The sequence below is a fragment of the Aquarana catesbeiana genome, linkage group LG02 (assembly GCF_042186555.1).
Source record: "Aquarana catesbeiana isolate 2022-GZ linkage group LG02, ASM4218655v1, whole genome shotgun sequence".
NCBI classification, from domain to species: Eukaryota; Metazoa; Chordata; class Amphibia; order Anura; family Ranidae; genus Aquarana; species Aquarana catesbeiana.
Window position 1 is genome coordinate 652,123,921 of NC_133325.1, and position 144,179 is coordinate 652,268,099.

A 144,179-nucleotide genomic window follows, 5' to 3' on the forward strand; every position below is an offset into this window, starting at 1 on the left:
TAAAACAATACATGAAAAAAATAAAAAGGTAAACATTTTAATAAACACATAAAAGCAACAAAAATCTTAGCTGTATACCTTTCTCAGTTAACACTACTTGGTTTTCCATTTCTTCATATTTAGCCAATTCCTAAACAAAGAAAAAAAAAGAAAATAAACATAAAACAATAATTAATAAAGCCGCAAAGCTAGAAGGTTGTTAAATCATGAAAAAAAAAAAAAGCCAAGTCACCAAGTACTAATCACCCCCTCCTTTAATATAACACATCTATACGTAAGCACTAACGAGTCTAACAAAGAGTATAAAGGTCAGTAAAGCTCCATCCAGCACATAAAGGGTGGCATTGTCTCCAGCCCACGTATGACTTGGCACAGGAAGAAAGGGGGGATGGACAGCGTGGCATAGACATTAGGGATCTTTGTTAACGTTAGGGAGGGAGAGGAAGAAAATGATTTCTCTACATTCCACGGGAAACAAGTGCATGGTTATACAAGGCAGATGGTATACTCAAGAGTATTTAGGCATCAAACGCCCGGATGTGAAACGTTTTTAGACCATAAGCTCGAGCAGGGTCTTTCTAACCGTCTTGTATTGATTTATATTGTAACTGTACTGTCTCCCTTTATATCGTAACTGTTGGCGCTAGATAAATCCTGAATAATAATAATAATAAATATCCAATTCTATCACTTGAAAATTCAATTTAAAAAAACTAAAAAAAAAAGCCAAAATATCCCATCCTATCATTTCTCTGTAAGCGCTGTGTATTCCACCAATGGCAATGAAGGATATTCACCTTTATAAGTCGCAAAATGTCTTTACAGTCTCCGGGCACAGCTGATCGTATGGTATAATTGGCCATTTTCGTTTCTTGCTCTTTTTTCCTTTTCTGACTAGACCTCTGAATGTGAAGAGTAGTAGAAGGTGTTTCTTCATTCGCTTCCCAGGGGCTTCCGCTCCTTAGTCAGTCTGGGACCCTGACTCGGCAGAGACTCCACAAACACGCCACTGTGCTCAGCCAACTTCGATGACGAAGTGTCCAAGAGCTGCAACTTTCCCTATTTATGGATGCTCATTTACCTTAACCACACCCCTCCCTACCTTCTTTAACCAATGGAAGAAAGGCATGACATAACTCCTTAACAGAAAGTCTTCTTCCCCTCCCTTCTAACGTCAGAGATTCCTGGAAATTGTGTGACTCACCATATAGGCACCAGCGCCACCTTGTGTCCACTATTCCACTATACACTAAAGAATTGATCTTAAAAAGTAATGTTTCTTTTTAAATACAAAAGTGCTACATTTTGGGGAAAAAATAATCATTTGCAACGTAAGATCTTAAAATATTAATCCTTTCCTAAAAAAACATTTACTGCGCTTTCATGGTTGGAGTAAGGTTGACCATACACTATACAATCTGATTGTACAATTTCCTTTAGATCTACCATAAACTGGATGTGCATAAATTCAAACCAGAAAAAATACTGCGCTATCCCAAGATCTGATCAATAAAGATAAATGTGTATATTGTGAAAAAAAGGTTGATTAGTGCTGCTGCAACCATAAATGTGAGAAACATCCACTTATTATACACTGTATACAAAAAAGGCTGTGCTGCCATTGGTGAGTGAGTGCAAAAGTAAATCACTTAGATAACTGCAGCTAGTGCACCCATATGTAATGAATAAACAGTGAAAATTGAAATTAAGATATTGAAAAAAATTCCAACATGAATCCCATAAAATAAACATACTGAGCATGAGAGGTCAGATTCAGAACTGGATGGAGTAAGCAAAATCCATAAAAAAAAGTTCCTTGATGGAAAAGTCTTTCAAAAGAGGAATACACCAGTCATCCAAACGATGTGAGATATGCAATATTGTCACCCTGTGGAGCGTGATGACAGGAAAGTTCCTCCACCTCAAAACCAACTGCCCCTTACCAGATCGAGTGATCTCTTGTTAGGGAGATCGTGTGAGCATGTGGCTGTGTCCCCCAGCCACAGGGTCTCTGCTGAGAACGAATCTCAAAGGGTCACCTCTCAGGGGGTCCTCTAGAAGGTGCATGAATGCTCAGTCCCCATGGATCTGGCAGGCTGATACACAGACCAGACTACAAGTGACCATTGGAACGCATATTACACAGGCATAGTCCACTTTTGTCATCAGCAGGAAACCCAACCCGAGAAATGGCATACAGCCATTGCTGGAGTACATTCACATGTAGACAGGAAGGTGCGGCAAAGAGGCTGCAGAAAATCAGCAGCAAATATGTAAAAAAAAAAAAGTTGAAAACAAGTATTTAATGAGAAAAACCTGGCAATACTTTATGATGCAAAGTGCTGCAGCATATATATCATAAATATCACCCATTTAGGGCTTGTATGCAGCTCGATGTTGCTCTGGACCAATAAACAAATGTTTCTTACACACTGTACAAGCTTATGTGCCCATGTAAATGAACCCCTATTAGGGTCTACTGTAACTTTTTTTTCTTTTACTCTCTGGAAAATGCTTTGTAGTGGGGCTATCAATTCCCCTCCCCAGGCTGGCAAAACACAATTGGCTGTAGCCGCATGTAAACAAAATCTAACAGGTTGGTTGTACCCAAGTCGATCGATGGATCAACTTGGATACAATCTGCCTGCCCGTCCGGTCCCTCCAGCTGAATTGTGATCCATGTATGGCCAGCTTTAGTTTTTCCCAGCTGGATTCTGCAAGTATTTATGTCATCTACATAATAAAGAATCTGTTCAGGGAGTATGATACTAAACCATCATCTGGCTTTGTGATGGCAATTATATGAAACTGTAAATTCTGGTTGGGGAAGATATCCTTGGTTGGTGGGGAGACAATCAAGACAGATTTTCTAACCTATTAAAAAAATAAAACTAAAGGCAAAACTTTTTGGATTTGGAGTGGTGTGTGTATGTGGGGGGGGGGGTGGTTAGAACCCCATTTTTTTTGCTATGTCCCCTTTAGGCAGAATCACCCTCTCCAATTATCATGATCACAAAGGCCACAGAGAATTAAAATGAGGGTAAAGCTAAAATTCTAAGTTGGCATCAGAACAGGAATAGAAGGAAAATAGTTGGGGGATGAGTTTCTAGGGCCTCATTCACACAGCCAAAACGGCTGTGGTTTGGCAAGAACACAAAGCGATTACCTGCAGTTAAGGACCGATGATTGCACGCTTGCGTCCAGGGATGATCATTCAACCCTAACCACAAATTGCTCCCTGCTCACCTGCACTTACATCTGAAAGATATACTTTAATTATTCCTGCAGGCAGTGGGTGGCCGCTGGCATAGGGCTCCTCCACAGACATGAGACCAAAAGCGACTGGATTAGACAACAGTTATTTCCTGACTATGGTGGGGTTGCCACCTCATCCCTTTAAACCTGAACACATATGAATTACACAGGTTCTGAGGCTAATTTAATGCCGATAGTGCACCAAGTGAGTTTAATTACCACCTTAATCAGCCACAGAACTTGTGTAATCAATATGTGTTCGGGTTTAAAGGGATGAGGTGGCAACCCTAGTCTATGGCTACCTGCACTTTGGTTAATACAAAGCACATCTATGGCCTCGTACACATGGCACAAAAACCAGAAGGGGCCCAAAGGGTGGCGCTTGAGAAATGAACTTCCTCTTTATACTCTCATAGTACATCACTACATTTGTGTTTGTCAAACAACAATTTACAGATAGTATGCTAGACAAAATCCTGCACATGCCCTTTTGACAAAAATCAGATGCTCAGTCATCCAACAATCAGACCGTATGTATGCGGCTTTACTCTAGGTGAGCTCAGTTAAGCTGGCTATAGATGATTCAGCTTTTCAAAGCCAGCTGATCAAAAAAAAAAAAAAACAGTCGTTTTGCCCTATCTACACACTCGAGATAGATGCGGGAATCTTCCCTGCTAGGCTATTGTATCCTGACATCAGGACTTCTCTTAGAGTTGCCACCTCATCCCTTTAAAGCCAAACATATATTAATTACACAGGATCTGTGGCTGATTTAGGTGGTAATTAAACTCACTTGGTGCCTTATCTGCATTAAATTAGCCTCAGAACCTGTGTAATTCATATGTGTTTGGGTTTAAAGGGATGAGGTGGCAACCCTAACTTCTCTGCTACCAGAATACACTGATTGATCAGCCCTGCAACCGATTGGCTGCATACGCTGGTGGAACGCAAATTTTCCAACAGTCCCGTTTGAGAGAAGTTGATCACTAGGTGGACTCCTCTCGAAAGGGAATGCCCACAGATGGATAAAAATCATATCCTTTTGACATTTCGATCCATCTATGACTAGCATTAGAAAGTCTTTTTTTATGGTAATAGTAAACAAAACCCTAAATCCTGTTAGGACTAAAAGGCCAGGGATACAATTACTTTGTATATGTAAAGAAGGAGAAGAGGAAACAGTTGCTGGTCTCAGTTTACAAGTTATTACTACAATAAAAGCCCACAACAAAGGTCTGGGTGGAGTTCTTTGTTCTCCAAACTAATGCAAATAGCATACACCTCTGCCAGGTGGAAATTTATTTTAGCGAATATTCGAATGGCTCCAGAGGAAGGTTTAAAGAGCAATGCTGGCCATACACTTTACGAAAAATCGGCCAAACCCATTTTCAAAAAACGAACATTCATCCGTGAGCGCAAACGATAGTACCATCATGCAATGACCAATAAATCGTTCAGTGGACATAAATGAATGCATTTTTTGTTCGTTTTTTACATATACCTAGTGCAGACAGTTCGGACGGGAAACACATTAACCTTTCAGTTTATCGTTCGTTCGGCAGAAAATTTCCAAACTTGTCCTTTGTTTTTTCGGCTCAAAAACATCCCAACGATTATCGATTTTGTGCCCATTAACTGGCCAAAAAACGAACGAACTGTGTAAATGACCAATTTTCGGACGATTTTTTGGATAGTGTATGGCCAGCCTTATGCTGTTCAATTTTCTTGTACAAATTTCCTTTAGATTTACCCGAAAACCATATAATATGAGGTCAAAACTAAACAACACTTTCAATTGTATCCAATTAGGCAGGCCCTTGCACTACATAGTTGAAGGTAAATCTAAAGAAAATTATACAGAAAATTGTATAATGTATGGCCAGCCTAAAGAGCACAAATGTTATATTTCAGGAGTGCAACCCCCCTTCTTCACACAATTTCAGTGTACAAATGAACACACTTATGCCCCGTACACACGATCGGACATTGATTGGACATTCCGACAACAAAATCCATGGATTTTTTCCGACGGATGTTGGCTTAAACTTGTTTTGCGTACACATGGTCACACAAAGTTGTCGGAATTTCCGATCGCCAAGAACGCGGTGATGTACACCACGTACAACAAGACTAGAAAAGGCCAGTTCAGAGCCAAGCGCGGGACCCTTTGGGCTCCTTTTGCTAATCTCGTGTTAGTAAAAGTTTGGTGAGAGACGATTCGTGCTTTTTCAGACTCATGGTTTTCAGATCGTTTTCTGCTGTTCAGTTTGTGCTTGTGGGTTTGTATCTGCTCTTCAGTGCGTGCAGCGAGTACCATTGTCATTGTGTTCTTGTTCATTCGTTACTGTTTTTCAGGTCGCTCTTCACAGGCCTTGCTGTTCTTCAGTGCGTTCTGTTACTTCATTCTGAGCAGCCGACCGTTTTCTAGCCATGTTGCGTATACGTACTCCTCGTAGAGTTCGTGCTGTGCGGGGGCTTGGTGTTGGGGTCCTAACCTTGACACAAGTCCAGTCCATGAACAGGGTGGGGAGGAGTTCATGGACCAAGAATTGGTTGCTTCAGCGTGACCAGTTCTGTCATATGCCTTTGCTCCGTGAGATCCGTGAGAATAATCCTGATGATTTCAGGAACTTTCTCCGGATGACGGACCCCGTATTTCACCGTTTGTTGGCTTTGCTGACCCCCTATATCAGCAGGCAGGATACCTGCATGAGGCAAGCCATCACTCCGGAGCAGAGGCTCGTCGCCACCCTGCGGTACTTGGCGATGGGGAGAAGCCTGCAGGACTTGAAGTTCTCGACAGGCATCTCCTCCCAGGCTCTGGGGATCATTATCCCAGAGACCTGTTCTGCCATCATACAGGTCCTGCAGAAGAAGTATATTAAGGTAAGATTTTTATCCTTTAATATCACATTTTATTGTATTTAATGTTTGTTAATATATTGTATTTCTTTCCTCATTCCCTAATTACCATGATTGGAATATGCTGTGAATGTCCCCTTTGTCCTCATGCATGCTGGATTTTTATGTAATTATTTTTGTTGTCCTTCATACATATTTGCCATCACTTACCTTCCCAGCATGCTCTGATGGCCCTATATTCACCTCATCTAGTCACTTAACAATGTATTTTATCAGCTCCATAGTAGTGCTTTACCCCAAACACCCCCTAAAATGTTTTGAAATGTGATTGGTGCTTAAAATTCAGGCAGAGTGCCAGAGGCTTTTTTTGGGGGTCCCCAAATCATTTGGAACCCTCCCTCCCCCCAACTGCTAAGTTAGCTGATACCAATCCTCTATCTATCCTCAATCATCTATCTGCTGATCTTGTCAAACCCATTGTCACGTACCTTATCGGAGTCTGAAGTGACGAGGTCGGCCTCCCTTGTATGAGTGGGAACAGAAGGACCCCAAGGAAAGGAGGAACACGAGTGCCTGCAGAAGTAACCCAGGAAGCTTGAGGCAGATGATGCGACTTTAGGTATGCAGGAAGTCGCAGCTGATCGCAGGAGCCGAGATGCAGCAACTTGACAGGCAGCTTGGAGCCAAACAGGAGACAAGAGTGGAGTCACAGGAATAGCCGGGTTCGGAAGCAGGCGGACAGCAAGGTACCAAATCATCAGGCAGGAGCAGAGTCAAATAGGAAGCCGAAATCAGGAACCAGTAAATCAGGATGAGGGAGAGTCCAGAAGCAAGGTCAGGGGAGCCAAGGGTTCAGCAACGGATATCAAGCAGGCAAGCAAACACAGGATACAGGTACAGGAACAGCTGAAGATCAGTCAGCATCTGTTACAGTCAGTGTGTCCTTTAAATAGGCCGTCTGGCACCAAAGGGCCGCGGGGACGCGCTCCCACGGGCGTGCACATTCCTTTGCGCACGCGCATTGGCGCGTCTGCGATCCGAAGAGTCCTTTTCGAACATATGCGTGCGCGAAGAGTCCTTTACGAACGTATGCGCGCACGAGTGAACCCGGAACGCAACAGTTCTCTTACATTGCCCCCTCCTTACGGGCAGCCTCCGGATGCCCCTCAGGGGCTTCTTCTCTGGATGGTGCTGAAAAAATGCTCGTACCTTTTGCAGGGCATGTACGTTAGAAGCTGGTTCCCAAGAATTGTCTTCAGGGCCATAGCCCTTCTATTTAATCAGAAACTGTATTAGGCCATTCCTGGTTCTACAGTCGAGAACGGCTTCTACCTCAAACTCTTCACTGCCCTCAACGAGCAGTGGAGGAGGGTTTTCTGGATCCCGGTTAGGAAAGGGATTGGGTACTGATGTTTTCAACAAAGAAATATGAAAAACAGGGTGAATTTTGAGATTCTTTGGTAGGATAAGTTCAAAGGCCACAGAGTTGATCCTCTTTACAGCAAAGGGCCCCAGGTATTTTGGACCAAGTTTCTTGGAGGGACACTTAAGTTTCAAATTAGCAGTGGATAGCCAAACCTTGTCTCCTGGTTTCAGATTCAAGTTACCCCTCCTTTTCCTGTCAAAAAATCTTTTGTTATTAGCCTGAGCCTTAGAGATGGTGTCCTGAAGCACTTTATTGTTGGAGATGAACCAACTCAGTCTGTCTTGGACAGCAGGCACAGCAGAATCCACGGGTAATTCAGGCAAAAAGGAAGGGTGGTATCCATAATTGGCGAAAAAGGGTGTTTGCTTGGTAGCAGAGTGGATGGAATTGTTGTATGCAAATTCCGCTAGCGGAAGCAGAGGTGACCAATCGTCCTGTGAAAAAGAGGAGAAGCAACGCAAATATTGCTCCAACGTCTGGTTGGTACTCTCCGTCTGTCCATTAGTTTGAGGATGGTAAGCAGAGGACAGACGGAGCTCGATGTTCAAGGCTTCACAGAGAGATCTCCAGAATCTGGACGTGAACTGTACCCCTCGATCAGAAGTGATATTGTCAGGGATACCATATAGCCTCACTATCTCTCGGATGAACATGGAAGCAGTCTCAGTGGCAGACGGGGTTCCTTGCACGGGAAAAAAGTGTGCCATCTTAGTCAGGCGATCAACCACGACAAATATGGTGGTAAAGTCTTCAGACATGGGGAGTTCAACAATGAAATCCATGGATATCATGCTCCACGGTTTCTTAGGCACAGGAAGACATTCTAATAGGCCCCAAGTCTTGGCTCGGTCAGTCTTATTGTGTTGACAAGTCACACAGGATTTAACGTATCTTTTACAGTCTTGAATCAAGTCTGGCCACCAGAAAGAATGGGAAATTAGGTTGATACTCTTGTGAATCCCAAAATGGCCTGCCAAAGGATGATCGCTTCAGGACAGAAACCCTAAACTGCTCCGGGACAAAGACCTGTTCCTTATGGTAATAAAGCCCGTCCTTTAGTTGAAGAGATAAGTCTTGGGAAGGGGGATGCTCCAACAACTCAGCTCTTATTTGGGACGTCAGGTTGGTTTGGAGAAGAAGAAAGTTTTTAGCCAGTAAAATGGTGTCTGCTTCGGAAGGATAAACAGGATCATGGAAAATGCGCGACAGCGCGTCTAGTTTCCCATTCTTAGAACCAGGACGGAAAGTTATGTGGAATGTGAAGCGGGAGAAGAACAATGCCCATCTTGCCTGCCGAGGTCTAAGTCTTTTAGCTGTTCTCAAATACTCGAGATTCTTATGGTCGGTGAAAATGAGTATAGGGTGCAAGGCTCCTTCTAACAGGTAGCGCTACTCCTCGAGGGCAGCTTTAATGGCCAACAGTTCCCGGTCCCCTACATCATAATTCTTCTCAGAGGGATTCAATTTCTTGGAGAAGAATGCCACAGGATGGAGTAGAGATTTGGGACCCTGTCGCTGTGATAATATGGCTCCCACTGCGATCTCAGAGGTGTCCACCTCCAGAATATAGGGCAAGGAAGGGTCAGGATGCTTTAAGATGGGAGCTGAGGTGAACAAGGCTTTCAACTGCTCAAAAAATGTTTGTGCTTCAGTACTCCACCGGAAGGGAACATGCTGTTTGGTCAAAAGGGTGATAGCAGAGATAATACCAGAAAAGTTCCTAATAAATTTCCTATAGAAATTAGCGAATCCCACAAACCTTTGTACTGCCTTTCGGTCTGTAGGAGCTGGCCATTCCAAGACTGCAGCGACTTTCTGGGGATCCATGGAGATCCCATCATCGGAGATGACAAGTCCCAGAAATTGTATTGTCTGTTTTTCAAAATCGCACTTTTCAGCCTTGGCGTAGAGATGGTGTTCACAAAGTTTACTCAAAACCTTCTTCACATGGGTACGGTGGACCTCGATTGAGTCAGAAAAGATAAGAATATCATCGAGATAGACAATGATAAACAGGTCAAGGAAGTCCCGAAAAACATCATTTACCAGATGCTGAAAGGTGGCTGGGGCGTTGCAGAGACCGAAGGGCATAACTAAGTATTCAAAGTGCCCAAAGCGTGACCTGAAGGCAGTCTTCCATTCATCCCCCTTTCTGATTCGCACCAAATTGTAGGCACCTCTCAGATCTAGCTTGGAAAAGACTCGTGCTCCACGCAGTCTCTGAAATAACTCGGGAATTAAGGGAAGTGGGTACCGGTTTTTGATAGTTATTTTGTTAAGATCACGATAGTCAATACATGGCCTCAGGGAGTGATCTTTTTTCTCCACAAAAAAGATACCAGCTCCTGCTGGAGAGGAAGAGGCCCGAATAAAACCTTTTTCTAGACTTTCATCAATATATTTGCGGAAGGCCTCTAGTTCAGGTTCCGAGAGAGGGTAAATTCGGCCGAAGGGAATCTCTGCCCCTGGTAGAAGTTCAATGGGACAAAAAAAAAAAAAAAACCTTATACTTTGGCCTTGTTAAATTCCCCTTACTAAATGCTATCTGGAGGTTGGCCCAGAATGTTTGTGTCTAATCAGCTTGCCATGTTTCTGTGAAAAAATAGTAATGTTTATTGTTTTTTCCTCAACAGTTTCCTTCCACGCCACAGGAATGGCAGACTGTGGCCTCCCACTTTGCCCAGCGGTGGAACTTTCCTAACTGCGGAGGGGTAATTGATGGGAAACACGTCCACATCGTCCCACCACCCAACTCGGGGTCGTACTATTATAATTACAAGGGGTTTAATAGTATAGTGATGTTGGCGGTGGTGTCGGCTAATTACGAGTTCCTGTATGTGGACGTGGGGAAGAATGGCCGGATGTCCGATGGTGGAGTCATCGCCCAGACGGAGTTCTACAGGCGTCTCCAGAATGGCAGCTTGGACTTGCCAGCTCCAGAGGACAATGTGGAAGGACTCCCATTCGTGTTCGTTGCTGATGAAGTGTTTGCGCTGGGGGACCACCTGATGCGGCCATTCAGGTCTGGTATGGATTTTAAGGGGAACCCCGCGCCAAAAAAAAAAAAAAAAAAAAACGGCGTGGGGTCCCCCCAAAAATCCATACCAGACCCTTATCCGAGCACGCAACCTGGCAGGCCGCAGGAAAAGAGGGGGGGACGAGAGTGCGGCCCCCCCTCCCTCCTGAACCGTACCAGGCCACATGCCCTCAACATTGGGAGGGTGCTTTGGGGTAGCCCCCCAAAACACCTTGTCCCCATGTTGATGAGGACAAGGGCCTCATCCCCACAACCCTGGCCGGTGGTTGTGGGGGTCTGCGGGCGGGGGGCTTATCGGAATCTGGAAGCCCCTTTTAACAAGGTGACCCCCAGATCCCGGCCCCCCCCTGTGTGAAATGGTAAGGGGGTACATAAGTACCCCTACCATTTCACGAAAAAAGTGTCAAAAATGTTAAAAATGACAAGAGACAGTTTTTGACAATTCCTTTATTTAAATGCTTCTTCTATCTTCCTTCATCTTCTGGTTCTTCTGGCTCTTCTGGCTCTTCTGGCTCTTCTGGTTCTTCCTCCGGCGTTCTCGTCCAGCATCTCCTCCGCGGCGTCTTCTATCTTCTTCTCCTCGAGCCGCTCCGCACCCATGGCATGGGGGGAGGCTCCCGCTCTTCTCTTCTTCTCTTCTTCTTTTCTTCTCTTCTTCTCTTCTTCATTTTCTTCTCCGGGCCGCTCCGCAATCCATGCTGGCATGGAGGGAGGCTCCCGCTGTGTGACGGCGCTCCTCGTCTGACAGTTCTTAAATAACGGGGGGGGGGGCCACCCGGTGACCCCGCCCCCCTCTGACGCACGGTGACTTGACGGGACTTCCCTGTGACATCACAGGGAATGCCACAGGGAAGTCCCGTCAAGTCACCGTGCGTCAGAGGGGGGCGGGGTCACCGGGTGGCCCCCCCCCCCCCGTTATTTAAGAACTGTCAGACGAGGAGCGCCGTCACACAGCGGGAGCCTCCCTCCATGCCAGCATGGATTGCGGAGCGGCCCGGAGAAGAAAATGAAGAAGAGAAGAAGAGAAGAAGAGAAGAAGAGAAGAGCGGGAGCCTCCCCCCCATGCCATGGGTGCGGAGCGGCCCGAGGAGAAGAAGACAGAAGATGCCGCGGAGGAGATGCTGGACGAGAACGCCGGAGGAAGAACCAGAAGAACCAGAAGAGCCAGAAGAACCAGAAGATGAAGGAAGATAGAAGAAAGAAGAAGCATTTAAATAAAGGAATTGTCAAAAACTGTCTCTTGTCATTTTTAACATTTTTGACACTTTTTTCGTGAAATGGTAGGGGTACTTATGTACCCCCTTACCATTTCACACAGGGGGGGGCCGGGATCTGGGGGTCACCTTGTTAAAGGGGGCTTCCAGATTCCGATAAGCCCCCCGCCCGCAGACCCCCACAACCACCGGCCAGGGTTGTGGGGATGAGGCCCTTGTCCTCATCAACATGGGGACAAGGTGTTTTGGGGGGCTACCCCAAAGCACCCTCCCAATGTTGAGGGCATGTGGCCTGGTACGGTTCAGGAGGGAGGGGGGGGCCGCACTCTCGTCCCCCCCTCTTTTCCTGCGGCCTGCCAGGTTGCGTGCTCGGATAAGGGTCTGGTATGGATTTTTGGGGGGACCCCACGCCGTTTTTTTTTTTTTTTTTTGGCGCGGGGTTCCCCTTAAAATCCATACCAGACCTGAAGGGTCTGGTATGGAATTTAGGGGGAACCCCACGTCATTTTTTTTTTTAAATTTTGGCCGGGGTTCCCCTTAATATCCATACCAGACCTGAAGGGCCTGGTATGGAATTTAGGAGGACTCCCACGTCATTTTTTTTTTTTAATTTTGGTTCGGAGTTTCCCTTTGGGGAATTCCCATGCCGTTTTTATCAATGAACTTCTATGTGTATTGTCGGCAATGCAATAGCCGCGGGTAGTTTTAAATGAGTTTTTTCCTTCAAAATGTCATTTTGCTGTCAGACTGTTCTAAACACAGGAAACATGCGCCCCTTTACAGGCATACTATAGACACCCCCCAGGTACGAAATTTAAAGGGATATTACACTTTTATTGTTTGACTTTAAGCATTATTAAAATCACTGCTCCTGAAAAAACGGCCATTTTTAAAACTTTTTTTTGCATTGATCCATGTCCCCTGGGGCAGGACCCAGGTCCCCAAACACTTTTTATGACAATAACTTGCATATAAGCCTTTAAAATTAGCACTTTTGATTATTCATGTTCGTGTCCCATAGACTTTAACGGTGTTCGCATGTTCGAACGAACTTTTTTCCTGTTCGCATGTTCTGGTGCGAACCGAACAGGGGGGTGTTCGGCTCATCCCTAATGTCCGGTTACGCTACCTGGAGTTCTTTGCGGGTAGGGGGGCTATCAATATGCCAGACAATATGTGAAGCCTTTTTATAATAAAAAAAAAAAAAAAAAAGAAATTCTTGGTGGACATTTACTGCTTGTGTTTGTTATAGGTGACCCTGACAGAAATGTGTTGAGTCCAGAAAATGTTGTGATTGTGTAACCTTATTATACAAAGCACTGTTGGCTGTTATTTCCTAAATGCATTTCACTACAAGTGCACTTGCAACTGCACGGAACCTGCACTTGTAGTGCAAAGAGGATTTGCCCTTAGGAAATAACCCCCATTTTCTCAGAAAACAACAAATTACATCACCCCAAAAGTGTTGTATTGTAGTGTTGACACAATAATCCACACATTCTTGAGCAAGCAACTTTTTTATACCTGCACAATCACATGTGCATTTACCAAAGGTTTTTAAAACAAACCAACATGTTTGTTGTATAACAATTTTTGCAGTAGCATTATCAAAAATAGAAATGTCCATTTCAGATAAAACAGGCCTGGTTAAAACCAACAAGAAAGACAAAAAACTTGAACTTACAAAGTTCACATTAGGTAAAACCTGAAGGCAATATCAGACATCAGTATTTAGGAACTGGGTTTGATATAGCATTCAGATGGGGGGGAAATCACCCCTGGAAAAGCCAAATTTGGAAGATGCACACCAATTTACGAATGTCAACATGTGCTATCTGCCATCAGGGGGGATCAAGGGATGTGTTTTGGGGGAGCAAGCCCTTCCTCAACGCGACTTTATAATTGAGGAAGGGGTTGCACCCCCAAAACACGTCCATTGATCTCCCGTGATGGCAGATAGCACATGTTGACACACTGTGTGCATCCTCCAAATTTGGCTTTTCAAAACATTTCCAAACAATTTAAAAGATTGGACCACAATACAAAAAGTGATTTTGTGGGGTTTTACATTCGCCCCAAAACATCAATGATGTTATTATTTTTCTTAATAACATCATTGATTTTTTGCTGGATGTTTTGCAGTTCGGCATTATACCCCATGATCTCCCCGATCAGGATCTGGGCACTTTCTGATGTGAAACGTTCTGGATCCACAACATCACGATCACCTAAAAAGAGAGAAAGAAAAAAAAAACAGGTCTCAAAAATCTGCCACCATCCATCTCTTTTACCTGAGCCTGTGGTCGCAGACACTCACCTGTTGTGGTGCCAATCTCCACCACGTCTTCCTCTTCCTCCTGCTCCGCTTGGTTTTGGGGTATTTCACCTTCTTCCAGAGGTGGGGGGTCTCTGGTCTCCTCGGATGAGGGGTGTCCTCTGAGTCTTTTCTCCCCTATGTAAAACAAAAATGGTATAATTAACACACAGATATTTGATGGCAGAACTAGAAATAGGAAACATTGCTTGGAAGTGGGGAACAATTGTCTATTTTAGCCAAGTTCCAAGATGTATTTTTTTTATTGCCCTTTGTCAAGCTGCAATACTTTACCTGTTTAGTACAAGCTTCACAGATGGAGCCCCCCTATAGTATACACTGGAGCACCTGTGTGGCCCCCTAATCAAAATGGTGTTCTTGTGTCCCACACTAGTGCTCAAGTGTCCAGATGTGAAAACAGCTGCTCAGTGTCCTCTCCTTACACACCATCTAGTTTGCATTTCATTCTAGTAGGTCCGACCACCGCTTCCTGAGCTGATCTTTCGATCTTCGTACCCCGAAATTCTTGTGAAGGCTTTTGACCACTTTCGCCATGATCTTTGCCTTTCTGATGTTGGGGTTGGGGTAAGGCCCATACTTTCCGTCATAGTCAGACTTCTTCATGATGTCGACCATCTCCAACATCTCCCCAAAGGACATATTTGTGGCCTTAAAACGTCTCCTTCTGGATCGGGACGTGTCCGGATCCGGGCTTTCCTCCTCCTCGCTGCTATAATTAGCACACACCTGCTCTAACTCCGCCATGTGCTCTTCACCCACTGCGCCGAACGAAAAGGGGCGGGGAATAGACTAGAAAGAACGTCAGGGGCGGGCGGAGTTACACGCATGCGCAGTGTGTATAAAGCGTAACACGCGTGCGTATTACGTACGATCTGTGAGCGGAGGAAGGAGCATTGGACGCGCCGATCGTAAGAACGAAGGTAAGAGACAAACTTGTGCCTATACTGCTTCTACATTGAAGCCTATATTGTAACAAGATTAGGAAAGTTTTGTCTGACATTAGGCTTTGTCTTGTGTTGTGTCTTGCAGTGAACATGGATATCTTACTGAAAGATAATGACTTCATGTCAGTATTCATAGATATCTTAAGGGAGCTGCCCTGTCTGTGGGAGATTAACCACCCCCATTTCAAGAACCAAACAAAGAGGAAGGCAGCACTGGTGCAATTGTGTGAAATTTTGAAGCAGGTGATCCCCAATGCAGACATCACCTATTTAAAGATATTAATTGGTGGCCTGAGGAGCACATATCTGAGGGAGCGCAAGAAAGTCCTGGATTCCCAGAGATCTGGAGCTGCAGGTGACATCTATGTCCCCAGGATGTTGTACTACGACAGGCTGCATTTTCTGGCAGGCCAGACTGAACCCAGGCCATCCCTCTCCAGTCTTCCTTCCACGCTTCCTTCCCCCCTGGCTGAGGCTTCTGACACCCAACCTGGGCCTTCCAGGCCACATGTGGAGGAGCCCAGATTGAGCCAGGTATAGCATTCCTCTAAATATTTCTGCTTGTCCAATCAATGATGTTAACTAGATGTTAGTTGGGAGTACTAATTTAGGATTGTGATTGATGAAGCAAAACATTACAACCATGTCCCTTTTTCATACACAGGGATGTCTCAGCCAGGAGGTGGCCGGGCCGAGCCGGCTGGCTGATCTGCAGGTCCCTCCACCCCCCCTGGAAAGAGAAAGTGGCAGTAGGAGGAGTGCCCTAGAGGAGGCTACCGGAGGACTCTTTTGGAGGGCTACAGAGGTCCTGGGAGCACGACAGACCGTGGAGGAGGACATTGCTGCCGTCATTGCCTATAAAATGCAGAGGATGGAGGAGGGCCAACAAGTCTTGTGTGAGGCGCTCATATTGAAGGCTCTTAACAAAGGTATGATGGGCCAAATGACAGCTCAGACACACCTTTGCGATGGTCCTCCTCCTCCTCCTGCAGGTCCTCCTCCTCGTCCTCCCTCTCCTCCAGGTCCTCCCAGTCCTCCTCCAGGTCCTACTCCTCCTCCTGCCACATCTCCAACTGCACAGCCACAGCCGGGAATGAAGCGTGAAAGGAAGACCAGAAAGTGAGGACCCTGGATCCAGTCTGGTCAGCCAAAAAATGCAGCCTCTTGTGGTACCACAGCCTGGGGACACACATGTCATCTGCTGCTACCTGGATCTCTGCGAATTCTGGACCAGACTGCCCTCCCTTACATATGGACTCCTCAGGCCACCAATTTTGATGTTCAAGAATTGATGTCTGCCGTGGGGGTCCCAGGCTTCGCTAATTTCTCCTGTTGATCCAGTGTTGCCTCCCTCTTTGTTTGGTTCTGAGCCCTTAATAAAGGATTTTTGTTTTGAATTATACTCTCCTAAGTGTTTTACTTCAAAAAGGACAGTTGGTTTGTGAGGATTCAGGTACATTTTAAATATACAATGTGAAATGAACAAGGGACACCAACACCAAACAATATCCTGGAGATTAAATAATAAAAGATATCAATGGTGTTGGGGTAACTTGACACACAAAACACACACAAAAATATTCTGTATTAAAAATAAAAATAACATTTAACAAAGATCAGCCTTTGAAAAAATACAAACATTAAAAAAAAAAAAAAGGCTTAAAATCCCAAAAATAATTAAATAAAAAAAACAAAATACTGTCAGATGTGACAACTAATAACAATATATTCAGGGAATCCCAATAAAAAAACAAAAATAAAACTTTGTGAGAAGTGTGTGTGAATATGAGCAGCAAAACGACTTAATTCTTGTCACATTATAAAGAAGAAGAGAGTGCGCTTTATTAAACCATTTTTAACATTGCAGCGTGACGAAAGTGCTGTATCCATTGCGAACGCTAAGTTTACCAGAACGAGCTGTTCCGTCTTGGAATTTCTTCTGAGCATGCGTTGCACTTTGTGCGTCGGAACAGGCCACACACGGTCGGAATTGACGCGATCAGATTTTGTTGTCGGAAAATTTTATCTCCTGCTGTCCAACTTTGTGTGTCGGAAAATCCGATGGAAAATGTCCGATGGAGCCCACACATGGTCGGAATTTCCGACAACACGCTCCGATCGGAAATTTTCAATCGGAAAATCTGACCGTGTGTACGGGGCATAATAGGTAGAGCCGATCTGATAAAGATGATATGGATGCCACAATTATCATGTAGCAGGGTCCCAGGTCCCCAGAGGCTTAATGGTGACCTCAAGGGTTAGGGAAAGCTGACATTCTTCCTTGTAGAGTGGGTTACCAGGCATGGTGGGTGTGATGCAACAAGAAATGATGGGCACCAGTCACTTTTCGATGCGAACAAGAGATTTATTGTCTCTTAACAGAATTGTGGGAGAGGGGTTTAGGGCCAGGACACCCTTAAGTAGATGCAATGATAATTGGCAGACTCTGAGATTCTGGGATGTGCTGGATAAACAAGTTTGAGCCATGGAGGCCCCACCTCGCAACTTACAGGACCTGAAGGGTCTGCTATTGATGGCTTGGTGCCATATATCACAGAATACCTTCAGAGGTCAAGTGAAGTCCATGCCCCGGGTTATGGTGGGTGGTCATAATGTTCAGTCAGTGTATAGGCCCGTACACACGATCTGACTTTTTGACAACAAACATGCAAATTAACTGTTTTGGAGCAACATCCGACCGTGTGTTCGCTCCATCGGACAAACTTTTTCTGTTTCCATCGGACTTTTGTTGGCTGTGCGAACGGACAAACTTTCCGGCAACAAAAGTTCGATGGAGCAAAGTCCGATCGTGTGTACACAAAAGCATCAGACTTTTGTACAAACTACAGTACGCGGCCGCGAGAATGTTTCCAGCGCGAACCCATCGCGCTGGTTCTCGGCGACAGGGTACTGTACAGCTCGCGCTGGCTGCGGCGAGCGCGAGAGGGAATTCCCCTCTGGGGGCATACCAGGCCCTTAGGTCTGGTATGGATTCTAAGGGGAACCCCCTATGCCAAAAAAACAGCGTGGGGGTCCCCCCCAAAATCCATACCAGACCCTTATCCGAGCACGCAGCCCTGGCCGGTCAGGAAAGGGGGTGGGGACGAGCGAGCGCCCCCCCCCCGAACCGTGTCAGGCCGCATGCCCTCAACATGGGGGATGGGTGCTTTGGGGAAGGGGGGCTTGCTCCTATGACCACACCCCCTTATGACCTCACAGTCCCAGCATGCCATGGGACTGTGATGTCATAGGGGCGGGGTCACCGCCTATATAAGTCATAGCAGAGCGCACAGACAGCATTACAGCCGGAGAGAGCGTTGTGTCAACATCTCTGGAAGAGGAGAGGGAAGAAGACAATCCAGATGTACGGGCTCCTCCACTAGCAAAAGAGCGGCAAAATAGCAGAAGATAGCGGAGGAGCCGGCAGAAGGAAGAAGGCACCGAAGAAGAACCAGAGAACACGGAGACGACACCGGAGAGAGGGAGAAGACGCCGGAGAGACCCCCGAAGTCAGAAGAAGACCCCCAAAGTCGGAAGAAGACCCCGGAGCTGCCTAATAAATTAATTTTAAAACCTGTGTAGTGTGTTTTATTTATTGACACATTGTTCCCTAGGTGAATGGGTAGGGGTACCATGTATGGCCTGGTGCGGCTCAGGGGGGGGGGGGGGGGCGCTCGCTCGTCCCCACCCCCTTTCCTGACCGGCCTGGTGCGGCTCAGGAGGGGGGGGGGGGGCGCTCGCTCGTCCCCACCCCCTTTCCTGACCGGCCGGGCTGCGTGCTCGGATAAGGGTCTGGTATGGATTTGGGGGGGACCCCCACGCCGTTTTTTCTGCGTAGGGGGTTCCCCTTAAAATCCATACCAGACCTAAGGGCCCGGTATGCCCTTGGAGGGGAACCCATGCCGTTTTTTTATTTAAAATTTGGCGTGGAGTTCCCCCTCAAGATTCATACCAAACACAGTGCCTGGCATTGGCGGGGATCCAAGTCGGATCCCCACACCAGTGTGAACCCAGCTCGCAAGGTGTCAATCTCGCCAATAAAAGTGGCGAGATTGACTCAATATCAGACAACAATACAGAAGTTGACCAAAGGGTGGTGGTAAAGAGCTGAAAAACCACGTGATTTGGTGAAAGTTGGCTGTAAAAGTCCTGTCCTGTATGCAAGACAAACTTCTGGCCAACTCCCTTTGTACAAAAATCCTAGGGAAAGTTTGTACAAAGTCCTATTGTGTGTATGGGGCTTATGAGTCCTTCTAATGTAGACATTTACATTTGGGACTTCTCAAACACATAATAGGCGGCTATTTGTCTCCACCAGTAGAAATGAGTTCTTCCAGTGAGCAGTGATGAGCTCAGACAGGTTCGGACAAAGGTCTTAGCTATCCTACCAGGAAGCCATCACTGTGGACAGCCAATCATATGCGGCATAGGCATTACCTGCACTGCAGCTGCGCGTATACAAGGGGCGTGACTGCGGGGCGGGGAAGACCTCTGCCACTTATGATTAGCTGTCTGCCTTGACAGCTTCCTGGCGAATAGCTCAGGCATGTTCAAACATGGCTCCAAACCTACCTGAGCTATCCTGCCAAAAGCTGTCAAAGTCAACAGCTAATCATAGGTGGTGGAGGTATTCCCCGCTCCACAGCTTCATGTATATACACACCTCTTGCATACCTGTGGCTGAGGAGTAGGTAATGTCTCTGCAACCTATGACTGACTGTCAACTTTGACAGCTTCTGGCTGGGATAACTCGAATACGCCTGAACTCATCCCTACTAAAGATATAAAATAAATAGGCTATGAAATTAACATTTCTCCTCACAGAAGGCAGAGGCTGTGGCTCCTGGATTCGGGCTCATTCACAGTGCTCAACTCCGTACACTGTGTTTACTTTTTTGTCCTAATGCTGAGCTGTGTGCAGGCAGCCTATAGAAGTGAATGGACATGCATCGGCTGTATGGACTCACCTGCACAGCTGAGTTTGACAGGTACACAGGGACAGGTGCATTGACCCGGCACAGAGGCTGTGTATCTAGGACCATGAACCCATATCTGCTTACCTGTAAAACTCGGCTAGATCCACTTCTAACCCACTTCTGCCTACATGTCATACTTCGCCATGTGATTGTGTCTGTGCAGCTGCTGTGTGTGCATCCATTTCTATGGGCTCTCCGGGGTGGATGCACACGCATCTGACAGTGGCTCTGCATGGAGGGCGGGTCTTTTCACCTGTCTGAATGAGCCTTGTCAGTGAATAGGGACACGAGAGACTATTGAAAGTCTGCGGTTGCTGTCAGTAACATTATTGGGAGTGAGGTAGCGGTGATACGCTGGACAGGTGGAGAACAAAGGCTTTGCATGTCCCTCCTAAATGCATCAGAGACCGTGGTGATGTACAGTAACATCAAGAGAGTTTATTAAAGTGGAGTTCCACCCACTTTTACAACTCTTCAGCATCCCTCACTAAACTGTGCACTGTAAACGAATAGGATATATATATATTTTTTTTTCTCAGCACCTACTGTATATCTGCTGTATTCATTTTTCACTTCCTCCTTCCCGGCCGTGGCCCATCGCATCATTTCCTGTTTGCAATGCCTTCTGGGAAGGGGCGGCAACTTCCTCTGACACTGCCGTTGCTATGGAAACCTGACCTGAAACCTATTACACTGCTTGTGATGCACTGAGCATGTGCGAGATCTGCAAGAATGAGAGCCAGGAAGAAATACAGTCTGGCTTCATATGCTCATACTTAAGATGGCCACAGCCTGTTGTAAGTTTATAAAATAACAAACTACTGCTATAAACTAACAAAACAGACCTTAGTTTACAGACTAACTTTACTAGAATACATTAAGCTTGTGTATTATATGGGTATTTTTATTTAAAAAGTATAATTTTGGCCGGAACACCACTTTAAAGACCAGTCGTGTTCAAGTAAAGGTACCCCATGTGTAGGAGAGTGAGCTGTATTAAGTGCCTAGCACAGCCCAGAAGAACCTACCCCGGGGTAGGCCTCTCATGTGACCCTTGCTTGGCACCCAATGAGGAGGGAAACATGGAGGGCGGGACTCCCACCACATGACCCCTACCCTACACTCGCACAACCAGATTTGACAGGGATGGGTGCATGGCCCCTGATACACCGGCTCTGTGTCAGGTCAATGCACCTGTCAACCTCAGCTGTGTATGTAAGTCCCAATTCACTGCCTGCAGGCTGCTCAGTGCTAGGACAGAAAACAAAATGAAAGGTTCCTCAAACTGTATGGGGCTAAGCTCCCATGTAAATGAACCCTTATGGAAAAGTATCGGCTTGTGTAAACACTAGGGTTGCACCAATACCGTTTTTTTAACGGTGAGTACAAGCACTGATACTTGTGCTCAAGTACTCACTGATGCCGATACCTTTGCGGTGCGATTTGAACCCATACAAAATAATTGTGCTCAAATCGCACTGCAAAGAATCGCATGTGGTTTGAACAGGTATGTGGGGCAATTCCTGTCTGAATCGCATGCAATTTCCCACACTGTTCCTGTGTGAACCCAGGCTGAAGTCACTATGACAAACCTGAGTTCACATAGGAAGGGGGGGGACTGCATGTGATTCGCACAGGAATCGCACCTCATTCCTGTTCAAATGGCATGCGATTCATTGCAGTACAATTTGAGCCCATTCATTTTGTATGTCTCTGGTGGGTGAGAGGAATCATGGGAGATTTATGTCATGCAGCCACAATATAAGCAGAGTGTAGACTGTAGAGAATAGGGTGACTGCATTGCAGAGGGAAATATCATGACTAGACAAATGTGGGGACACTTTTAGCATAAAAACGTTGTATTAGTCAGTGACAGGTTATAAATACACGTCTCTATCACAGCAATTTCAGAGCAATATAGATTCTGAATACATATACTGCAACTTGATATCTGTTACAAGTTCATGATTTCATTTGTATTGTTCAGCATATTATTTTGCAGGCACTCTATTATCCTTAGACGCTCTTCTCCGTCACCTCTATGGTATTGGAGGACCGGAGTTGATTGGCAGTGAACGAGTTGATGGGCGGGGAGAGTGCGGATTGGCCGCTGGCTGTTCTGGAGAAGAGGCATCGGTCAGTGGAGTTTGTCCTGAGCCCAGCGATCAACATGCTGCTGTCACTCAGGTAGATGGCGTGTGAGGTGCAGAGCTCAGGCTCGGCTTGTCTATCAGTATCCCATCAATGTATGATAATAGCGGGCTATGGTCTGGTGTAGGACAGGCGAGGTTTGGGAGAGGTGGGTGTGGTGATTGGACAGGACAGCGTGTGTGTGTGGGAGGAGCTTCCATGTTCTGTGGAATGTGACAGTACAGAGGGTAGCTGTCTGAGATCACTGTACAAGTCCTCACCCCATCTACTATAATATACTATAGGACTATAGGGTAATCTGGATCTATCTCCCAATAGGGTACAGGGGGAGAGGAAACTCATATGATTGGATGATGTAGAAAACGGTCACGCTGCTGAATTTAAAGGGCCAATTCACCATTATATACCATCGTGAAGCTTAAGATGGAAAACTCAGAGGACGGTGCTAAGAGAGGCCTATCTGTTACTGTACACCTTCACCATCACAGGACTACTTCATGTTGTAAAGCGCTGTGCAGGCTGTTGGTGATATGTAAATCCTGTATAATAATACTGCAGTAGGGGAGAGAAAGTACATGTGAGGGGGTTGAATTCAGCATGAGAAGTATCAGCAGCAACATCCTTAGAAATGTCCCTGGGAGTTTTCCAGTCAGACTTCATGAGATATGTAAAGGGACTGCACCTATAGCAAGGGTATTATTCACCTTTGGTCAAAGATGCACAGTCGGTGTTATTATCTACAGACAGCCCTTATCAATAGGCTGTTTTGTGGTAAAGGTGACCCTTTAAAGCTGAACTCCAGGAGATAGTAAAGCTTCCTTTGCAGTGGGGCTCCCATGTCAGGATGAGGGAGTGGCCAAGCGGGCACCTGCCCTGGGGGCTTAGCCCCTCCACACCGACAGGAGTGATTAACTTCTGTCACAAGGAGCCAGCAGCTGGCTTCTGCTAGAGGAGAGGATTCAGCTTTTTCCCTCCTCTGGCCTATAGGGGGAGATAGAGAGCCTGCACTGAGTCAGAGAACTTAGCTCAGTCTCAGCACGGTTCTGCTGAGGTTTGAGGATAGATTTAATTGCCCTTCTTCGTCTCACCCCCTGTCATGTGACATGTCACATGATTGGAGAGGGGGGAAGAAGCCTGTAGGGGGAGATAGAAAGCCTGCACTAAGACTGAGATCTTGGCTCAGTCTCTGCACGGCTCTGCTGAGATGTGAGGGCAGATTGCCCTTCCTCCTCTCACCCCTTGCCATGTGACTTGTCACATAACTGGGAAGGGGGGAGAAGAAGCTGCCTGTGTGTTAACTGTCAGTACAAAAAAGGGGGGGAGGGGGAATGGGCAACTAAGCCTTAGACCTTCCCTCTCCTCCTTTTCTATTTTAGAGCCCCCACTCTCCTCAGACCCCCCCCTCTTCTTCTCAGACACCCCCACTCTCCTCAGGGCCCCCCTCTTCTCAGACACCCCCACTCCCCTCAGACCCCCCAGCACTGCCACACTCCTCAGGGCCCCCCACTTCTCAGACACCCCCACTCCCCTCAGACCCTCCCAACACCCCCACTCTCAGGGCCCCTTCTCTCCTCAGGGCCCCCCTCTCCCCCAACACCCCCACTCTCTTCAGGGCCCCCCTCTCCTCCTCAGACCCCCCAACACCCCCACTCAGGGCCCCCTCTCCTTCTCAGACCCCCCCAACACACCACTCTCCTCAGGGCTCCCCTCTCCTTCTCAGACCTCCCCAACACCCCCACACTCCCCAGGACCCCCCTCTCCTCAAACATCCCCACACTCCTCAGACCCCCCCACACCCTCACTCAGGGCCCCCTCTCTTTCTCAGACCCCCCAACACCCCCACTCAGGGCCCCCTCTCCTTCTCAGACCCCTCAACACCCCCATTCTCCTCAGAGCCCCCTCTCCTTCTCAAACACCCCCACACTCCTCAGGGCCCCCTCTCCTTCTCAGACCCCCCCAACACCCCCACACTCCTCAGGGCCCCCCTCTCCTTCTCAGACCCCCCCAACACCCCCACACTCCTCAGAGCCCCCCTCTCCTTCTCAGACCACCCCCAACACCCCCACACTGCTCAGAGCCCCCTTCTCCTTCTCAGACCCCCCCAACACCCCCACACTCCTCAGGACCCCCCTCTCCTTCTCAGACCCCCCAACACCCCCACACTCAGGGCCCCCCTCTCCTTCTCAAACATCCCCACACTCCTCAGGGTCCCTCTCCCTCTCAGACCCCCCAACACCCCCACACTCCTCAGGGTCCCTCTCCCTCTCAGACCCCCCAACACCCCCACACTCCTCAGGGTCCCTCTCCCTCTCAGACCCCCCAACACCCCCACACTCCTCAGGGCCCCCCTCTCCTTCTCAGACCTCCCACACCACTGATATAGGGACATTCTTCCTTCCAGTGACACCACTGACACAGGGACATTCTTCCTTCCAGTGACACCACTGACACAGGGACATTCTTCCTTCCAGTGACACCACTGACACAGGGACATTCTTCCTTCCAGTGACACCACTGACACAGGGACATTCTTCCTTCCAGTGACACCACTGACACAGGGACATTCTTCCTTCCAGTGACACCACTGACACAGGGACATTCTTCCTTCCAGTGACACCACTGACACAGGGACATTCTTCCTTCCAGTGACACCACTGACACAGGGACATTCTTCCTTCCAGTGACACCACTGACACAGGGACATTCTTCCTTCCAGTGACACCACTGACACAGGGACATTCTTCCTTCCAGTGACACCACTGACACAGGGACATTCTTCCTTCCAGTGACACCACTGACACAGGGACATTTTTCCTTCCAGTGACACCACTGACACAGGGACGTTTTTTTTTTTCACTACTGTAAGCCGCTTATTTGTGCAGTGATTTTTTACTCTTTAGGTTTCTGCATGGCAGCACTGTGCCGCTCTTGGCTCCGCCCCCTCCACTTGGGAGGACGCAGTTTGACATCTTCGCCCTGGGCGCTGGATAATCTTGTTCCGGCACTGGAGGGTCCCATTGTTTGTCTGAACGTAGCCACCCTCTCTTGCTTGCTCCTGAGATGGACTGGATTATGGGATTTTTAGTGTGTTTAGAGCAGTGCAAATGACTACAAAGAACGTGCACTGCTCATTCCAAACAAATGGAAGTGAGGTGGAAAAGGAGAGGTTCCTCAGTTCACAGAGGATATTACAAGAAGGCAAACAAAAAAAAACACACTTAAAAACTATTTCATGAAAAAAAAAAAAGATTACAGGGCTATTAAAGCAGAGCTAAACCTCTGAATAACCAGCCTCCCCCAAGCCTCTTTCATGTTGCCATCTTGAGAACTCCAGCGCTGGCATATATGTGCCACTGGTGTCTTCCAGTTATCTAGGACCCCTTCTCTTTCTTCGTGACAACAGAGGGAAGGGAGTAGTGGTGCCAGGAGAAAGGGGAGCGAGTACCCTCTGGTGGTCAGAGCATTGCAATGCAGGTTGTGCTGCCTCGCTCTGCCCGTCGCTAACCCTTGCCGCGCAGCCCGGCTCCCACCTTTGCGTGGGAGTTGGGGTCCCCTGATGGAAAGGATAAGAACCTTTGGTTCCAGTTTAATGCCTAGACTAACTTTAATCACTTGAGTACCAGTCTGTATATACCCCTTGTTACCAGTAGGAGTGAGCTCAGGCATGCTCACACTATTATCCACATCCACATGTGTGAGTGCAGCAGGAAGCTGTTACTTGTACAGGACAATCATCTGTGGCTTTGGGGCATCGGCAGACAATGCTCCGGCTGTAGATGATTGCTCCATACAGGTGACAGCTTCCTGGTGGGCTTACACGTGAGTTTGAATTCTCGTCTGAACACGCCCAATCTCATCACCGATTACTGGGTAAGGCTACTTTCACATTGCTCTGTATGAAAAACACATTAAAAATGCATAATCGTCTTTGCAGCATTTTTGCCGTATTTTTCCCACTTTGCCTTAAATTCAATGCAATACATAAGACATTTTGATGCATTTTCCCCATATTACTTCCTACTATTCTAATGCAATTTTCTTGCGATTTCCAGTGTCACTTTAGACGTTTTCAAGCTGGGGTTCACAGAATTGTTTGACACGGGAGATCACAGAAATCACATTATATTCTGACTTCAGTGCGATTTCAGTCCCATAGACTTCTATGTTATCTCATAGAATTCGCAACAGCATAGATGAGAAGCATTCCTATAGCTTAGATTTTATTTTTATTTTTTTCTCAACCCCCACCTCTCCTCCCTGGTCAGCTGCCTAAAGGCTAGGTTCACACTGAAGCGGCTTTGATTCTTCCTTTGATCAATCAACCCTTCCTTCGATTGATTAATCTTTCTGTCGATTGATCCCTTCTTCTGTCGATCGATTCTTCTATTGTTTGATTGATTTATCCTTTCTTCGATTGATCAGATCTTTGAAGGAGGGATCGAACGGTCGTAGTAAGGACTGATCTATCGAAGGAAGGATTGATAGATGGAAGAGTCGTTTGATCAAAGGAAAGAGGCCTCGATCGATAGAATGATGGATGGAAGGGCGGTTAATTGAAGGAAGGGTCGATCGATTGAAGTCTCCAAAATCGCAGCCGTATTAAAATCGATGGATGAAGGATGACCAGGCAGGAGGAGTTAAGGTTAAAAAAACACTGAATCAATCAAAGTCACATAGGAATGTTTCTTATCTATGCTTCTGTGAGATAACATCTAAGTTCACCAGGAAGGAGCCTTTTCCAAAATCGCACTGTGCTGAGTTGATTAGAAGGGCACCATTGAATATAATGTGATTTTTTTTTTTTTTTTTTTTTTTTCCCTTGTCATGCGATTCCCACAGGTGTGTTGGATTTTTTGCATTGACACACTCTGCTGCCTCTTTAAAAATCAATCCGCTATGCTCGATTTTCAGTGGACAGTAGAGTGGCGGCACCCAGGAGGTGATACTGCTGCCTCCTAAATGCTAGGGGTTATTTTTGTGTTTTTTTTTTTTGTTTTTTTTTTTGTTTTTTTTTAAACATGCCACAGCCACGAACCAAGCTTTGGCTTGGGGTTGCAGCATCATTATTATTATTATTATACAGGATTTATATAGTGCCAACAGTTTGCACAGCATTTAGAAATGTAGGGGGGGGGGGGCAATACAGTAGGAATAGGAGGATGGCTCCAGTCACTTAACTGTGTCATGTTTGGCAGGTTCTGCCTGCCAAACACAACAGGTGGTATCATTTTTACCACCAACGTGGCCACTGGCCATGTCCATTTGAAGCTCAGCAATCAGAGGGTGGTAAAACCAACCCCTGATTACCCCCCAACCACCTGTGTAAACATTGCCTAACATTACCGTTGGCCTTGTCAACTTGCAGGGCAGTGGTAAGGGGTGGTAAATCCGTGGCTCAATTGCCTATTTTTACTGCTCCCTGGCAACCTGTGAAAATGAGGCCTATTTCCTCATGCCACCCTACGAAGGTCTTCTCACCTTACTTGATGGCACTTTGGTTCCCCAGCATTTAAAGAGGGCCTACAGTCTCCCCAACAAAAATTAAAAGTCAGCAGCTACAAAAACTGTAGCTGCTGACTTTTTTAAAATAAGGACATTTACTTGCCCCTGGATCCAGCACTGTCCTCACCCAGGCCGATCCTTCAAATGGCTTTGGGTACAGGCACCAGCATCTTCACTAAGGGAATCTGGCAGTGAAGCCTTCCAACGGCACAATGGGCGAGCCGCGCTACACTTTGTGTTTGCTGCCACTGTTTTCTGGGACTTGTAATGTGTCCCAGAAGGCTGCAGGGGAAGGATGGGGGCCAAACTTCCTCTCAGATCTCCGTGGCCATCTGACCGGAAGTGGGGGATTGTCAAAATCAGGTACCCGCTCCACCCCCCCCCCCCCCCCAAAAAAAAAAATTTTTTAAAAAGTGCCAAATGTAAAGGAGGAGGATGGGGGTAAAGTTCTGCTTTTAAGTAAAAAAAAAAAAATAATAATAATAAAAAAAAAAAAAATTTTTTGCTTTTTATTCTTTGTCCTCCCTCTTTACAGACCTGGTATAACATGTCAGATATCACGGCTTCTCAGCAGATCGTTGATGACAACGAGTACAGGACACTCTAATGGGAAACTGCCAGATATGAGTGAAGGTAAGATTGACAAATATAATTTAACTGAATCCAATTTTTCAAAGCTGTTTGTTTTTTCATAACTTTAGACCATCATGGGTCAGTCCTGCCAGATACAATATATGACTTTAGACGAGGGTTGGGCAACCTCTGCTCTCCAGCTATGGTGAAACTACAAATCCCATCATTCCTCTGCCTCAGGAAGTCACAACAACTGGAGTACTGAGGTTGCCTACACTTGCTTTAAAGAATGCTTGTTTGTTTTCTGGCATTGACAGTTTTTGGCACAAGGCTTTTGCCACCGAAGATCAAGTAAAATCGGCAAGTTGCCTAAAGTGTCAGAAAGCACTTAATCATCCTTGGCATTTAAGCCCGCACCCTAAAATCTGAACACCATGCATCTATATACAGCTATGACATTGTAGGCCCAGGAGTCCCTAGGTATCCTGTTAAGCAAAGGATGGATCCCATGAAGCCGCACATCAATGCAGACCCAATGGTATTGGAATAAGTAACAGTCTCAGCCGGGGCTCCCGCCAGGCCACGCCGCTAACACATTTTACTCTGCCCCTCAAAGCTTAATCATGATTAAGCTCAGAGTAAAACGAGTTAGAGGCCTAGCCTGGCCGAGCCTAGGCTGAGCCTGGCATTCATTCCAAAACCAATGGGTCTGCATTGATGTGCGGTTTCATGGGATCCATCCTTTGCTTAACAGTTGTTTGGAGCCGAGCTCCTTCCTTGGCCTGCACTCAGTGATGGAGACGGGATTGCTTTCCCTTGCAACCTGAGCGGCACATATTTTCCGTTACCGTTTCTCTAGGTATCCTCCTGTACCAGAAAGTGCACTGCTATATTTCAGGAGGAGTTCCAGACAAAAGGAACGTTTCTCAAGGTATTGCTTAAAGCAAAACTAAACTCCCAATATACTCGCCTCCACCTTCTAGCTCCAGCCTTCTCTCGCCGGCTGCTGTCATCTTCTTCACAGGTGCAAGGTGATCAGTGGGGAAGGTGGGATCACTGGCACATCCCGAGTGTGGCGCACATGCATGTTCAGTGTGCCTTCAGTAGAAGACTGAGCGTGCAGGTAAGTGTTTGTTATTGCAGAAGAGATATAGCCTGTCTTTTCTGCAGTTTTCTTTAGGGGCTAATTCACGCCAGCTGCTGTTATAACACGCAGTGGCTGGTGTGTGGCGCAGTCCGGCCAGATCAGCGCAGTACTGATCAGTCAATGTTAGCACATTGTACTGTTCATTTTTTAATTTATTTTTCTTAATCGAGCTTTATTGAAATGTCACACAGACATTTTGTAAATTTCACTTAGATGCTGCGCAGTGCAAGCCAGTGCATTGGTTCACAGTGTGCTGCTCTGTAAAAAGGTACCGCACTCCGCCTTGCACACCATTGCAATGCATTTCGTCTTGTCATGCAGTGGGATTTTGCTGGAATAGATGCCCAACTCAGTCCCTCTGAATCTGGTGTGTATATACCCTAACTTAGTTCAGTTTTAAGAAGATGTAATATTTCTATATTTTTCCAATAGTATATCAAATCTTCACTTTTTACTTTAGCTCCACTATAGTGGGAACAGGAAATAATGTATCCCTAGCTCATGAGTAAGGGGATATGTGACAAATGCATTTGAACTGAAAATACATTTTTCAAAACTTTCATATTCGAAAAGCCATAATGAACACATTCTTCTCTATGCTGTACTGATGCAAAATTTTGACTTGTTTTTTTTTTCCCTTTATTTTCACCTGGTGATCCAGCCAGTAAGTCTGTTATTTTTCAACTTCCTTTAACAGACCAAGCTGTCCAACAAAAGTGGCAGATAGAGGGCTGAGAAAAAAACATTCGATGTTAACCGATTGTCGACCAGCCGCTGTCATTATACTGTGGCAGGTTGGCTCATTCCCGCAAATCGCAGTAGGTGTACGTCGATTCGTGAACTCAATTTTGTGGGGGTGCGCGCACTCCCATTGGCCAGTGGGGGAGCCAATCAGGCAGATCTCCATTCTGACAGGGGAGATCACACAGATCCTGTGTTTCTGCTAAGCAGGAAGACGGATCTGTGCGTTTCCCCAGTCACACAGTCCCCCATACGGTTAGAAAACACTAACTGGGAACACATTGAACCCTGTAATCGCCCCTGATGCTAACCCCTTCTCTGCCAGTGTCATTAGTGCAATAACAGTGCATATTTTTAGCACTGATTACTGTAATAATGTCACTGGTTCAAAAAGTGTCAAAAACGTCAGTTAGGTGTCCGATCTATCTGCCACAATGTCGCAGTCCCGCTAAAACTCACTGATCAATGCCATTACTTGTAAAATATTTTTTTAAAAATGCTATAAATCTATCCCCTATTTTGTGGACGCGATAACTTTTGTGCAAACCAACCAATATACGCTTATTGCGATTATTTTTTTTTTTTTCACCAAAAATATGTAGCAGAATACATATTGGCCTAAACTGATGAATACATTTAGTTTTTTTTCCTTTGGAAGTGTTTTATAGCAGAGAAAAAAAAAATTATCATTATTTTTTTTTCAAAATTGTCGCTCTTTTTTAGTTTATAGCGAGAATTATAAAAAACGCAGAGGTCATCAAATACCGCCAAAAGAAAGCTCTATTTGTGGGAAAAAAGGACATCAATTTTGTTTGGGTACAATGTCGCACAACAGCGCAATTGTCACTTAAAGCGATGCAGTGCCGAATCACAAAAAATGGCCTGGTCAGGAAGTGGGTTAGTCCTTCCGGGGCTGAAGTGGTTAATTACAGTGGTCAACTTCTGTAAAACCTTTATCTCTAAGGGAGAAAAACAACTTTTGCTGTAACTGCTTATAAAGTATTATCTGGTATTCAGTTTTAATTTTAATCCCTTTCATCAAAATCTGCTAGTACATCTAACACTATCCTTTCTGCAGACTGACAATCATGCTGCCCCAAGGTGTCTCTGTTGTGCCTCTATAGAGTGGGGACACCCTAAACCAGGAAGTGTATTAGTGGCCAGATCACCAGGAGAAAATAAAGGATACAAATCCCTCTTGAAACTGTCACATTACAATGGCAACCAGGGACCTATTTTTTGCAAAGAAGTCAGCAATGGCAGCCTCCAAACCACCTTCCTATAGGTTTCCTTTAATTCAAATTTGTCATTTTGATAAAGATATCCATAAAAAAACAAAACATAAAGTCCTGTAGTACTTTCTGTTATCTTCCCAAGTCCCTGTGGAGTCGTAGATTTGGGAGCAGTCAACATGCACTAGCAAACTCTTCCTAACCTCCCCTGTATCTCTAACCAGTAGAAAAGTGGATGCAGCCCCTAATTCCAAACTAGAAAGCCACTTAGCCCTGGTTCACATTGGAGTGATTTGACATGTCAAATCGCATTCAAAATCGGTGGCAATTGCCATCAATGGAACTGTCCAAATCTGTGTGACGCTGCATTTGTGGCGCCGCATCGATTCCCAAAAGTCGTTTCTGTACTACTTTTGGCAACTTTGGGGTGCGATTTCCATAGCCATCTGTGCAACAATCCACACAGATGTCTCTGAAATCGCCCCCGAACTTGGGACTGACATGCAGGAATGAAATTGTGCGAGTTCCGCTGAACTCACACGATTTCATTCCCGCTGTCAGTGTGAACCTGGGCTTAATCGGGTTCAAAGCATTTGGCTTGCGGTTGCAGCACATTGACTTGAATGGTTAAAGTGGAAGTCCAGTCAAAAATGAAAAATTTTCTATTAATTATATGTAAAATAACTTTATCTTTTGACATTATTCATTTTCTGTATAACTGATTGTGAAGCTTAGAAAGTCTAATCAAAGCCAGACAATCAGCTTCTTCCTGCTGTTCAAGGACAACCTTTCTTCCTTCTGAATTCTGCATGGAGGCCTCTCACGTCCTGAAAACGTTGTCCTTTCTCTTCTACACATGCCTACTGTTCATTCTAACCACCCCTGTCTTGCCCAGCCCCGCGCCCCCCCCCCCATCCCTCCTAGCCTTTTTAGACAGACATGCCTAGACCTGCCCAGCCCCACCCCCATCCCTCCTCCTCAGATCTCTTCCTGTCTTCATTGCCTTGTTTTGGATAGTTTCTTCTGAGAGGGGGGGAGGGCAGGCTTTGGAAATGTGTTCTGTTTGTTAGAAACTGTAATATACATTGCAATGCAACATGCTCCAGGTTTTCTACAGTGTACAACCACATTGTTGTTTCTGCATGGCACTGTGATGGGCACTGTATGCATGGTGTGGCACACGCACAGCTGAGGGAGCTACATGTGAGTAATGTGTTTAAGGCTACGTTTCCACTAGTGTGACTTTGGACACATAAAGTTGCATGACAAGTCACAGCCCATTGATTTCAAAGGCAAACGTTCCCATCTATGTGTTTTTGAAAAGGTGCCTGCACTACTTTTATGCAACTTTTGATGTGACTTTGATCCAGAGTGTAAAGTTGTATCAAAGCTAGACTCAAAGCCGCACTCTAAATCACACAGCTTTGGAGTCACACTAGTGGAAACATAGCCTAAGGCTAGAGTGCAACTTTTAGTGCAGCTTTGATCCAACTTTACGCTCTCTGGATCAAAGTCGCATCAAAGCATTGCAGCTACCTTTTCAAAGTGACATGGATGGGCACGGGTGCCATTGAAATCAATGGGCTGTGACTTGACATGCGACTTTGTGTCCAACGTCGTATGACAATTCATACTAGTGGAAACGGAGCCTTAGTCTATGTTTCCACTATTGCAACCCCAAAGTTGCACGATTTTAGAGTGCGACTTTTAGTGCGGCTTTGATCCAACTTTACGCTCTCTGAATCAAAGTCTCATCAAAGCATTGCAGGTACCTTTTCAAAGTCGCTGATTTTCAAAGTTGCATAGATGGGAACGGGTACCATTAAAATCAATGGGCTGTGACTTGTCATGCGACTTTGTGTCCAAACAGAACAAAAGATAACTTTGACGTAGTAGTGGGCTTAGCACTATATGGCCATATGGTGCGACTAAATCCCCATATTTTCTGAATATGTTCAGGTGTTTTAAATTGCCTTGCAGGTGGTAAATGTCATTTTTGTATGTGTGCGCTGTAATCTTTTGTTCTGTCTGTATGGTCTTATGGCTGTACCATCTTTCATGCATTTTTTAAGGTGTCTACCCCAAATCTTTGTGTCCAAAATCGCATAAGTTGCACTAGTGGAAACCAAGCCCTAATGTGGTTGCCTGCACTATGATCATTGTAGACTGTGAGCCGAGACCCCAGAGCACTGACAGCCCCCACCCCCCTTTGTGTCCAGCTCCCTTCTCCTGTGCACAGCTATACTGTATATGTGCACTGCAACGCCCACCCCCCTATTCCCCCCTCCCCCACCCCTTGTGAATGGGGCTTTTTATTTCTTCATTGTCTCATAAATTAGGACGTACAATGAGAGAACACTGGGCAGGAACCTATGATCGGCTCCTCCCATCCTGTATACAGCCACTGGCTACACAGGAACAATGTCCCTCCCAGGAAGTGATGTCACGAGCTTTCAGTAACCATTCCCACTGGCTGCCTTTAGTCTTGGAAGGAAGTAGAATTGAAGTCATGTGACGCCACTGAATACTGCAAAATAAAGGTAGAAAAACTGAGATTCTTTCATTTTGAGACAAAAGGCTGAACTTGGCTCACATTAATGATTGCAGGGTAAGAATTTAAGTGTTGGGGTGGACTTCCACTTTAAGTATGAGGGGCTTTGCTAAATGTTAAATTTGCAGCTCAACTGCCTGTTTTTACCATCCCCGGCCTCCCATGTGAAAGAGGATTTATGTTCCTTTGCTGTTCTATTGGATAACTTTATCCAGGTGACATGTGTACCTTAGACATGACGTATAAAGCGTCACTATATCTGAAAAACAAAGTTGCAAATGATGGGTACTTCGTCACAGTCATCTCATGTAATTTCACGAGGCAGATGGCTTGATTAGCAAAGTAAATTTAGCGTGTGTAATGTGTGCGGCATCCATTACTAGTGGCATGTGAAGACTCCATCTTTTTACTGGGAGGCTGGGGGACCATTTTATACTATTCACAAGACCACCAATACATAGGTGTGTACTTGCAGGTATTCACATTTTATTTTGCCTCAGTTGTACCTTGCTTGTGTAAATATTTGTTTTCCCTTGTAGGATGCATACCTGTCCATGTGAATAATGGTGTGTGGTAACTTAAAGCATTTTTATCGCACTCACTTTGCTTTAAGCCTCTAATCTCCTGCGCATTTTGCTGTGGCTGTGGATTATGGAAGCACTTAACTCTTTTTTAAAGTGCTTGTCAAGCACACTTTAATGTATTAATAAATAAACCTAATGAATCATGGTTGATTGTGCACATTATCCTAAATTTATACAATTCTTTTTATATGTAAATGAGAAAACAAAATAAAAAATCATGTTACCTTTTGTGGTTTCTAATAAATTTTTATTGCAAATTCCTTTGAAATTATTTTATGCATTGATCATGTGTTGGTCATGAAGTTCATGAAGTTGTTACCCATCCATGTATTTGGTTTTGTTGCCCTGGGTAATTTCAGGACTGAATCAGGTTTCCTGCCTGAGCTCCATTTGAAAAGGGGGAAAAAAAACTGAAAATCATACTTATCTGGCAGGGTAGTGGCCATGATAACGAAAGTGATACTCCGTGTGGGACATTCGTTGCACGCCAGGTATACTGACCCTTTTGATCTCCCTCAGCTGCATAATTTGTAATAGCGGGGGACTGTGTTTACACTTTCAAAAAAAGAAAAGAAACTGAAAGTCCTTTTGAGAAGTCTATCTGTCAGAGCATGTATACATGTATTTGCGTTACCATTCACAGAGACAGAATCAAATATGCATTGTACAATGCTTTGTTTGATTTGTTTCTATGCACAGATAAACCAGCTGGTTTGTGTTCTAAATGAATAGTGTGATTGACTGTGACTTAGTTTACAATGTACAATAAAACGTGCAAACATTCCAGGAATTCAGCCACTTTGTGAACAGTGAAGGCGCACTATGAGTTAAGTCTATGGAGGAGCATTACATCTCCTGAACATATTTCTATTAATTTATATCCGATAGATTTGTGGCTCTACCAGAGGATACGAGACACTTAGGGCTGTGAGTGAGGAGAGAGAAGCACACAAAGCAGCTATGCCTGTGCCTCCCCTCTGCTGCCCATTCACAGAAGCCTTTGCATTTTGTGAACGAGTTCACATAATACAAAGGCTTCTGTGATTGGGCAGGATGGGTTAAGGGCAGGCATAGTAGTTTCAGCGACTCTGTTGAAGGTGCTGAGAACTGAAGGATCAGCATCAGGCTTGTGCAACTACAGCGAATGTGGTCTTCTGGGAGTACTATAAACCTGTCAGACATTAATAATAGAGATGAGATCTGAATTCGTGGAATTTCACTTTAATTGTAATCGTATATAGAATTTTATCATGTATAGAAATGTAACAAGCTTGCCCTACTTACTACAACATATTAATTTAGATCAAATTTTTGGGGATATGCCTGCACTAAAAAATGAACTTTTAGAAAAATCCAGCCAGCAAAATGCATTGTTGCATGCACCATCAATCCACTCGCGCATGCATGGATATGTTTCTCTTTTTTTTTTTGTTTTTATCTTAACTTGGTTTCGTTGGCTTTTACTGTGCTTGGTATTAATGTTATGTTTAGTTAGTTTTTCTATCACATAGACAAAAGTAAGAATAAGGCCTCTTTCACACAGCTATTCCAATCAGGTCTCCTGGTCAGTTTGTTGGGTGGACCTGATCAGAAGGTTCATTCATCCCTATGAACAGGCTGGTGTAAATGGATTTGTGTCGGTTTACACTCGCCTACCACCAGGTCCAGTCAGGTCCCCTAAAAAAAGGAAGGGGATCCATACTCTTCCGTTTAGGCAGATTGGATTGGAAGGTAGTCGTGAGTAAACAGACAGCAGAGTTCATATACTCCTGGCTGGCCAAAAGAACAGAGCGCCCTTAGAAAGTAAGCAGACACGGAGTCATTCACCTGCTCTGCATGTTTTAGCTGATCCCCTGTTGATCGTATTGGAATCTGCGCCGTGTGAAATTGATTGTATTTCTCATAAGATCTTTGCCCCCCATTGAACAGGCTGTGTAGTTTTATAGAGCTGGGAATAGTTATAGATGGAGCAAATTGCAGTGTACAAGCAGATCTCTGTAAGCATAGAGAGTAAATGCTTAAACCACTACAACAGTGATTTTGAAGGCTATACCCAAGGGTGGACAAATCCATATGAAATTTGGAGACTGTCCAATCCGGAAGACAGTAGGATTTTTTTTGTAGCTCAATTGACAACTGGAGAAAACCTCAAAGTTTGGTGCAGCTGTTATTTTTAAGGACCATTGGCTACCTGGTACCTGGGATTTGTTCAGTCCTGGCGTCACCATCATGTAGGTGGCAAAATGTTTGCCGTAAATAATTTTCAAAGGGTAAGAAGCGTTAAAAATGAATTCCTTGATTCATTATATTTTTATGCCTGTTCCATGGTGAGTGGTGCTTGATGCACTGGTATTTGAGCTGTAAATAAGTAAAATGTCTGAATTACTTTGGCCTTCCCCTTTACACCAATATGCTGACGAATGCTCCAGTCACCATGAGTTTGATCTATGACTACTGCTTTTACAAGGTATAAAGGCTATAGCAATCTGTAGTCACTATGGGGATTTGGGGAGATTTCAGAGGTCAGTTCAAAATGTGCCCTAAACAGCAGATCAGACGCTGTGGCGAATGTTACTTATGCGGTACACACCTTCCCACTCCCTGATCTCAGCTTTCAGGAGCCGTCAATGTTAAGGACCACTTTTTTTTTTTTTTTTTTGTGATTTGTATTATTTATATTTAGCTTTTTGAAATGCAGTCTTCTTCTTCTTCTTCTTCCTTTTTTTTTTTTTTTTTTTTTTTACTAGTTCTAAATAAATTAGAATAGGCTATATGGTGGCAGTTTTCAATGGCTGTGTCTCCTCTTCGGTCTGTTTCAATTGTCCTGTCTGCCTCTCTACCCGGTTCTTCACTGTATAGTAATGATGACTGTTGGGTTCTCTTTCAGTGCGTGATAAACTTAGGGAAATAGTTGGAGTCTCTACAAACTGGCGGTAAGGTGCTTTTCCATAGTATTCCAAGATAGCAGGTGCAAATTTGCCAACCCTTGAAAATATTGTATAAAATCTCCTGTATTTTGATAGAGATCATGTGCAAGCCATGGAGGAAAGAAAGGCTCTACAGTCTTTACTGGCTAAAAGGCAAGAGGACCTCCCGTCACGTAGAATGAAAGACAGCTACACTGAGGTCATGCTGCCACTTGGTAGCCAGCCAGAACTACGAGAAAAATACCTTAATGTTTACAACAATGTACGGTAAGAACCTCTGCCGCCCATCTGCTTTTACAATGTCAGTTTTTTGTGGCCAAAATTTTAACACTCAGAAAAACTTTTTTTTTCTCCCTTATATGGAAGTCTGATACATTTATGTGTGGTGTATGCGTTTATTTTTATAAGGTTGTAATTATTACATTTTTTGTTATAGGTTTGGTAGAATTCTTGAGGATCTTGACAGCTTGGGAGGTACAATATTCCGCTATATCAACCTATATGGCATTTGTGTTTGACAGAAGGAAAAACACAGTATGAAGTTGTTTCACAGATGGGTTTAGACTTGAAAAATTAAAGATATGGCCATTGTGTCAAGTATGCTTTGTTAAAACTGGGATATTTAAAAGGATGGCACATACATTGGCTTTTACGTGCCAGGACAGGCAACTTTTTGGCAGACCAATTAGAAAGTTGGTCCAGGTAAGTTGATCCGTTAAAGCTGATCTCCTCCAGCTTTAGTTTCACTTTTAACTACTGAATTGGCTGAGGTGGGTGGATGTCACAATCTCCACATCAGCCAATCACAGGAAGCTTTGTATTTAGAGACTACAAAGCTACCCATGAATGACTGGGCACTGCTTAGGCCAACTCAAAATTGTTTCGGGAGTGGGATGAGAAGTTCACATTCCACAGCTGGAACATAGTGCTGTATACTGTATGTAGCTGAGGCTACATACAGTTTATACAGTGCTTCCAGCAGGCGCACTTGTTAGTATACAGTTCCTTTGACCTGAAGCAATGGATACACACTCCTACTCACTCTGAAGGCAATACCCTTGACCTCGTTTTCTCCCACTTCTCTACTCTGCTACCGAGGACCTCTATGATAAAATCTGACCCCTATCCTGCACCAACCTAGCCACTTCTGTCTACAACACTTCACTACTAGCCTCACTGGACTCACTGGCCCCCTCACGACACACAGAATCAGGCCCCGACCCCTTTAACCTTGGCAAACAGATGATACTAGAAGTCTAAAAAAACATAGTCGCGCTCATGAGCGCCTATGGTGTAAGACTAAGTCTCAGAAAGACTTCAACCAATATAAATCTGCCCTCCAAAAATAAAATTTTAGTCTCCTCACTCCCAAGCAGACCTATTTTATCGCTCTCATTAACAACTTATCATCCCGTCCCCGTCAACTCTTCTACCTTCAACTCTCTACTTCGTCCTCCACCCACCCACTAACTCACTCACTGCCCAGGAGATCGCCAATCACTTCAAACAGAAGATTGATACAATTCGCAAGGAGATCTCTACTGTTCAGATACCCTCCACACTTTACACCTCATGCACTCAGGTACAATCATTACTTCCCCACCACTACAGACGAGGTTGCTAAACTACTTGCTAACGTCCATCTTAGCACCTGCCCTCTGGATCCCGTTCCCTCGCAAATGCTATGTTCACCCTCTGACTCTATTCTTCGCTCTCTAACCCACATCTTCAATCTCTCTCTCTCTTTGGCATCTTCCCCAACTCCCTAAAACATGCATTTGTCAGCCCCATACTTAAAAAGCCTTCACTGGACCCATCCATTTTTAACAACCTACGCCCCATCTCCTTGCTCCCCTTTTTATCCAAACTCCTTGAACGTCTGGTCTACAACTGACTGAGCTGCCACCTTGCTGATAAAAGCCTACTTGATCCCCTTCAGTCTGGATTTTGTCCCCAACAGGTAACATAAACTGCTCTCCTAAAACTAACAAACAATCTACTAACAGCCAAAACCAATGGACACTACTCTGTACTCCTGCTCTTGGATCTCTCTGCTGCCTTTGATGCGGTTGACCACCCCCTCCTCCTCAAAAAACTCCATGCCTTTGGTCTTCGTGACTGATTCTTCTCATACTTATCCAACCGCACCTTTAGCGTTACTAACAATTCTACTTCCTCCTCTCCTCTTCCCTTCTCTGTTGGGGTCCCCCAAGGTTCTGTTCTTGGACCTCTCCTATTTTTTCAATCTACACCTCCTCCCTGGGTCAGCTGATAGCCTCCCATGGCTTCCAATACCACCTCTACGCTGACGATACCCAAATATATTTATCTACCCCTCAGCTCACTCCCTCCATCGCCTCACTTATCACTAATTTACAAACCGATATATCAGTCTAGATGTCACACCACTTCCTCAAACTCAATCTATCCAAAACTGAACTCATCATTTTTTTCTCCCCCATGTGCACCTTCCCCTTCCCCTGATCTCTCTGTCAAAATTGATGGCACAACTATAAGCCCATCCCCGCTTGCCAAGGACCTAGGTGCTTCCGCTCACCCAACAAATTAAATTCAAAATGCTAACAAATTCTTACAAAGCCATCCACAACTTAGGCCCCAGCTACATCACTAGCCTAGTCTCTAAATACCAACCTATTCATTCTCTTCGTTCCTCTCAAGACCTCCTGCTCTCTAGCTCCCTCGTCACCTCCTCCCATGCTCGCCTCCAGGACTTCTCCGGAGCCTCTCCAATCCTATAGAATGCCTTAACCCAATCTGTCCCAAAATTATCTCCTACTCTATTAGCTTTTAGACGATCCTTAAAAACACTTCTCTTCACAGAAGCCAATCCTACACACACCTAACAACTATATTTTCATTTTCTCCATCACCTCATCTCCCACAGTTATTTACCTTTTGTTCTACTTGACCCTCCCTTCTAAGGAGCAGGGCCCTCTGATTCCTCCTGTATTGATTTGTATTGTAACTGTACTGTCTTGCCCCCATGTTGTAAAGCGCCGCATTAGCACTTCTGTCTAGCAGCACTAGGATTGTTGGTTCGAATCCCAGCCATGGCACTACCTGTCTGGAATTTGTATGTTCTCCCTGTGCCTTTTATGGGTTTCTTCCCACACTCCAAAGACATGCTAGTAGGGTAATTGGCCCCTGCCTAGGTTGGCCCTAGTATGTATGAATGTGAGTTAGGGACCTTAGATTGTAAGCTCCTTGAGGGCGGGGACTGATGTGAACGTACAATTTATATGTAAAGTGCGTAAAACTGACGGCGCTATAGAAGGACCTGTAATAAGTTTTAAAAAAATTAAATAAATCAGTTTGTTTGGGTCATGAACAATGGAACTCATTAAAGTGAAAGCAAAGCTGGAGATCAGCTTTAACTTCAGGAAGAATAGTCTGATTAACTTAGTCATATGCCTTGCCTTACTATAGCTGCAAGCATCATCCTCCATGTGCACAGTTTATTATCTCTCCACCGCTGAAGACCACTGTAATGGTACTAATTCCTCTGATGGGTGAATATAGGAACAATGCCTCCTTGCTTGCTTCCTTTGTCTCCTATTCTCCCCCAGCCAGTGGATTGGAGAATTAAAAGCCTTAACATATTGATGAGGTCATACCTCTGCTTACCACTTCTGTAAGCTTGTTCAACTGTCTCTCTCTTTGCTGTGCAGGGGATTACAAGACAGGTTTCAGGTTTAAGTGCTAGCTGTCAGTAAAAATACAATTTTTAAAAAAAATATTTTTTTAACACAAAGCTGGCACATAAATATCACTTTTAGAACATTGTCTGGAGTTTTGATTTAATCACTCTAATCTCCCAGATGTCCTAAACTGTATAATATAGAGGTCACCATACAAATTGCTGCTCCATCCAGTGAGATGGGCCCATAGAAAGTTGCATGGACATTCTTGATATTTGGATGATCATAGTTCTAGCTATGCTAATTAAAGCTGTGGAACAGGGTTGGGTAAGTTTTGCCACGAACACCACCTAAATGACAATGCCCTTTAATAGGTGTTGCTTTGCTGGCCAAAATGCTGCTGAACTTCACAGTATAGCGCAGTTGTAGAGTGACCGTACGCTGGCTTAGCAAGTGACAATGTGTGAAGCCATACAAAAAAAAAATTCTCTGTTTCCTTTTTTCCCAGCCCTGGCAAGTTGTCACCAGCTACATGAGTGCTAGTGTGACATGCCCCTCACACACTTAAATGTATCCGGCCTCCTGCAACCTCTGCAAATAGTGTTCAACTTTTTTTTAAAGCCACTGTGGTTTTTAAGAATGTTAAAGGGTTACTAAAGGCTATTTTTTTTTTTTTATTTAAAAAAAAAGTTTATTCTTTCCTGCTCTGTGCAATGGTATTGCACAGAGCGGCCCCAAACCTCCTCTTCTGGGGTTCCCCAGTGGCGCTGTCTGCTCCTCCTCTTCAGTGTCTGCCCCCATAGCAAGCGCTTGCTATAGGGGCAGACATGAGGGCTTGCTACTGAGCTGGGCTTTGTGTGTTTTATAGACACACAGCCTGGCCGTTGCCCCCCGATCCCTCCTTACTGGATTTGATTGACAGCAGCAGGAGCCTATGGCTCCCGCTGCTGCCTCCATGTCCAGTGAGGAGAGAGAGCAAAGTGTTGAATCGAGATCAGGCTCAGGTATGTAATTTTAGGGGGGGATTTAAAGTGTTACCAAACCCACAACCGTAAAATCAGTCTGTATATGCAGTAAAGCATTCTTGTTATACACCATGTGGAACCTAAGGGTTTAATCCTCTGCATTGTGTTTTAAAAAAAAAAAAAAAAAAAAAAGCTTTTTTTATTCTGCCTTCTCTGATCTCCTTCTTCCACTGTCCCTAATCTATCTGCTAATAGGACAGAGCCTTGGGGGCAAGCTGCACATGCTTAGTTTGGTGTGTATTGCTAAAGAGTTTTTTTTTTCTTGGGAGAGATGTGATCATCACAGGGCCAATCAGCACTGTCCAGACAGGGTTAGGGGTCTTGCTACCTCATAGGACAATCAGGGGAGAATAAAAACTTCTTCTACAAGCTTTAACCAGACACTGATAGAAGTCACAAGACTGCTATATACTGCTGATGAGAAAAGGTATTTAACAGTTTATATTTACTAAAATAATTGCATTTCCATGTTCTGTTTACTGTGGGAGACCAGATATAGTGAATGCAGGGGCCTAGGTTTAATTACACGTTAAGGTTTTTTTATAATACAGAGAATGCATTACAACTACTTAATTTTTGATTAGAATTTGTTTTCTTTCTCGAACATCACGGGACACAGAGCCTCAGGTGATTGGACACTGGTCACACCCTAATCAGGAAGTTCAACCCCCTATATAATCCCTCCCCTTGCAGGGATACCTCAGTTTTTACGCCAGTGTCTTAGGTGATGGACATGTAAAGATGTCCTGTGCTGAAGCTACAAAGGGAATATCCTGATATCCTATACTGGGGCAGGCCAGGCGAACCGGATCCATTCCAAGGTGTCTTTTCATGGCCGAATTGGATGGTACCCGGGCCTCGTGTCCAAAGAAACGAGGTTTTACCTGTAACGCTTCTCTTTTTTTTAGAGAGCTGGACCCCGCAGATCAGAAAATGGCTTTAAACCTCCTAATTTCTGGCTGGGTGCTTTACAGGGCCAGAACTGTGGATCCCCCCTATTCGTAGGGGGCCCCAGTCTCTGACGGTTTTTTCAAATGGAGCCCACCGTGAGAGGCGAAGATTGGGTCTGTACAACAGAACCCTGCGGCTGGATAAGGTAAGGGAGATTCCACAGAATTTTTTAATTCTAGTAGGTTTCTCCTTTAGGCCCCTTTCACACTGGGGCGGTTTGCAGGCGCTATTGCGCTAATAATAGCGCCTGCAAACCGACCCGAAAGTGCCGCTGCTTTCATTCCAGTGTGAAAGCCCCGAGGGCTTTCACACTGGAGCGATGCGCTGGCAGGACGGTAAAAAAAGTCCTGCTAGCAGCATCTTCGGAGCAGTGAAGGAGCGGAGTGTATACCGCTTCTTCACCGCTCCTGCCCATTGAAATCAATGGGACAGCGCGGCTATACCACCGGCAAAGCGCCTCTGCAGAGGTGCTTTGCGGTGGTTTTTAACCATTTCTCGGCCGCTAGGGGGGGTAAAACCGCACGATAGCGGCTGCATACCGACGGTAAAGCGCCGCTTACAATAGCGGCGCTTTACCGCCGCCTGCCCCAGTGTGAAAGGTTCCTTAAGGTAAATGCATGCTATGCCTATTGTGACCACTGGGGGCTGCCAAGAGCACATACCTTTTCATGCTGATGTCTGTCTCAAGTGTTCAATGCTTACAAGCTCCTCCGACTGGCTCCAGGTAAGATGGGATGTGGGGCTCTCCTCAGGGATATCCCCCCCCCCCCCCAGACTAAGGGGAGGCCGCAGGTGATCTGTAAGGCGGTTAGACACCGCATTTTCACCGCCGTCGCGGCCGCCGCCGCCATTACACAGGCAGGCCCGTCATTACCAGCCTCTATCCCTCTTCCCCCTCCCCCAGCCTCCTCCATGTTTGATTCAGAGGGGTCGGCTAGAGCGGGAAGCCCTCGTTTTTCAAAAAACTAATGGGGGGGGGGCGCGGTTGAGGGGGGGGGGGGGGCGGAGCGTCAGCACAGTGTGCTCAGACGCCCACAGGACCAGCTGCAGGCTATTAAAGGCACTAATTACAGGTGCACTAAGCCTTTCTGGAGGGACACAGAGCTGACGGTCGCATGTAAGGTGGGACACAGGCATTCTCCTATGCAGCATTTACTGAGGGAACACCAGACTGGGCATTGGGTAGCCAGACTACATCGCTCCGCAGTCAGTGTTAATTTTTTGATACCTCCACCTTGTTGCTTTGCACTATGGGTAGAAGAGGTTTAAACACCCCAAGAACCAGAGACACTAGGGATTCTCGTTCAGGTTCTGAGGGCCCCCTGTCTGCTACATCCTCCCCCCCCGAAGGGCCAGGGACGGCTGGACAGGGAGAGCCGTTGGGGTCAGGGGCTATACCTGCTTCCCGCACCTCAGCCCCTGTATACATTACACAGGAGGTTTTTTCCTCAACCATTAATGGTTTAGAGGAAAGATTAATGGCCGTGATTACATCTTCACTCTGTGGAAGAAAACGTACTAGGCCTTCCTCTGTTTCCCAAGACCCTCAAGCAGAGGAGCTCTGGGATAAAGGAGATGAATCCCTTTCAGAGGATCAGGATGGGACAGATAATTCCTCTTCGGAGGAATCAGGTGGAGAGGGACCCTCTGCGACTTCCCAAGAGGAGAAAGTCTTAGTGCGGATCCTTAAAGGATTGGTCCGCTCCACATTTAAATTGCCCGTACCTGGAAAAAAAAAAACCTCTTCTGCTTTGGGGTCACTGAAACCTTTCCAAGCAGCACATGCTTTTCCTGTTCATAAATTACTTGAAAAGCTCCTTTATTCTGAGTGGGAGCACCCAGATAAGCGATTTCTTCCGCCGAAAAAGTTTTCAACACTTTATCCTATGGAAGCAAAATTTATTAAGATGTGGGGAATGCCGGCAATTGATGCGGCCATTTCCTCTGTAAATAGTAGTCTGACTTGTCCTATAGACAACGCTCAGATGCTCAGGGATCCTGTGGATAAAAAGATGGAATCCTTATTAAAGGATGTTTTTTTCCTTAGCAGGATCAGTGGCCCAACCTGCAGTAGCAGCGATTGGAGTCTGTCAATACTTAAGAGACCATGTTAAGCAGGTCATCAAAGTATTACCTGAACAACAGGCCCAGGGGTTTGCTAACCTTCCAGCGGCCTTATGTTATGTTGTTGACGCCATCAGAGATTCTATCATGCAAACCTCTCGTCTTTCGCTTGGGTTTGTGCATATGCGTAGAATCTTATGGTTGAAAAATTGGTCAGCCGAAGCACCATGTAAAAAGCTGCTGGCTGGGTTTCCTTTTCGTGGTGCAAGGTTGTTTGGAGAAGACTTGGATAACTATATCAAGAGAATCTCCTGTGGGAAAAGTACTCTCTTACTTGTTAAGAAGAAGAGTAAACGTCCCTCTTTCAAACACACTCATTCCCCAGCGCCAGGGGCTTCAGCCTCCAGGCAGTCACGACGGCCACCTCCATCTGGGGCTAGAAACAAGAGTCAACCCCAGGGACAAAAGAAGTCCTGGGGGAAGAAGTCTTCTAGACAAGACACTAAGGCCTCTTCATAAAAGGGAAACCCCGCTCGCTCGAGTGAGGGGAAGACTGCTACAGTTCTCAAAGCTCTGGCAGGAGGACTTCCAGGACAGATGGGTAATCTCCACGGTAACCTTAGGGTACAAGCTGGAGTTCCAAGAATCTCCCTCTCCTCGTTTCCTCAGATCAAGTGTTCCCAGAGACCCAGAGAAGAACCAGTCGCTCCTTCTAGCGTTAGGGCGACTTGTCGCAAGAGGTCATCAGGGTGGTTCCCACAAAGGATCAAGGATTGGGTTTCTATCCCAACCTTTCTACGGTGCAAAAACCAAATGGGGATGTCGGAACCCATTCTGGATTTAAGACCTCTGAATCGATTCTTAAGGATTCAGTCCTTCCGCATGGAATCAATTCAGACAGTAGTCTCCATCCTGCAGGGAGGGGAATTATTGGCATCGATTGACATAAGAGATGCATATCTACATGTGCCCATTTTTCCTGCTCATCAGAAGTTTCTGTGCTTTGAAGTAGGAGGGCGCCATTTCCAGTTTGTGGCTCTGCCCTTTGGGATAGCCACTGCACCTCGAGTGTTCACAAAGATTGTGGCTCCTCCTCTGGCCAGATTAAGGGCTCAGGGTATGACTGTCATAGCATACCTAGACGACCTGCTCTTGATAGACCGGTCGGTAGCTTCCTTGAACGGGAACTTGAGGACCACGGTCAAGTATCTGGAACATCTAGGTTGGATCCTCAACCCAGGAAAATCTTTCCTAAAACCAGTAAGAAGACTGGAGTATTTAGGTCTGATCATAGCTACAAGCCAGGAGAAAGTGTTTCTTCCTCAGGCAAAGATATCTGCTTTAAGGGAGCTGATTCTGACAGTCAGGACCAAGAAGGGGCCTTCTGTCCGCCTTTGTATGAGGCTGCTAGGAAAGATGGGGTCTTCATTCGAAGCAGTTTCCTATGCTCAGTTCCATTCAAGACTACTGCAACACAGTATTCTGTTGGCCTGGAACAAGAAGGTTCAGGCATTAGACTTTCCGATGCACCTGTCGCATGCGGTGCGTCAGAGCCTCAATTGGTGGCTCATACCCGAAAACCTGCAGAAGGGGAAATCCTTTCTACCGGTTACCTGAACGGTGGTAACAACAGATGCCAGTCTGTCAGGTTGGGAAGCAGTTCTGGAACAGTCTGCGATCCAGGGGCTATGGTCCAAGACCGAAAGGACCCTAACCATCAACATTCTGGAGATCCGTGCGGTATATCTAGCCCTAAAAGCCTGGACTATCAGGCTACAGGGTTGGCCGGTCAGGATCCAGTCCGACAATGCCACAGCAGTGGCTTATGTCAATCATCAGGGAGGCACCCGGAGCCGAGCTGCTCCAAAGGAGGTGAACCAGATCTTAGCCTGGGCAGAGATGCAGGTGCCATGCATATCGGCAGTTTTTCATTCCAGGGATAGAGAACTGGCAGGCGGACTATCTAAGACGCCAGCAGTTACTCCCAGGGGAATGGTCTCTGCATCCCGACGTCTTTTGGGCCATATGCCAAAGATGGGGGGGTCCCAGATGTAGATCTCTTTGCATCCCGATTCAACAAAAAGATAGACAGACAGATTTGTGGCAAGGACGAGGGATCCTCTTGCATACGGGACGGATGCGTTGGTGATTCTGTGGCATCGGTTCTCACTGATGTATGCATTCCCGCCTATTCTGCTACTGCCACGACTCCTTTGCAGGATCAGGCTGGAAAGGAAGTCGGTACTTCTGGTGGCCCCCGCTTGGCCCAGAAGGACTTGGTATGCAGAAATAGTAAGGATGACGGTGGGTTCCCCGTGGACCCTACCGGTACGCCCAGACCTGTTATCTCAAGGTCCAGTGTTCCATCCTGCCCTACAAACGCTAAATTTGACGGTTTGGCTATTGAGACCCACGTTCTGAAGAGTCGTGGACTTTCAGGTCCTGTGGTATCTACCTTGATCAATGCAAGGAAGCCAGCTTCCAGAATGATTTATCAGAGAATCTGGAAAGCTTATATATCCTGGTGTGAATCCAGGGGTTGGCATCCCAGAAAATATGTGATTGGTAGAATTCTTGATTTTCTACACTTGGGATTAGAGATGAAGCTGGCCTTGAGTACCATCAAGGGCCAGGTCTCGGCCTTATCAGTATTATTTCAACGGCCACTTGCTTCGCATTCTTTGGTCCAAAACTTTATGCAGGGGGTGATGCAGCTTAATCCTCCGGTTAAGGCGCCCCTAAACCCCTGGGATTTGAACTTTGTTCTGTCTGTGTTACATAAACAGCTTTTTGAACCAATATGTCAGATTCCTTTTGTCTTGCTGACAAGGAAGTTAATTTTTCTGGTAGCCATCTCTTCTGCTAGAAGAGTATCAGAATTAGCAGCTCTTTCCTGTAAAGAGCCTTATTTGATTGTTCACAAGGATAGAGTGGTACTGCGCCCTCATCCTAGTTTTTTACCGAAGGTGGTTTCAGATTTTCATCTAAACCAAGACATTGTTCTACCTTCCTTTTTTTTCCAGATCCCTGTTCTACGGAAGAAAGGTCACTACATTCGTTGGATGTAGTAAGAGCAGTTAAGGCCTATCTGGAAGCAATTGCTCAGATTCGCAAAAACAGATGTTTTGTTTGTGCTGCCAGAAGGTCCCAGTAGAGGACAAGCAGCATCAAAAGCTACCATTTCTAAATGGATTTGACAATTGATCATTCAAGCTTACGGTTTGAAACAGAAGATTACTCCGTTTCAGATCAGGGCACATTCCACAAGGGCTATTGGTGCTTCTTGGGCAGTGCATCACTGGGCCTCTATGGCTCAAATCTGCAAGACCGCAACCTGGTCTTCAGTTCATACATTCACCAGATTTTATCAGGTGGATGTGAGAAGGCATGAGGATATCGCCTTTGGGTGTAGTGTGCTGCAGGCAGCGGTACAGGGTCCTCAGGTCTGATTGCACCCTACTTGGTTGTGGTTCCCCTCCCCTCAACTAGCATTGCTCTGGGACATCCCATCAGTAATTACTGAGGCTCTGTGTCCCGTGATGTTCGAGAAAGAAAATAGGATTTTTTAAAACAGCTTACCTGTAAAATCCTTTTCTTTCGATGGACATCACGGGACACAGAGGTCCCGCCCCTCTTCTAATACACTATATTGCTTGGCTACAAAACTGAGGTATCCCTGCAAGGGGAGGGATTATATAGGGGGTTGAACTTCCTGATTAGGCTGTGACCAGTGTCCAATCATCTAGTGATACCTATATAACCCATCAGTAATTACTGAGGCTCTGTGTCCCGTGATGTCCATCGAAAGAAAAGGATTTTACAGGTAAGCTGTTTTAAAAAATCCTATTATGTCACAAACCTATTGGAGAGAGTTCCCATATGTTGTTGTGTTTTTTTTTTTTTTTTTTTTTTTTTTTTTTTTTTCTTTTTGTTTTTTTTTCTTTAACTTTAATCTGTTTTTCATACATTCTGCCTTCCGCAGCAAACTGATTGTCATGGAATATTTCTATAGTTTTTCAAAACCAAGTTGAAAGTACTTCAAAGGTTCATTTACGTTTAACATTCAATTTTGAATGAGTGTATTTTCCCAAACAAATACCACATACACTGCTAGAAATCAGTTTGTTTGAGAAAATGATTCCTTCCTGCTCTTTTGAATTTTCTCATCAATGTGGTAGAAAATAAACCATGATATGACCCCACTGACCATTAGTAAAACATTCCTAAAACTACAAATGAAATTGTACTAGTGTATGGCCAGCTTAACACTGTTGGAAGTCCTAACAATATTTGGAAGTTATTGCAGTATATACTGATTTTTGCTTTTCTGTACCAGTTCTCATCTGCTACACCCACACCAAGTCTGAATCGCGTAACACATCTCCTCTTTCAATAGTCACTGCCTTAGTGGACAAGATTGGTGAGTGTTAAAACATACCTGGGATGAAAAATTCCAGATTTGGTACCAGTTCTGTTTTTTACTGTAACTCTATGATAGTTCATTCACAGTAAATCTTTGAAGTCAAGTAATTCATATCCACTGATATTCTTTGTATGGATGGTGGTGTGCATCATCTGTTGGGGTTGCTCCGATTATCCTTTTTTTTTTTTTTTTTTTTTATCCTGCGAGTATGAGTACCGATATTTTTAGTCAAGTACTCGCCGATGCCGATACCTTTTGCAATCTAATTTGAGCCCATACAAAATGAATGCACCTGATTCTTGTTCAAATCGCATGCAATTTTTTTTTTTTTTTTCTGCAGTGTGATTTGAGCTCATTCATTCATACCGCAAAGGTTTCAATTTCAGGTATTGGAACATTTGCATGTGTACGAGAACACGTGCAAATGCTTAGTATGGGCACCGATACTGGTATCAGTATAGTATAGGTGCAACCCTATCTATCTATTATGGTACAATTTTTTTTTTTTTTTTTTCGTGTAAATGTTTTATTAGGTATTAAAACAGACAAAAACATTATGGTACAATTTAGAGGAACAGTTCATACCAATGACCCAGCTGACATGGCAAAAACTCATGCTAGCCAACGTGCAATAGTTTTTTGGTAGATATGTGTTTGTTTTGTTTTTTGCCTTGGCATACACTTTAAAGTGTATAAAAAGCTGAAATGTTTTCTGTTCGTTTTGGATAGAGTAAGGAATGATTGGCCAGCTTTACTGATGTCCAGTCAGAGAGATTGCCTTTCAGTTCTTGTCCCGCAGACACAGCAGAAAGGAAGAGGAGATATTTCTAAAGCAAGAGTGGCCATGCACATATAGATTTATTTTTATGTTCAGTCTGTGGGCTGACTGTTTCACCAATCCATGCTATACAGCACAGATGTACGAATCTCCCACTGCAGCTAGTTTGTATTTTGACAGCTGGCCCTGCTGGCTGTCAAAAGATCCCAAACATCAGATGTATCTGGTTGTATCTGTCAGAATACAATGACACAGCAGGGAGGATTCCTTGCATGTGTGGATGGGGTAACCCATTCGTTTTTTGGGTTTTTTTTTGATCAGCCCTCTGGTTGATTAAAGAAAAAAAATCAAGGCATCTATGTCCAGCCTTAAATTTTTCAATTGGGCCAGGTAAGGAGTGGGAAGAAAGCAACACCCACTAATTGAAGTTCAACGCGGAACCAGCCAAAACTTGAAGTGTGTGACCAAGTTGTCTTCACCATTGAAAGATTTCCCCTCACCTGTTCTGCTGGCAACTCAAAAATGTTAGATTTCCTTTCAACCAATGCTAAAAAGGTTCCAATCTTTCCACATTCTATCTAAAACAAAAAGATTTTGCCATAAAAAAACACTTTATGCTGGTCACAAAAGTCAACTTTTATAATCTTCTTTAGATTTGCCAACAACTTGCATGACCAAATTCAGTCTTTTTTTTTCATGGCACTGAACGCTTTTATTTTGAATTCTTAATTTTTTTATATATAGATTTATAATTAATGCTTTACTATATTACACTGTGTTTATTATATATTTCAGATCTACGTAAGCAGATAATTTCTCCTGACTGTGACATTAAGCTGACAGGCCATGTGTCATGGGTTGGGAAAACTTCAATGGAAGTCAAAATGCATATGTTACAGGTATGTATTATGTAATGCCTGTATCTGACTTTACTGTGTTTTTTCTCCATCATAAATAAAATTGACATTGGTTGCTCTTTATTTATTTAAATGTGTTTTTACTAGAAGATTTTGTATCTGAAAGAAATAACATTACTCAGAAAAAAGCCTGCATAATATTCCACTTGTCTAGCCAAGTGACTTATTATATAGTTACATCCAAGAAGATATTACAGGGAATTTACGATAAGAAAAAAACACGGGCTACCATTTCTGACCTTTTATATGAAAAGAATGTAGCAAGGGAAGTCAGTAATCTGATATTAAAAGCTGTGACACATGGGCCGAATATTGGCTGGTATCAGCCCGTTCAACAGAAACGGACTGACATTCTGCCAATTTGTACAGCAGCCTGTTCGACAGAAGCTGGCCTAACGTCCCGGCTCTGTCGAACGGGAATGCTGGAAGGCCAGCAGCTGATCGGCATCCGATCAGAGCTTGCAGGCAATGGCTGCGAGCCCTGACTAGTGTGTTCTGGCAGGGGGCAGTTCCACTCTCAGAACCCAATAGCTCAGCGGGGAGATCGATGTATTAAAATTGCATAATTAGTACAATGAGTGCCTCAGAACTACCTGTGTGTACCAGGGTTTATGCTTGTTGTGAATCAGTGACTTAGAAAATTGAAGCAAGTGGATCAGCATAATAGATAGGCAAGTAGATTTTTCAAAAGCAGATCAGCAGTAGCAGCCCACATTTTTCTTTCAGGACAGGTTCACTTTAAGTTGGCAAAATATACTGGTCTCCAAACTGGGTGCATGATTATGCCAGTAACCTGAAATAATTAATCAATGGGGAAGTCAAAACTGGACAGCGTATTGCATTTTGGGGGCCTTACCTTTTAAACATTTATCCCTCAAAATGGCTTTTAATTGCATAATTTTTAGTTATATATTTTTTTTTGGAAGGCGGCACCCACATCCCAGGTCTATTTCCACAGTCCTGATACCAGCTGGGCTGCTATTCTTAGGCTAAGTTCACACTGGCATTGAAAACAGGCATTTGAGGGGGTGTTTTTAATGCTCCTCCCTATGCAAATGATACTATGGATAGTAAACAGCAGTGGCGGCCTGTCCATCAGAGATGCACGAGCGCCGCCCCCCCCAATCCATGCGTTCATGCAGGGCGCCGGACGCATGGATTCCAATGTGGGTGTTTTGTTTTGCTTGTGTGTGTTTTTTTTTTTTTTTTTTGAAGCACGTGATTAGAGCCAGAGCAGAGGCTCTAATAGGCTTTGAAAAAGGGTGGGCTCAGGGCGGAGAGCACTGCGCTCCGAGCTCACCCAGTTGTGTGATAATAGCAAATGAATATTCCTTATTGTCACACTGATCCTCCTCCCGGGCCAATCAGGAAGTGGGTCCTGAGACCCGTCACCCGATTGGCTGAAAGGACATGCGATCCTATTGGAAACCTAGGAGGAGACCTACGTCAGAAGCCGCCGTGATGCAGAGGTGGAGGAGACGCGATAGAAGCCGTTGCCCGTAAGAGCTCTGCCCGCCCACGTCCTAGATGGAGTAAGTGTGGGGCTGGAAGAGGTTACTAAAGCATGAAAGTTCTCAGGACGACCGAATACAAATGTGGAAGTATTGTATTGTATTTGTATTGCATTTTTGGACGAAAACTGTACGATCTGTTATCGTACGAGAAAAAATTTTTTGTTTGTTCCTTCGGATAATGTTGAACAAAAGCTGTGTGCTAATGATCAGATTATCATATGATTGCTTCGAAAGCGGTATTTTTTTACGACTTTCTGATCGTTTGTACAGGCCTTAATGGAATATGCACAGGAAACATTCACCATGACAAGCCACAGCTCAAATATTTCCTGTAATGTCACTTCCCCTTAAAAAAAAAATTTAAAAAAAATTGGCATTTCTGTAGCAGTTTTAACGCGCCTTAACACGCATCAAACATGTCAAAACTGTGCATAGGGAATTTGGAGAGCATTTTTAACCCGTCATTAGCGCGTGTAAAACGCCAGTTTAACGCCCATACTAAAGTGCATTAATGCCATTCTAATGCCTAAACTAAAGCGCATTAATGCTACAGTAGCGTTTTGTTAAAGGTTAGAAATTTAGTGAAGTGTGAACAAGCCCTTATAGAGATGCATGGTAATTGGGAATCATACATGTGGCTTTGAACTTGCAGCACTGACTAAATATGTGTCTACCCAGGAAAATGTAAATGGTCACTGCAGGCTGCTTGTGCATCACTAAAGTAAATTGAGCTAGTGGTGACAGCAGTTGTCACATGAGCTAAGGACGTAGACAGTGGGCACTTCTGTTTGTCAGTGCCCCTTTTAACAGACGTGGATAATAGTTTAGCATTAAAGTGATACTTAAGTCTTTTTTTTTTTTTTTATTTCCTTCTTTAAAAATAACAAACTTACTTGCTCCGTGCGGTGGTTTTGCATAGAGCATCCCAGATCCTCCTCTTTTCGGGTCCCTCTTCAGCACTCCTGGCCCCTCCCTCCTATCGGGTGCACCCACAGCAAGCATCTGGCTATGGGGGCACCCGAGCCGCGCAGCAGCTCCCTGTGTCCATTCAGACACAGAGCCGTGGCTAGGCCCCCTCGCTCTGTTTATTGGCTCAAAGACTTTGTTTGACAGCAGTGGGAGCCAATGGCGCTCCGCTGTTGTCTCAGCCAGTGAGGGAGAATCCTGGGCAGCCGAGTCTCTCCTGCAGCTTTGCTGGATGGTGATGGGGCTCACGTAAGTATTAGGGGGGCTTCTGTACACAGAAGGTTTTTTTTATCTTAATGCATAGAATGCATTAAGATGAGATAAAAAAAATCTTTTGACTTTACAATCAGTTTAATTAGCCATAAAGCAGATTACTTGGCAAATAACTCCATAACATAGATCATCTTTGTGTTTTTGATGGTTACAGCTTCATGACGGTGTTTACAGTCCTGTGTTGGATGCAACATTTGTTATGGTGGCCCGGGATCCAGAAAACAGGAGGTAAATAGGTGCTGAATATAAATGGTACCATTTTCTACAGCTTACTTGTATCTAAGAATGTGTATTGGGATAGCCTATTGTTATAATAAGTAGAGATAACAATAACACAGCACATAGAGTTTTGAGAATAAATGGGTAAACTATTCCAGGTATGGGGAGAGTCCACTAGATAATTACTATGAGATGAATGGTCCAACGTTTCAGATATAGTGTAGTGATGATAATGTTGTTAAAGGTTGGGTTACCTGGGGAATGGACCACCATCAGCCGCCTTGGAGATGTGTTATTGTTATCTCTCTTCTGGTTTAACTTTGACTCTGTTGATCTGCGCTTAGCTTGGGACGTTTATTGAATTGCTGGCATATGACTGCGTGCTGTGTTCTTTTGTAATATGGGTCCAGAGTGAGTGTAATAGCGCTGGACCTTTTAGGGGTTCTTGTTATAAAAATGTAACTTCTCATGACTTGTTAATGTCCTTAGGCCAGCATTTGTTAATCCTTTAGTTCCTAATGGAGAAGAAGAGGAAAATCTTTTCAAGCAAGGGGAATGTAAGTGTTCATCTAACTCACCCTTTCACAACTTTAACATGCAGGTACCTCTGGAATAACTTTCCTGTCCCAGGGAACCCCTAATTAAATATGCTATATCTACTATCGATCTAGCTTACAGCACCATAGTGTGGTGGTCATTGGAAAGAATTCTCCTTACATTTGTGCTTGTTGGGGATTGCTAAAAAAGATCATTGTTGTCAGTTACTTATCTAAGAGGCAGACATTGCTCAGGAAATGCCTAGCAATCTCTGGAGGAACCTTATATTTCTATAGAATCTCGGTTGAGAAAAGCTGATCTAACCTGATGGTTAAAACCATGTTTGTGAACAAATTAATTACATTTGTGCATTATTCTAATGGCTTTATATGACATAAAGAAGAAGAGTGGGAGGTGGTGTGACCCTCACTGTTTTTATACTAGGCAGTTGCCCAAAGTAACCTTCTAGTCATCTTCCAATTGCCATTCTTGTTGCATAGTAATAAAATGAAAACTAGAAAACATTTTTGAGGCAATCCTGTCTAGATATATCTTTTAACAACGCAGTTATGAGTTATTTTACTGAAGCGTAGTATAGATTTGTGAGACAAGAATCCACTAGTTCTTAGGAGTGATGGCCCACCCCACCTATCCTGTCTACTCTGTACAAAAAAAATCTGTATACTTGCCCTATTTTAGTCTACACCTTTACAGCTCCAGCTCCCCTGTGTTAGTGAGCAGCTGTTACAGGGGAGATGAGTGCTGACAACAGCTATAGCTATGGGGGCCTATGGGTTGAGTCACAGATCCCAGAATACCCACCTGTTGTGGAGCGCTCCATGACATAGGACAGCTGGACCTACTGAATCACATGACCAGTTTGGATAAAAAAAAAGGCAAATATACAGATCTTTCTTTACACAGTGCAGGTAGGAGGAGGCGGAGGGAATGTTTTTAAGAATACTGTAGTTGGTGTTAGACTTGCATTTCACTTTAACTTCTAGACTAAGATGATGATGGCCAAACATATATTCAAGTTTAAGGTGTTTGTTAAGCTTTTTTTTTTTTTAAAACTGCCAGCTGCTCTATTAGAGGCTGGCATACCACACTGTGTAAATCCTTTCCAAAAATGAGCATTCTAAATAGCTATTTAGAGCCGTCTTCAGGCCAGTCACGTGACTCCCAGCCGTTTTTCAGCTCCGATACATGGCTACTGCAGGAGGGACCGTAATCTCCCTCTGACGTCAGCCGGGGAAATCATGTGGCAATTCGGCTCCTCCTGCAGAAGCCCTGTCTCGAAGCTGTAAAGCAGCTGTGAGTCACGTGACTGGCCTGAAGACAGCTCTAAATAGCATATTTATCTGTGTATAACATGCGCCGGCATATAACATGCACCCCAATTTAAGAGGGAAGTTTCAAGGAAAAAAAAAACTTTGGTTTATTTAAAAAAAAAAAAAAAAAAATTTGAAGCAAAATAATGGTCAGTAAGAATCAATGCAGCCTGATTAGTGCCCATCTGCAGCTTCATTGCAGCCTGTTCTGTGCCCATCTGCAGCCTGTTCTGTGCCCATCTCCCCTATCAGTGCAGCTCACCATCTCTCATAGGAAATCACCGAGCCGTCATCTGTTTCCTTGGCTCTCAGTCGGCAGTCACATACACAGTCCCGCCTCCGCCATTGGACCAGCTCCTGTGATAGACAGAACAATGGTCCAATGCTGGTGGCGGAGGCGGGAACGTGGGAGCCGAGTGGAGAGGAGATGACAGCACTCGTCCCCCTCCTTCCCCTCCGAGGTACGCTGTTGGCGTATAACACGCACACGTGATTTTCCCTCTATTTTCAGGGGGAAAAAGTGCGTGTTATACGCCAATAAATACGGTGGCTATTCAGCCTCTAATAGGCTGGCAGTGACAATTTTTAGGTTTTTTTTATTTTCAATAATAGCGGAGGGGGGGAGCGGAGACAGAGAGGGTGCTGACAGGCAGGAAGGAGGGGGTGGGGGGGAGAGAGGAAAGCAGAGAGGACAGCTACATATGACGGAGGGACGCACTTTGACCTCGGTGGTCAGGGCTGAGCAGCCTTGGTTATCGTGGTCAATTTAGAGAGGGGGATACAGGAAGTGGCAGGTTCAGGGAGGTACAGTTTAGAGGGGGGCAGATTACACAGCACAAGCACTGCTTTAAAGGACCAGGATCTGTATTTTTTTTTTTTTTTTTTTTTTTTGTGTTAACAGACACTTTAAGGCCACTGGGGGTCATTATAAAAACCTAGTGCAAAACAGAAATCTCTAGTGTATCATGTCTCTAACTAATGCTTTTTATCCTCTTATGATAGTGAATAAGTCAAGGCGAGTTGCATTCAGTACTGCATCTCTTCTGAAAATGGCTCCAGAAGCAGAAGAAAGGAAAATTGTGCATGACATGTTTCTGAACACACTAGATACAAAGTATGTGCATAGGGGTAAATACAAGTCCTTTGTATATGGATGGGGCAAGTATCTTTTTGGATTTTTTTCACAAATGTCGTCTTCTAATGTCATTCTATAGCACAGTGAGCTTCAGAAGTCGTGTATTGCCTCACAACTCGGTGTGGATGGAAGATGCTAAACTGAAGGGCTTGGAGATCTGTCACCCACAGGTATTATCTTTTTATCTTACATACTAATATATTTTTGCACTGGCATAAATGAAAAGGAATTGTTCTCCACTGCCACATGTAGTAGCAGTTCTGACCTTTCTTCTGAGCTGAAGAAAGTCAATGATGTTTGCATGCTTTAGGAGTCCAGAAGCAGATTTCATTCAAATTTTGGGGATATGTGGTCTTACTTCCCTGCTGAAGTGATTCTCTAATCTTATATTGAAAGTGAAAATACCTCATCATATAATTGCCAGTTATAGATTTTCATATAATTTAGAAACCTTGTGGAAATCTCTGCATTTAGCTTGTTGAAAACTTGAACTATTTTGTGTTTATAAGAAAGTGATCCAAATGTCACTTCTCATGAAATTACACTGTTAAATGTTTTATGCAGAATTAAGTTACAAAAATAAACATTAACAACAACTTTAACAATATTAAAATAAATCATATCAGTGCCCATCAGTGAGTGCAGCCTTATCAGTGCCCATCAATGCAGCCTTATCAGTACAGCATATCGGTGCCCCATCATTGCTGCCTCATCAGTGCCCCATCATTGCTGCCTCATCAGTGCCCCATCATTGCTGCCTCATCAGTGCGAATTAGTGCAGCCTTATTAGTGGCCATCAGTGCAGCCTTATCAGTGGCCATCATTGCTGCCTCATCAGTGGCCATCATTGCTGTCTCATCAGTGCCAATAAGTGCCAACCCATCAGTGCAGCTTATCACTACATGGGGAACACAGGGAGGAATTGGAAGGAGAGCCGGCCGGATCACACAGAGGGAGAGAATCTCCCACTTTGATATAGCTTAGATCTGAAACGCCAACCCCTATCAAAGTCCCGCCTCCTAGACCTATGATAGACAGCACACTGATTCAATTTCCCAGCATTGGACCAGTGTGCTGTCTATCAAAGGAGGCAGGACTTTGTTTGACAGCGGCTGGCTCTGCCTGAGTTGATTAGCCAGGAAACTGTTAGCCCAATCTTCTCCTGCTTCAAACTCACCCTCAGCTTATTTCCACTCGCCAAATGCGAGCAGGCGATTGAAAATTTTGAGGGCTGGTATAATATATTCAAACATATAGTACAACTACACAAAAAAAAAAAACTAACTGCGTGTGGACTTTCAGCCAGTTTTTTGTAAGGTTGAATAAAAGATGCAGGATAAAATATTATTAGTCTTTTCCAGCGGGAAATGTGTTTATGTATAACATCAAAATACTTTTTTAATTTGATGTTTTACAGTCTAGAAATTTATTGGATGAAATTTATTGGATAATTATCTTAATTTTCATTGAATCAGAAATAATGCAGTCCTATACAAAATTACAAATGGATGCATCATCATCAATATGCTTCAGCTGATTGCAAAAATCATGTGCCAGCATTAGTATTGCTTCACAAACCTATGATTTTAAAATGGAATATACTTATTTTTCTATACATTGAGATATACTGCAGTTGGTGAACTATGTAAAAAACATTACCTGTGTTAATTTTGGAGTTGGGAGGTGGACCCATCCACAATGTGTAGCTGTCATGTCTAGATCTGCTTTGCTGTAAATGTTCTAAAATATTTCTCAGTTCTGTGTGAGCTCAATGTTTGTTTTTTTCCAACTTAAGCAAAGGAACATCTTCAACAGGATATTTGGTGGTTTTCTAATGAGAAAGGCCTATGAACTGGGATGGGCTACTGCATGTTCCTATGGGTAAGTGATCTTTCCTTTTATCGTTAAAATATTTTTTACTCCTTTTTCATGATGAATATTTCAGGATTTGTTTTTATATACATGTATAAGATTCTTTCAGCTGTGTACTACTACATGTCTTTTTCAAAACAGTGGGTAATGCATACCCTAAAGTATTTTCAGTGTGTCTTAGTATATGTATGTATGTATATAGAATATAAAAAAAATATTGCCACACTTTTCTCTTCTAGTGGATCTAGACCTTATGTTGTAGCCGTTGATGACATCATGTTCCAAAGGCCTGTGGAATTAGGTTCATTATTATTCTTATCCTCTCAGGTAGGGTTTTACACTTTAATGGTTAAAGCTGTATTAATTTAGTGGTCACTGTACACATATTTTGTTTTAAAATCCTCCATGGGGCTGATCATAGCGTTATAGGCCTTCCTTTTATGCAACCAAGTTATTCTACACTGCCGGTTGTGGCCTCCTAAATTTACTGTGAATATATTTACATCCACAACCAAAAAAATTCCCAAATGAACAGAGAGCCCATTTGGGGAGTTTTTGGTTGTGGGTTTACATGGCTTCATTGGGGGTATAGCACCTCAGTTTGATGAGAGATGAATGGTGGTCATTAGAGATGGCATATTATCTACAACAAGGTAGTAATTGTAGCACTACCGATATAGACAGATTGGCTGTAACAGAGCTGTAGATTGGATACTAAGCAGATACTACAGATAGAACTAATCATACAATTATCTGAGCTGAGCTGTAGAACTGTTTAAAGATATTTATTTTAAACAGCTTATAGGCATCAGTCAGGTTATCTATCGTATTGACAGGTAGGGTATTAAAGTAGCCTCCTGCAGATAGGCATTTTTCCGCAAAGCCAGCAGATCAGGTAGTTCTATGCAGCCAGAGAGATCCTGTTCAGATTAGAAGCAGGGAAGACATTTGCAATATTAAAGACCCATGGTTAGACAGTGACCACCATGGTAATCTATCATCATTCATTTTTTGAGGTGACCCCCTTAAATAAAAACACAATACATTCTTTTTCAATATTATATATATATATATATATATATATATATATATATATATATATATATATATATAAGCACGCTTCTATAACGATTACTTTGTCCAGTTACATTACCTTAATTAATCTGGGCACGTGTTCTGTTTTCACTGTAGGTGTGCTATACAGAGAACAACTATATTCAGATCCGAGTCCACAGTGAAGTTTCGGATCCCATCACTAGGGAACATCACACAACTAACATCTTTCACTTTACATTTATGGCAGAAGAGGAAGTGCCTCGCATTGTACCAAAGACATATGGAGGTGAGTGGACCTCAATCCAGTATTCTTTTTATTTCATTGAGAATTTTCAATAAGTAAACATAATGCATTTGATGTACTAAAGGAGCAAAGGCTGTTCACTTAGCAGAGTAAATCTTTACTTTGAAAAGTGGATGTTCAGTTTGAAAAGTGAATAATGGTAAATATGAGGGACTAGTGTTCACTTGAAATACTCAAAAGAAAAAAATATTTACATTTTTGTTAGCTCATCATCGGTTAATTTAAAATGGATACAGGTTTGTTTTTTTTTTTTTGTTTTTTTTTTTTTACTAAGCTCAGTGAAAACTCAATTTGCAAAGTGAACACTCTATAATATATTAGTAAAGCAGATTGAGCTCCAGCTTTTAGTGAAATTTAAATAGATTGTTTAGACCAAGTTACTCCAAATGAACTATTTACTTCATCAGCAGATGCAGCGGCTAGGAGCACTGTATAAAACTGTATATAGCCTCATCTACATACAGTATACAGTGCTGTGTTCTGGCAGTAGAACAACACCTTTCTGTCCCACTCCCGGAACAAAATCAAGTCTGGGTTAGGGGTGCTCTGCCTTTTACAGGGAGTTTTGTATTCTATCAATGAATACAAAGCTTCCTCTGATTGGCTGAAGAGGAGAGGTGGGCTGATGTTGTCACAGTCTCAGACTCAGTCAATTTAGAGGAAGCTTTGTATAGAACACAAAGCTCCTTATGAAAGGCTGAGCAGCGCTCAGCCCAACTCTCTTTTGTACCAGAAGTGGGACAGGAAGGCCTTCTCCCACTGCCAAAAAACAGTGCTGAATACTGTATGTAGCTGAGGCTACATACAGTTTATACAGCGTTGAGAGGCGCTGCATCTGTTAGTGAAGGAATTTGTTTGGACCAGCTTGGTCCAAACAAACAACATGGCGATCAGCTTTAAGTTTCAAAGTTTTCTGAAATTATTTTTTGAATAAACTTTTATATGTTTGTGTTGTATGTCTATAATTGTATTTTATTTGCAAATCTGTGTATTGATTACTGTCTGTATGTCGGCAATCGGCATTATTGCTGATGATCTGCTTATGTGAATTGATTCTGGTGTATTTATTCAAAACCTTTAACCGGAGGTAAACCCATAATGACCTGTAAACCCATAATGACAGTAAGATATCTGTAAACCCGATTAAGATCCTAGGCTGCTGCCTTTCTGATATTGATGGAGGAATTGCTCATCAGAAGATCAAATCCTGGATATGTAGTCAGGAGCTCCTAGTGAAAAAACATTTTGTTTGAAAATACATTTAAAATATTTATTGACTAAAAACAATCAACTATAGCCAACGCATTTCAAGGGGATGGATCCCCTCTTTATCATGACTAGCTTGTAAAGGACAGTAAGAATATAATAAATAATGCCATTTTGGATACATAGTAATTAAATAAAAGAAGTTCATCTGACCCTGTTTGCATGTGATGGCTATCTGTCATACTGTGCAATCGGCATTCTTAATGAAGATCTTAGATTAAATCAATTACAGGACATTACACATGAATTTGTTTTTACTCAGGTTACAGTAAGCCGGCCAAAGATGGATCGAATCTCGGGCGGTTCAGCAGGGACCAGGCAAGATTCAATCCATCTATAGGCAGGCTGATTGTATCGACTTTGGCACAACCAGCATGTCGAATTTTTAGCAGTAATTGCTGTGTTCTTCAGGCAGGGATGGCTCCCTGCACGCCCCATACCCCCCCCCCCGTGGGTGAACACAATAGCTTTGTGGGAGGCATTCCTCCATCACAGTCATGTTGACTCAAGCAATGTTTTTGTTTTGTGCTGCAACCTGTGGTTGCTGAAAAGAAAATCTCATAATCTATGGCTTGCTTTACCATGAGTGCCCTCACTCCCCCTTCCAGCTCTAGACTTTCAAGTACTCTACAGTATGTTGTATTTTGGAGGCACAGAGTAAACATTTTAACAAGAAGTAAAAGAAAAATTCTCAAAACGTTGTTTATATGAATTACAGGTTTGCCTTAAGTGATTCATTTAGTTAAAGTGGACCTTCACTCTCTTTTTCTAGCTTATATAGTATTGCTTCCTCTTGTCTCCTTTCACACGGTTGCAAGCTTTTTTTTTTAAATACCTGTATTTAATGAACAACCAGGAGCTTCCATCTTTTTCAACTAGGCAAGAATGACATAGCCCCAGCTGCCAGTAGCCTCCTGGGATGCCACATCATTCATCTCAGGAGGCTTCAGGGCAATCTATAACAGATTTGCATGCTATAGGCATATCATAGGGGGTCAGCTGCAAGAACCCAGATAAGACAGCAACCCCCTGGAGACATACAAGATGAAGGTGGGTGCGTGGGACGGGAACCTGTGGGGGGGGAACAAAGCTGGTTTCCCTAGGCTAGTAAGTATGTTTTTGCAGCATAGGAAAGACAAGATGTAAGTGACACATACTGTATTTTTGTGGGAGGACAATGCAGTTCCTCTTTTTAAACTGCCAACGTTGTTTAATGTAACACTGACTTAATGTTTTTTCTTTTTATATAGAGTCAATGCTTTACTTAGATGGGAAGCGTCATTTTGATGCAGTAGTACAAACCAAAAATGGCCAGAACGTGTGATCAAGAATTGTTCTTCAACTGACAACATTACCAACAATGTTTGGTATTCATTGTTACATTAAGACTGTTCCCAAAGACAAGAAGTGGAGATGATGTAAAAGGACACTAAGCACTTTGAAAAAAGAGCTGAAATGTATTTCTGCCGCAACGCCTTCCATTTTATTATGCACTCTTTTTATAATCACGCACATTTTGATTATGGGTAATATGAGTCCTTTGGAGTTTTAGGAAAGCATGTTCTGATGTTGCTTGTAAATACAGCAATCCAAGGTTTTACTGTATCCTTATTTTTTTGCATTTGGTTGTGTGTGTATATATCTCAACTGCCGCATTATGTTTTTTTGTTCCACACCTAAATGGTCATTCATGATGCTTAGCTGGATAAGCATATATTTATTACAGCAAAGAGCAAGTAGCCATAGAAACAAGTCAAAATACTATATACAGTAAAACCTTGAGGCTTGAGAGTAACTTGGTTTTGAGCATTTTGCAAGACAAGCAACATTTGTTTTTTATAAATTTTGACTTGATATACAAAGCGATGTCTTGATATACAAGTAGCGTCATGTCACAACTGAGTATAAAAGAGAAGAGAGGCGCCTCTAAGTGTAGCAATATAGATACATTTAATGAAGGTACAATATTTAGAAACTCACATGGTTGATGATTAAAACAGGCACATCTAAGTATCACATATGTCCACATATACCGTCCTTCTCACTGCCATTGACGTCGTCCCTTCCACGCTACGCTTCACAAGCAGTTCAAGCCTCGCTTTCAGATCGCTCTACTGCAGAGTAGTCTTCCTGGTCACGATTGCAGAATGACAGCGGTGAGAGCCGGCGGTGTGGGGGATGGTCTATGTGGACAGCTTTACCCCGGGTGCCTACATACTTAGATGTACCTCTTTTAAATCATCAACCATGTGATTTGCTAAATGTTGTACCTTCATTAAATGTAACCATATTGCTACACTTAGAGGCGCCTCTTTTCTTCTCTTTTATACTCTATAGCTCCTGCTGCATTTTGCTTCTAATCCCCTTGTGAAGGCTGCCATTTGTGGATGGACATTTTATGGTTACATTGCTATAATTCTTTTTATATGGACTATAAACTGAAGGACCTATGACTAAATGGTTGTGGAACTAATTATTTGAGTTTCCATTATTTCTTATGGGGGAAATTGGCAGATTTAAATATACTAACAAACTGAAGCCAAACTCTAGCTAATACTTTATAAGCAGTTATAGCAGTTTTTTTTTCTTTTTGGGATAAAAGTTTTACATAAAAGCTGATCATTGTAAGCAACCCTGCTAGTGTTAAGTGGTTTGTGTCATCTGTGTAACTGCTGCATAGCTTGTTCGTTTGAAAAACAACAGACTTACTAGCTAGATCACTAGATGAAGAAAGCAAGTCTAAAAAGAAAATGTAATGCGGCCATCACATCTAAGAAATGGTAAGCTGCAATATAATAAATGTTTGCTTTTGGGTTTATTACCACTTTAATTACAAAGCATCATGTGTCACTACTGTAGACTTAAAGTAGAATTCCAGACTAAACTCAACTAGTCTTAAAAATGTCCCCTCCCCCCTCCTAACACCTATGCTGACAAACCTGTGAAAGATAGATAGATAGATAGATAGATATATAGATATATATACCGTATTTATTGGCGTATAACACGCACTTTTTTTCCCCTTAAAATCAGGGGAAAGTCGCAGGTGCGTGTTATACGCCGATCCCCTGCGATCCCGAGCTGTCACAATTTTAAAATCGCCGACCGCGATTTGAAAATGGCGCCGCCGGCGCCGAAATACACCGAGCCGGTCCTCGGCTCTTTCCGGCGGCTCCCGTTTACTTTCGGCTCCACTCGTAGTCCCGAGCGGAGCTATCCGAACCTACTCGGCTAGGTTCGGATAGCTCCGCTCGGGACTACGAGTGGAGCCGAAAGTGAACGAGAGCCGCCGGAAAGAGCCGAGGACCGGCTCGGTGTATTTCGGCGCCGGCGGCGCCATTTTCAAATCGCGGTCGACGATTTTAAAGCTCAGGACAGAGGATCGAAGGCTGCACTGGGGAAGGCTGCACTGACATGGCTGCACTAACAAGGCTGCACTGGGGAAGGCTGCACTGACATGGCTGCACTGATGGGCATTTAAATGTAAGTTTTTTTTTCCTTCAACTTCCCTCCTAAAAGTTTTTTTTTCTTTAAAATTCCCTCCTAAATTGGGGTGCGTGTTATACGCCGGTGCGTGTTATACGCCGATTAAATACGGTATATATTTACCCACTCTGGTGCTTTAACCATATCCCGCCGTGTGTGTGTGTGAGAGAGATATGTGGGTGCTCTGATGCGAGCAGCAGCATGATTGGTGGACACAGCAGATCAGTGTTCAGTACTAGGCTGCTGTGATTGGCCCAGGTACCATGTGATCGCTGTGATTGGTCATGTTAACACAACTGTCATAAATGGCTTTCATTCATGACAGCTTTCTTACTATTGTGATCTGTGGGATCGGTAACAGTGTTCACATGATACAGGACCAATCGCAGCTGCCCTGTACCATGTGATAGCTGTAGCCAGTCATAATAGTAAACAATGAGTCATGAATGAAAGCCATTTATGACCGTTAAAACGATTGTTTTTGCAGTGATCATCACTGTACAAGCGGGTTAAAAAAAAAATCCAGATCACCTACCCAGAGAAGTACAGTATCATTATGGTGACACTGCACTACTCTGACAGTATGTAGAAAAAAAATATATATAATATAAACACTATGCACTTTGCAAAGTGGAGTTGCTCCAAAGCTTAGCAAATGAGGTAAAACTTCACTTTGCAAAGAATACCCAATCACATGCAAGGGGGAAAAAAAACACCACAATATTCTTGCTTGCACATGGTTGGTTGATAGAAGTCAGCAGAGATTCTGCTCATTCACTAAGCTCTGGAGTAACTGCTTTTGCAAAGTTCAACTGCACTTTGCAACATGCACAGTCTACTTGCCTTTAGCAAATTAACCGCACTGTGTCACCATAAGGTCTTGTTCAAATAAACGGTGCTGTCTGAAGAGCCATCCATGTTCAGATCGCTCTTGAGAGCGCTTTTAATAGGCAGTGAGGAGGCATTGTATTGCCTCCTCACCACTTGCTTTAACCCCTTGGACCCCGTACACACGCAACTCTATTCACTTTAATAGGTCATGATCAACGGGCATACAGGGGGTATACGTCCTTCCACAGCTGCGAAGAAAAGCATTGCAGCCACAGCAAGTGTACACCCCCAGCCACTGCCTCTGTAGCTAAAGGGGGTAGTAAAACAATGGATCAATAGGGTCTATAACTTTCCACATATCTCCTCTTTGCTGGAAAGCCTGAGATCGACAAAAAAAATCGATCTTGTGCTTTTCAGAAACAAAACAGCAGTTGTTTAAGTCTGCCAGGCCTGGAAGTGACGTCGCTTCCGTCCTCCGAGGGTCATAGAGATAGCCGGGGATCATCTGGACCATATGGCCCCTCCCGCCTGTAAAAGGAATCAAGTGGCTAAAAAGCCGTGATGATGGGTTTTACATGTGAGGGAATAGCTGGCTGAAAAAAAAAACCCCCGTTAGACTTACTGGTAATGGTATTTCCATGAATCTTCCAGGAAAGCTACTTGAGAGATGATTGGCTCCGCCTTCTACAAGAAACACAAACCAGACACAATTTAAAAGGCCCCTCCCTCTTCTGTGATCCTCAGTTGTATGAAGATCAAAAAAATGTCCACCAAAAGTGAACTCGGAAGAGGAATATTAGAAACTCGCTAACACACCACCACCAGGTTAAATTAAGGGGACCAGTGAATAAAGAATAGGGTGGGAAGATAGACGCTGTCCTGGAAGATTCATGGAAATATCGTTACCAGTAAGGCTAACGGTGGTTTTCCCCCTTCATCTTCCAGGACAGCTACTTGAGAAGATAAGCAAGATTCTATACCTTAGGAAGGGACAACAGTCTGAAGCACTTTCCTTCCAAAGGAGAGGTCCTGGCTGGAGAGCATCTGGACTCTATAATGCTTGTTGAATGCATGAGAGGAGGACCAGACAACAGCTTTGGAAATATCTTCCCCTGATGCACCTGCTCTTTCTGCCCAAGATGCAGCTAGAGATCTAGTAGAGTGAGCCCTAACTCTGGTAGGAGGGGATTGCCCTGAAGATCTGTAGGCTTCACAAATAGCTTCTCTAATCCATCTGGCAATGGAACCCCTGGATGCCTTGGAACCCTTTTTGGAGCCACTAAAAGAAATCAGTAGTTGGGAAGCTTTTCTAAACTCACTAAACTAAGAAACTAAATCTTTCCTCCTCTGAATTCCTGGGGGAGGAACAGAAGCTAGGAATAACTACCTCCTGGGATCTGTGAAACTCAGACGAAACTTTGGGTAAATACAAAGGGTCAGGCCTAATTACTACCTTGTCATCTAAAATTCTTAGGAAAGGATCTTTACAAGAGAGATTCTAAATCGGAAATCCTTCTCTCTGAAGTTATGGCCAAAAGAAAAGCCATCTTTAAAGTAACTCATTTCAAAGAGGCGTCATGAAGTGGCTCAAAAGGGGCTCTGCTAAGGGCATTCAACACAAATGACAAGTCCCAGGGGGAACCTGCTTAATGACTCTAGGTGTACGTCTAGCCCTAGCTGAGAGGAATCTTTTTTAATCAACGGCTCCTCCACTGGTCTTTTTTCCATGATTAGAGACATAGCAGCAACTTGAACCCTAAGAGTGCTGACAGCAAGCCCCTTTTCCACCCCCTTCTGTAAAAAATCCAGAACACGGGATAGAAAACAAGTCCGCTCCAGCACTTTTTTGCCAGGCTACAAAGGTCTTCCAAACTTTACCATAAATCTTCCTTGTGACTAATTTATTGCTGTCTAGAATAGTCTCAATAACTCTAACTCAACATCCTTTTAATTGTAGGATACGCCACTCAGCCTCAAAGTTGTTAAACGGTAAATCTGAGGGCTTGGATGAAGCACTGGTCCATGGCGGAGAAGGTCCCTTCTCTCTGGCAGAGGCCAGGGGGACTCTATTGAAAGTGCTCTCAGTACGGAGAACCAACTCCTCCTGGGCCACCACAGAGTAATCAGAATTACCTCTGCTTGTTCCTGCACAATTTTGCGGACTACCAGAGGCAATAGCGGAAACGGAGGAAAGGCGTAGGCTAGGGAAAAATTCCACTGGAGAGAGAGCACATCTGTCCCTAGGGACTCCGTTTCTCTCTCCAGGGAAAAGTAAGCTGGAAGCTTCCTGTTGTGGGTGGATGCAAACAGATCCACTTTGGGCATCCCCCACCTTACAACTAAATCCTGGAAGGTTTTCTGGTTCAGCTCATAACTGCTGGAGCTGATACTCACTCTGCTCAGATAATCTGCCAGAACATTTGTCATCCCACTGATGTGGACTGCCCTGATTGAGGAAACATTGTATTCCGCCCCGGAAAGTGTCTCCTGACTTAATACTAACAGACTGTTAGGGGGGTACTCGTTCCATTTGTTGAGGTAAGCCGCTGTCGTGGAAATGACCGAAAAAATCAACAGGTCCCTCGCACGAACCCTTGTTTTCGAAGCGACTAAAGCCTTTCCTACCGCTAACTGCTCCCTGAAGTTTGAAGACTGAGCTGCCTCCTCTGGCCGCCAGGCTCCCTGAGCCTGCTAGTCTTCTGTAAGAGCGCCCCAACCCACAGGCTGGCATCTGTGGTGATCTTTATTGGGGAATACTGGGCCCAAGCCTTCTCTACCTGCAGATGTTCCGGCCACTCCCATCAGGACAGATGAGGGAATCGTCTCCTGGAAGATGTATGACCTGATCCAAAGAGGCTTTTCTGCGATCCCAATAACCCAGAAGAAATGCCTGAAGGGATCTGGAATGCAATTGGGCCCAGGGCACTCCCGGGATTGCTGCAGTCATCAAGCTCAACAGCTGCATTATCTGACAAAGGGAGGCCTGGGGAAGGCACCTGAAACTTTGCACAGAGAAAAGGATCTTCGAGACCTCCTCTGGTAGACTCAGTCGCCCCAAAGATTTTTCTATCAGATAGCCCAAAAAGTGACGGCTCTGGGAGGGAACCAGAGCAGACTTCTGGAGATTGACTTTCCAACCCAATCTTTGAAAGGTCTGCAGAACTACTTGTAGATCCTGACCAAGGTTCTCTTTCTCTCGGCCAAAGATCAAAAAGTCATCCAAGTCCGGGAAGATTGAGATCTTTTGTAAATGAAAAAAGGCCATGATCTTCGTAAAGATTCTCGGGGCTGCCGAAAGACCAAAAGGAAGAGCCCTGAACTGCAAATGACATGGGCCATTTTCCGTGAGGATCGCAAACATCAAGAATCTCTGATGATCCTGGCATATTGGTACATGAAGGTAAGCTTCTTGAAGATCCAGGGTTACCATGAATACTTATGGCAACAACAGATTTCTGAGTGAGTAAATGCTTTCCATCTGGAAACGCCTGTAAATTATCAATCTAAGCCTCCTAAACAGATTCTTAACCATCCAAACTCCTCCAGATGCCTTTTTTACCAGGAAAACATTAGAATAAAACCCTTCTGATCCTCCGGAACAGAGGATAAGAAACCCCTTCTGATTCCCAAAGGGAAATCGGATCTAACATGCCCTGCTGTCTCTCTTGGTCTCTGGGCAGCCGAGAGAGAAAAAAACCTCTGGGGAGGAGAGACCTGTAACCCTCTTCTATGATCTTGAGGATAAAAGGATATTTTGTGATCTCTGCCCATTCCTTGACGAAACTGGTTAGCCTTCCCCCTACCCCTGACCTGGCGTCACTGAGAGTTCTTGGTCGGGGCTGAAGGAGCAAAGAGCGCCCCTTTAGCTTTGTCTTTGCTAAATGTCCACTCTTTCTTGGCCTGCTGACCACCTGTCTTGAAATTAGGTTTGTTCCGAAAGCTACGAAAGGGCCTCTTACTTTGGGGCTTAGCCTTCTGAGATGGAAAACGCTTACTCTTTTCTAAAGAACGAGCTAGTACTTCCTCTACAGCCGAACCAAATAAAAGATGCCTTCAAAGGGAATACCACAAAGCTTATTTTTGGAGGTCAGATCCCGCTCCCAGGACCATGTCCTTAAGCGACTGGTGTACAGGAAAACACTTAGGCTTACGCCCCTCCCCTGAAGACCCCTGTACATTCTATCCTGAACCGATTTGAGTCTGCTGTGGCGACTCAATCTGCTCAGAAGTATAAACTGCTTACAACAGTTCCTCAATATCTTCGATTGGGCATAGATATCTGGCTGTGTTAACAGTCTCCTCAATTTCTGACGTGGCCTTCTCGTCAGAGACTGACCGTGAACTCACGGTCTCTAACACTAAGGGAGGTAGAGACCTCGCCAAGACCGAAGGGACCTGGGACACTGTCACGGCTGTTGAAGTGGAAGGTCCTAACCCTGCTAATCTATTATTAAAGGACTGGAAGGAAGAAACCACTTCTTTCATGGAAACCATTAATTCCTTTAGAGTAGAAACAGAATCAGCCCCTGCCACTGAAGAAATACAAGTATAACACAATAGTTTTCTACAGCTATCAGGAAGCTTAGAGCTGCAGTTCCCACATTTTCTGTTAAAAGGCTTGTCAACCTAGGAGAAAAAAATCAAAATAAGAAAGGCATATAAACTGACACTTTCTCTATAAATCCACCCCTGGACCTATTAGTTTTAAATTAACTCTAGGAAAGGTACTAACCTTGGGGGGTAGTACTGGACCCCGATGCAGCCTCTGAGTCAGTTTAAGTGGGTGCTCCATCCGCAGGGGTGTCCTCCAGTCTCCATAACGAGGAGGACTTGAGCCAGGCAGGAAAGCAATCTGTAGCTGCTGAACACTGTCTGCTTGTAGTGCTGCAATCTTAGCAGCACATCCTCAGCAGCGTAACATACCGAGTCGGTCCTTTAAATGAAAGAGACTCAGGGACCGGAAGTGCGTCATGCAACTACCGGTTCCAGCGCCATCTTGCCGTGTCACCGGAAGTGCGTCATCCGACACCATCTCGGTACACCCCAAAGGAGAAATACACGAGGAAGCGCTCCTCTACTACCCCAGGTAATCAGATGCCGGACAACCACGCTGAGTGGTGGCAGTTGCAAATGTCTCCACAAAAGCAAGTAACCACAAAAGAGGGGGCCCTTTTCAGACTGCAAAAGCAGTAAATACTGCAGACATGGCCATAACCAGTCTGAGTATTACTGAAAAAAGGGGGTCCGCTAACCACAGTCACCAGACCTAAAGAAAAAACAAACATAACGGTGCGTACCGGAAACACAAAACAACTGAGGGTCAGAGGAGAGGGAGGGGCCTTTTAAATTGTGTCTGGTTTGTGTTTTCTGTAGAAGGCGGAGTCAATCATCTCTCAAGTAGCTGTCCTGGAAGATGAAGGGGGAAAAGATGTTTCTGCAGGCATCATTCAGATATCTCCACTCAAACTCCAGGATGGCGTAAGACGTGGTTAATTTCATTTTCCAAAAAATTGTGACAAAAAAAATTATAACTTCTAAAAATGTGTCATGACTCTTACTAAATACTTTGGACTGTCTACTTTCCAAAAAGGGGTGTCATTTGGGGAGGAGGGGGGTGTATTTGTACTGTCCTGGCATATTAGGGCCTTACTAAATGAGACCGGAATTCAGTACATCAGGCTTGTTCCATTTATTTATATGCCAGCCTGCCCAAGAAATACCCAGTATGTCCAGGTATGGTAGAACACCTGACGCTCCCACGGTTATCCCACAATGCAGCATAAGGTTCATAAATGACACTGGGTTAAAAAAAAAAAGCGCAATTGATCTGCCATTGAAAAATGAACTGCTGTACATAAGAGGCTAAAGCTTTACTCCAGCTATAAACACTCCCATTACATATATTCCTCATTAGCCTCAAAGGATTTAAATCCAGTTTGTGTGCACCAAATGACTTTGCAAACCCAAATATTACTTTGTATATACACTCCTTAAAGCCTATGTGTGCACGGGCTAATATGGAGGGGCTTTTAGAGGCAGGGAAAAAACGCCTGACACCCCTAGAAGCAGCTGTAAAAAGGTCCAGTTTTATAAACTGTATATAGCATCAGCTTAATACAGTATACAGCGCTGTGTTCTGGCAGCAGGACAGGGACTTTCTGACCAGCTTACTGAACAAAATCGAATCCGGCTGAATGCTGCTCTGCCATTCACAGGTAGCTTTGTATTTTCTAAATGAATATGAGGGCTCGTTCACACCATACGTGCCTGAAAACTGATGGGAAAACCGTGCAGATTTAATTTGCAGAGACATCAGTTTACCTCAGTTGTCATGCACATCAGTTATGTCCCCTATTCACGTCAGTTTTTTTCCCAGGAAAAAAACTGCATACATGTTGCAGATACCTGCAAAAAAAAAATCCACACAGTGTGGTGTGAACAGGGTACATAAATAACCATTGTTTTTGTTTTGTTTGTTTTTTGACCCCTTGCAGAACGTGTGCAGAAAAACTGATGTCTCTGTACCATGGTGTGAACGAGAGGTGGGCAGATGATGTCGCAATCTCTGCCTCAGCCAATCATAGGAAGCCTTATATTTATTCATGGAATACGTTTGCTGTGAAAAGCTGAGAAGCGCTAAGCTGGACTTGAAATTTTTCTGGGACTGGTATGGGAGGTCTCTGTCAGAACGCCGCCGCATGTTAGTTGAGGAAAATTTTTCTTTGGACCAGTTTGGCCCAGATAAACTATTTAACCTCTTCACCCCCACACTATAGCCGAAAGATGGCTACAGCGTGGGCCTAAATTGCCAGGAGGGCATCCATGTACGTCCTCCCATGCATATAAAGCCTGCATGCCCCCTGCAGGGAGCGCGCAGCTCGCTCTGTGATCAGCGACTCAATGATACATGGAGTTTGGCTTCTCCTCATTTGGGCTTTTATTACCAACACATTTTATAGCTGCATGCAAGGAAATATTTGCAATAAAATGTCATTATTGACTATTTCCTCCCACAGATAAACATTTGCATTGAATGAAGTCATGTTGTATTAGATGACCGGCCAACACAACCCTCATTAATACAAGTCACAGACTCCTATCTTCTGCCTTCCATACAACGTGATGTATCTAGTCTTGTGTCAGTATTGCATCAGCTCCTGTACTGTGTGCATGTAGAGAGGAGGGGGCGCTAATGACCCCAGATAAGAACACTTCCGGTTCACCACACTCCGCTCGGAATGAATGAACAACCCCTGAAGTCTAGCATTGGTTTACATCTCACTAGATTCTGTCTGGGGGTGAAAGGGTGCCGTCTGTTCCGCCACACCTCCTACCATAAGTGTATCGTCTGCGAGCCAATTATCGGCAGCGCTGAGATGTCGGGGGCGTGTTTTTGGAGCGAGACGAGGCATGGAACGCAGCATGTCCCGGAAGTGGGTTTAGTGAGCATCCTGGGACTGGTTGCCTTCTGCTAGCGACTTCCTCTTTACCAAGATGGCGGGCGACGAGCCGGGAGTGACTCTGGGGCAGCCTCATTTATCCAGGCAGGATTTGGCGACTCTGGTGAGTATGTTCTGTCCGCTCTGTGGACGGGATAGAGAGCTGTATGGTGGCTGAGGATGTATGTGAAGGAGGGGGTCATATCAGGCATGTCTGGAGTTCATGTTGGCCGAGGCTTATCTTCTGCCTCATGTGCCGGCCTCTGACTGGGTGGAGACCGCCTCCCCGGCTGTAATGACCTCACTGCTGCTTCTCATGGAGGGAGACATCCATCCATCAAAGACCTCATCTCATATCTGCCTGTACGACTGAATTGAGGTTGTGTGTCCCCTATGGACCACTTGTACGACTGATCTGGAGTTTCTTGTTTACCTGGGACAATATTTAGGTCTGGGGGTTCTATGTACAGCTGGGACCTCCAGCAGGACTGATCTGGGGTTCCATGTACTGCTTGGACTGCCTGTAGGACTGGATTTGGTTTCTATATACCGCTGGGGTCGCCTGTAGGACTGGTCTGGAGTCTCGTGTTTAGCTGGACTGAACTGAGGTTATTTGTATAGCTGGAACCACCCGTAGGACTGGGGTGCTATGCACAGCTGGGCCCGCCTGTAGTTCTATGCACAGCTGGGCCCGCCTGTGGTTCTATGCACAGCTGGGCCCGCCTGTGGTTCTATGCACAGCTGGGCCCGCCTGTGGTTCTATGCACAGCTGGGCCCGCCTGTGGTTCTATGCACAGCTGGGCCCGCCTGTGGTTCTATGCACAGCTGGGCCCGCCTGTGGTTCTATGCACAGCTGGGCCCGCCTGTGGTTCTATGCACAGCTGGGCCCGCCTGTGGTTCTATGCACAGCTGGGCCCGCCTGTGGTTCTATGCACAGCTGGGCCCGCCTGTGGTTCTATGCACAGCTGGGCCCGCCTGTGGTTCTATGCACAGCTGGGCCCGCCTGTGGTTCTATGCACAGCTGGGCCCGCCTGTGGTTCTATGCACAGCTGGGCCCGCCTGTGGTTCTATGCACAGCTGGGCCCGCCTGTGGTTCTATGCACAGCTGGGCCCGCCTGTGGTTCTATGCACAGCTGGGCCCGCCTGTGGTTCTATGCACAGCTGGGCCCGCCTGTGGTTCTATGCACAGCTGGGCCCGCCTGTGGTTCTAGGCACAGCTGGGCCCGCCTGTGGTTCTAGGCACAGCTGGGCCCGCCTGTGGTTCTAGGCACAGCTGGGCCCGCCTGTGGTTCTAGGCACAGCTGGGCCCGCCTGTGGTTCTAGGCACAGCTGGGCCCGCCTGTGGTGCTAGGCACAGCTGGGCCCGCCTGTGGTGCTAGGCACAGCTGGGCCCGCCTGTGGTGCTAGGCACAGCTGGGCCCGCCTGTAAGACTGCACTGGGGTTATATGTACAGCTGGGAATGTCTAAAGCACTGAACTGGGGTCATATACACAGCTGATGGCATGATACAGGCAGAGGCTGTGTGACTTCTATTTGTATTGCTGTATACCTCAGACATGTGACAGACTACTTATTCTGTGATTAATCGTTCCACTGTATAATTCCCCTTCGGGGCTATATGATTTTGTTGGTTAGATATCCGTACTGTTATCATGTTTTATCGTGTAACTGTTGATTATTTTCTGCATCAATAAAATCAACTGTACAAATTTTATATCATTGCTGATTATTTATATGTACTATTTTTTTTATTGTACCGCAATAGTCCAAATGCCCTCATGTTCTTTTGGTGGCCTGATTGGGGACCAGGCTCCTATTTACTTTATATTATAGATTCCTGGATGATGGTACTAGCCTTCAATATGTTTATCCTTTACCTACCATAGAGGCCATTCATTTCCTATACTTATCATTCAGCTCTAAACTCTCCACATGCCACTCCAGGCCAGAATAAACACCACACTCTATTACTACAGCTCATCTGCTGGATCAGCTCTTCTCCACCTGAGCAATCACTTTTACCATTTCATAGGAACCCTACAAACCAAGCTGCAATAGTGTGAGCTGAACCCACAGGGGTAGGGTTGTCCCGATACCACTTACTTTTTTCAAATACTCACCGATACTGATTACCGATACTTTTTTTTTTTTTTTTATGTCATGTGATAGTGGCATGTGTGTCAGTAGTTTTTTGTTTTTACAATTTTATTTTTTAAGATTTATTTTATTTTTACAATGCTTTCTTTTTTTTTAAGGGGGAGGAGTGGACACTGTCAGTGTGTATTTTATTTTTTACAATTAATTTCTTTATTATTTATTGCAATTTTTTATTATTATTAGCCCTGTTGGGGGGCTTTGGTAAGATTTCAGGGGGTTTTTTTTGGTAAGATTTCAGCGGTGATCGGTGCGGCTTTGGGGGCAGTTACAAGCACTGATCACTGCTGTGTAGATTTCACTAAAGCAGCTGCTGGGGGGGGGGGGGGGGACCTCCAGCAGGCCAATAGTGTGAATGTCTCTGACCAAACAATCAGAAACGGGCTTCATGACAGTGACCTCTGTGCTCACAGCCTGGCACCGTGGAGCCCGATTGGCATTTGCCATTGAACACCAGAATTGTCAGGTCCACCACTGGTGCCCTGTGCTTTTCACAGATGAGAGCAGGTTCACCCTGAGCACATGTGACAAAGGTGAAAGGGTCTGGAGATGCTGTGGATAATGTTATGCTGCCTGTAACATCGTTCAGCATGACCTGTTTGGTGGTGGGTCAGTGATTGTCTGGGGAGGCAAATCCATGGAGGGATGCACAGACCTCTACAGGCTGGACAATAGCACCCTGAGTACCATTAAGTATTAGGATGAAATCCTTGGACCCATTGTCAGACCCTACGGTGGTGCAGTGGGTCCTGAGTTCCTTCTGGTGCACAACAATGCCCGGCCTCATGTGGCAAGAATATGTATCCAGTTCCTGGAGCATGAAGGAATTGATATCATTGAATGGCCCCCATGCTCGTCTGACCTAAATCCAATATAACATCTCTGAAACCTTGTTTCAGTCCATGTGACGCCGCCAGGTTGCACCTACAGTCTGTTCAGTGATGCGCTGGTCCAAATCCAGAGGAAATGCTCCAGGACACCATCTGTCGTTTCATTCGGAGCATGCCCCGACGACGTCAGGGATGCATACAAGCACGTGGGGTCCATACACGCTACTTAGTACCATTTGGAGTTGCTGCAATGACATTTCAGCAAAATGGACTAGCCTGCTGCATCATTTTTTCACTTTGCTTTTTGGGGGGTCTTTGAATTCAGCCCTCTGTAGGTTCATAATTTTTATTCCATCAAACGATGTGGCATTCTTTCATTCCTAACACATTACCCAGTCCATATCAGTATAGATATCCAGCATATTTTTCCCCCATTGAGATCTGATGTGTTTTTAAAGTGTTTGTGTGTGTGTGTGAATTTATTTATATAATGTATAAAAAAATAAATCTATCTATCTATCCTATCTATCTATCCTATCTATCTATCTATCTATCTATCTATCTATCTATCAATAAGCAATTATCTTAATGCCACCTACTTTTTTTCACAGGATGTTACTAAGTTGACACCCCTCTCACCAGAAATCATCAGCAGACAAGCAACAATCAACATAGGTAATATTCCTTTTGTGTGTGTGTATATAGATAGATAGATAGATAGATATTTTGTAGATCTGTTTGCAGCCAATGCAGCAAAATACAGTTCTCTTCATTTATACCAGTGTTTTTTCAATTAAAGCCACTGTTGTTTAGTTGCCTAATTTAGCTCATCTACTTAACGTGACATTAAACGATATCCTTATTCTCCAAAAATAATCTCTACACATCTAGTATGTAATGGCCCTGTAATCTATTTTTCATGAAAATTGTTTCTTACCGTCTTTTTTTCTGCATCCTTGTAACATCCTCCCTCCATGAGCTCCTGAACCGCTCCCCCTCCCCCACTTTATTTAGAATTAGCATTGCATGTTAGTTGCGGTTGAGTGTACTGCTCTTTGCACACTACAAATCCTATAGTCCCTGGTCCATTTCAGGAGCAGGCAAGAGGGTGGCTACGTTCCTGGATACAGTGGGAGAGAATGAATGTAGTCACCATCTAACAGGCAGCAATCAAAAAAGGAATTGGGAAGTTTGGAGGAGGCTGAGAGCAATAGAAGGTACTTTTCTGAGTTAAAGCGGAGTTCCGCCAATTATTTATTTATTTTTTTTTTTTTTTTAAGTCAGCAGCTACAAATACTGCAGCTTTTGACTTTTAAATATGGACACTTACCTGTCCAGGGCGCCCGCGATGTTGACACCCGAAGCCGATCTGTCCCTTGGCTCTCAGGTGGAGGCACCGCCATCTACTGCGCATGCGCGATCCCACTTGTCCCTGCTGTCTTCTGGGACCTGTGTATCTCCCAGAAGACAGCGGGGGGCACAGAGGAGGCACCGGATATGGTATAGATATCTGCGGATACTGCGGCTATCTATGCCCGGAAGTGGGAGAAATACCTGGATTAGATAGGTATCTGCTCCCCCTCCCCCCTGAAAGGTGCCAAATGTGACACTGAGGATTCCAAAAAGCGGAAGTTCCATTTTTGGGTGGAACGCCGCTTTAAGAATATACTTGAATAGAATTTGTTTAGTTTAAACCAGAGTTTAGTGTCACTTTAAGGCCTTCTTTACATGACCATTTACTTGCATACACCAGATTCCAGTGGCAAGAATCAGGAAACTCTTGTGGTTGGAATGGCAGGTGTATGCAAACAGCGGCAGTCGCTAAACCTGTATTTATCCACAAACTCAGCAGTCACATGCGGTAAGGGATAAATGAATGACCCTGGATGCAGTAAGATATATCCATGGTTGAACATGCATTGATCCCTAACCACTTGTGCAGATATATGCAAACCGCAACGGTTCCTCTTAGCCTGTCATTACTTTGGTCAGGCTGACTGGCTGCCATTGTTCGCTTACTTCTATTTCAGCTGCAAAAATTTCCTGATTCTTGACACTGGAATCCTATGTATGCAAGTAAGCGCCTGTGTGAAGGAGGCCTAAGGGTGCTTTTATTACCTGTATCCATCAGCTATTCATTCCAAATATTCTCCATACCATCCATGATATTTTTAAACAGCTGAAAAAACTAAGTTCCTGTTTACACCAACGCTACTTGTCTTGCGATTTGACACATCAAAGTCGCATGGCAAGTTGCAGCCTATTTCTGGCTATGGAACTGTTCAAATCGGTGTGACTCCAACTTGCACTGACTTTGAAAAAGTTCCTGCACTATTGGAGATTTCATGTTGCATTGACATCTGCATGAAGTCGCACAAATGTCAGGAAGCCACACATGAAATCGTGCTCTCTGGCGGCTTTGAAATCATGCTGAAGTAGCGTGATTTCAAAGCCGCATTCAGTGTGAACTGGGGCTAGCAGCTATTTATTTTTGTTTAGGCCTAGTTTACGCTTGCATCTGGGGTATGAGGAGGGTTGGGGGTGGAAAATAATAACCCAACACAGCAGCTGGAGGGGGTTGTACACCTTGCCATGGCCAAAAATATACCACCGTCACATTCGTCAGTCAGTGGTGCTGATAAATGTGATTTGTTTAAGTGAATGGAGCCGCACCACATCTGTATGCTATGCACTTGATTGCTGCACAGTGAGGAGGCAGCATATCTCTTCCTAGCCATCTGTCAAAGGCAGGGGCTGCAGTGTAAACAAGCCCTTACAGTTTCTCTGCTACTACTGTAAGAAGTTATGAATTAATGAAAAAAAAGAAACGGAATTCGGAATCGTTTGTCTATCCTTATCCAAAGTAAATAGGTTTTGCAACAGAACAGACAATAAAATTTAAAGTGTTCCTAAACCCACAACCGTAAAATCAGTCTGTATATGCAGTAAAGCATGCTTGTTATACTTACTGTGGTCCTAAGGGGGTTAACCCTGCGCATTGTGTAAAAGGGCTATTTGACCCTGTCATCTCTGATCCTCCCCTTCTTCCACAGTCCCCAATCTATCTCCTGATGCTTGGGGCACTTTGCACATGCTCAGTTTGGTGTGTATTTCTAGAGTTTTTTTTCTTTTTTTTTCTTCGGAGAGTGCATCTAATCAGCACTGTCCAGTCAGAGGGTCAGGGGTGCTGCAGCCTTATAGGACAGTCAGAGGAGAATGAAAGCTCCTCCAAGCTTTAACCAGTGCTCAGCCGGACACTGATAGAAGCCACAAGACTGCTATGTACCGGTGATGAGAAAAGGTATTTAGCAGTTGATATTTACTAATATAATTGCATTTCTGTGTACTGCGGGCAACCAGATATAGTGAATGCAGGGTCCTGCACTTTAAGTACTGTTACTCTCAAGGTACAACTCCAACCAAAACTTCTTTTTTTTTTTTTTTTTTTTTTTTTTTTAAGAGAAAGAGATGAACAGGTCAAGTTGGGTTTTTATACTTTGTTACGAGTGGCAGCTGGTCCTCAATATTTTTTTTTTTTTGGCGGGGGCAGGCAACAAACCTACCCCCCTCACTTGCACAAACGCCATGCCCCCTCCCCCCCGGAGACAGATGGGAAGGTGGAGATCAGTCCGGCCTTACCTTTTTAGGAGGCTGCTCCTCACTCAAGGCTCCCGGCCAAACAGGTATTGCTTCTCCTCCCAGCCGCACAGGAAGAGAGTCCTGAGAGTCTTAAGACTCCCTGGCCAATCGGGTCTCGGGACCCCCTTCCTGTTTAGCCGGGAGGAAAAGCGGGAAGAACTTTGGGAATATTAATTCGCTAATGTCACTCGAGTGGGTGGGCTCTGCCCCCCGAACTCACTTTTTTTTTTTTTTTTTTAAGCCAATTAAAACAGGTGCTTCAATTAAAAAAAATAATAAAATGAAATCCATGTGTCTGGCGCCCTGCATGTAGATTAGGGGTTGGGTGCATAGATTAGGAGGCGGCCGCCACTATTTGTTACATTGGAAGAAGTCGCCTTCACTTTTCTTTCCTTGTGAAAGTTGTAACCAAAACAGGAAGTGGGGAGAATGACAACATTTTACAGTAGTTGTTAAAAAAGCCGAGGGAGAAATCTCTGTGGGGACACCTATTCTGGAATCAATTGTCTTAGGTGGGATTTAACTTACTGTGAATATTTCTTTAAGTTATTGCCATGTCTCCTGGGCACAGTGAAAAGAAAATGACAAGGATTGCGAGAAGTAAGCCTAAGGCCTCATGCACACTTATAAAAGCGCCAGTAGCGTAAGCTGTAGAATTCATTTTTCAGCATTTTTGCAGTAGCGTTTTTAGCAAAACTATACTCCCATAAAAGCTTATGGCTCATAAACACCGACTAGCTGCATTTTTCAGCTTTTCTCAGAGTTAGAGCATTTTTACAGCTAAAAAACTCTTAAAACCCACTAAATCTGTTTTTTTTTTCCAGCCAGAAAATGGCCCTGACAAAAAATGCTGATAACAGCCTATGTGTGCATTGACACATACGATAAAATGCTAGGGAGTTTACAGGCTGCAGAAAAAAACACCTGAAGCCAAAAACAGCAGCTGTAAAAACGTCCAGTGTGCATGAAGCCCTAAAGAGAAGGATATGAGCAAGGAAGGAGAGAAAAGTCCAGGAAAGAGTTTTATTATATTGCTGCATGAAATGGTATGTTGGCTCTTTTTTGCCTTTAGGGATGTATTAATGTTTTTAGTAAATATTTTCTTTCTGTTGCAGGCACCATTGGTCACGTAGCCCATGGTAAATCCACAGTAGTTAAAGCCATCTCTGGTGTACACACTGTCCGGTTTAAGAATGAGCTGGAAAGGAATATCACCATCAAACTAGGTTATGCCAATGCTAAGGTAACTTCATCTTAAAAATCTATTGTGATATAAGACTGTCTTCTCAGTAAGAACAGAAGCCTGCCGTGCCATGGGCAAGTATGTCTAATTTGTCAGATTACTAATTTACTAATATGGGAAGTAGGGTTGTCCCGATACCACTTTTTTAAAGCCGAGTAAAAGTACCGATTTACTCTCCCCCCCCCAAGTACACGCATTATTCTTCTTTTTGTTTTGTTTTTTCCAATTATTTTTTACATACATACATACACAGTTGTGCTCATAATTTTGCATACCCTGGCAAAATTTGATTTCTTGGCCATTTTTCAGAGAATATGAATGATGACATCAAAAACATTTTTCACTCATGGTTAGTGTTTGGCTGAAGCCATTTATCATCAATCAACTGTGTTTACTCTTTTGGGTAGTTTCTGTTGTGATGATTTAAAATGACCCTGATCAAAAGTTTACATACCCTGGTGGTTTTGGCCTGATAACATGCACACAAGTTGACACATGGTGGTTTGAATGACTATTAAAGGCAACCATCCTCACCTGAGATCAGTTTTCTTGTAATTGGTGTGTGTGTGTATATATATATATATATATATATATATATATATATATATATATATATATATATATATATAAAAGGTCAATGAATTTCTGAACTCAGACCCTTGCATCTTTCATCCAGTACTGCACTGATGTTTCTGGATTCTGAGTCATAGGGAAAGCAAAAGAATTGTCAAAGAATCTGCGAGAAAGGGTAGTTTAACTGTATAAAACTGGAAAGGGATATAAAAGGATATCCAAGGAATTGAGAATGCCAATCAGCAAACTCTAATCAAGAAGTGGAAAATGAGGGGATCTATTGAAACCAAACCACAGTCAGGTAGAACAACTAAAATTTCAGCCACAACTGCCAGGAAAATTGTTTGGGATGCAAAGAAAAACCCACAAATAACTTCAGATGAAATACAGGACTCTCTGAAAACAGGTGGTGTGGCTGTTTCAAGATGCACAATAAGGAGGCACTTGAAGAAAGATGGGCTGCATGGTCGAGTTGCCAGAAGAAAGCCATTACTACACAAATGCCACAAAGTATCCCTCTTACAATACCCCGAACAGCAGACACAAGCCTCAAACCTTCTGGCACAAAGTCACTTGGAGTGATGAGACCAAAATTGAGCTTTTTGGCCACAACCATAAACGCTACATTTGGAGAGGAGTCAACAAGGCCTATAATGAAAGGTACACCATTCCTACTGTGAAACATGGAGATGGATCGCTGATGTTTTGGGGATGTGTGAGCTACAAAGGCACAGGAAATTTGGTCAAAATTGATGGCAAAATTAATGCAGTGTGTTATCAAAAAATACTGGAGGAACGTTTGCATTCATCAGCCAGAAAGCTGCACATGGGACGTACTTGGACATTCCAACATGACAATGATCCAAAATAGAATGCCACATCGACCCGTCATTGGCTACAGCAGAATAAAGTGAAGGTTCTGGAGTGGCCATCTCAGTCTCCTGACCTCAATATCATTGAGCCACTCTGGGGAGATCTCAATTTTGCAGTTCATGCAAGACAGACCAAGAATTTACAGGAACTGGAGGAATAGGCAGCTTTACTCCTCTGAGAAGATAAAGAGCCTCGTCCACAAATACCACGAAAGACTTCAAGCTGTCATTGATGTTAAAGGGGGCAATACAAGGTATTAGGAACTGGGGTATGTAAACTTTTAATCAGGGTCATTTGGGTAGTTTCTGTTCTCATTATGATTTAAAAAGCGTAAACACAGTTGATAATGGGTTCCGCCAAACGCTAACCATCAGTGAAAGAAAGTTTTTGTGTTCATATTCTCTGAAAAAATGGCCAAGAAATCATAAATTCTGCCAAGGTATGTAAACTTATGAGCACAACTGTGTGTGTGTGTGTGTGTGTGTGCGTATATTATATATGAAGCAGCTGAATGCCATGGAGGGGAGAGGAGAAACCGCTGTCATGATTAAAACTGCCGCCGCACCAATTTTTCCTGAGTTTTCAGGTTTCCGACTAGGCATCGGGAGCATTTGCACAAGTACTTATGCAAATACTCTGTATGCGAACCGATACTAGCATCGGGACAACCCAATGGGAAGTGTATTGCTGGCTAGAACATGCAAACTCCAAGACTGTCATCCTTCTCACTTTACTGCTCGATGAGGGTCTGACTAAAAACAGTTTTTGTGCGTGCGTGTGGGGGGGTCCTGACCCTCCACTGACTGTCAAGGATGAAAATGACTGCCTGGTAGGACTTTCAAAAACAAGGCAGCCGTTTTAGCTCCCTTACAACTAGAGCTGCATGGTTAATCGTTAAAAAAAATCACGATCTCGATTCAACCCCCTTAACGATGTTAACCCAGCATTACCTCGATTCATACAGTGCAGAGCCGCTCTCTACTCACAGCTGTCTAAAAAAAAAAAAAAAAAAAAAAAAAAAAGATGGCAAATGTTTATCAACATTGTCAGTGCTGGGAGATAACTATAAACAAAGTATCTTTTTGTTCTTTTAAATCCAAGGAATGAACTTTGGTCTGTAAATGAAGGTCAGGACCAAACCTTTTTCTGACACTTGTTGCTTACAAGTTAAAATCAGTATTTATTGCTAGAAAATTACTTGGAACCCCCAAACATTATATATATATATATATATATATATATATATATATATATATATATATATATATATATTTTTAGCAGAGACCCTAGAGAATAAAATTGCTGTTGCAATATTTTGTCACACTGTATTTGCACAGCGGTCTGTCAACTGCAATTTTTGCGGGAAAAACACTTCAGTGAATTTTAAAAAAATAAACCGTAAAGTTAGCCCAATTTTTTTGCATAATGTGAAAGATGATGTTACGCCGTGACAATCGCAAGCGAATTGTGATCTTTATTCTAAGCCACAAAATCGTGATTCTCACTTTTTTAGCCAGAATCAAGCAGCTCTACTTACAACTTTCCTGTGAGGTTCCTTTTAGGTGTTCCTGTATGCGCTGGTTATTAGCAATGTTTGACCTACCTGAACCTGTGTTTGTATTTAAAGTGGCTCTCAATACTGATTGTTGTTTAACTTTAATATAAAAAGTGCAAGGCCTACAATTAGTACCCTTGATGGTATAATGGGGTTTTCATTTAACTGCTTTCAGTGTCCTTGGGACCTAAATTTCTAGATCTGATTAATTTGATAATTTTCAAGACCATCAGCTGGATCTGACGTCAATTAGACTTCAGTTTCGGCATATTAGAGTTTTGATTATTGTGAGTTAAGGAAAATTGCTGCTGAGTACAAATTGTTGCTTTAAGTGAGACTTTTTGATGATGAAAATCAGTATTGTATTTCCCTAGTGTTTTGCAGCTAATTCATTTTGTCTTTGCAGATTTTCAAACTTGATGATCCAAGCTGTCCTAGGCCTGAGTGCTATCGCTCCTGTGGTAGCAGCACCCCTGATGAATTTCCAACAGACCTACCCAACACAAAGGGACATTTTAAATTAGTCAGGTAATAGGTGTTTTTTAACTATGCATAGTTGAGCAAGCTGTGGTTGGTGTACTAAATATAGGTCAAAAGAAAAAATGTTTTGAAGCGGATTGTTTGGTTTTAGTTGCAGGTTAACATTGTATAACTTTGTTTGGCAGACATGTATCCTTCGTAGATTGCCCAGGCCACGACATTTTGATGGCCACTATGCTGAACGGTGCAGCTGTAATGGATGCAGCATTGTTGTTAATAGGTGAGTGTGCATTCTTTAGAGTTGTCATTTTGTGCTCTGTGAATAGTAACCACTGCTCTGTATGTGTAACTAGTAAATGCTTGCTTAACTTGTGTTTACTAAGTAAAACACAGTGTTTTTCTAGCTAGGCAATGTCCTAAACAGAAAATGTAATTGCTGTTACTTTTGAGTATGTGGTTTGCAAAAGCAAGGGTTCACTGGATATCAGGCAGCGCTGGTGCTTGTGCTACCCTGTTGGCTGCTGGAGTCCCAAATACTGCAGTTTCAGGTATTAGGGAGCAGAAAATGAAATGTACGGTATATGGTGTGCTTATTATAACAAAAAATGCTTTAGCAGTAAACTTGCATTAGATATATACAGCTGTGCTCATAAGTTTACATACCTTGACAGAATTTGATTTCTTGGCCAATTTTCAGAGAATATGAATGATAACACAGACTTTTTTTTCACTCATGGTTAGTGTTTGGCTGAAGCTATTTTATTATCAATCAACTGTGTTTTCCCTTCTTAAAAAAATAATCACAACAGAAACTACCCAAATGACCCTGATCAAAAGTTTACATACACTGGTGATTTTGGCCTGATAACATGCACACAAGTTGACACACAAGGGTTTGAATGGCTATTAACCCCTTCCCGCCGACCGAACGCACATATGCGTCCTCGGCTTTCCGGGGTTATACCGGGATGATGCCCGCAGCTGCAGGCATCATCCCGGTACCGTTGTTTTCAGCGGGCGATCGGCTACCCGAATATAACAACCGATGCGGCTAAAAGCCGCTCGGCTGTTATACCGGAGGAGCGGGAGGGGACATCCCCCCCCTCCCGCCGCCTCCCGCCGCTGTTACCGGGCCTCCCGTGCGATCGGGAGGCCCGGTGTCCGTTCGGGAATCTCCGGCGGCTGGGGGCGGGCTGGAACGAAGCTGTGAGCGGCTTCGTTCCAGCCTTCTAATTGTAAACGCGGAAGCGACGTCATGACGTCACTTCCCGTTTACTCGGCTGCCAATGGCGCCGAATTTAAAAAAGTACACAGTATTCAGAATCGCCGTTTTCGGCGATCTGAATACTTTGAAGTGTAAAGGAGGGATGGGGGGTCTTTTAGACCCCCCATCCCTCCATAAAGAGTACCTGTCACCACATATTACTGTCACAAGGGATGTTTACATTGCTTGTGACAGCAATAAAAGTAAAAAAAAAAAAAAAATTTTTAAACACAATGTATAAAAGTACAAAAATAAATAAAAAAAAAAAAAAAAAATTTTTAAAGCGCCCCCGTCCCCGCGAGCTCGCGCAGCGAAGAAAACGCATACGGAAGTCGCGCCCGCATATGTAAACGGTGTTCAAACCACACATGTGAGGTATCGCCGCGATCGTCAGAGCGAGAGCAATAATTCTAGCCCTAGACCTCCTCTGTAGCTCAAACCTGGTAACCGTAAAAAATTTTTAAAGCGTCACCTATGGAAATTCATAGGTACCGTAGTTCGTCGCCATTCCACGAGTGCGTGCAATTATAAAGGGTGACATGTTTGGTATCTATTTACTCGGCGTAACATCATCTTTCACATTATACAAAAAAATTGGGGTAACTTTACTGTTTGGATTTTTTAAAATTCATGAAAGTGTCACTTTTCCAAAAATTTGCGTTTAAAACACCGCTGCACAAATACCGTGTGATAAAAAATATTGCAACAATCGCCATTTTATTCTTTAGACTCTCTTCTAAAAAAATATATATAATGTTTGGGGGTTCTAAGTAATTTTCTAGCAAAAAATACGGATTTTAACTTGTAAACACCAAATTTCAAAAATAGGCTTAGTCATGAAAGGGTTAAAGGTAACCATCCTCACCTGTGATCTGTTTGCTTGTAATGTGTGTGTGTGTGTGTGTGTGTGTGTGTGTGTTTGTATAAAAGGTCAATGACAGACCCTTGCATCTTTCATCCAGTGCTGCCCTGAGGTTTCTGGATTCTGAGTCATGGGGAAAGCAAAAGAATTGTCTAAGGATCTGTGGGAAAAGGTAGTTGAACTGTATAAAACAGGAAAGGGATATAAAAAGATATCCAGGGAATTGAGAAGTGGAAAATGAGGGGTTCTGTTGAAACCAAACCACGGTCAGATAGACCAACTAAAATTTCAACCACAACTGCCAGGAAAATTGTTCGGGATGCAAAGAAAAACCCACAAATAACTTCATGTGAAATACAGGACTCTGAAAACATGTGGTGTGGCTGTTTCAAGATGCACAATAAGGAGGCACTTGAAGAAAGATGGGCTTCATGGTCGAGTCACCAGAAGAAAGCCATTACTACGCAAATGCCACAAAGTATCCTGCTTACAATAAGCCAAACAGCCCAGAGACAAGCCTTCTGGCACAAAGGGGGTTATTTTACTAAAGGCAAATCCACTTTGCACTACAAGTGCAAAGTGTACTTCAAATTGCACTGAAAGTGCACTTGGAAGTGCAGTCGCCTTGGATCCAAGGGGGACATGCAAGGAAAATAAAAAACAGCATTTTAGCTTGCATATGATTGGATAATAAAATCAGCAGAGCTTCCCCTCATTTCAGATCTACCCCTCAAATTTACAGCGACTGCACTTCCAAGTGCACTTTGCACTTGTAGTGCAAAGTGGATTTGCCTTTCATAAATAACCCCCACAGTCATTTGGAGTGATGAGACCAAAATTGAGTTTTTTGGCCACAACCATAAACAATACATTTGGAGAGGAGTAGGGTTGTCCTGATACCACTTTTTTAAGACCGAGTACAAGTACCGAAACTTCAAGTACTCGCCGATACTGATTACTGATACTATATTTTATTTTTTATTTTTTTTATGTCGTGACAGTTTTCAAAGCTCAATACAGATTAGGTGGCACTGATATGCAGCACTGATAGGTGGCACTGATTAAGCAGCACTGATAGAATTATGTGGCACTGATAGGCGGCATTTATGGGCATTGTGCACTGATAAGTGGCATTTATGGGCACTGATGGGCAAGCTTTGAAATGCCATGAGGAAAGGATGCTTGCGACGCCCATCTTGGTACTCCTTGCACCCGCCCGCATGAAAGCAGCAGCGGCCATCTTGTTACAGCCAGCCCGAACTATATGGGCTGGGTGTAACAAGATGTCCGCTGCTGGCTTACTGCGGCCGAGTGCAGGGTGTACCAAGATGGGCGTCTGGATGTCCGACCTCTGTTGTCGACATGAAGTGTCGCTTCTGTTGTTCCACCCACTGACTTCCAGTTGCGCTGGGTCGCCTAATCTCTCCCAGGTATCGGATCTGGCATCAGGAGCATTTGTGCAAGTACAAGTACTCTCGCAAATGCTCGGTATCAGTACCGATACTAGTATTGGTATCGGGACAACCCTAGAGAGGAGTCAACAAGGCCTATGATGAAAGGTACATCATTCCTACACAAAGGCGCAGGAAATTTGATCAAAATTGATGGCAAGATGTTTATCAGAAAATACTGGAGGAACATTTGCATTCATCAGCCAGGAAGCTGTGCACGGGACGTACTTGGACATTCCAACATGACAATGATCCAAAACACAAGGCCACACCGGCCTGTCATTGGCTACAGCAGAATGAAGTGAAGGTTTTGGAGTGGCCCTCTCAGTCTCCTGACCTCAATATCATTGAGCCACTCTGGGGAGGTCTTAAACGTGCAGTTCATGCAAGACAGCCCAAGAATTTACAGGGACTGGAGGCTTTTTGTCAAGAGGAATAGGCAGATTTACAATTTGAGAAGATAAAGAGCCTCATCCACAAATACCACAAAAGACTTCAAGCTGTCATTGATGTTAAAGGGGGCAATACACGGTATTAAGAACTGGGGTATGTAAACTTTTTTTCAGGATTATTTGGGTAGTTTCTGTTTGATTTTGATTCGAAAAGAGTAAACATAGTTGATTGATAGTGTTTGGCTGAAGCCATTTATTAACTATGAGTGAAAGTTTTTGTTATTCATATTCTCTGAAAAATGGCCAAGAAATCATAAATTCTTTCAGGGTATGTAAACTTATGAGAACAAATGTACATACAAATATCCAAATGTGCCATATAACATCAAGCATAATACAACAAACATATATTCACTGCACTGTTGGATTACACTAACAAAAATAAATGCATATAGGTACAGTGAGCTGCAGTTAGAACGTATAAGAGCTGATGTTCAGAAATACATATGCAGAAGAGAGTAATGAAATGGATAGCTGAGCCAGACCCTGGTGAAAAGACCGAAAAAGAGGGAAAAATGAACGTTTTGGGGATGTAAGAACCCCCTTTCTCAAGAATCTCCTACCTGGGTCTTTGCACTGTCCATTGCTGACCTATTCTAAAAATGCTAGTTTACAGGCAGTATTACAAGTCTCTGGGATCAATGCTTTAAACAGATGAGCCAGAATAAGGATGTAGAACAGGTGTGACTTTACTGATTATATTCTTGTTCCCGGTCATTGAGGCCGCAAACAACATCTAGGCAACTAGCATTTTCAAAAGGGGTTAAGCAATGGCATTCCATTCATTTCTCTTTGTGTGGGAGTCCTTTTACAATAAATGTTTTTCATACCATTCCTTTTTTGTGTAGTTGTGTATGCATTACAGATGTTAACTGTTCTTTTCAATTTCAATTTTGAATTTCCAGCTGGCAATGAATCCTGTCCACAACCCCAGACATCTGAGCATTTGGCAGCTATTGAAATTATGAAACTAAAGCACATTCTAATTTTACAAAATAAGATTGACCTGGTAAAAGAGAGTCAAGCCAAGGAACAGTATGAGCAGATCCTTGCATTTGTACAAGGTAAGGTCACTAGATCTTTCCTTCAGGGGTTGGGTGGGGGGGCATTTTGACATTTGTGTGTAAAACTAGGCTGCCTCTAATGTGATTGGTGTGAATGGTGCTGTGTGTTAGATAAAACTTCACAAACTGTAAGCTGCAGTGCTTAAAGTTTGGCGCTTACAATAGTGTCTGTAATAAAAAAAAATTTTACCAATGCAGCGCCATTTACACATAGGGGCACTCATCATTGGAGGTTATTTTTGCAAACATCCATAAAGGTTCAGCTTCAAGAAGGTAACTGTGATTTGACTTTGAACAAATTGGGCTTGTTTTGAGAAATGTAATCCTAAATTGGTTCTAAAGGTACAAGGTTTTCTACCTTAATGCATTCCATGGGCACACAGAGCGGGCTTGGGAGTGAGCATGCACCAGTGCCTCCCCATAGCAAGCGGCTTGCTATTGGGGCAATCGGGTGGGGAGGAGTAGCCAGACAATTGCACGGTCGTGCAACGCTGTACACAAACAAAATTGGCGTCCTTTTTTTCCCACTAATAGAGCTTTCTTTTGGTGGTATTTGATCACCTCTGCGGTTTTTATTTTTTTGCGCTATAAACAAAAAAAAGAGCGACAATTTTGAAAAAGAAACTATTTTTTTTTTTTTCTTTTTACTATAATAAATATCCCTCAAAAATGTTTTTTAAAAAACAAATTTCTTCATCGGTTTAGGCTGATATATATTCTTCTACATATTTTTGGTAAAAAAAAAAATCGCAATAAGCGTATATTGATTGGTTTGCGCTAAAGTTATAGCATCTACAAACTATGGGAAAGATTGATGGCTTTTTTTTGCAGCGGACAGATCGGACACTTTTGACACATTTTTGGGACCTTGGACCTTTAAACAGCGATCAGTGTTATAAAAATGCACGTTGTTTTGCGGGAACGTGCCACTTTGCCGACGTGTATCATGTGAGCCGGTCGGCAAGTGGTTAAAGGACTTGTAAAGGCAGAAGGTTTTTTTTATCTTAATGCATTTTATGCATTAAGATAAAAAGCCTTCTGTGTGTAGCAGCCTCCCCAGCACCCCCTAATACTTACCTGAGCCGCAACACTTCACTTCCTGATTCCCTCACCGAGGATGGCGGCGACAGCAGCCGAGAGCCGAGCGATTGATTTGCTTCAGCTGCCGACATCGCTGGACCCTGGGACAGGTAAGTGTCCATTTATTAAAAGTCAGCAGCTGCAGTATTTGTAGCTGCTGGCTTTTAATATTTTTCTTTTAGGTGGACCTCCTCTTTAACCTTTTGGAACATGTTCCATCCATATTTTCAAATGAGGTCTAAGTGACAGTGTTCCTCTCCGGCAGCAGGTGTGCACTGGAGACTAGCACTCTAATTTAAAAACGGCTGGGGGTATTTGTGGACTATTAACACGGATCACAACAGTGAACAGTTTTGTCTCCCTGCCCTATTTGACTATCAATTTGTTTATACTGTTTCATGGTACACCAAGATATTGATTGCATTGTGGTGAACTCTGTTCTCCGCTGACTATTATTATTTGCTGCTTTTACAGGTACAGTTGCAGAGGGGGCTCCTATCATTCCAATATCGGCTCAGCTGAAATACAACATTGAAGTCGTTTGTGAATATATTGTAAAGAAAATCCCAGTGCCTCTACGAGACTTCACCTCCGAGCCCAGACTAATTGGTAAGGTTTGCTGTGTTTGTATGTTTAGAAAGTTTGGAGACCACTGATCTAAACAAAGGGCCAGTTTTCTATCCTTCAGACTTTAGAGGGTCTGGACTGTGACCACTGGGAGTAGAAAATGTCCTGGCATCAGTAACCATTGAAATGAATTAATGCTCAAGCGCCAGAACACTGCTGCTTGCTAGTGGACACCCTGGCCATAGTGTTTTTTTTTTTTTTTTTTTCTGCTTCTAAACGCCCCTGCCTCTAAATTCCTGTAAATGCCTATGTGTGCATGGACACATAGGCTAACATGCAGGGGCATTTAGAGGCAGGAAAAAAAACAGCGTGCATTATGCTTTATGCCAGGGTTATGCAATTAGCAGACCTCCAGCTGTTGCAAAACTACAAGTCCCATCATGCCTCTGCCTCGGGTGTCATGCTTGTGGCTGTCAGAGTCTTGCTATGCCTCATGGAACTTGTAGTTCTACAACAGCTGAAGGTCCGCTAATTGCATAACCCTTCTTTATGCTGAGAACACCCCTTCATTACCTTTGGGAGCAGCCACACTTTCTTTAGACTAAACAAAAAACAGGTATTTGGGAACATCATAATGATCTATTTTGCCCCCGCTGATTAGGTCAGCACAGTGACTAAAAGCACATGAAACATTTCAAGATATGTAAAAAAGCATAATATATGGACATATTTGAAAGGTGAACTTAAAAAATATTTGGCATTTTTGCTTTGTGTGCTAGTCTCAGGTGGTGTTTGTTAAAATTTCTGTTGGCCTCTAGGAAGAAAAAAAAACACATCCCCATTTTATAGTTTCTACAATATAATTTTTAATATTATTTTTTTTTTTTTTTTTTTTTTTTTTTTTAGACTTTAAAGGTGAGCCATACACCTAAATCTTTGCATTTAGACCAACGTATATTTACAATAAATATCACTTTTATTTAGACAATATATACAGTCCTTAACACCCTCATTACCTACACCCTCCAGCGTATTCTATATATCTCTAAAAAGACTTAATATCTGAAATTTTGCAAGCTGATCATATGGTTGGGCCTGGGCAAATTCCAACTTGTTTTATGGGTTGCTGTGCCCACTTCATCAGTAATTATGAAGGATAATATATTTTACTTGGACTGAGCCACCGACCAAGACCTGGAAAGGCTTTGCCTAACCAAACCACTCCCTGGGAGGGGAGTAGGCTGGTTAAGAGCATGTACAGGGCTAACTGTGCCAATTCATCCAGAGCAACCAAGGTACCCAAAGCTATGCTATATTATATAGAGAAAGGGTGACTATATAGGGCCCATTAGCTATCCTCCACTAGATAGGTTCTCCTATTTATAGGAAACTGCAAATATACTCTCTATATGGCTAGAAACATATGCAGCCCATCCTATATGGGCCTACGTCACTCCTGGACCCAATTTGAGGTTAAAAAAAAAACCCTTTGCTTTCCAGGGGGTGGTTTGGCGAGGCAGAGGCTTTCCAGCAGTCAGTCAGTGACTCTGTTCAAGCAAAATATATAATTCTTCATAGTCCTTGATAAGGTGAGCAGTCAGCCAGCCATGAAACTTGTTGAAATCTGCCTGGGCCCCACCATATGATCAGCATGCACGATTTCAGTGATTTATAAAGTTTTTATAGAGATATATAGAATGTGCTGAAGGATATGCATAACAAGGTGTTATGTAAAGGACTTGTCTATATAACTGATATTTGTTGTAAATATACAGTGGGAACGGAAAGTATTCAGACCCCCTTAAATTTTACACTCTTTGTTATATTGCAGCCATTTGCTAAAATCATTTAAGTTGTTTTTTTTTTTCCTCATTAATGTACACACAGCACCCCATATTTACAGAAAAACACAGAAATGTTGACATCTTTGCAGATTTATTAAAAAAGAAAAACTGAAATATCACATGGTCCTGAGTATTCAGACCCTTTGCTGTGACTCTCATATATTTAACTCAAGTGCTGTCCGTTTCTTCTGATCATCCTTGAGATGGTTCTACACCTTCATTTGAGTCCAGCTGTGTTTGATTATACTGATTGGTTTTGATTAGGAAAGCCACACACCTGTCTATACAAGACCTTACAGCTCACAGTGCATGTCAGAGCAAATGAGAATCATGAGGTCAAAGGAACTGCCTGAAGAGCTCAGAGACAGAATTGTGGCAAGTAGAGGTCAACCGATATATCGGCCCATATTTGGCGTTTTTTACTTAATCGGAATCGGCATCGGCCGATTGTGCTGATGAAAAAAGGCCGATTATAACTTCAGAGTGTCTTGCAAATGACTTCTGTAATAGAAGTCAATGCAAGTTGCCTGAAGTTTTCTTCTCCCCTCCTCTGGGCAGCCTGCCAAATCTGATAAGAAGAAACATTGTATCTCTTCAGGTTCTTTTATCAATGAGCTGAACTCTGTGGAGGAGTTCTCAGTTTAACCATTTAAAGACTAAATCTTTTCTGACACTTGTTGCTTACAAATAAAAATCCTGTATTTTCTGCTAGAAAATCACTTAGAACACCCAAACATTATATATTTTTTTTAGCAGAGACCCTAGGGAATAAAATAGCGGTTGTTGCAATATTTTATGTCACACTGTATTTGCGCAGCGGTCTTTCAAACGCAATTTTTTTTTTTCTTTTTAGCCACTTAAGGACCAGCCTCGTTTTGGATTTTAGGTGTTTACATGTTTAAAACAGGTTTTTCTGCTAGAAAATTACTTAGAACCCCCAAACATTATATATGTTTTTTTTTCTAACACCCTAGAGAATACAATGGCGGTCATTGCAATACTTTTTTTTTGCACCGTATTTGCGCAGCGGTCTTATAAGTGCACTTTTTTTGGAAAAAATTCACTTTTTTGAATAAAAAAATAAAACAACAGTAAAGTTATCCCAATTTTTTTTTTATATTGTGAAATATAATGTTACGCCAAGTAAATTGATACCCAACATGTCATGCTTGAAAATTGCAGCCGCTTGTGGAATGGCGTCAAACTTTTACCCTCAAAAATCTCCATAGGCGACGTTTAAAAAATTCTACAGGTTGCATATTTTGCGCTACAGAGAAGGTCTAGGGCTAGAATTATTGCTCTCGCTCTACCGGTCGCTGTGATACCTCACATGTGTGGTTTGACCACCGTTTTCATATGCGGGCGCTACTCGCGTATGCGTTCGCTTCTGCGCGCGAGCTCGTCGGGACAGGGGGGTTTTAAAAATTTTTTTTTTTAATTATTATTTATTTTACAATATTTTATTAATTTTTACACAGTTTAAAATAAAAAAAAAATTGTGTCACTTTTATTCCTATTACAAGGAATGTAAACATCCCTTGTAATAGAAAAAAGCATGGCAGGACCTCTTAAATATGAGATCTGGGGTCAAAAAGACCTCAGATCTCATATTTACACTAAAATGCAATAAAAAAAAAAGTCATTTAGAAAAATGACATTTGAAAAAATATGCCTTTAAGAGGCGTGGACGGAAGTGACGTTTTGACGTCGCTTCCGCCCAGCAGTGTCATGGAGACGAGTGAGCGCCATCTTGGCCTCACTCGTCTCCAGACACACCAGAGAACAGGACGCGATCGCCTCCGCCGCTACTGACGGCTCCGGTAAGCGGCGGAGGGCACCGGATCGCAGCTGGAGGGGGGGGGCCCTCTCCCGCCACCGATAAAAGTGATCTCGTGGCGAATCCGCCGCAAGGACCACTGTTAGCTGAAAGCCGGCCGCCGCACGAAAACGGGGATACCGGGGTTATGGCAGCTAGCTTACAATAGCGGCGCTTTACCGCCGACGCCACCCCAGTGTGAAAGGGCCCTTAAGGTTGCTTGCACACTGGAGCAGGCATGCTTTGATGGTAAAACGCTGCTAGTTTTAGCGGCGCTTTACCGTCATTTTAGCGGCGCTATTCGTCTGCTAGCGGGGCGCTTATAACCCAGCTAGCGGCCGAGGAAGGGGTTAAATGCGCCGCTGCTGAAACGCTTTGCAGGCGCTTCGACAGAGGTGCCCATTCATTTCAATGGGCAGGAGTGGTGGAGCAGCGGTATACACCGCTCCAAAGATGCCGCTTGCAGGACTTTTTTAACATCCTGCCAGCGCATCACCTCAGTGTGAAAGCCCGAGTGACTGCAGGGGAGCCGTTTTGCAGGCACTTTACAGGTGCTATTTTTAGCCCAAAAGCACCTGAAAAATGCCCCAGTGTAAAAAAGGGGTCTAACTGTTAGCTTTTACGAGATGAAGGGGGGAAAAAAAAAATCGGGCAAATATATTGGCCCAAAAAAATCGGCATCATATATCGGCCACCGCGATTTTCTAAATATTGGCATCGGCCAGAGAAAAACCCATATCGGTCGACCTCTAGTGGCAAGGCACAGATCTGGCCAAGGTTACAAAAAATTTTCTGCTGCACTTAAGGTTCCTAAGAGCACAGTGGCCTCCATAATCCTTAAATGGAAGACGTTTGGGATGACCAGAATCCTTCCTAGGGCTGGCCGTCTGGCCAAACTGAGCTATCGGGGGAGAAGAGCCTTGGTGAGAGAGGTAAAGAAGAACCCAAAGATCACTGTGGCTGAGCTCGGGAGATGGGAGAAAGTTGTAGAAAGTCAAAGATCACTGCAGCCCTCCACCATTTGGGGCTTTATGGCAGAGTGGCCCAACGGAAGCCTCTCCTCAGTGCAAGACACATGAAAGCCCGCATGGAGTTTGCTAAAAAACACCTGAAGGACTCCAAGATGGTGAGAAATAAGATTCTTTGGTCTGAGACCAAGATAGAACTTTTTGGCCTTAATTCTAAGTGGTATGTGTGGAGAAAACCAGACACTGCTCATCACCTGTCCAATACAGTCCCAACAGTGAAGCATGGTGGTGGCAGCATCATGCTGTGGTGGTGTTTTTCAGCTGCAGGGACAGGACGACTGGTTGCAATCGAGGGAAAGATAAATGCGGCCAAGTACAGGGATATCCTGGACAAAAACCTTCCCCAGAGTGCTCAGGATCTCAGACTGGGCCGAAGGTTTACCTTCCAACAAGACAATGACCCTAAGCACACAGCTAAAATAACGAAGGAGTGGCTTCACAACAACTCCGTGACTGTTCTTGAATGGCCCAGCCAGAGCCCTGACTTAAACCCAATTAAGCATCTCTGGAGAGACCTAAAAATGGCTGTCCACCAACGTTTACCATCCAACCTGACAGAACTGGAGAAGATCTGCGAGGAGGAATGGCAAAGGATCCCCAAATCCAGGTGTGAAAAACTTGTTGCATCTTTCCCAAAAAGACTCATGGCTGTATTAGATCAAAAAGGTGCTTCTACTAAATACTGAGCAAAGGGTCTGAATACTTAGGACCATGTGATATTTCAGTTTTTCTTTTTTAATAAATCTGCAAAAAATGTCAACAGTTCTGTGTTTTTCTGTCAATATGGGGTGCTGTGTGTACATTAGTGAGGAAAAAAATAAACTTAAATGATTTTAGCAAATGGCTGCAAAGAGTGAAAAATGTAAGGGGGTCTGAATAATTTCCGTCCCCACGGTATGTTGTTCTATAGTGGCCTTATGAGGCTTTGTAGAATTATCAAATGTGATCACTTTTAATCTGAGAAAAAAACAAACAAATTTTAGAATGCAAAGATTTATTTGTATGGTTTATATATCGAATCCACCACATTTTAAAGTCCCAATGCCTACAAAATGTTTAGGTATTTGGGTGTTATCGACAATGTTCAATCTGCTCTATAAGCTGTCAATATATCAGTATGGGCTATCAGATTTTTTTGGTTTGCTTACAGAGTAAAGTAAACCCATATTAATCATATGTGGAGTGGCTTAAATGATGAGAAAAAAACATAATTTTTGTGCAAAATGTATTTTTTCGTGATTATATTTTGCTTGTGCTTTAGAATAATTCAGTTGCAAGTTTTGACTAAAATTTTGCTGCTGTCCAGTTATCAGATCCTTTGATGTCAACAAGCCCGGATGTGAAGTTGATGATCTGAAAGGTGGAGTAGCAGGAGGCAGTATTCTGAAAGGGGTATTAAAGGTAAGCAGCATTGCTGAATGATCTGGGTTAGTGTCAGGATTATTATCAAATAAAAGAGAATGCATGGATTTGATGCAAAATCATCATGACTTAATTCCAAATACAAATAAAATAACATGCTCACATTTGATAACCAAGTGAACCACCTTGTACACAACCTCGCTGTAGAGCAGTTGTAGCAAGAGCTGAGGCCAGTGGCTCTGCTAGACGGAAGCTCAATCCTCCCGAGTATCTTGGGCAGACTGGGGAAGATGTCGGTCCCTCCTGTGTTTCCCTGTTTAGCGCTATTCACGCAGGAACTCTGAGCAAGCAGCAACCTAAGCCTGGGAACCAGTGTACGCCTGCCCATTCCTTAAGAGTTGTGGTTACCAAGGAAGCATGTTTCAGGGGATGGGCCCCACTTTGTCAAGCCTAATAATCTCAATAGTACAATGTATTTTATAGTAAAGTTTGACGGGAATTAGGGAATGAAACCCAGGGCAGTGGGAGGGGGTGTGAAAACACTAGAGCATCATAGAAAAACTCTCCCAGGCACAGGTTCCTGACAGGCTGGCCAGTTGGATTGAGACAGTAAGAGCTCTAGTACAGGTGGGCAGAGCAGACAGACAACACAAGACTGCACAGTTTGGCATGTTCACCCTGGGCGCTGGATGACCTTGTCCCAGCACTGAGAAGAGCACTTCACATTAGATGGAGGAAACTTTTTGTACAAAAGATGCTCTTATATACATGTCCTAAAGATAACTTGTTTTTTCATTTAAATTCGAGTGGAGGATATTTTGGTGTTTAATCACCAACAGATAGGAGGTGACGATCATGTATAATAAGTATATGTATTTTCATTAACCTGGTCTAGGGTTATTAATGAGGAGCAGCAGTCCTAAAACACTTTTTTATAGAGAGGTCAAACAAATACAAAGATTTCCAAGCCCAAACTTACCAACCAGCCGACAACTAACCAAACTGACCTGTCTAACAATATGCATTAAGAACGGGTTTAGTCTGAACACATTTGCAATTACATTCATAAGCTACAGGCCTCATCAAGGCACCCTGTTTTTTTGGAGACTCCTGGGTCTCCACAATGGGGGCACATGCATTTTTATAAATCAGTGAGGACAGGTGGCCTGGAAGGAGCCCACCCCTCCTTAAAGGTACAAGGGCACACTGAACACCCAGCACATTGCATGTCAGCAAAGATGTTAGTGCATTGCCTAACCAATAAAATCAAAATACAAACAAGTGGCCACTGGTCTATTGCAGTAAGGAACACTGGAAGGGCGACGCATGTCAAACAAATACAAGGAGATTCACAAGCTCAAACTTGCCAATCAGCCAGGTTGCTGCATTAGACCAGTTGTAGGTGGGGGCAGTGGCCAATTGTTTGCACATATAGAGAGGTGTTTGGACATTGCACATACGTATACACATAAATTTGTTAACCCTTTGGCGCCAGCTCCTCCCGACTTCTTAAAGTGGTTGTAAAGGCAGAAGGTTTTTTTCTTTATTTTAATGCGTTTTATGCATTAAAGTGGATGTAAACCCTCACATGCCCAGTGAAGTGAATAGCCTCAGATGATACACAGGGATGAAACTAATCTCCCTACATACGTTTTACATGTATATCTGCTTTCTTCAACTTTATATATTCTTTATAAAGTGAACATTGTGTTAGAATTTTTAATTCATCTTTCAGCAGTGAAGGGGGAGTCTTGGCATACACTGTGTGACAGCAGATTGGAGGAAAAGCACACACATTCCCCCCCAATCTATTTTATAGCACCCTCCCCAACACAAATTTTCAAGTGCTTTTATCTCCCATGTCTGAGAACTTGTCAGAAGTTATCATGCTGATAAAAGAGGAACGAAGCAGCAGAACGACACAGGACTTTAGGCCTTGGAAACACTACAGATCAATGTGCCCAGGTCAAATTTTATGAATCGGGTTTACATCCTCTTTCGGATTAAAAAACTTCTGTGTGCAGCAGCCCCCCTCAGTCCCCTTAATACTTATCTGAGCCCCATCTCAATCCAGCGATGTTGCACAAGAGACTCAGATGTCCAGGACTCTCCCTCATTGGCTGAGACAGCAGCGAAGCGCCATTGGCTCCCGCTGCTGTCAGTTAAAGTCAGTGAGCCAATGAGGCGAGAGAGGGGGCAGGGCCGGGGCTCCATGGCTAAATTGACACAGGAAGCTGTGGCTCAGGTTGGGTGCCCCATAGCAAGCTGCTTGCTGTGGGGGCACTGAACAGGAGGTGGGGCCAGGAGCGCCGAAGAGCAACCCGAGAAGAGGATCTGGGCTGCCCTGTGCAAATCCACTACACAGAGCAGGTAAACATGTTTGTTAATTTTAACAAAAAAAAGACTTTTTAGTGTCACTTTAAGGGTTTTCAGATGCCGGGAGGCGGGGTCTATGATCATGTGACTGCTGTGATTGACTGTCACAGCGGTCACATATTCGGAAAGCTCCCGATCGCAAGTAGCGATGGTTAGCTACTAGTAACTGTGCCGGGGGCGCGCACTCTCGGCACAGCTGGTATTGCAATATGGCATGCAAATATGCGGCTGCTCGATGCCAACATTTTAAGGCTACTTTCACACTGGGGCGGGGGTGCGTTAGCGGTAAAGCACCTAGTTTTTTAGCAGGGCTTTTCGGCTGCTAGCGGGGTGCTTTTAACCCCCTGCTAGCGGCTGAAGAAAGGGTTATGTCGTGGCGCTGCCAAATCGCTTTCCATTCATTTTAATGGCCAGGGCATTTGGGGGAGGTGTATAACACCGCTCCCAAATCACCCCAAAGATGCTGCTTGCAAGACTTTTTTTCCTGTCCCGCAAGAGCATCGCCCCAGTGTGAAAGCACTCATGCTTTCACATTGGGGAGGCATGAGAGGCGCTATTTTTAGCACTAAAACGCCCGAAAAGCACCTCCAGTGTGAAAGGAGTCTTAATTACAAAGATTGGTGACATAGCACAGGTGTATATAAATACTTGTTTTATATTTGGCATATAAATTTGTATTGGATTTTGGCTGTATCTGGAATACATTTTTATTGTGCAGAACACTGAACACTTGCCTAGAAATGAAGATTCATTTGTTTTTCTGCATATTCTAGGTGGGACAAGAAATTGAAGTTCGGCCTGGAATTGTGTCCAAGGATAGTGAAGGAAAACTTATGTGCAAGCCAATTTTTTCAAAAATTGTGTCTCTATTTGCTGAGCACAATGACTTACAATATGCTGCTCCTGGGGGCCTTATTGGTAAGTTGTTTAATCCTACTCACAAACTTCCATGTGAATTGAAGTATAAGTCCAGTCAAAACTGCATGTAGAAGGTGTGCGTGTGTTGGTTCAAAAAAAAAAATGTAAAAAACCTTCTACCATTTTAAAGCCACCTTTTAACATTATTTTTTTTTTTTTTTTTTTTTTTTAATAGTGACCTTATCTAGTCCAGTAGAATATTGGGATCCACAAATCTAATTCTTCCTCTTCTTCTTTAAGGTGTTGGCACTAAGATTGACCCAACTTTGTGTCGTGCTGATCGTATGGTCGGACAGGTTCTTGGTGCAGTTGGTGCACTGCCTGAAATTTTTACCGAGCTGGAAATTTCCTACTTCCTTTTGAGACGTCTCCTCGGAGTTCGCACAGAAGGGGACAAAAAGGCAGCAAAGGTGAGGATTTAAGTATTTTTGTTCTATTAAACATGGTAGAAATTCATACAAAACATCAGTGTTTACCACTTAAGTACTTAACAAACGTGTTCTATATTTTCAGTTATTTTTACTGCATTATAGAAAAAATAAAATTATGCTCTAAATTGGATTTTGTTTGTTTTTTTTGTGTGTGTTTTTAGGTGCAAAAACTGTCCAAGAACGAGGTTCTGATGGTCAACATTGGTTCCCTGTCCACTGGAGGCCGTGTTAGTGCTGTAAAAGCTGATTTAGGAAAGATTGTGCTCACAAACCCTGTGTGCACAGAAGTAGGAGAAAAAATAGCTCTCAGCAGAAGAGTGGAAAAACATTGGCGGTAGTTATTTTGCTGCTCATTTTTTCATATAGAAATAATCTGTCAATGTGGAAACAAGTGTTTAACTTTCAAAGAGCAGTTGTTTAACACAGTAAAGTTTTACTAGTTACAGTTTCCGTTACTGTTACGTTTTGGTTACGAGGGTACCACTTTGGCTGCATCAAATGTACTCTTGACTATATATGGGGTGTTTATAGATGTTTGGCTTATTTTTATGTTTGTGAAATGGTGTTTCTAATGGAAGGCAGCCATATCACATTATTTTATACAGTTTTTGCAACACTTTACAAAATGGAATGGTACAGTTACAATACCACTCAGGGATTTGGAGGACCCTACTCATGAGAGCTTACAATATAAAAGGTCAGGGACAAATAATACAAAAGGTAATACCTGTGTGGGGATGAGTTGTTGGAGAAAGTAAAATACAGTTTTCAGGTAGAGATGGGATAGTCTTCAATGAAGAGATATGATTTCAAGGATTGCCTAAAGGTTAACAGAATATCAAACCTCAAACAAGAATGTATATAATGAGTGCACCAATTAAAGCAGCTGGCATGCAAGGTCACTATACCAACCCTTGTAATCAATGCAATCTAGTAAATGTGCAGGGCTAGATAAAAATGATACAGTATTAAAGCAGTAATCATAAAATGCAAATATATATACAAAAAGTCCATATAGTATAAAATAGTCCATTCAGTGCATAGTTGACAGTTCTATACTATCAGCTCACCAGAAATTATAGATACTAGGCACAATCTGACATCCACCAGGTATCTATTATCCAAGGTTCATAAAGAAATCTCCACAAGTGAGCCTTCACCCAAACAATGCACTCACCAGATGAACGATTTATGCAAGCATTATTCAGTAATCAGTGCTCAGTCATCTTCCGTACATGCGGTGACATGGGGAGTTGTTTCCAGAACACAGCACTAAATGATAATAAAGCTCACCAGCCAGGGGCCCACAGAAAGCTTACATAGTGTAGTATTTATTGAAAGTCTCTAAAATCCACAAAATTCCTGCAGCATAGTAAAACAAGTGCACTTAAAACGCCGGCTGCCGCTCCAAACACGTAGACGTGATGGCATGACCTCAGCATGTAGGCCCCTCCCTGATGTGTTTTTCTTGCCTCCCAGCTGGAGGCATTCCCTTGATAACGTGTGCACGAAACGTGCTGATGTTACGCTGCCACGTCCACGTGTTTAGAGTGATGACTCCCATTGTAAGTGCACTTGCTTATGTTTTACTATGCTGCAGTACTTTTATGGAATTTTTAAGACTTTCAATAAATACTACACTATATATAAGCTTTCTCTGGTCTCCTGGCTGGTGAGCTTTTTTACATTTAGTGCTGTGTTCTGGAAATCGCTCCCCATGTCACCTATGTCATGTACTGAAGATTACTGATTGATGCTTGCATAAATCCTTCATCTAGTGAATGCATTGTTTGGGTGAAGGCTTACTTGTGGAGATTTCCTTATGCACCTTGGTGATACCTGGTGGATGTCGGACTGTGCCTAGTAGCTATAATTTTTGGTGAGCTGATAGTATAATTGTCAATTATGCACTGAATGGACTTTTTGTTTCAAATAATCATAAGACAGACAGACACACATATATATATATATATATATACACACACACATATCTATCTATCTATCTATCACACACACACACACACACACACACACACACACACACACACACACACACACACACACACACACACACACACACACACACACACACACACACACACATACACACACATATATACACACACATATATACACACACATATACACATACACACACACATATACACATACACACACACACATATACACACACACACATATACACATATACACACACACACATATACACATATACACACACACACATATACACATACACACACACACACACATATACACATACACACACACACATATACACATACACACACACACACATATACACATACACACACACACATATATTTGCATTTTATGATTATTGTGATTACTGCCTACAATCCTGCTTAGATACTGTATCATTTTTATCTAGCATTGCGCATTTTACTAGAGTTTTTCTAAATAGCCAGGGAAAATTGGGTAGAGAGTTCCAGAGGATGGGAGAGGCTCCAGTGGGGTGGGGACAATGGGAGGAGTTTGAGAGAGAGAGAGAGGGGAAGCAAGAGGACTTGGGAGGAGCGAAGTGGATGGTTAGTGATATTTTGAGATGTGGTTGGTGAACCTATTCCATGACCACCCACTGCTAAGTTGGTAATCTTACAATTCTGGTTACGTTTATTTTTCCTTTGTCTCAAGTCTGTTCAATTGTTCTCTTTTCAGTTTGATTGGATGGGGTCAAATAAGAAGAGGCGTGACTATAAAGCCAACTGTTGATGACGACTAAATAGAATTCAAGATCCCACATCGCTGCTAAAAAAAAAAGTTTTTAGAAAAAGAAGAAAAAATCTGCCAAATACCTATAAAGTGAAGTACTACCCCAGATGGATTATATCAGTCTCCCTACCACAGAAGCAGATTTCATGGTCCCAGGTTCTAATTTATAATTGAGCAGATTCTCAGCACAAAACGAACATTATGACACTGTCCAGAGACCTTCTGCCTTGTGTCGAATCAAATTGTATGCTTTGTTACAAAGTAAAACGCTATGTTCTTTACTCTCGGATTCGGCCCAGACCTCAGGACTTATCTCATCCGTGAATGAATGTCAGCTGAATTAATTTCAAAAGACCAAATGCTTTACTACTCCGATTAATTAAAGTAAAAGCTTAGCTTGGAACAGTCATGATGTGGTGAGGTTATAAATACTATTTTAATGTTTGCTCAGATTTGCTGGTATATCTTTGTGATGGCCCTGTCAACGGCTTGGAACTATGAATAAAATTTGTATTCTGATGAAGTGGGCGATAAAGGGGACACTTGGGTGGTTTCTTTTTACCACTGGCATTGTCTATGAGAAAAGATCTTTTAGTGCCTTCTGATGAATGGAGATTGAATGTAGAATTGTGCCAGTCTGCTTCAAGAGATGTTTAAATCATTGGTTAACGTTACAACTGCTTTATTTCAGCATAGCTTATCAATGAGCTGCTTTGACCCACAATAATAAATAGGATCCAAGCTTTTTTTTTGAAATAGTTAAACTCTAGCTGCTGTGGTGCAGTAGAATAATTTTTATTCTGCTAAATTGGCCCACGTGTCAACTGTTCTCAACAACTTGCATAGGAAACCTGAACTCAGTTAATTAAGATCTTATGTGTTAAAATCAGTTTGTAACAAGCATGTTAATGCATAATAAAAAAAAACACTAAATATTCGGCACAACCATCAGGCTAATATGCAAAGTGTTCAGTTGTCTGGTGCAGCAACAAGGAGAATGAGCTTAAAAATGCACCCAAAGAGGAAACCATTAAAGTGATGATAATCCTTTGAGCTTTTTGTTTTTTTTTTTTTTTTTTTTTTTTCTTTTAATAACAAACACGTTATACTTACCAGTGTAATGGGTTTTGTACAGACCTGCCCGATCCTCCTTGTCTGAAGTCCCCTGCCTGCACTCCTAGGCTCCCTTCTGCGCCCCCCCCCCCCCCCCCCCTTCTGAGTATCCATTTTAGCAAGCCACTTGGTGAGGGGTTACTCCGTGCTGGCTCGCTCCCGAACCCTGCTGGTTAAATTTATTGGCAGACATCAGGGCTTTGCCCCCCGCCATGGGATTTGATTAACAGCAGCAGGAGCTAAAGGCTCCTGCTGTTATCAACCTGCTCTGTGAGAAGGGAGAGAGCCACGGCTCTCATGCACAGCGCTGGATTGAGATCAGGCACCAGTTAGTATAAGAGGGGGATCCTCGGTACAAAACTTAAAGCAAGCGTTTGTTACCCCAACAATTAATGTCTGAGTATGAGAAAGTATCCTGTTCTATGTATTGCTTCCATTTATGTGAAATCCCTGGCATTCCTGCTAGTCCCCTTGCTTTCCAATTAAAAATGGGCCACCCTATGCTGGAGAACTTGTGGTGGTCAGTTCTCTAGCTATGCTGGGAACTCTGCCTGCTTTCAGACTTCAGATCAGACTTGCCCTGACATCTGGTGCACAGCCATTCACTGGGAAGTTTGGTGTAATGCTAACCCCCCCCCAGCTCTTATGCAGCTGAGAACAGAGGGAATGTGATCACGTATAAAAAGAAAAGAAGGGGTATTTATGTGTGGTGTGTTTTGTTTATTTTTGTTTTTTTAAATGTAGACTACTAATGGTGATCAGCGACATATAATGGGACTGCGATCCTGCGGCGGGCAGTCACCATTGACATTAATACAGTGATCACACTATACACTCACTGTACTAATGACATTGGCTGGGATGGGTTTAACACCTAGGGCGATCAAGATGTAACCAATACCCGATCTTTGGTATTAGGGGGAGACATAATTGGTGTCAGCGTAGGAATAATGCCCCGTTTATGTTGTCAGTAGAAGGGATTATGACCCATAGTTTGTGTCAGTCGAAATTATGCTGACACCTTGTTGATGGCAGGAATAATGCCTCAAGGCAATCAAAGGGCCACGTCTGGCCCCAGGGCTTCTGTTTACATCAGTGCTCTGCAGGCAGAATTCTTGATATACTCTTGGGCCCAATAAGAGTATTGGTTCCTAATGGGATGTAGTGGAGGTAAAAGAGCAGTGATTCTATGACTTCCTCTACCACCACAGCTCAGTAAACTAGAGGTGCCCTAACTTCTCATTCCTATTCTGTGTTTTCAAAGCAAATCTCACATTTGTCATTTGACTATGCAGCAGTTCTTCCTTTTGGAGTGGTAAGAAAGGAATTTTAAAACGTGATCTGATGTCAGAGCACATATTAAAGGTGCAGTCTCCTTGCAGGTGGAATCTATTTCTCCGGTTTAAGATGCTCTTGACTTCAGCTGTAACATTGAAGTGAATTTCTAGTCAAAACGTGTTTCCCTCAGTCTTGGAGATAGTGGAGAAAGGTTAGGGCCTCTGTCGGGTTTTTACAGTGAGGGGGGAAAAAAAAAAAAAGATACCCTGCTGATTTTGTACGTTCTCCCACTGACAAAGAAATGACGCCTCCTGAAAACGGGAATCGAAATGTACGTCGAGGCGTGCTTGGTTATGTAATCTTCATTCTTATTCCAGTCCCTGTGGTTGTCGGCTGCTGTTGGTGAAGCGCACGCCAGCTACCACACGCAGAGTGGAGTTTTTCAGACTTTATGAGCGGTATAGCCTCAGTGCCGGGCGAGGGCACTCTCAAATGTAAGCAGCCATTTGGCTTTCTGTTTTTAATCGTTTTATTAATAAATGGGATTACACTATTTTAGTCCTTTTTGTATCCTATATATTGCCTGACGTTCTACTGGGGGAGAGGAAGAGGTCACCCACAAGGCTTATCCCCACCATGGTAGCAAGCCATTTCTTGCTAAAGGCTATTACTGACCTCTTTTTAATTAAAAAGGTCAACATCTTCTGGTAAGCGGACATCCACCTACAGAGCACTTTGGGTGTGTTACACAGCTGGTGAAGGTCGTCTATTCACACAGAGGAAGATTCACTTATATTCATTTGTATATTTTGCAACAGCGGAAGATTAACTCATATTGATTTGTACTATCTCCTTTTTTATTTATTCATTTTTTTATTCATATATTTTTTTTTTATTGGAATTTTCTTACTGTTTTTCACAAAGACATTATTTTGCTATATATGCAGGGATTGGATGGTTGTCATTCTCTTGTAATATGCACTTTTGGCACTAAGCTTTATACTTATATTCATTCTTTTTGTATGGTACATTGTTGTGTTCACATTCAGTTTGTTTGAGCATAATTATTTAGATGCTATTTAGCTCACTGTTTTATATAGATTTAGCGCCCCCCATCACATATATATTTTTCCACTTGCACTAGAATTTCTATCTAGTTTGGGGGTTAGCAGCTTTACACATTTATTTAGTTACACTTACAAATTTTTTTGGCGCGAGGTTACACATTTTTAATCACTCAGGTTTCAAAGAAATGATCAGTCTATACTTTTAATTGTAGGTTTATTTTAACCTCCCTGGCGGTATGATTATTTCGGATTTTAGGTGCTGAAAGCGGTACAATTATTTTGCATGTAAATTTGGCATTTTATATTGTAGGTCTGTAAATCTTAACAATAACACACTTAAATCTGTCCAAACCAGAGTCTAGTAGATATCCCGGGTATGATAAAGTTTGAAACACAAAAACATAAATTATAATATAATAAATAAAAATAAATAATTAAAAAAAATTTAAAAAAATAGTAATAAAATAAATTTCCCCACAATTCACTATCGCTCAATTCTGCAAGTGTTCTAATTTACTATCGCTGTTTTCTAGCTGGTCTAAAGCCACTTTTGACGTAAAGGGACACTTTTTGGTTGCTATGGACAATCTCCAGTTTCCAGGCAGAAAGAACAGTGTATATCATGTAAAACTGCATGCAGGGCATGGGCCAGAGCACTGGGGACAAAAGGGATGTGAAATCATTTCATACAGTACTGTAATCTGTAAGATTACAGTACTGTATGTGTTATGATTTTGACAGTTTTTTGAATTTGCCGCCAGGCTCCGCCCCCGTGTGTCGCGCCGCTCGCAGGGAACGGAGCCTGGCACGGAGAGGCTTCGGAGGAGGACAGAGCCCTCGGACACTGCGGGGGACATCGCAGGATCCCGGGGACAAGGTAAGTAACGCCGCCCCAGGATCCTGCAATGCGATCCCGAGTGTGGCTCGGGGTTACTGCTAATGGTACTGAATTTTAACCCCGAGCCACACTCGGGAAAACCGCCAGGGAGGCTACCAACGAGAGACAGAATAACAACAAAAATATCCAGAAAAACGCATTTCAAAAAAGTTACAAATTGATTTGCATTTTAATGTGTGAAATAAGTATTTGATCTCCTATCAATCAGCAAGATGTCTAACTCCCAGGTGTCGCCTATATAGGTAACGAGCTAAGAATAGGAGCACTCTCTTAAAGGGAGTGTTCTTAATCTCAGCTTGTTACCTGTATAAAAAGACACCTGTCCACAGAAGCAATCAATCAGATTCCAATCTCTCCACCATGGCCAAGACCAAAGAGCTGTCCAAGGATGTCAGGGACAAGATTGTAGAGCTACACAAGGCTGGGATGGGCTACAAGACCATCGCCAAGCAGTTTGGTGAAAGGGTGACAACAGTTGATGCGATTATATGGAAATGGAAGAAACGCAAAATAACTGTCAGTCTCCCTCGGTCTGGGGCTCCATGCATGATCTCAGCTTGTGGAGTTTCAGTGATCTTGAGAATGGTGAAGAATCAGCCCAGAGCTAAATGGGAGAAACTTGTCAATGATCTTAAGGCAGCTGGGACCAAAGTCGCTAAGAAAACAATTGGTAACACACTATGCTGTGAAGGACTGAAATCCTGCAACGCCCGCAAGGTCCCCCTGCTCAAGAAAGCACATGTACAGGCCCATCTGAAGTTTGCTAATGAACATCTGAATGATTCAGAGGAGAACTGGGTGAAAGTGTTGTGATCAGATGAGACCAAAATCAAGATCTTTGGCCTCAACTCGCTGTTTGAGGAGGAGGGGGAATGCTGCCTAAAATTAATGAAGATAAAAGTTTTTTCTGGATGAAATGCATAGTCCTGGAGAATCTCAAGTGCATGATTGCAAAGTGTAGCATACAATGACTTTACATGTTTCCTGGAGTTCATCCACTCAGGAGCAATTTGAAGTTAAAAATATCTATAAAAGATGATAAATGAATGCAAAAGGATCAAATAGCTGGCTTGAGGGGACAGAAGGGGGGGACATAAATTCCCCAATCGCTCTTACCTACAGGTAAACTGAATCTTCAAAAAGTAATTCTTCACTTAGTGGTTCTACTCTCCATCCAGCTTTCCACACTATCACATGCCCTTATGGGCTGTAATCTTACCGTCTGTCCTTGTGCAGGTTCACACATAATTGCACATTTTTATCTTTCCACAGAAGTCTTCTGAAATCATCACTCAGTATATACTACACAATTGCTTTTGGGGATTACAGTCCGATAGATGTTTCGCTCCCTGCTGACTGTGCCACCGTGTGGCCATGGAGACTATTGCCTCAGCTCCTGGGGAGGGTTGTTCCCATGGCGCGCTCAGCTGTCAATATTACTTTTTGAAGATTCAGTTTACCTGTAGATAAGAGTGATTGGGGAATTCATGCCCCCCCCCCCCCTTCTTTCTGCCCCCTCGTGCCAGCTATTTGATCCTTTTGCATGCATTTATCTGTTTTATAGATGTTTTTAACTTCGAATTGCTCCTGATGAGTGGGTGAACTCCACGAAGTGCGTAGAGCTACTATATGCTACACTCTACAATCATGTGCTTGAGATTCTCCAGGACTATGCATTTCATCAAAAAAAAAAAAAAAACTTTTATCTTCATTAATTTTAGGCTCATTTATGTCTACCTCTAAACAATGTAATTTATATCAATATGTTTATCACTATAATTGTGGACCATGTTGAGATATCAATTATATATACACACACACACACAAATGCGGGTGGATTGGCAGTTCCTAACCCAAGGATATATTTCTTTGCATCACAACTACAGCATTTTGCTGGATGGGAGCTTGAACAGCTACCTCTTCCTGCTGGACGATTATTTTCCTATGTATTTAGGGGTCGGTCACCACTATATGTTCTAGATAGGGTAAGAGGAGGTATTTCGTGTGTAGATATACCCACTTGTAAGTTAATGTGTAAAATATTGGATAAAGTCAAAAAAATTATGGGTATTTCATACCCCACTAGATATACTCCAATATGGGAAAATGAACGACTCCCCCAACTTTCAGTTCTTAGATGCTTTCAGAGGTGGGAAAAATCAGGAATAACAACGTTGGTTCAGCTGTATGAGAAAGGTTTACTTAAGTCCTTTGAAGAGTTAAGGGGAGAGTTCCCTTTACAATCGACTTGGTTTTTATCAATTCCTTCAATTGAGACATGCTCTGCATGCTGAGTTTTCGTCCGCTGAAATACTCTTTGCCCCTACCCCTGTTTTCGACAAGATGGTAGAAGCAAGGTTAACAAAAGGTCTTACCTCTGTTACATATAGGGTGCTGTTAGATAGATTTCTGTTGAGCTTTCCCATTCTAGAGCCGAGTGGGAACAAGATCTTGGTCCCATCCCAGAAGAGTTATGGGAAGATGCTCTCCAATCTCTGCCTCGAGTATCCCTTTCTCCATTACACAGACTGACTCAGATCTTTATCCTTTATAGGGTTTTTAGAACGAATCAAATTTTTGCATACCATTGGCCTGAAATCTGAGCCAGCCTGTGCTAGATGTGGCACCACACGTACGTTAAAACATCTTCTCTGGCGGTGTCCTAAACTCCAGAGATATGGGGCGGAGGTGATGGGTACATTAAATCGGCTACTGGATATCAGTATCTCGGCTGAACCACTTATGTGCCTATTGGGATGCTGTGATATCTCTACTTATACTTTTTCTATAGGCAACACTATTAGGCAAGCACTCTTTGTTGCCTGCAGACAGATTGCCCTTAAGTGGACCTCTCCCCATCCGCCGACTGCATCTGACTGGATTTCAGACCTTAAGAGGATTATGATACTTGAAAAACATACATATTTTTTAAGGAAAGCCATGAAAAAGTTTGATGCTACGTCCCTGGCATCGGTACGACCAATCTGTATTATGTATATTGTAATATTAGACATTGGGCAGTAGGTGACCATTTCAATATAGGTATTTATGGGTAAATATATAGGTTTTTGGATTTTCCTTTTTTCTGTGAAAGCTGTACTTTGTGGCCACCCTCATTGCTCCTAAGCATTAAAGGTTTTTTTTTTTCTTCTCTTAAACTCCAATAAATAGGGTGGGGGAGGTTTCTTCTTCTTCTTCTTCTTCTTCTTGTTCTTCTTCTTCTTGTTCTTCTTCTTCTTCTTGTTCTTCTTGTTCTTCTTGTTCTTCTTGTTCTTCTTGTTCTTCTTGTTCTTCTTCTTGTTCTTCTCATATAAAAATAAAAAGAATCTGATTCAAAAAAAGAAAATTATCCAAAAATAACAAAGACAATCAAGCTGAGAGAGCTTGGGGACATACTTTTAGAGCTGGAAGCAGCAAAAGCTGGTGGATACCTGCCAAGCCTCTCATATTTGGATACGGCATGGAGTCAACCCGATAATCTAGAAACTTCCGTTCAACTTACAAGAAAGATGGATCACACAAGCATCAAAAGACAAGGAAGATCATCGAATGGCATTTTCACCTTTCTCCTTCCTCGCAAAGTTCCTCATGAATCAAGCTATAATGCGCAATGACCCAAGCTTCGCCTTTTTTGAACATGGGAGGCTCAAGCCCTGTAAAGACAGTGAAACAATCATCAGTGCATAATAAAGAACGCAGAGCAACAGTGCCTGTATGGAAGACAGAAGTACGGTCCGAGTTTGAAGCCAACCAGGATAAAAGCTCAGGAATGAAAATTGGGGACCCAGACAAGCAGTGTCCTATACATAACAAGCCTCATCCACTTAGAATATGTTGCAGTTTCAGAAGCAAGACAATAGAGGAACCCAAGTCTTATCTTAAGGATAAAGGCATTTGTTTTGGATGCTGTGGTTCAACTCAACATCTTGCAAAAGATTGTGTGAAAGCAATACGGTGCAAAGAATGCAATAATGACAAGCATCTGTCTGCGTTGCACCTAGGATCAGCACCATGGAAAATGGAGAATCCAGTTACCCAAGAAGAACATGGTGTGGAGCAAAAAGAGAGTGCAACACCAGCAATAACCTCAAAGTGCACTGACATCTGCACAGAGACATTTAGCTCTAGATCATGCTTCAAGATATGTTTAGTCCAGGTGTATACTGCAGGCCTCAGAGAGAGAGCAATCAGAATGTATGCAGTCTTAGACGAGCATAGTAACAGGTCTCTGGCAAGAACAGAGTTCTTTGACCTCTTTGGTGACCAAGGAAGTTTAACTCCATATACTTTAAAGACATGTTCAGGGGTTTTGGAGAAAGCAGGGAGGAGAGCAAGCAACTACACCAGGAATATGCAATTAGCAGACCTCCAGCTGTTGAAGAACTACAAGTCCCATGAGGCAAAGCAAGACTCCGATAGCTAAAAGCATGACACCCAGAGGTAGAGGCATGATGGGACTTGTAGTTTTGCAATAGCTGGAGGTCCGCTAATTGCATATCCCTGAACTACACCATTGAGTCATTAGATGGGAAAACACAGCTGACTCTCTCCACTCTCATAGAATGTGATATGATACCAGATAATAGATCAGAGATCCCCACACCTGAAATTGCATGTCACTACCCATCTGACGCAAATAACGGACTGAGATTCCAGCACTCGACCCAGACGCTGCAATTATCCTTCTTCTAGGAAGAGACATACTGAGAGTGCACAAGGTCAGAGAACAGTACTATGGGCCACACAATGCACCATTTGCACAACGTCTTGACCTTGGATGGGTCATCATTGGTGATGTATGTCTGGACAGAGCTCCCAAGCCAGCGAAAGTGAATGCCTACAAAACAAACATGTTGCAAAATGGTCGCACATCATGTCTTAGCCCCTGTACCAACAGGATACAGATTTAAGAGAGACTAGTCAACCCAATACAACAGCAAAGAGATCAGAGCTGCATGGAGGCTATAGCCTCAGCTGAAGATACAGATGAGCTAGGATGCATGGTGTTTGAAAGAACGCAAGACCATGACAAACCAGCACCATCTGTTGAAGATAACCTCTTCCTTGAACAGAAGTCTTCAGGGATGATTTAAATAGCTGGGTAGCTCCACTAACTTTCCGTTCACCCCGACATCAGCTTCCTAACAACAAAGCACAAACAGTGAAGCACCTCACCCACAATACTCAAGGAGGGTGCCTGCACAGAGACTGAAGCAGCAGCAGGGATGGCTTGCAGTACAGGTTGTACCAGAGCAGCCACAGTGGGAGATTCCAGGTGAGCCGTGCGACTCAGGAGCGTTTGTAACGCCATGGCAAACTGATCAATGCGGTGATCCTGCTCATCCAATCTGGAAAAAATATTACCAAGTGGATTGACTATATCCTCTGAATTCACGGCCTTCGCCTACTGTCAGAAACCATGAATCAGACCGAGACAGAAGTATAGTTAAATCACACTTGTTTAATAATAAAAGTAAATAGAACAAACGTGGTCAAAACATAGCCAAAGTTCAGTAACCGGAATGGATAGTCAGCCAAGCCAGAAAGTTAGGGATCGGTGTAGTGGAGCAGGAGCTGGAGCCAGAAGGGATTTCAGCCAAGGAAGTCTTTAACAGGAACGCAGGAGATAGTCTCTGTTATGTTGACCAAGGCGAAGGCAGAGATCCTCTGGGCTGGACAGCTTAAGTAGGCAGGACTGATGAGCAGGATATCATCAACAGGTGCGTGACTGTGGAGAGATAAATAGCTGACAGCTGAGAAGCCAGCTCAGAGAAGGAAGGGCTGAGCCCAGCCCTGACAAGTATGATGATAGAGACTTTAACAGAGATGTCACAGAATACAGGATGAAGGTACATGTGTTAGCTACAGCTGGAGAGGGGCTGTTCCCAATCTACAACCTCAGACGAGCAGCTTGGGAAGGTAAAGAAGAGCATGGCACAGATACCCATCAGTTCGTCATAAGAAATTTTTATGTAGATGATGGACTTGCTTCTTTCTCCAGCAACGAAGAGGCTATCAACATTCTGAAAAGAATAAGAGAGATGTTAGCAGAATCGAATGTAAGGTTGCACAAGATAACTTCCCACAGCAGCAAAGTCATGGAAACTTTTTCCTCAGAGGACCATGCAAAAGACCTCAAGGACCTGGATTTAGGTACAGATTCAATACCCCTTGGCTCAGTTGGGATCTGAAAACTGACAGCTTCACATTTAGAGTATCCAGAGAGGAGAAGCCGTTCACGAGAAGAGGTGTCTTGTCCACAGTCAACAGCCTTTATGACTCCCTAGGGTTCATAGCCCCCATCACCATGCAAGGTAAGGCTCTTATGAGAGAAATTGCCATTGAACATGAACAAAGTGAATGGGACACACCTTTACCCAGAGAGAAAGAAATGCTGTGGAAGTTGTGGAGGGACTCATTGTTAGAGCTTGAACAACTCATCATCCAAAGGTCATACAGTGCCTTGCAAAAGTATTCACCCCCTTGGCATTTTTTGTGTTTTGTTGCCTCACAACCTGGAATTACCATGGATTGTTGGAGGATTTGCATCATTTAATTTACAGAACATGTCCACAACTTTGAAGATTTTTTTTTATTGTGAAGTAAACAACAAATAGGAAAAAAAAACCAGAAAAAGTCAATGTGCATAACTATTCACCCCCCTAAAGTCAATACTTTGTAGAGCCACCTATTGCGGCTATGACAGCTCCAAGTCACTTTGGATAAGTCTCTATGAGCTTGCCACATCTTACCACTGGGATTTTTGCCCATTCCTCCTTGTAAAACTGCTCCAGCTCCTTCAAGTTGGATGGTTTGCGCTTGTGAACAGCAATCTTTAAGTCTGACTATAGATTTTCTATTGGATTGAGGTCTGGGCTTTGACTAGGCCATTCCAACACATTTACATTTATCCCTAAACCACTCAAGTGTTGCTTTAGCAGTGTGTTTGGGGTCATTGTCCTGCTGGAAGGTGAACCTCCGTCCTAGCCTTAAATCACACACAGAGTGGTACAGGTTTTGCTCAAGAATATCCCTGTATTTAGCACCATCCATCTTTCCCTCAACTCTGACCAGTTTCCCCGTCCCGACTGCTGAAAAACATCCCCATAGCATGATGCTGCCACCACCATGTTTTACTGTGGGGATGGTGGTGGCAGCATCATGCTATGATGCTGCCACCACCACTCCACATCGTCCCCATCCCGACTGCTGAAAAACATCCCCATAGCATGATGCTGCCACCACCATGTTTCACTGTGGGGATGGTGTTCTTTGGGTGATGTGTTGTGTTGCGTTTGCACCAGACATAGTGTTTTCTTTGGCCAAAAAGTTTAATTTTAGTCTCATCAGACCAGAGCATTTCCTCCATGCATTTTGGAAGTTTCTCACATGCTTTTTCGCAAACTCAAAATGTGCCATTTTGTTTCTTGCTGAAAGTAATGGCTTTCTTCTGGCCACTCTGCCATAAAGCCCAAATCTATGGAGTGTACGGCTTATTGTTGTCCTATGCACAGATACTCCAGTCTCTGTTGTGGAACTCTGCAGCTCCTCCAGGGTTACCCTAGGTCTCTGTGCTGCCTCTCTGATTAATGCCCTCCTTGCCTGGTCCGTGAGTTTTGGTGTGCGGCTGTCTCTTGGCATGTTTGCTGTTGTGCCATGTTCTTTCCATTTGGTTATGGTAGATTTGATGGCACTGCTAGGGATCATCAAAAGATTTGGATATTTTTTTTATAACCTAACCCTGACTTGTACTTCTCAACAAAATTGTCCCTTACTTGTTTGGAGAGTTCCTTGGTCTTCATGGCAGTCTTTGGTTAGTGGTGCCTCTTGCTTAGGTGTTGCAGCCTCTGGGGGCTTTCAAAAAGGTGTGTATATGTAATGACATATCATGTGGCACTTAGATTGCACACAGTTGGACATCATTTCACTAATTATGTGACTTCTGAAGGTAATTGTTTGCACCAGAGCTTTTTTTATGGGCTTTCAAAACAAAGGAGACGAATACTTATGCACATGCCAATAATCATTTTTTTATTTCTGAAAAATAGTTTTATGTATATATTTTTCTAATTTTACTTCACCAACTTAGACTATTGTGTTCTGATCCATCACATATAATTCACATTAAAAAAAGTATTGAACTAAAGGCTGTAATGTAACAAAATAGGTAAAAAGCCAAGGGGCATGAATACTTTTGCAAGGCACTGTATGTCCCTATTTCTTTGTCTGGCGCAAAGCAAAGAGAATTGTGCATATTCTCAGCTGCATCCACTATGGCTATAGCAGCTCAGCCTATCTTAGAGTCGTGGACTTTGAAGGACAAAGTTATGTTGGGTTTATCATGGGAAAGTCCAAACTAGTCCCACGTCCAGCTCACACTGTTCCACGCTTAGAGCTTTGTGCTACTGTCTTAGCAGTGGAAATGGCAGACTTCATCGTTGCTGAACAAGATATTGAGATCCATGCAGTGAAGTTTTAGAGACAGCAAGATTGTGTTAGGATATATTTACAATGCTTTGAGAAGAATCTACATGTACGTGTCAAACAGAGTGACACGCATCAGAAAGTCCACACACCCAGAACAGTGGCACTACATCAGTACAGATAAAAATCCTACCAATAATGGGACTAGACCTTTACCAGCGGCTGTCCTCAAGCACACTAACTGGTTCTCAGGTCCATCTTTTCTGACTAGATCAGAACCTGAAGAGATCATTCAGCTAGAGACCTCTTGTAGAACCAGACAATGACATAGAGGTACGGGCACAAGTTACAGCATTCAGTACCATAACTACTAGAGGCAATCTTGGTGCACACAGATTTGAAAGATTCTCCAGCTGGAAGCCACTCATACGAACAGTGGCGGCTCGTGCTAAAAATGTTTGCAGCCTCACTGTGCCCCATCATATGCAGCCTCACTGTGCCCCATCATATGCAGCCTCACTGTGCCCCATCATATGCAGCCTCACTTACTTACCTTACAGGCAGCTCCACTCGGGCCGTGCGTTCCACGGAGCTGCTGACGTCGCTTCCAGTTTCCCTGGAACAGGGAAACCGGAAGTAACCTCTTAACTTGAACAACAAAGTTTGGAGCTTTGGATTGCACCGCAAAGCAAGTCAAAAGCCTGCAAATGAAGTGCCTCGTCTGCAATCTCATGATTGCATTGACGTGGCGCTTCCTATAGTGCACTGTGTCTGGCGCTCGAACACAGTGCACTTAAAGAACATTTTTTTGGTGACCTTTTTTAAAAAAAAATTTCTTTTTTTGGTGACTGCTGGGTGGGGGCTGCGCCCGTGCGCTCCCTTTGGATGGGCCGCCACTGCATACGAGCAATAAGAAAGCTTATTCACCTAGCCAAATCCTTCTGCAGAACTACTAACACTGACAATTATAAAATAGCAATCATCTTACGCAAGCCAAAATCATCATCATCAGATGTGTTCAGCAAGAAGAAATCAAGTACCTTCTTAAAGGAGAAGAGATCTCCAAACACAGTCCACTCAAAAATCTGAACCCTATATTTGACTAAGATGGAGTGATAAGAATTGGAGGTCACTTGTCAGCAGTTGACATGACTGTCGAAGAGAAACACCCCTTTATCATGCCCAAGAATCAACACGTTTCATTTCTGTTCGTAAGACACTATCATGAGCAAGTTGCACATCAGGGTCGCCACTTCACTAAGGGAGCAGTCCGGTCAGCTAGATTATGGATCATAGGAAGTAAACGATTAGTGTAATCCACAAATGTGTGATCTGCAGGAAAATTAGAAGGAAACTTTAAGAGCAAAAGATGTCAGCCTTACCTGCAAATAGACTTGCTTCAGACCCACCATTCACTCATGTTGGCCTAGATGTCTTTGGTCCTTGGAACATCTCCTCCCCCCCCAGACCAGAGGAAGCAGTGCAGAAAGTAAACATTAGGCTGTTCTGTTCTCTTGCATGAGTACTAAGTCAGTACACATTGAAGTGATTGAGTCTTTGTCTACCTCAAGCTTTATGGATGCTTTGAGAAGATTTTTCTCTATCCGAGGACCTGTGAACAACTTCGCTCAGATCGTGGCACAAACTTTATTGGGGCCTGTAAGGAGTTGAAGATCATTACCGAAGACACTGAGACAAGAGCTTATCTTCAGGATCAAAGATGCACTTGGACCTTCAATCCTCCACATACGTCACATATGGGAGGAGCTTGGGGGAGGATGATTGGAGTGGCTCGTCGCATTCTGGATGCCATGTTTCTGAAGGTTGGCTCTACTCACCTTACACATGAAGTTCTCACCACACTTATGGCTGAAGTCATGGCCATCATGAATGCTCGACCATTAGTTCCAGTGTAAACAAATCCAGAAATGCCAGCAGTCTTGACACCTGCAATGCTTTTGACCCATGAGATAGAAACAGTGACACCTCCCACAGGAGACTTTGGGCTCAAAGACCTATACACCAAGCAATGGAAGCAACTTCAGAGTCTTGCAGATATCTTCCTGAAAAGATGGAAACGAGTACTTGGTGACGGTCCAGTAACGCAGAAAATGGCAAGTTGACAAGCCCAACCTGCAACTCGGAGATGTTCTACTAAAAGACGCTCAGGTCCACAGAAATGAATGGCCAGTTGGACTCATTGTTGAGACTATACCTAGTAATGACAGCAAGGTTAGAAAGGTCCAAGTTGGCGTGGTTTCAGCATGCTGTAGAGCGGACGCGTCTCTCCGGAGCTCCGGCGCTGACACTCTGTAAATCGCCTTTTAATCACACAAACAACACCTCTTTTCTACAGCGAATGAGGAAACGATCCGGTAAATCCCTACCTAAGAAGGGTACTTCGGTGGGCTCAATTAAGAGGTTCTTGTCCACAGAACCGGAGGACATGGAAGACATCGACAGCCTAGGCCGCTCGCCTCGCAGCGTGACCCCACGCACGAGCTCCGCCTCCCACACTAGGCTGGAACCCAGACGCCGCTCTCCTGTCTCATCCGCCGGCTCGGAAGACGAGGAGAGCACGCACACACGTTCGGGAACTCGCTACCTCGGTGAGTGACTTACCCACCAAGACTGATTTGGCATCCATGCTGATGGGTCTCGAGCGAGCTATCAGAAAGGAGGTCTCGGCGGTTCGGTCAGATCTTTCACAGGTACTGGGAAAGGTAGAGGAGACAGAGCAACGTCTAGATCGCCATGCGATCGCCATTAGAGCTTTGCAGGCCTCTAATCGCCAACTTGCTTTTGCACGCAGGATGGCCTTATACAAATTAGAGGACCAGGAAAATCGCAATAGACGAAACAACATTAGGATTCGGGGTCTCCCCGAGGCGACAGGAGATGATTTACTCCCCTCTATCCGGGGTATCTTTAATGGCCTCCTTGGTTGGCCGGCAGATCACCCCTGCAAATTGACCGCGCTCACCGAGCCCTCCGACCACGCAATCTTGCCTCTGATGTTCCGAGAGACATAATTTGCAGGGTCCACCACTACCCTGAAAAGGAACTAATCATGAAGAAGGCCAGGGAATCTCCTTCACTAGATTTCGACGGTGCTAGCCTCTCTTTCTTTCCGGACCTGGCTCGGGAAACCCTGGAGAGACGCAGGGCCCTGCGTCCTCTCACTGAAAAACTTAAAGATGCCTCCATTAATTACAGATGGGGCTTCAAAGCTGCCCTCATTGCCAGCAGGGATGGTAAAACGGCTGTCCTTCGATTCCCAGAAGACCTGGAAAAGTTTTGCCTGGACATGAACATATCAATACCGGATCTCCCTGGTTGGCAAGAAGGCATCCCGCCCTTGCCACCTAATTCTGAACCAAAATGGCAGAAGGTGGGCCGCAAACAGCGTTCATCTTTAACCACCTCAATACAGGGCACGTACACCCCCTTCCTGCCCAAGCCATTTTTCAGTTTTCAGCGCTGTCGCACTTTGAATGACAATTGCGCGGTCATGTTACACTGCACCTTAATTAAATTTTTATCATTTTTTTCCCACAAATAGAGCTTTCTTTTGGTGGTATTTGATCACCTCTGCGGTTTTTATTTATTGCGCTATAAACAAAAGAAGAGGGACAATTTTGAAAAAACACAATATTTTTTACTTTTTGCTATAATAAATATCCAATTTTTTTTTTTTTTTTAACAAATTTTTTCCTCAGTTTAGGCCGATACGTATTCTTCTACATATTTTTGGTAAAAAAAAATTGCGATAAGCTTATATTGATTGGTTTGCGCAAAAGTTATAGCGTCTACAAAATACGGGATAGATTTATAGCATTTTTATTATTTATTTATTTTTTACTAGTAATGGCGGCGATCTGCAATTTTTATTGTGACTGCGATATTGCGGCGGACACATCGGACACTTTTGACACATTTTTGGGACCATTCACATTTATACAGCGATCAATGCTATAAAATTGCATTGATTACTGTGTAAATGTGACTGGCAGGGAAGGGGTTAACACTAGGGGGCGCTCGAGGGGTTAATGTATTACCTAAGGAGGTGATTCTAACTGTGGGGGGAGGGGACTGACTGGGGGAGGTGACCGATCGCTGTCCCTATGTAGAAGGGACACGCCATCGGTCTCCTCTCCTCTCTGACAGGACGTGGATCTGTGTTTACATGCACAGATCCACGCTCCTGCTGTGTTACCCGGCAATCGCGGGTGCCCGGCGGACATCGCGGCCGCCAGGCACGCGCACCGGGTCCCGAGTGACACGTGGCTCGGGAAGGCGAGGACGTCATATGACGTCCTCCCAGAATAACAGAAGCCTCGTCCAGCCGTCATATGACGGTGGGCGGTGGCTTAGTGGTTAATGAGATCCTCTCCACAACTTGCATAGGTATCTTGTTTGCAGTAACACTGCTCAGTTTCACATACTCAGCTGGTTTTGGAAAGCAGGACTTAGCAATCTCATCCGCACCAGTCCATCCACGCAATGGTTGTTAACATGGAGCAAGTGCCTTTTAGTTACTAACTTTATTTTATTTCCTTAAGTTTGGCACACATTGCCCCTTACTCCAGGATGAAACTAATGGCTAGGTAACTTTTGCCTGCAAGTTATAGTTCCACACAGTTTCCTGTTTAAAGTGGTGTTACCCTTTTAAAAGGTTCACAAATTGGTGTTATTACTTTTTATGCCGCAGAGTGTCGGCGCCGGGGCATTGAGATGTTACTCATTATAACCTAGGTCTCTGTGTCTGAATGCCAGGGCGTCCCTACCTCCTTTTGAGTGGGAGTCATGGGGCCCTGTGCCCACGTGTCCCTGCCCCCAGGTGGGGTGCGGGTGTGCTGGGCCTCATGCACATCCTGTTTTTGCACGGCAGTATTCTGCGTGCACTAGTACTCACCACCCTAGTGGTGAAAAGTGATTGTTGTTCTGTTCATGTTATTGATTTTTCCTTTTCTTTCCTCACTATTTTTCTCTTTATCCTCTTCCCCCTCCTCCCCAGCCTCCCCGTCCTCCCTACCCCGTCCCTCCATCCTCTGTCTCAGGTCCACCTCCTTAGGATATGTGTACGCATGCATGACCTTTCTCGGCACCCATGGCTTAGGTAAATTTAATCTCTATTAATGTACAGGGGTTATATGCTCCTGGGAAACGACATAACCTGTATAGAGAGCTGAGTCGCTTGCAGGGGGATGTGGTTTTTCTGCAGGAGACCCACCTTACGCTTACCACGAATGTTAAGCTATGTATGTTCACATCACTATCCCACGTGGTATTATAGTCTTTCGGATGTACACAAGGCAAAAGGTGTGGCCATTGGGTTCCGTAGAGGCTTTGCATTTACATTAGATTCCATGCTAAGTGATCCACTAGGTCGATATTTGTTTCTCAAAGGCACCCTGGGCAGTATGCCCTGTACTTTGGCAACTCTATATTCACCTAACCGTAATCAGGCGGGCTTTATTTCTTCTACACTTAAGAAATTAAGGGACTTTTCTCATGGATGCATTCTCCTTGCCGGTGACTTTAACACGCCCCTGGAACCTGTAATCGACACTTCCAGAGGGACCTCTAGCATTCCCCATACGCGTCTTCGGTTTATTCGGAAAAACCTACATGACGCACAATTAATGGATACCTGCAGGATTATGCATCCTAGAGACTTCACACACCACTCTCAGGTTCATCAGACTTATTCTAGAATCGATCTGTTCCTTATTGACCATTATCATTTACTTTTACTGACGGGGTCTTCAATTGAAACCTCGCCCCTCTCGGATCATGCTCCAATTAAGATTACTATCAAAGTCCCATCCCTTCCCTTTAAATCCACTAATTGGAAACTTAATGAGGAACTCCTTGCTGAGGAGATAGATAAACAAGCTATAGGTAAGGAACTAACCCTGTACTTTCAAGAGAATGCCCAGCCTGACATATCTAAAGGGATACTTTGGGAGGCACACAAAGCCCACATACAAGGCAAATTAATAGAATTGGGAGCCAGGAAAAAAAAAGGAACGTACATTTCAACAGAACAAACTACTTAGTGAAATCAAAATACTCGAACAACAACATAAAGCTAGCCAATCGATATCTGTTTTTCCCACCTTGACCACAAAGAGAGAGGAACTGAAATCACTTTTCCATTTAGAGCATAAACAAAAGACACGCATAGTGGCGCAATGTTTTCACGAGTGGGGAGATAGGCCGGGCCGTCTGCTAGCTAGGTCACTGCAAAAAAAAAAAGGCTACCTCTTTCATAGCTAAAATTAAAAACTCTTCATCCACTTTATATCACGACACCCCTAATATAGCGAGGGAATTCAGAGAGTTCTATCAGAACTTATATCGGGTTCAACCCTTGATTAAAGATAAGGAGGAGAGGAAGAGACTTATCGCAGATTACTTACATAGGGCTAACTTACCTAGACTATCTCCTGACATTCTTAATTCACTGGAGGGGGAGATCACCACCTCGGAACTCCGTGTCGCTTTAAAATCCATGGCTACAGGTAAGGCACCGGGTCCAGATGGATTTACGGTGGCCTACTACCATTCTTTTACAGACATATTGTTACCCCACTTGTCAGCTTATGCTAACACGATTTCCGCAGGTGGTGACCTCCGACCAGAGACCACTCATGCACACATCACAGTTATCCCCAAACCGGGTAAAGACCCCACTAACTGCGGGAGTTACCGCCCCATTTCATTACTTAATATTGACGCTAAATTGTACGCTAAGGCCATTGCCAACAGACTTCTTCCCCTAATACCACAATGGATTTCTAAGGATCAGACAGGTTTTATCCCAGGCAGGGAAGCGAGAGACAATGCGCTTAGATCTCTTCTATTTATTTCACATGTTCGTGGAGTCTCCCAGCCCACCCTTCTTCTCTCGACTGACGCGGAAAAGGCGTTTGATAGGGTGGACTGGGAGTTCCTAATATCCACGTTAACTCATCTGGGCATAGGGCCATCTTTGATAGCTCAAATTTCTGCGCTCTACAAACATCCTACTGCACAACTGCGTATTAATGGTTCCCTAAGTGACTCCTTCACTTTACACAGTGGTACGAGACAGGGCTGTCCTCTATCCCCGATTTTATTTGCCCTTTCATTAGAACCCTTCCTCTCTATCGTCAGACAAAACCCAAGCATTCATGGGATAGTAGTAGGTGAATCTGAACACAAGTATGCTGCATATGCAGACGACATACTATTCTATGTGCAACAACCATTGATAACTCTACCCAATCTATTGTCAGAACTTTCACAATTTAGCAAGGTATCGAATTTCAAAATCAACATGTCTAAATCAGAAATCCTAAATATTTCCATCCCCAACCCTACGGTATCACAATTGAAACAGGCCTTCCCCTTTAGCTGTCAGGAGAGGAAAATGAAGTCTCTAGGTATCTTCCTCACTCCAAAACTGACCTCATTATTCCGTACAAATTACATCCCACTCTTAAATACGATTAGGTCTGACCTTCAGAGGTGGTCCCAGTCTACCCATTCATGGTTAGGTAGAATTGGAGTTGTAAAGATGAATATTCTGCCCAGGGTGCTATTTTTATTTCAGATGATACCATATGGCATACCCTTAGGTTTTTTTAAACTACTTAATTCTGTTATTAGTAGATACGTTTGGAATAGATGTAGACCTAGGCTGTCTAGATCTCTTACTATTAGAACCAAGAGAGAGGGAGGCCTTGCCCTCCCAGACCTTAGGTCTTATTTCAGAGCTGTTGTGCTAACAAGAATTTCGGACTGGAAGTATCAAAGGGACTCTAAAAAATGGGTATCGCTGGAAATGGATCTCAGCGGCACGGACCTTTCTTCACAAATTTGGATTGCGGGGAACTATAGAAATCTGTCCAAAACTACATCACCGTTGTCTCGCTCCACTCTCATGTTATGGGACTCGCTTTGCAAGCTGTTTAAATGGTCATATAATTCTCCACTCCTTCCCCTGTCTGGACATAACTACTTTCCACCTGGAAAAACCGACCCTGTGATGCGAGCATGGACCCTGGGTCCTCAAACCCTACTACATCATGTTACCAACGCATCAGGGATACTCCCCCTGGCTACATTACTCCCCAACTCTAACATCACCCCAATGGATCACTGGAGATACAGACAACTAGCAGCGTTTGTACACTCTCTCCCGAAACTTCTGAGATCTCTCTTGGAACTATCTCCTATGGAAGCTGCTTTCTCAGAGGATCAACCAGTGGAGAAACCTGTGTCATACTTTTATCAGTCTTTGATTAAATTGCTCTCCCCGACCCTACCAACGTTTATACACAACTGGGAAGAGGACCTTCAAATTTCACTACAACCAAACCAAAAGTCCGCCATCCTTATTCTAGCCCACACATCCTCCAGAGCATCTAGGCTCGCAGAAGTGAACTATAAACTATTAACAAGGTGGCATTACACGCCAGTTATCTTACAGAAACTTTTCCCACAAGCCTCCCCATTATGTTGGAGGGGCTGTGGAGAAAGGGCGACTCACGCCCATATATGGTGGTTCTGTCCCTTGATCCGTCCATTTTGGCTGACCGTTTTACATTGGGTTAAAGAAATACAAGGGTGGGAGGTTCCCAGTGACCCGTGGTATGTCTTGTTCCATTGCACAGGTAAACCAATCGGACCATATAAAAGATCAATCACTCCACACTTACTCAATGCTGCAAAGGCACTCATCCCTTTATACTGGAAAAAAACTTCCATTCCAACATTGCGCAAATGGGTAATGAAAGTGGACCATGTCTACTACAACCCCTGGCAAAAATTATGGAATCACCAGTCCCTGAGGATGTTCCTTTAGTTGTTTATTGTTGTAGAAAAAAAGCAGATCACAGACATGGCCAAAAACTAAAGGCATTTCAAATGGCAACTTTCTGGCTTTAAGAAACACTAAAAGAAATCAAGAAAAATAATTGTGGTGGCCAGTAACAGTTAGATTTATAGAACAAGCACAGGGAATAAATTATGGAATCACTCAATTCTGAGGAAAAAGTTATGGAATCATGAAAAACAAACAAACAAAATAACACTCCAACATATCACTAGTACTTTGTTGCACCACCTCTGGCTTTTATAACTGCTTGCAGTCTCTGAGGCATTGACTTCATGAGTGATAAACAGTACTCTTCATCAATCTGGCTCCAGCCCTCTCTGATTGCTGTTGCCAAATCATCTTTGCAGGTTGGAGCCTTGTCATGGACCATTTTCTTTAACTTCCACCACAGATTTTCAATTGGATTGAGATCCGGACTGTTTGCAGGCCATGACATTGGCCTTATGTGTCTTTCTTCAAGGAATTTTTTCACAGTTTTTGCTCTATGGCAAGATGCATTATCATCTTGATAAATGATTTCATCATCCCCAAACATCCTTTCAATAGATGGGATAAGAAAAATTCCCATGTAAACCTGTGCATTTATTGAAGATTTAATGACAGCCATCTCCCCAGTGCCTTTACCTGACATGCAGCCCCATATCATAATTGACTGTGGAAATTTGCATGTTTTCTTCAGACAGTCGTCTGCATAAATCTCATTGGAACGGCACCAAACAAAAGTTCCAGCATCATCACCTTGCCCAATGCAGATTCAAGATTCATCACTGAATATGACTTTCATCCAATCATCCACAGTCCACGATTGCCTTTCCTTAGCCCATTGGAACCTTGTTTTTTTGTGTTTAGGTGTTAGAGATGGCTTTCGTTTAGCTTTTCTGTATGTAAATCCCAATTCCTTTAGGCAGTTTCTTACAGTTCGGTCACAGATGTTGACTCCAGTTTCCTCCCATTTGTTCCTCATTTGTTTTATTGTACATTTTCTGTTTTCAAGGCATATTGCTTTAAGTTTTCTGTCTTGACACTTTGATGTCTTCCTTGGTCTACCAGTATGCTTGCCTTTAACCACCTTCCCATGTTGTTTGTATTTGGTCCATGTTTTAGACACAGCCGACTGTGAACAACCAACATCTTGTGCAACACAGCGTGATGATTTACCCTCTTTACCTACATACTAACAAGCAGATTTAATCTGATGCAGGTGTTAGTGTTTGTAATGAAAATTTACAGGGTGATTTCATAATTTTTTCCTCAGAATTGAGTGATTCCATAATCTATTCCCTATGCTTGTTCTATAAATCTAACTGTTACTGGCCACCACAATTATTTTTCTTGATTTCTTTTAGTGTTTCTTAAAGCCAGAAAGTTGCCATTTGAAATGCCTTTAGTTTTTATATGAAGAAGTATGCTATTATTTGTCGCTATACATGTCATGTGTTCTTCGAGCTACTCTTATATGTGTAATGGCTGTTATTTGACATATTGAGCAATGTTATTTGACATATTGAGCATCGTATCACTTGTTTGGCATAGGACTGTGTATCAGGCGTGAGTAGAACTAAGACTTCTCCCTTATAAAGCCTAGAGACTATAAATTCAGTCATTATACAGCAGGAAGAAAGATAGCAAATCAAGTGCACGTTTCACCATTCATAAACCATCTGCCCTACACCTTCTCATACTTAAGGGGACATCCTCTATGTGTATAGAAATTTTTTTTTGCATGGGAGAGTGTCATTGATCTCCTTTTTCTAGCCCTGCAACGTAGGGGGTAAGGCTTGCATCCATGTTCGGGCTACTGTCTTTCTAGCCAAAAATAGTGTCTCATGTAGAAAGGTGGCCAGGGATTTGTCAATGTCTGAGTCCGGCAGTAGTCCGAGCAGGCACAGCTTTGGCTCTAGAGTGACAGGTGAGCCCATTTGGTCATGAAGAAAGCGTATCACGTGTGTCCAGTATGCTTGAATAATTGGACAAGTCCATATTAGGTGATAGAAGGAACCTGGGATTTAGATGGCACCCTGGATTATATTTAGGTTTGAAGCAGACGACCCTCTGGGGTGTCAGATATATCCTGTGGATAATATACAATTGCGTGAGGCAGTCTGACAACCTGGGGAAAACTTTTTAACATCCTTCAAGATTTCATCCCAGTCCTCGTCTTTGATTATTCCAGCATTCGTCTCACATCTAGTCTTGGCTGCATAGGTCAGAGCTGTGGTACTAGGGAGGAGGATGGCAGAGTAAAGGGTGGAGATTAATTTAGATGGTTCTGTACCAAGCACGATTTCCACTATAGATGGGGTGCTTATGGAGGGGTTTGAGCCAGAGAATTGGGTTTGTATGGCATGGCAGAGTTGAAGATACCTAAATAGGAGATGGTTAGGGAGAGTGAATCAGTCCTTTAGTGCTTGGAACGTTTTAATTCCCGCGGGGGTCATAATCTGGTATAGGTACAATACCCCATGTTTTATCCATACGGCAGGATCCTGGAATGGTCAATAGTTCAGGTAGCTGCGTGTTAAACCACAGAGGGGTATGGGAGTGGACCTGCGGGGCTTTGAGTTTCCGCAATGCCGTCTTCCATATACGTCGGTGGTGTGTTAACTTGTCGTCTTTGTGTTGGGAGGGTCGTCTTGTTGACAGGTCTCTGAGTACTGTCTGGAGTGGAGTATGGGCCGGGTTGTCTGGACTCACACAAAGCAAAGATTGGTATCTCGGGAGTTCACTTTTGTCAAAGTAGTAAAAGTGGTACAGTTGGGAGGCAAGGTAGTAGTCTTGGAAATCTAGGAAAGCTGCACCACCTAGTGTCACTGGGTTCTTCAGTACTGTCCAAGATAGTTTGTCTGCTGTGGCCCCATATGAACGAATTCAGAATGGAATTGATCATTTTGAAGAATTTTTGAGGGAGATATAAGGGAGCATGCCACATCAGGTAAAGTACCTTGGAAGGAGTATCATTTTAACCAGACTAATGCGCCCCATAGCACCCAGGGGTAGTCTGTCCCATGTCTGTGTCTTGGTCATGATCAGGTTATATAAGAGTTCAATGTTCAGAGATATATAGTCTGTGAGTGATCTAGTAACCTTCACTCCAAGGTACTTAATTAGGGATACTCTAGGGAGGGCCGGGGGGGGACATGGATGGAGGGGGGAAGTGGTCAATGGGTAAGATTTGGGATTTAGACCAATTAATTCTTAGACCCGAGTGGCTACCGATACATTTTATGGAGTGTAGAGCTGTAACAAGGGAGGGTTCTGAGTCTGCTAAGTATAGAATCATGTCGTCAGCATACATTTCTATCGTTTCTTCTAAATTCTCTATCCTTAGGCCTCGGATATTAGCGTCCAACCGGATAGAAATGGCCAATGGCTCAACTGCCAGTGCGTACAATAAGGGGGAGAGGGGGCAGCCCTGTCAAGTCCCTCTCTCTAGAGGGAATTGTTCGGATAGCCATCTGTTAACAAATACCCGTGCTCTCAGGATTGGTAAAGGAGCTGAACCCATTGAATGAAGTTGGGGTCAAATCCAAACCCCTGAGAGACATTCCCACAGGTAATTCCATTCTATGGAATCGAAGGCCTTGGCGGCGTCCAAGGCCACCATGACCCTCGTGCCGATTTCATCATGGAACCCATGTATGTTCATGAACAGGCGCCGAATATTCATGGCAGTGTTTTTCCCGGGCATAAAGCCTGTTTGGTTGGGGTGGATCAGGGGTGGATTGAGGCGGGAGGCTAGGATCTTAGGTAGGATTTTAATATCCACCTGTAATAATGAGATTGGGCGGTAGGATTCCAGGTATCTTTCACTGGCTTAGGAATTACAATAATTTGGGCCTCTCGCATAGAGGGGGGCAGGACTCCCGAGTCAAATATAGATTTGTACAGATCATGGAGTTTGGGGGTTAGGCTTTTGGAGTAGGTGGCGTAAAATTCAAGTGGCAGGCTATCTGATCCTGGGGCCTTAGATGCAGCCAGGCATGAGACAGCCGTGGAGATATCCTCCATGGAAATAGGAGCTTCCAAGAGTGCTACTTGGTCATCAGATAACCTAAGGAATCTGACTCTCGACAGGTATTCTCTGGTATCCTGTACAGTTTGAGTGACCTGAGAGATGTACAGCGTGTGGTAGAATTTCCCAAATTCCTCCGCCAACCGCTGTGGGTCAGTTATATCATTCCCACCCGGTCGGCCAGCGAAACTACCACAGGGGGGTGCAAATCTAAATGGGTCAAGTATGCAAGCAGTTTGCCTGATCTTTCTCCATATTTTGTTTACAGAAGAAAATGCGTTGCTTAGCCTTTTCGATATGTAGTTGGCGTAACTTGGCGTGTCTGAATTTTAAGGTTATTAAGCAGTGCTTGGCGAGCGGTTCCTATGGAACGACTCCTCCAATACCTGTAGGTGTTCTGTAGCTTGTTGGACAACAACTTTGGACAACCTTTTAAGTCTGTTTATGCAAGTAGACAGCAGTGAGCGAGCATGTAGTTTGAACATCTCCCACACCATCTCGTATGAAGTTGAATCCCCATTGGCCGTAAAGTAGTGCTGCAGTTCTGTAGATATGTCATCCTGATCTTTCAGGGCTGTCAGCCAAAATGAATTCAGTCTCCAAGTCGGGGCGGGGGAGGCCTTCAGCAGTTGGACCGTGATCCAACAAAGGGCATGATCCGACACAATTCTAGGTGCAAATCCCACATCCACCAGCTTTGGTATCAGGGTCAGTGACAGTAAAATAAAATCGATGCGTGACATCGTATTTTGACTGGCTGAAAAACAAGAGAAGGCTTTAGTAGCTGGGTGAATACGGGTAACTACGGTTGAATTGTATGGGGGGGAACATAGCAAGCTAATATTAAGATGGGAGAACCATTAATAGTGGTATGCAAAAATACATATCTGCCCTGTCGGTCCGTCTGGAGCAAAACTAATTCAAATGGAACCCTTTTGGCAACTAGAACGGACACCCCCCTAGAGTACAAGGTGTGGGTTGCATGATAGGCCCATCCAACCCAGGGCTTTTTCAGGGAGGATTGCAAGTGACCTGTGACATGCATTTCGACCAACGTGATAACGTCAGCACGCTGGGATTTAAGGAATGCTAAAGTGGTGGTGCGTTTGATCTTGTTACGCAAGCCTCTAACGTTCCACGTGAGGAATTTTAGGGAATTCATGGTGGATAGAGGGTTTGTGCCTTAGGATACAGTAGTATTTGGACCAGCAGAGCAGATCTAGGCGTGTTAAGCAGCATAGTAAACAATGTAAAGTGACAGGTAGTGTATGTTCAGATCATTATCTTAGTACCATTTACATATGTGAACAGTTGAAAGCAGTTTGGTATAAAAACATTCCCCATCCCACCAAGTCCATTGCCACCCCAACTTGGCACGGAGATGTTAACCCGTAACCAGGTACCAACAGAAGACATCCAATGCTGAGAACTCACTGGAGGCAGACAGCTTGATTTCCAATAACGGATACCCATGAAAAAAATTGGAAGGAAAAAACAGTCAAACAAGGGGGAGAAAAAAAGATTCACATAAACCCTTGTGGGGTGACTTCTTCTCTAAGAAGTGCATAGGGTGTAGGAGCCATAAAAGTGTAGCACTATTATGGCGTTGCATGGGGGGCCGCTTGTCAGCAAGACAGTATGAAAAAAAAAAAGTTAATGTTCAGCATATCATCTCGTGGCTACTTCACAATGGCGTTTGAGCATCAGGGCTCGTGGGGCCCTGGGTCAGTAGTATCACACTGAAGTATAGTTCGTGCTGCGGGCCCTGATTAGAGGAGGGGGGAATCCCCACAACTCTTCCCCGGCAGAAGATAGTCACAAATGTAAGACCCATAGCGGGCCGAGCCAGGAAGGTAAGGGTAAATGGTAAACAGGGAGGCAGGGAGAAATGGGGAGAGAGAAGGCAGTACTCACAGCAGGCGGTCAAAAGGACACAATCAGTCATGGCGGTCCCGTTGGTCTATCCAGGTAGATGCCAGATCTGGGTCCTCAAAGAAGTGTACTCAGCCATCGCATTCCACCCATAGTCTTGCAGGGTACAACATGGCATATTTAAAGTGTAGGGTACGGAGGCGCCGCTTAACATCGTGGAACCTGGATCATTTTCGTTGAACCTCATTAGAATAATCTGGGAAGACGGCCACATGTGTATTAGTGTAGGGAATGTTACCCTTTTCTCTGGTCAGGCGGAGAATCTTGTCCCTGTTTTTAAAGTTCAGGAACTTCGCAATCAGGGTACGAGGTGGGGTTCCTTGAGGAGGGGGACGTGTAGGGATACGATGTGCGCGTTCCACTGCAAACATCACTGAGAACGCATCTCTACTGAAGGTGGAAGTCAGTAGGTTCTCGAGGAAGATTCTGGGAGACCGATGAATCAGAGGTTACATCTGCGAAGGCGATTCTCCATATCGTCCTGCTTTGCACTAATTTGCTGCAGCTGGCGACGTACCTCATCTGTGGTGTGCTGGAGGGGATGCAAGATGTCCTCCGCTCTGCTGATTCGGGTCTCAGTCTCAGCCTCGCGTCCCGGAGCATAGACAGGTCCTGTCTAATGAGGGATACATCTATCTTCACCTCCTCAATCTTTGTGGTAAGTGTGCTTTGGCATAAAGCGATAGCATCCAGCACCTTGTTGGTGGCTGCCGCGTGTCCGATGAGGCACCGGCGCCATCTTCAGCCAGCTCCTTCTGCCGGCGGTATTTGGCGAGCTTGTCGCAGGCTTCAGAGAATTTTTCCGTCTGAGACATGGTCCTGAGACCGTCGGGAGGGTATATAGACGTGAAGAATCGGTTAGATTTAAGGCAGGATACTGTGTACAGGAGTAATGGCAAGCGGAGCTCTCACTGCATGCGTCCTACTCCATTGCTCTCCGGGCCACGCCCCCATACAGTATGTACTTACTTATGATACTGTTGCTTTAGATTGGCATCCATTGCTGGCAGGAAACTGTAGTATATTATGCCCACTTCTTGTCCAGCAGACATTTTGCTTATACTGCAGTGAAGGATGGAAAGCATGGCATTAGTTTCACTATTGATTAAAACTGGCCTTGGAAGCATAAGTCTGTAATCAGGCTGTCATTAGCATTCAATTAAGTAGTAAGTGTACTATATCAACTGCATTTTATGTGTGTTCGGTAGTAGTTTTTTGCCAGGGAGTTCCTAGGCCTAATTTCTGTTAGCTAATGCTTTACACTAATGTAACATGTCTGACTGTACTTGCATTTGTAATGTAATGTTTAATGCAGATGCATACTTTCATCATTTGTGTTTTGCAGTTTTACAACTTAAACTTAAACCTAAAAGATTTAAAAAATATGTAATTCTCAGTAAAGATTAAAACTGTTAAGCCTTCGGCCTTTGTCTTTATTGGGAAGTTGTTAGTGGTCTGCCAAGCCTTGTACTACAAACAATTTGTGAGGGCAGAGCACCCTTGGAGAAAGGTTGTTGGCCTGAAACCCGTTGGATAGAATGGAGACAGCATTTCGTAACTAGCTCATTATTAAATACTTAGATTGAAGCCCCTGTATCGCAGCCCGGTCCATGCCAAGGGAGCTGACATTTTGCCCTCTGCGTTTCTTCCGGGTTCATGGCTCCGGCGATGTGAGTGGCCGGAGCCACGATGACATCACTCCCACGCATGCACGCGGGAGTCTTCTTCCCGGCAAGGTCAGCGACTGCATGCAAAGTGATTATCTCCTAAACTGTACAGGTTTAGGAGATATTCATTTTACCTACAGGTAAGCCTATAACAAGGCCTTGTTATAGGCTTACCTGTAGGTAAAAATTACAAATGAGGGTATACAACCACTTTAAGTTACCATTTGTGCCAAACCCAAACTTCATTAATATTATTTATAAATGTTTCCACTGCCTAGAGCAGGGGTGTCAAACTCAATTTCATTGTGGGCTGCATCAGCATTATGATTGCCCTCAAAAGGGCCGGTTGTATCTGTAAGATTAGCTGTCCAGCGCATTCCTTCCACTAAAGCCCCATACACACGATGGGACTTTGTACAAACTTTCCCTTGGATTTTTGTACAAAGGGCGTTGCCCAAAAGTTTGTCTTGCATACAGACGACAGGACTTTTCCAGCCAACTTTCACCATATCACATGGTTTTTCAGCTCTTTACCACCACCCTTTGGTCAACTTGTGTATTGTTGTCTGATATTGTGTGAATCTCGCCACTTTTATTGGTGAGATTGACACCTTGCGAGACGGGTTGACACTGGTGCGGGGATCCGACTTGGATCCCCGCCAATGCCAGGCACTGTGTTTGGTATGAATCTTGAGGGGGAACTCCACGCCAAATTTTAAATAAAAAACCGGCATGGGTTCCCCTCCAGGGGCATACCAAGCCCTTAGGTCTGGTATGGATATTAAGAGGAACCCCCTACGCCGAAAAAATGGCGTGGGGATCCCCCCCAAATCCATACCAGACCCTTATCCGAGCACGCAGCCCGGCCGGTCAGGAAAGGGAGTGGGGACGAGCGAGCCCCCCCCCCGATTAGCCGTACCAGGCCGCATGCCCTCAACATGGGGGGTGGGTGCTTTGGGGGAGGGGGGCGCCCTGCGGGCCCCCCACCCCAAAGCACCTTGTCCCCATGTTGATGAGGACAAGGGCCTCTTCCCGACAACCCTGGCCGTTGGTTGTCGGGGTCTGCGGGCGGGGTGCTTATTGGAATCCGGGAACCCCCTTTAATAAGGGGGCCCCCAGATCCCGAGCCCCCCACCCTATGTGAATGAGTATGGGGTACATCGTACCCCTACCCATTCACCTAGGGAAAAAAGTGTCAATAAAAAAACACAGTACACAGGTTTTTAAAGTAATTTATTAGGCAGCTCCGGGGTCTTCTTCTGACTTCGGTGGTCTTCTTCCAACTTCGGGGGTCTTCTTCCAACTTCGGGGGTCCTCTTCCGACTTCGGGGGTTCTCTCTGGCGTTTTCTCCCGGTGTCCGCATTATCTGCCGGCTCCACCGCTATCTTTTGGCGCTCTTTTGCCAGCGGTGGTCCGGACTTCTGGATCGTCTTCTTCCCTCTTCTCTTCCAGAGATGTTGACACGACGCTCTCTCCAGCCGGAATGCTCTCTGTGCGCTCCGCAATGGACTTATATAGGTGGCGACCCCGCCCCCTATGACATCACAGTCCCGGGGCATGCTGGGACTGTTAGGTCATAAGGGGGCATGGTCATGTCATCCTAGGGGGGTGGGGTCACCGCCTATATAAGTCCGTTGCGGAGCGTACAGAGAGCATTCCGGCTGGAGAGAGCGTCGTGTCAACATCTCTGGAAGAGAAGAGGGAAGAAGACGATCCAGAAGTCCGGACCACCGCTGGCAAAAGAGCGCCAGAAGATAGCGGTGGAGCCGGCAGAAGATGCGGACACCGGGAGAAGACGCCGGAGAGACCCCCGAAGTCGCAAGAGGACCCCCGAAGTCGGAAGAAGACCCGCAAAGTCGGAAGAGGACCCCCGAAGTCGGAAGAAGACCCCGGAGCTGCCTAATAAATTACTTTAAAAATCTGTGTACTGTGTTTTTTATTGACACTTTTTTCCCTAGGTGAATGGGTAGGGGTACGATGTACCCCATACTCATTCACATAGGGTGGGGGGCCGGGATCTAGGGGCCTCCTTATTAAAGGGGGCTTCCGGATTCCGATGTACCCCCCGCCCGCAGACCCCGACAACCAACGGCCAGGGTTGTCGGGAAGAGGCCCTTGTCCTCATCAACATGGGGACAAGGTGCTTTGGGGTGGGGGGGCCCGCAGGGCGCCCCCCTCCCCCAAAGCACCCACCCCCATGTTGAGGGCATACGGCCTGGTACGGCTCAGTAGGAGGGGGGCGCTCGCTCGTCCCCACCCCCTTTCCTGACCAGCCAGGCTGTGTGCTCGGATAAGGGTCTGGTGTGGATTTTGGGGAGGACCCCCACACCGTTTTTTCGGCGTAGGGGCTTCTCCTTAAAATCCATACCAGACCGAAGGGCTTGGTATTCCCCAGAGGGGAATTCCCTCTCGCGCCCGCCGAAGTAGGAAAATGTGTTTTTCCTATTGCAGCTAGCGCGAGATGTACAGTACCCTGCCGCCGAGAACCAGCGTGATCCGATCGCGCTGGAAACATTCTCGCGGCTGCGTACTGTAGTTTGTACAAATGTCTGATGGCTTTGTGTACACACGATCGGACTTTGCTCCATCGAACTTTTGTTGCAGGAAACTTTGTCCGTTCGCACAGCCAACAAAAGTCCGCTGGAAACTGAAAAAGTCTGTCTGATGGAGTGTACACACGGTCGGATGTTGCTCCAAAACAGCTAATTTGCATGTTTGTTGTCAAAAAGTCCGATCGTGTGTACGGCCCTTTGCATTAGATGTAAAGATCCACCCCACCATCAGAAGTTGAGTCCCCCACTCTACCTTACATCACAGTGCACCCCCTTTCCTTATGCTGCTGCTGGGAAGAAGCTGGATGCCTTGCTTGAAAGCAGAACGTCTGGTCTGGAGGAGGACCAGAGGAGGGCTGGAGCTCTCCTGCAGCTTCAGGAGAGGTGCAAGGGCCACATGAAATGGCCTGGAGGGCCTGATTTGGCCCGCGGGCCTTGTGTTTGACACCTGTGGCCTAGAGTAACACTTTCTTTTATTCTAGAAACACAAGAACTCTAAACATAAACTGTTTTGAAATTGGAGAATGTGCAGACCCCATATATGCTGAGTATGCCTGAAATAGAACCACAACACAATCCTAGATAAACATGCAATGATGCATGTGTGTAAATATAGTTAAAACCTAAAAAAATATATAGTTTTAATATTATATAATTTTTTGAGTTGTTTATTGTCAGGTGTATATTTCAAATGAGTGATTTTTTTCAACGCAAGGGAAACATGAGCGAGTATCTGGAAGATTTACTTCCCTTCTTGACCAGACCATTTTTTGTTATACAGCACTGCGTAACTTTAACTGACAATTGCGCGGTCGTGTAACGCTGTACATAAATTAAATTTATATCATTTTTTTCCCCACAAATAGAGCTTTCTTTTGGTAGTATTTGATCACTGCTGTTTTTTTTTTATTTTTTTGCGCTATAAACAAAAACACTAACCATTGTTGGGAAAAAAAAAAAAATATATATATATATATATATATATATATATATATATATATTTTTTTTTTTTTTGCTTTCTGCTATAGAACATATCCAATAAAAATAAAAAACAATGACATTTCTTCATAAATTTAGGCCGATATATATTCTACTACATAATTTTGGTAAAAAACAAAAAAAAATCCCAGTAAGAGTATATTGATTGGTTATAGCATCTACAAACTATGGGATATATCCTGGAATTTTTTATTTTTTATACTAGTAATGGCGGCAATCAGCGACTTATAGTGGGACTGCAATATTGTGTGTGATGGACAATCTGACACTGAGACTTGTGGGAACCAGTGACACTAAAACAGTGATCAGTGCTAAAATTATACACTGTCACTATACTAATGATACTGGCTGCAAAGGGGTTAAAAATTTAGGGTAATGAAAGGGTTAAAAGGGTGCCTAATCAGTGTTTTTGTGTTTACTGTAATGTGCTTTCACTAAAGGATGTGCTGGATTTTATTCCCTGCTTTGCAGGGAAACAAATCCAGCTCATCCCTGCTGACACGACAGGGCTCTGCTTTGTCTACATAGGAGGAGCTCTGTCCTCTCTTCCTGTTTGCTGATCAGTGGGTGCCAGCGGACATCCATTGGCCAGCACCTGCTAATCGGCTTGTGCTGTGACCAATCACAACAAAAGTGGCGCACCAGCGGCACGCTCCCCTTACTCTGAAAAGCTGAATCACGTATATATATGTGACTGCGCAGCCAGTCTGCACTGTAGCAGTAAAGCTACAGTGGGCAGTCAGGAAGTGGTTAAAGTGGAACTGAACTCCAGAAGTGAAGGTTTTCTATTTTACTGTATATGGAATACCTAGATATGTGTATTGTACATAAGTAGTACACTGAAATTCTTACCTTTGTATCTTGAAATTCCCCTGAAAAATAGCAATGCACTTCTTGAGCCTAGGCACTCCTGTTTCTAGCTTCATATCTGCATACCTCCTAAGCCTAGAACCTGGTACAGGCAGGCAGTTTTTTTTTTCATTCAAGCCAGTGGGCTGAATAAAAAAAAAAAACTGTGGAGCTTGCGAGGAGCTCACTGTACTAACTATGCGAGTTAATACAGCGATCTCCCCGCTGAGCTATTGTGTTCTGACAAGGGGACTGCCCTCTCACCAGAACACACCAGTTAGCCTGGCAGTCTTTGTCTGCCAGCACTCATTGGATGCTGATCAGCTGCTGGTTTTCCAGCATGCCCGGTTGACAGAAGCTGGACAGTCAGCTGTACACCCTGGCCGAATGTCTGCCGGTTTCTGTTGAACCAGCGATATCAGTCAATAATCAGCCAGTGTGTACCAGCCTTAACACGTTTGTTCTGAATAGCACCCTGACATTCGCTCTGCAAGTTAAGGGCATAATATGCTAGTATGCATCATGTACTAGCACATTATGAAAGACTTATCTTAAAAAAAAAACCTCCAGCGGCACACTGTCACCACTGACAGGGCTTCAATCTTCACCCGATCTTCCTTCTGGGTTCTCGGGGTCCAGCCATTTGAATGCCTGAGCCGTAATGATACCACAATTGTGGTACAGCGCTCTAAAGGGCATACATACCTTACAACATATGTGTAAAGTACTGCATAAATTAATGGTGCTATATAAGTACCTATAATAAATACATTGAAAGTGAAGTAGTTGTTAGAATTAATTTAATGAACTGTGTAATATTCTCAATGATGTATTTGTGATTTGGTGTGGATGATAAAAATCTGGGACATGCAGCAACCCCATCCTTGTGAAAAATGTGACTGTACAGATTCTACATCCATAGTGACTAAAGCTGCGTACACAAGATCGGATTTTCTGACGGGAATAGTGTGATGACAGGCTGTTGGCGGAAAATCCGACCGTTTGTATTCTTCTTCGGACAATTGTTGTCGGATTTTCTGCGGATTTTCAAACGTGTTTGAAAAGGCTTTTTTTTCTAGTGATTTTAAGAAGAATGTTCTATTTTTTTGGGGTCAAGTTACCACAACACCATTATTCCACAGTTTTTAAGATCAAAGATACAACTATGTTGGTGTCCTTTGTTAATTTTACATTGTATTTTTTAAATGTACCTGCCTACTCCCAAACTATCATTTTAAGTAAAACACATAGCCAAGTATTTTTCAAATAATTATTTTTTTTCATTTAATAGGGATCACAAGAAGGTCCTATAAAAATCAAGAGGAAGGCGGCGATGGAGAAACTGTTGGAATTGTGCCTTTGTACCCCAGGGCAGACCTCAATTATGTGAAGAGCAAAATTGGGAACCTGAGGAGTACATTTAAAGGGAGCACAAGAATGTCCTGGACTCCGAGAGATCGGGAGCAGCAGCAGATGACTGGTATGTCCCCAGGCTGTGGTATTACACAGCCTGCGGTTTTTGACAGACCAGACTGAACCCAGGCCATCGCTGTCAATGCTCCCTTCCACATCGGTTGAGGTCAATTTTTTTATTGTGCATTATTCCAAAAATAAGCTAAAATAAATTAGACATGTTATCTGCCATCAAAATCCAAATTCAATAACTTAAACAAAAAGTGCATTCTCTGCATACAAAAATAAATAAAGTATAACAACTAAAATCATAATTTAAAAACCCAAACAAAAAAAAAATTGTATGGCTGAAAATCTCCAGCCCTGTGGGCTTTTTGGGGGTCTTGGGGCTGGAACTGCCAATGTCCTCCATGCTGCTGTGGTGGGTGGGGCTGCTGTGGTGGATGGGGTTGCTGTGGAGGTGGGGCATCCAAATCTGAGATATGCGTTTTTTCAGAAATTTGCCCTCCCCCCCCCTTGTTGAGGAGCTGCAGAATTGGTTCCTTGCACATCCTCCTTTGGTCCACATTCATATCTCTTAACTTATTAGCTGTCAGACAGCCAAATGCCTCAGCTGCATCTGGGGCCGTACTGATGACAGTTGTTGCATGGCTGAGGAAGGCAGCTGTGGCCTCGTCTAGGCTCCTGCTCTTCCTGGGCCTTTTAGCAGGAGGGTGTAGGGGAGGGATCTGGGACTCTGTGTGGCTGCTGGCCACTGGCTCCTCAAAACTTCCACTTTCCTGTGTATCAAAATGGGTCATAATTAGTATTTTTTTTTGGTCATCAGTCCCACGGTTTTGAGCTCATGACTGCAAATTGAATGTGGAGAAATAGAAAAGACTATCATTCTGACCCCAGCATTTTTCCTTTTTGTCCCAGTCATTTTTGGCCACTACTGTCTATTGATGTGGAAACCACTTTGTTAAGGCAGAAATTTTGGAACAATAATGTCTAGTTATCATCATTCTATTTTTGGATTCAGGTTCCCAATTTTGCTCTTCACAAAATTGATGTCTGCCCTGGGGTACAGAGGCTTCACTAATTCCAGAAGTTTCTCCACCGCTGCCTTCCTCTTGATTTTATTAGAGTAACCCCTACTCTTCACCTTCCACAGACAGGGCAGCTCCCAGTACTGATCGATAAATTGAAGCAAAAAGTTGGGCACAGTGAAATTATCTACCATGATCAATTATTTATCTGATGCCTGCAAGACAGAACACAAGACAAACCATAATGTCAGGCTTAACTCATAATCTGGTCCAAATATAGGCCTCAATCTAAGCAGTATAAGCCCACTAATCACCGATGCCCCAATTTACAATTGTACCTTCGTTTTATAGCTTCTTTTACGTCGTGTTAGCGATGGCGAACGTTCGTCCTCCACTCCCAGATCGTTCCTACGGCTGTTCCATGGCTTTATATACACTGCGCATGCGTGAAGCTCCGTGAAGCTCCGTGAAGCTCCGCCCCTGTCCTTCTTTCTAGTGTATTCCCCGCCTCTTCTCTTTCGGGGAAGTGAGAGAGCAAATGGTGGTGAGACAGCAGGTGTGTGGTGAGAGCAGCAATGATAAAAACCCGGAGAAAGCGACTTCCAGATCCAGGAGGAGCTATAAGTCCACAAATATGTCCTTTGAAGAAATGGTGGAGATGGTGGACATCTTAGTGAGGACAGACTATGATGGGAAGCATGGACCTTACAGAAACCCAAATGCCAGAAAGGCCAAGATCATGGCTAAAGTTGTGAGAAGTCTGCACAGGAATTTTGGGGTACTACAAAACAAGGATCGGTTGAGAAAATACTGGCCAGACCTTAAATTGAGAAAGGAAGATCAGTATAGAAAGATCAGGAAAGTGCTGCGAAAAAGTAAGTATTTGTCCAGTGTTCCTATTATTACTTTCATGCTGGTCCATGTTCTTTACTGTTCTGTTACAGTTTAAAATGCCAAGTTTTATTTTCGTGGACACAGGAATCTTTCGCGGGACATAAAACATCGTTTTGATCGACCACTAATACTTAGTTATTGGGAGAGGCCTGTTAAATTGCACACATTTGTTATGGCCTATTTTGATGCAACATAAGTTCATTAGATTGTTGTCTAGATGTGTTCGTAACTAATGAAATGTCAATTTTATTCAGTGTCAGTAGAGGACACTCAGCAGCTGTTACACAGCTGGACGCAGGAGCACCAGCGTGGGACACCATAACACCCTTGTTATGGTGTCCCACGCAGGTGCTCCAGTGGATACTAGGGGTATCTCCATGTGTGAAACTTGCACAAAACAGATAAGTATTCCTGCTTTGGAAAGGGAAAAAAATCACGTATTCGGCTTGGATCTCTGCCAAAACAGACAATTGAAAGACACTTCAAAACTGTCAGGGCTGGGCTCTACCCTTCCTTCTCTGAGCTGGCCGCTCAGCTGTCGGCTAATTGTCAGCTCCCATCTCTCTCCACAGTTACTCAGCTGTTGATGATCCTGCTCGTCAGTCCTGCCTACTTAAGCCGTCCAGTCCAGAGGAGCTCTGCCTTCACCTTGGTCACATCACAAGAAACTATCTCCTGCGTTCCTGTTTAAAGACTGGCTTTGCTTACATCCCTTCTGTCTCCAGATCTTGCTTGCTGTTCCACTACATTGATCCCTGACTTCTGGCTTGGCTGACTATCCGTTCCGGTTACTGAACTTTGGCTATGTTTTGACTACGTTTGTTCTTTTTACTTTTATTATTAAACAAGTGTGATTTAACTGTACTTCTGTCTCAGCCTGATTTCATGGTTTCTGACAAAAACAATGTTTCATATTACTATTTCTAGCCTAACATATCTGTCTGCTAAGTATACCTTTTTTTTATTCACATAGGGGAGAAAAGAAGAGGAACATCTGAGCTGTGTGTGGAAACAAGTAACCAAGCACCTCCTGAAGATCCAGAAATTCAACTCACCAGACACCCTGAAGAAGATGTTGATGCTAATGTGCAGAAAGTACTGTGTGAAGTTCTTGAAACTGTGTCGACCACAGGTCAGTGTCTGAGACCACAGCTTCAAGTAATAGATGGATGCTTGCATATTTCTAATACAGGGTGTGTTTTATATTTTTTAGGTGATGTGGATGTTGTGGAAGACAAAACTCACTTCAGCAGTACAAGTGCACAAATACTTATCAGTGAGCTCTTGGTTTGCAATAGGGAATTGGAGAAAATGAAAGAAAACACCCATGATCTCCAAAACAGAGTTATTAACATCATCGATATTTTAGCTAAAATTTAAAAAGCAAACATGTTTTTTTTTTTTGTTCTGTTGTCCATGTGTTTGTACAGTTTGAAATTTGTACAGTTTGTACAGTTTGAAATTGACTAACCTTTGCACATTTTTGTAATAGTTGCAACTGTTATATTTGAATGTATGATTTTTAGCAAAAGATTGACATATGAACCTGCAACTCCATGACTTGTCATTATCTTTTTTGTTGCCTACATCATGTTAAACAGGATCAAACTGATGCATTTCAGCACTTGCAGCCTTCCTCAGATGAGTGATTATGCTTTAGATGAAACACATCAGCTTGTTTCCTATTTACATTTTTTGGGAGAAAAAGAGGAATCATCGAGTTGCCAGCTCCTATTTTAACACTGCCCTAAGTAATGTTAATTGTAATCTTTATGTGTTTTTAAAAATCGCAAAGCCAAAATTTGAAGATGCACACAAATTGTGCCCTAAGATCCTTTTTTTCCCTCATGATCCCATGCCTAAAATGTGTGTCTTTCCCTACATCTTTTTTTTATTTTTTTTACTCCTTTATTTTTATGATTTTTACAAAAACATATACCACTGATCGAGAGGCACTTCGAACCGTATACATACTATTATAACATCTTTACAATGTTGTGTATAAATTCACACTTAAATAACCTTCAATACATTATTATTCACCCTTCGTATTTACTTCCTTTAAAGAGGGGAAAAAAGAACATTTAGAAGACACACAACTACTACCAGTACCTCAGCTCCCTCTCCTCTGTGGTTCTCTAACCTTTTGTGACCCCTCTATCCTTTTATAACCCCTCCCTCCCCTCTCCTCCCTCCTAATCTCCCTTATGATAAAGTGCAAACTGTCCCTTCCATACACCATGTCTATTTAAATAACAGTGTTCTTATTTCTCTCTTCTCACTCTTATTTGCCACTTCCCTCCATCCTCTCCACTCCCCCCTTATTTTCCCGATAATACCCACCTAGTCTTTGAGTATGATCTCCTCTCCCTAATTATTCCCTTTAAGGGGGACATCCCATTTTAGCAACCAGGGCTTCCACATCATTAAGAATTTGTCCAGGTTCCTCCGTCTAACAAATACCACTTTTTCCCTCCATACTGTAGCAGCCATCACTTTATTCTATTCTTCTGATGTCGGGGGTCTCACTGATTGCCAGTTCTGAGCTATTATCTTTCATGCTTGGAATAAACAACTTATTACTGCAATTTTACTATTTTTGGGCACAGTATTTTCCTCTATATTCCCCAACAGACATATAGCACCATTCAGATCTATCTTAAGCCCAAAGGTACAATTAATATCCTCCAATATCTCTGTCCAGTACCTGAATAGTTTTGGGCACCTCCACATCATGTGAATCAAATCCCCTATTCCTTGACACCTTGGGCATTTGTCGTCAGCTCTATATCCGTACCGAAAAAACTTCTTTGGAGTGTAATAAACTCTATGTAGCAAAAAAAAAAAAAGAATAAAAATAATAGAAATAAAAAATCATAAAATACTCTCTGTGTTATGAATATGAACCATTCACAATAAAGTGCAAAGTGCTAAAAAGTAAATCTGAAATATGTAAAAATAGAAATTCATGAACAATAATTAACAGTGATGATCCCAACGTCAGATAATCAAGTGACGTGCTGAATATTTAAAGGAGCTAATTTA

General features: G+C 43.7%; 3 protein-coding genes across 6 annotated transcripts in view; 2 read left to right on the top strand and 1 right to left on the bottom strand.

The window, feature by feature from the left end:
- SAT1 (spermidine/spermine N1-acetyltransferase 1) overlaps positions 1 to 1,065 on the bottom strand; it is a 4,589-nt gene extending 3,524 nt beyond the window's left edge. Inside the window, exons 1-2 of the mRNA XM_073616515.1 lie at positions 798 to 1,065; positions 79 to 130 (exon numbers count right to left, since the gene is read on the bottom strand). Of these exons, the coding sequence (XP_073472616.1) occupies positions 79 to 130; positions 798 to 863 (118 nt within the window). The 5' untranslated portion in view covers positions 864 to 1,065. The remainder of the gene's footprint in view (positions 1 to 78; positions 131 to 797) is intronic.
- A 21,014-nt stretch (positions 1,066 to 22,079) lies between these two features.
- ACOT9 (acyl-CoA thioesterase 9) lies at positions 22,080 to 64,205 on the top strand. 4 transcript variants are annotated; one of them, XM_073616518.1, is made up of 17 exons: positions 22,108 to 22,236; positions 26,623 to 26,842; positions 28,238 to 28,335; positions 34,486 to 34,512; positions 37,418 to 37,463; positions 37,554 to 37,724; positions 37,894 to 37,931; positions 49,493 to 49,576; positions 51,153 to 51,256; positions 54,182 to 54,255; positions 54,736 to 54,803; positions 57,117 to 57,228; positions 57,329 to 57,419; positions 59,045 to 59,130; positions 59,361 to 59,448; positions 60,313 to 60,463; positions 62,998 to 64,205. In XM_073616518.1, exons 2-17 carry the CDS (start codon positions 26,820 to 26,822, stop codon positions 63,069 to 63,071), a joined length of 1,335 nt encoding a protein of 444 aa, XP_073472619.1. In that variant the 5' UTR covers positions 22,108 to 22,236; positions 26,623 to 26,819; the 3' UTR covers positions 63,072 to 64,205. The 4 variants fall into 4 exon arrangements, with proteins under 4 accessions (XP_073472617.1, XP_073472618.1, XP_073472619.1 ...); XM_073616516.1 differs by lacking the exon at positions 26,623 to 26,842 and having other exon boundaries at positions 22,080 to 22,236; XM_073616519.1 differs by lacking the exon at positions 34,486 to 34,512.
- A 9,271-nt stretch (positions 64,206 to 73,476) lies between these two features.
- On the top strand, positions 73,477 to 104,655 carry EIF2S3 (eukaryotic translation initiation factor 2 subunit gamma). The gene is made up of 12 exons (XM_073616520.1): positions 73,477 to 73,627; positions 77,100 to 77,163; positions 81,243 to 81,370; positions 84,778 to 84,899; positions 85,037 to 85,131; positions 89,786 to 89,944; positions 91,499 to 91,633; positions 97,586 to 97,680; positions 100,791 to 100,935; positions 101,176 to 101,345; positions 101,528 to 101,700; positions 104,067 to 104,655. Exons 1-12 carry the CDS (start codon positions 73,559 to 73,561, stop codon positions 104,128 to 104,130), a joined length of 1,419 nt encoding a protein of 472 aa, XP_073472621.1. The 5' UTR covers positions 73,477 to 73,558; the 3' UTR covers positions 104,131 to 104,655.
- The last annotated feature ends 39,524 nt before the right edge of the window (positions 104,656 to 144,179 follow it).

What these genes read in the sequence shown, in the direction of transcription:
- ACOT9 (XM_073616516.1), top strand. Translation starts at nt 22,133, where the DNA reads ATGGGCGGGGAGAGTGCGGATTGGCCGCTGGCTGTTCTGGAGAAGAGG. An exon ending in ACTGCCAGATATGAGTGAAG is followed by an intron (nt 28,336 to 34,485) that starts GTAAGATTGACA and finishes TTTCCCTTGTAG; the next exon opens with GATGCATACCTGTCCATGTG. An exon ending in TGTACCAAAGACATATGGAG is followed by an intron (nt 60,464 to 62,997) that starts GTGAGTGGACCT and finishes CTTTTTATATAG; the next exon opens with AGTCAATGCTTTACTTAGAT.
- EIF2S3 (XM_073616520.1), top strand. Translation starts at nt 73,559, where the DNA reads ATGGCGGGCGACGAGCCGGGAGTGACTCTGGGGCAGCCTCATTTATCC. An exon ending in GGCAGGATTTGGCGACTCTG is followed by an intron (nt 73,628 to 77,099) that starts GTGAGTATGTTC and finishes TTTTTTTCACAG; the next exon opens with GATGTTACTAAGTTGACACC. An exon ending in TAGGTTATGCCAATGCTAAG is followed by an intron (nt 81,371 to 84,777) that starts GTAACTTCATCT and finishes TTGTCTTTGCAG; the next exon opens with ATTTTCAAACTTGATGATCC.